Raw genomic sequence first — 144,179 nt, 5'->3', positions numbered from 1 at the left:
GTGGTGTCAGTTGGTTGCTAAGGGAAAGAGTGATGGAGGTATTTTTAAATGGGTCACTCAATCTGAAAATAAATTTAGAGAAAGATTAGAAAGACTGGGCTACTTTTAAGTGGGTCGTTTAATCTGAAAAACTATTTGAGAGGTCGGGCTACTTTTAGTTGGGCCATCTCGTATATATTTCTACTTATATATAAACTAGCTAGGGTGCTCGGCGTTGTCTGGGTTTTTGGAGGTGTGTTGAGTAAAAAAAAAAAAGTGGTAGTAGGCAGGCAGACTTGAACCCGTACCGTGAAGGAGGAAAAAGAATGTGAAAAAAACAAAAAAAAACGTGATGTCTTTGCCATTACGTCCATTGCCAAACCGGAAGTGGCGAAGGGTTATATTAAGGTTAGTCAATCGAAAAGAGGGGGATAACTTTCGAAAATATCGGCGAAAAAAGCCCCCCCCCCCCACTCGTAGAGAAGTGCCGAGTTGAGAGTGAAGGAATTAATGTTTTTAGCCAATTTATCGATATTTGTCATCTGAAGGATCGAGTTATACTGATCTCTTCAGCTCAGCCGAAAGTTTTAGGCAGACATACAAACATATTTAAACAGAAAGATGAGATTTGTTATTATGATTTAGCTTCTCGGTCGGCTCACTCCTTAAAACTTTTTATATGCTGTCTAAATCATAATATCTATGACTTAAGAATGGGGATCGTGGCTATCTTTAATTTACCCGACTTTTACGCGCTATTTTTTGATCGCCACATCTTCGTTACACTTTTCAGTATAAAAAAAGTGCAAATGATAGGGGGGGGGAAACAAACTGGCTTGCAAAACTAGGTCAAACATCACGCGACTTAACTTTCTCGCACCTGTCAATTTCACTTTATAAACGTTAAGACCCTTATCACTTCCTCTCCCCTTGTGGCCAAGATGGTTAGGTGTCAGTGTTTTTTTTCCCTTTCGTTTCTACCTTCGCGTCAAGGCTTTGGGTTCAAGACTTTTCTTTTTTTTTTTTTTCCAACTCCAAACACCTGTCCAACTTTTTCTTTTTTTTTTAAACAGGGTTGTTATGATCTACCCCCCCCCCCCCAAACACACACACACACCTCCAAACACCTCAGCATATAAAAAGTTTTAAGGAGTGAGCCGACCGAGAAGCCCGGTGAAAAAAGCCTCTGGCGGACATACACAAAAATGTACACACACACATTTTCGCTTTTATATATATAGACTAGCTTAGGTGCCCGGCGTTGCCCGGGTGTTTGGAGGTGTATGTTGAGCAAAAAAAGAAAAAAATGTAGGTAGCAAGCTCGAACCCGTGACACGAAGGCGGAAAAGAAAGTGGAGGTGTGTGTAAGGGTGTTAGTGGAGCAAAAAAAACAAAAAAAAACTTGTGAGCGCAAAAAAATTTGGTAGTAGGCAAGCAGGCTTGAACCCGTACCACAAAGGAGGAAAAGAAAGTGGGGGGAAACAAAAAAAAAAAAAAAAAAAGTGACACGTTAGCTGCTGCACCCATCACCAAGCTGGAAGTGACATAGGTTTAAATTAAGGTTAGACAATCGAAAAGAGTTGATGACTTTTGAAAATATCAGCGAAAAAAGCGACCCTCCCCCCTCCCTGTAGAAAAGTGCCCAGTTGAGGATGTAGGAATTAATGTTTTGGGTCAATTTTTTCGATACTTGTTATCCGAAGGGGCGATCTTTAAAATGATACTGATCTCATGAAAATATGTTGCGTCTGTTGAAAGATTTTGCAAGACATATAAACATACATTTAAACAGATGGGTGAGATTTATATTATCTATAAAAGTGAACATGTCTGTGTACATTTCCATACGCAATAACTGTCAATTTTTAGTCTACAGACTCGAAATATTATATACAGGGTACTGAGATTTGGGAAAATCTATGTGATCGGTTTATGGCCAGAAATTTGGCTGTTAAGGGGTCAAAATTCAACGATTTGACCTTTGAGAACTCTACCAAACTCCTCCGACAATGTGGTGTCTAAACACTTGATATTTTAGATATAGGTTCCTTGGACATGGATCTAACTTAAGTTGATTTGTGCCCAAAACAATAAATGTTAAGGGGGTCATAATAGGGATCAAAGTTAAAAAAATTGACCGTGTTTTTTTTTTTTGCTTAGCATACATCTCCAAACACCTGGGCAACGCCGGGCAGAAATGCTAGTAGATAACTAAATCAGATTCTCTGAGAAGCCTTTGCCAATTTTTTACTTATGTATTTTGTCTGGGAATAAGCAGATTTTGTTCTGGAAGAAAAAAAAAAAAAAAAAAAAAAAAAAAAAAAAAAAAAGAGTCAAAAAATCATTAATGATTACATTTTTTCATTTAAAGATAAAAATTTCAACTATAAATAATTTGGACATTTTTATTTTTCAATACAAGGTTTATTTTTATAATATATATTTTTTTTAATGCAGCCAATATGGCCACCAATTTTATTTTGTAAGACAAACTTTTGTGTCTTATCAATCCTGGACTGACAGAAAGATGCACAAAGTGTTAAAAAAAAAAAAAAAAAAGTTGACAACTGAATGCAGTTCCATTTTTCTTGTCAATCATGTGTGTTGCTGATTAACTGACAGAAATGTTTTCATTTGTCCGATCAAATCCAAAGAAGCAGAAATAAACAGTTTTGTCATTTAAAAAAAAATCAAGTTTGGCTTATTTTACGACACCTCAACCTATTCTTGTGAAAACGCTGAACGATTTAGTCAACACATCCGTAGCGTGCAGGGAAGGAATTATGGAGTCCTACCATTACGAATACTAATGTGTAATTTAACAACTGATAAGATTCCAACTCAATATAGCCGACTCCATAGACAGAATTCAGTTGTAACTGCCATTCTTTCATGTAATGTACAACAAAGAATTGAAAATCTATTGCAGAGTTGGGAGTTCTGAGCAAATAATTTTACGTACCTTGATAAGCCATTCGTATAACAGGATTTAAAGAAGGGGGTGGGGGGGTGATTTTTACATATAATGGTGCATATCACATGATTTGGAGAAGAGAGAAAAAAAAAAAAAAAAAAAAAAAAAAATGGCTGATAATCTTCTCCAACGCACTAGAATTTCAGAAATGAGAAAATGCTGAAAAATCACTTCAACTTAAAGTTTCAGCAAAACTTTTGTGGGGCAGGGGGCAAGGGTTTGGATTTTGGCCAAACAGATAAAAAAACTGAGGTGATTATTTAAAAAAAGAAAAAAAAAAAAAAAAGAAAGCCTTTTCTTGTTCCTGTTTAAAACTAACTGAAATTCATACGAATTGCTATTAATCATTTCATTCATTTGAAGTTAGGAAAATTATTTTTGCTTCAATGATTCAAACAAAGATGATTTTTAAATCTTTTTTTCTCTCCACTTTCATCATCCAAATTTAAAATCTGTATGATTTGAAAGGTAAAAATAAAAAATTTGGTTATATTTTTCTGACATTCTAATCTTGCTGATTTCCATTTTTCCAACCATTACAACTGTTGTACACTTTTGACCATCCTCAGGATCGCTTCGTTGTTGTTGGTCACCTTCTGGGAATTTCCAACTGGACCGTTTTATTGAATTCGCAGGAGGTAGATTATTCTTGTTCTGCATGTCTTCCTCGGGTTCAGATCTAAATTACCAGACGATGACTAAAAGACACTGTAATGAGGTCGATGAATACAACTACAGAAATGGTATGCAACAATGGCAACAACAAGATAAAGAGACGTGCAAAATGTGCTCAGAAAATATTGTTGAATTCATTACGTTGTTCATCCTTTGGTGGTAAATAATTCTGTTAAAAATGGAGACGTTCATCAGAAGTGAAGACCTCATTTATTGACAGTTTTTTAGGGGAAGGCAGCTGGATTGCAATTGGATTAAATTCTTTCAGTGATTTTTTTTTTTTTTGTAAAAAAATTTAATATTTTCTTCCTTTGAACTGCTAAACTTTGGAATTCCCTCCCTGTTTCCCTGACCGTACTAACCTGCAGAAGTTTAAATGCAATGTGAACAGACATCTTGCTTCTCAACTCCCCACACGATCCCAAATAGTAACCCCTTTACATTCCTTGTCTGAAGTAAAAAAAAAAAAAAAAAAACATGTGAACTGCATCCGTTCTAATTTCTGTCCCTCTTTGGATGCACATTTCAAAACCCGATACAATAGAAGAAATACAAAAGTCATAGCACACAGACATCTTGCACCCTGTACAATTTACTTATTTACAAAAAAAAGAGTCCAGTTTTCAGAAGTTCAAAATATATGGACCATTTCCATAGTTTACATGTTTAACAAATAAAAACAAAAATTGGGTGTTAAAGTTGAAACAATCTTGTCGTAAAAAAAGAAAAAAAAAGAAAAAAAAAAAAAAAAAAAAAGACCAGAAATGTTTATCATTTATAACCCTGTATCACTTGTGATAATCCCCACACGCTTTATGAGGAAAAAATTTTTATATTAAAAAATTTTTTTTTTAAATTTGATAATTTTTTAAAATTTTTTTTTTAAAATCAAAAAATAAAAATTTAAAAATAAAAATGTTTTTATCCCCTCTCAAGTAAATAGTGCTTCATTGTTCTGCTTCAAGCTCATTGTGAAGCATTTTTTTTATAGCAGTGTTGTATGCCATGGAAAAACCCCCAAAAACTGTTGCCTTTCTAGATTCTAGAAAGATAGCATTTTTAAAAACAAAATGTAGCGCCAAGATGGCTGTATTTTCATTTTTAATCCCCATTTTTTTTTTCTTACCCTGACTTTTGTGCCATGCAAGAAATGGGAATATTTCAACTCTTTTTCCGTTTGCATAGATACTGCTCACATAAAAATTGTAAGTGAGAGAAAAAAAAAAACACTCTTTCTTAAAAAATTTGCTTATTCAGCATTTCTTATCAAGTGTTCGATCCAAGTGAACTGAGCAAGTCTCTAGGGTGTCCAGAGCTTGGTGGACACGTAGCTGCTACAATCTCTCTGTATTTCGTTTCGGAGACGTGCATACGAGAGCCCCCGTTGGCCGAACCAAGGGAATGGTGCATAGTCGGTTGGTCTTTACGTGGCCCACTTATAAACACACCTCCTTGGCCACGTTGTCGGTTGATGGCATGTTGATGCCGAGATTCATAAAGATATTTCTGAAAATATAAAAAAAATTTTTTTTTTTTTTTTTAAATCATCAAATGAGGAAGTATTGGCAATTACATTATCAATCAAAAGAATATATATAAACCTTTGGAGAGGAAATGGTTTTAATGATTTTTAACTGATAAAGAGTGACTAAAGGGAGGTACTTCATTTCTCATCAATTAATATTTGTGATGATTTTTTGTGACGCTGGACGTACGGACAAGTAAATTAATATTTAGATTACTGTTCTTATCTCAGATGTTAGTCTCACGTTTTAGCTAATATAAACTTTTACCTTCTCCAGACGAGTCTTGCCAAACTTCAGAATCAGCATAGAATTTCAAACCAAACCCTTTATTTAATCCACACGAGTAGATTATTCTCATTCTGTCAGCCATGACCAAATAGAAATCTTTAGTAATTCTTAATATTGCCACTAGTGAGCATTGAATTTTCAACTTCAAGAAAACTGTCACTTAGAACTGATATATTTAACACTTTTATCCGTTGTACTACAGGTTCACATGGAGAATTCTTGCATAAATTTTGAAACAATACAAGTCGCAGTTCTGAATTTTTGAGACGAGGGCTAATCTTTTGTATTACTATTGTTCTTATCCTGAGTTTTATTTATGCAACGTTTTGGGCGGTGTAGCCTTTGACCTTCGTCAGGCATCTTGGAAACCTCTGATTATTAAGTAAAAAAAAAAAAAAAAAAAAAAAAAATATACAAATTAAAATTTCAACAGTAAAAAGAAAACTGTTATATATTGACGCTTCGCTTATTATACTTAAGATGATGAATGTTCTTTTGTTGTTCATGTTATAAGTAAGAATAATTGTCTTAGAGTGATAGACAGTCTTATTATAAGCGCAGTCTTAGAAAGAGTCTTATTACAGTGTTTGTCGTTGAGAGAGAGTCTTATTACAAGTGATGCTGTTGAGAGAGTTCTAGAGAGGGATGTTGTGAGAGAGATTGTTTATGTTATGAAGATTCATATATATATTAAAAATATGTTCATTCTTAGGTTAATAGATGTGTTGCTATGTGAAGCTCTTAGTGTGAGGAGATAGTGTTCAGACATTGTGTAGACATGTCTTCAGACAGTCTTAGTGTAGATATGAGATGTAGATTCACATTGTGGATATGAGATGTGTATGTCACAACATTTTATAACACAGACATATAATAACAATTCACTTTACCTTTTTGTAAGAATCACAAACACAAAGACGAGCTTTTATCAAAACACATGATGGGTTTATTTCTTCACGACCGGCCGTGGTTTTCATCGTGAAGAATTCAAAGCTTCACATTTTAGTTTCAAAGTGACGTCTCGCTTCCTAGACGTTCGAATTCCCAGACCCTCTCTGAGTTTCTCACTGACTAACTCCCTAACTAACTAACTCTTACTTCCTATATTGATAAATCCATGCATGTCCGGCCACTTGAGCAAAATTCACGTGTTTCAACATGCGCGACTTTGCACGTTTCCGACATTATGATTTCCCAATAACCTATTTTTTCTTTGATGTTTTTACAAAGGAATTCAACCTACATATCTAATTTATTTAACCCATATTTTATTATCCACATTCTTTCTAACAATTGAATAGTTTATTTATTATTTATTTCATCAGAATTAACAATTTACTGGACATTCCATTTAAACCTATTATAACTATTTAAAACTTATATCCAAGGTTCGATTTCTGCTTTCTCTCATTTTATTTTCATTTTAAGTAATCTCTCTATTTTTATACTTACATGAAAAGGGGACAGCCCTTATCATGTAACAAAAAAATCCCATCAAACTTTAAGTTACCTCGTCTTGTCAACCAAATTTTTTTCACACATACAAAGAAAAACTCCAAGAATACAAAATCATCTACCAAGCAAGTAACCTTTTCACTTTTCTTTTCTAAGATGCCTGACAAAGGTCAGAGGTTACACCGATTGAAATATTGCACAAATAACACTCAAGATGAGAACAATAGTTTGATGAAAACAAGTCATTTTAATTGCAGTTCTTCTGCTTGAACAAGTTGTAATATCTTCAAATATTTATTCACAGGGGTGCTTACGTATTTTTGCTACCACACTATTTTTAAATAGTTCTTTCAGGTTAAATTCAAATTTCATGATCTTTTTTTTTTTATTATTAAATTGTTAGGTGGAAGCACAGAATAGTTACAAAATACTCTGTCCTCCCCATGGCTTTTGAAATAACGTTATTTCAGCACGGTACCAAAAAATACATAAGTACCATTCACAGAGATTTCTAACTTATCATTATAGAAATGTGTGTGTATAGACGTTCCAGTGCGTTTGTTTGTTCTTTTTAAATAATAAATCACCACTTATCAAGGCCAAAAGCCACTGAAGGATAAAGACTAATACAATGAAATGACTGTCAATTCAGTTGCAAGATGAAGAATGATCAAACAGGATCTTTCATGAAGGGATTCTGCTAACACTGGATATGCAATCTGCAGGGTAAAATGTTCAGAGTGAAACCTGACTGGTAAGGGTTGAGAATATGCGTTGCATGGATGGGAACTCTCATGAGAATGATGTGATGCCTAAAAGACAGGCTTAGATCTGATGACCTGAGAGGAGGATTAAATCTGAACAGTATAGGGAGATGTGTACAGAACAGGAATCTTTGATGGTATGGTTGCAAGGGAATATCAACTTCACAGCCTCCAACCTTGTATTTTGCAGAGAGGTGTAACCATCCTCCCACTTCACCTGGTAGTCTTAAATAAGTCACTCATCTGGCACTGACTAGGTTAAACGTCGCTTAACTTTGATGATCTAACAAGAACCAGTGTGTCAACGTGATTATGTCATATGCAAGAGAGGAGTTTCAGAGTGCATGGAAGAGTTTGAGAAAATATTTTAAAGTAAAATGAGCGATAAAAATTCCTTTTGTGTTTTTCAAGTCTTCAATTGTAAATCTGCCTGTGATAGAAAAGATACTTTCAAAAATGCGAGGAGACATTTCCAACAGAAGAAGATAAGTGTTTCCTTTATTTGATGTTGACCGCCAGTAATGAAATAGGACTGAACATGAATGTACCAAAATTATTGGCCGTTCTAAAGCCTTTCAGTAAGTAAAAAAAAAAAAAAAAAAAAAAAAAAAAAATGCCATTTACAACTTTAGTATGATAAAATAACAAAGATGCTGTTTCATAGGAATGTATGATTCTTTAAAAAAAAAAAAAAAAAAGAGAGAGAGAGAGAGGCGAATCTGGGCAAAATGAAAGAATATTAAATCAAGTTTTCTTACTCGTCTTTCTTTAGGAATTTTTCCAAGAGCTTCTAATTTAGCTCGGGCTTGGCGCCGTTTCAAGATTCGATGATATTGTTTGGCATTTACGTATAATGGTTCTTCTCCTGTCTCTGCAGACTGCAACATTCAAACAGAAAACGAAACAAAACTGATAAAAGTCAAATCTAGACAAAACATTTCAAACTTAAAAAAAATATTGTTTCATTTCAGAAAACATGAAAAACAAAAAAACTCAACTTGTTCAAGTTCTTATTCATTTAAAACATTTTAAAGTTGGAATATAATCATTTTTCAGTGTTTTGCTGCAGAAAGTAAATATATCTAAAAATTTTCTTTTTGTTGATTGCAAAAAGATTTCATCCATGACTTTGGAAAAAGCTGTTTTTATGCTGCAAGAAACAGGTAGAACCTTAGTAAGTTTTGAATATTAGATCACCATTTGTCTAGTAAATATTTTTAATTCTTTTTCAATAATTCTTTTTCAATTTTCATTTTTTTTTTTAATATTTAATTCTTTTTAAATATTTACTTTTTTTAAGTATTTAATTTTTTAAAAAATATTTAATATTTTTTTTTTTTTTTAAATATTTAATATTTTTATATTTAATTTTTTTTAAACTCTTTCTCACCTCAAACAAGGTATATTGCCACTGGAATGTGAGGGGTTGGATATCCTCACAAAAAAAAAACACAAACTTATGTTTAACTTTCCTCTCATCAGGACGCAAGTAAAAACAGACCCTTACATTATGGTCGGGCAATGTTGCATGTCGAGGATAGAGAGGCGAGTGATCGACATTGGAACTGGTGACAATGTTATAGAAATAAAGTTTTTTGATAACGGAAGAATGTTCTGAAATAGGACTGGAATTTAACATAAATTAAAGCATATGAATTATACATTTCTGAATAGTTGGGCACAAGGCCATCAAAAGTGTAGGGAAAAAAATGAAGGTTATTAAGCTTTCAGTTATTTTATACTATTCTATAAGCTGATATAAATCAAACAATTAAACTTAAGAGAATTCTACTTACATTGACCATTGGAAGCTGCTGAGTCGAGACTTGCTGTGAAGGAAGATTAATCACTTGAATCCCTGGAATAACAAAAAATTAAAAATTATTTAAATACTAAATGGATGCCCTGCATTGCCTGGTCGTAAAATGCGCTTAAACATGATATTTAAATTTATGCAGATTGCATATGTGTTATTATAGAATCAATCGTCTATTGATTATTATATATTACGAGGAGTAATTTGCCCGTTGGACTAATTTGCAAAAAAATTAAATAATAACGATAATGTTTTTCATCAAATTCCGTCTGCGTTTGTTTACAATATCACGTTAGCTGATATTTGGGCTTGACGATCTTAAAAATAATCTTTATTCTCTTATAGATGAAAAAGAATTTTTACAGGGGAATATTTTACGTTACACCAGCCAAGTTTATACTCGTGTAAAATAGTTCCCTGTAAAAATTCTTTTACATCTATAAGAGAAGAAAGACTATTTTTTAGATCAGATTTTCGATACTTATCGGATGAATTTGCGTACAAAACCTATCTAAGAACACTGCCAGACATATAAATTACCTTTCGGAACCCATGAAGAAAGAACTTACACACAAAGTGACTTTTATAGAAGAGTAGATTTTAAATCTTAGGAAGGAAACATAATTAAATTGGGTTAGGGTTTAATTTCATAATCAAATTATTTTGTGAAATAGAATGTTTTGAAGTATGTTTTAATACTTGACACTAATTGATTACTAATAAAGAACAAATAATTAACGTGCAAAGAACACACGCATATATACATACATGCTTGAAGATGCATAATTTAATTAATATTTACTGGGGGGGGGACGTTGCTCGGGCGTAAAATATACTTATTATATTTTAATCCGTCCAAATTTTGTATATATTATTATAGAGTCGTGATTTCAAAAGTTAAAAAAAAAATTTTTTTTTAATTTTGGTGCCATCAGCTAGAATCGAAACCGAAACTACAGCATTCAAAGCTAGTGATATTACCTCTGTACCAACGTGACATGCATCTAAACCGATTAAAAATTAAAAATATACTAAGATGAATGTACAAAATGTTTAATGATTTTTTCAATTGTGACCCATTTTTGACCCCCTTAAAAAACAATTTACACCAGCTAAACACCCACAAAAGAATGGTCCAAAAAAATCCAATCATTTGAGATCCCTAGCATTACTTTGTGACTTTTAGTTTCGGAGAAGATAGAGTTTGAAAATATGTAGACAGACTGACAGACAAATATATAGCCGCTTATATATTAGATTTGTAGAGAACCTAAGGGAGAGAATTCAGTATAATTGCACACAATAACTTCCCTTTAATGTCTTGGTGAGTAAGGGAAAATGTAGCCATTAACAACTTTCTTAGAATACGTATTTTCATAGAAAACTAAGGCAAAATAAAGTATATTCACGCCAATAACAGAGTTCAAAGAAAAACTAAAAAGAATAGGCTAATCTGAATCCGGTGTCAGACGAATTGCGAAGTGGGTCTGACTTTGAAAATCTGACAAGATAACTTTAGAATTGTTAAAATATGTAAGAGAAATCTATAACAGTGTAGTTAGTTTTAAATAGGCAAACTAAGGCTAGCTTATATATGTACTGGGTGGAACAATACATTTGTCATCCTAAAGAAAACAAGACTACAGTTTTATTTTAAAACTTTTATTGAAAAAAAAAAAAAAAAAAAAAAAATCAATTCAGGTAACTTGATTATGTAGTAGTTCTGACATCTATTTAATGTAGCCGCCTTCGGCTTCAATCACTGTCTTGATACGGGTCCAGAATTGGGAGCATGGCTTTTGCACAAGTGCCAGCAGGAGTTTAGCGAATACTCGATGGATGGTGGTGATCAGGTTGGCTTTGGTGTTGTTGGAGGTCATGTTGGTGATGTTCTCGACGTATGACCAAACATAGTAGTCTAACGGGTTCAGGTCAGAGGTGGGGTCAGTGAGAGAACTGTACAAAGTCGTAGCACTGTTTCTGAAGCCAAGCCTGGGTCTCTTTGGATTTGTGAACCGGTGCAGAGTCCTGCCGCCACACCCAGGGCCTGCCAGTGGCCATCTGATTGCACCAAGGGATCACCACACTCTTCAGCATATCCAGGTACACTTTGGTGTTAACTTTCAAGCAGACTTTCGAAGATGTGGGTTGGCATGATGTGGCCCTCACTTGAAACCACACCAAAGACCATAACCGTGGCCGGAAACTTTGTTTTCATCAACCTGAGCATGTCCCGGTTATTTGTGGCAATCCAGTGATGCATTTTGAGGGCGCTGGCAATGGTCCTATTGTCATAACTTGGACTGATAGAGAGCAGGAGTTGTATAGTGGCGCATCTCTGATTTCACTCATTGAACATTGTATCACTTTCAAGCATGAGAGAACGCTCCTATCGTTCTTGGGGTTTGTACATAACTGGCCAACTAGTAGATGGCCTGAAAAAAAAAAAAAAAAAAAAAAAAAAAAATGGAATCAGGTCATTTTTTCTAAGGCGACAATTTCATCGTTCCACCCTGTAACTTCATTTGTTATTTTGATTTTAATAATTTTATTTTTATATTTTCATAAACATATTTATTTTATAAAGTTAAATAAAAAATAGACTTTCAAATTTCAGAAAAAAAAACAAGACTTATTTCAATAATTTCATAAACATATTTATTTTATAAATTTAAATAAAAAATAGACTTTCAAATTTCAGAAAAAAAAAAACAAGACTTATTTCAATAATTTCATAAACATATTTATTTTATAAATTTAAATAAAAAATAGATTTTCAAACTTCAGAAAAAAAAAAACAAGACTTATTTCAATAATTTCATAAACATATTTATTTTATAAATTTAAATAAAAAATAGATTTTCAAACTTCAGAAAAAAAAAACAAGACTTATTTCAATAATTTCATAAACATATTTATTTTATAAAATTACACAATAAAAAGTGCACATAAAGACTGTTAATTTTTGTTTTCAAAAATGTTCTTTTCTTATATTTTATTTCAATAAAATCACTTCACAACAGAAATACTGAAGAACAATAAAAGTGAAGGAACTGATTTGACTTGTCACCGCTTCTAGTAGCGCTACACTAGAAATTAGGCAGTACGTTGGCTGATTACGACCGACTATAATAGAGAGTGTAGAGAGGGGGAGGGGGGATAAAAGCGACTTACCTTGAGGCAACTGAACTGGTTTGTTGTTGGCATCGACTAACACAAATGAAGTTTGTCCATTAATGTTCACCTGATTTAGAAAAAGCATTTGAGGTATGCCAGCTCCAGTCGCATTTGAAACGTTGTTCTGGACCACAGATTGCGTTTGAATGACATTGGCACTTTGTTGTTGTGGTTGCTGCTGCTGTTGGACAAGTGTCGGTTGCACTTGGACATTTTGCACCTGAACCCCGTTGCTCGACTGCACTACTAAAGGCACTGCATTGGCGTTGATTGTGGAAGTCTGTGAAGAGGGAGGTGTAGTCACAAACGATGAGTTCGTTAGGCTTGTGTACACGGTATTCGCAGATTCTGTTACCTGAATGAAGGAGGAAATTCTTTTAAAAAATGAAAATATAAAAGCAAACGTTTTTTGTTTGTAAATTTTAGAACGATTGACTTTATAAATCTTATATTAACGGGCTCAAAGTAACAACAAGCACTGTGCATGCAATGTCCCCTCCTCCCTCCACATCCATAGTCAATTGTTGCATAGTAGTTGTGTCATGTTCTATGGCAATAAATACTGGACTCTCACAGTAGCATAACGCAGACACACGTATGCAAATGCATACAAAATGATGTCACTGGTAAAAAAAAAGAAAAGAAAACAAGTGAAGCATGCATGGTCCCCCATGAATGCACAGTGAACGAGGCATAAAAACAAAAGGACAAAGTTCAGCATTGCACCCCCCCGCCCCCATTTAGCCCCAAAAGTCCCGAGGGGATTCAATTCCTGGTGAAAATGAACAAGTGGTGCAGTTTTAGGCCTTAACATATGTAAATTTGAGTTCTGCACCATACAAAAAAAGAAATGACTAAGTCCATCATCAGTATGATTTGTTTATGAATGTGTATGTTGGGTTAGGGTTAGAGTTAGGTAACTGATAAAAAAAAATTTCAAAAAAATCTAATGGATGGATAAAAAGTTATAGGTGTCATTTTTGGCCATTTTGGGGCGTTTTTGACCTCTTTTAAGCCCCTGGGGGCGCAATGGGAATTTTTGTAAAAAAATTCTTTTATTGTGCACATCTATTTAAATGAAATATAATTTGTGGCAAAATTTCAGGAAAAACTAATGGACAGTTATCTGGCAATAGTGCAGACTAACGGATGCATGGACGCCACTGAAAACATAGGTTTCTCTCTCATAAATAAAAAATCTGTTATTTTTATGTTGTACTCTGCCATATTTCTTTTCATTCCTATTTTGTGGAAGCCTTTTAGAATTCTAGATTTTCATGTAGTGCCAAATGTTTTTTCAAATTCAAAATAATTTAAATTACACAATGTCCTCGGACTAAACCAAAATCAGAGCAAAACAGACACAGAGATGCAACACTGCAGTGATGAGACAGGGGTTGGAGCTTGGCTGACAAAGTGGGAAATATTAGATTGAAAATTCTTTTTTGAACCTATCCAAGAGGGAGAGGTTAATGGTAGATGCACCAGCCCAGATGTGGCAACAATACTCCATGAACGAGCGAATGGTGGTCTTGTAGAGTTACAGGATACTCTTAAAGTGTAAGTAGTCTTTTAGCTTGATAGAGGAAAACCACCTTCTTTGCAACAACCTTTGCAATGTCCTCTATGTATTTGTTCCAGTTCATATTGCCGACAAATGTTAGGTTGAGGTGTTTGAAGAAAGAATTATCAGGTAGGGTGTTATTTGCCATGTATATCAGTGGTTGGAGAGGTGTCTAGTAATTGTTAAAGTAGTAATACACACGGACGAAAAAACGCTTTGGATAATCACAGATTTCAAGGTAGTTCTACTAAAATAGCCATATTTTTTAAACCAAAGCACTTCAAGTCTTCAAATTACTACTGTTTTGTTCGGAAATGAATATACTTTCAAATGAATTAATGAATATGAATGTACATTATATATTTTAAGAGTTTTAAGCAAATAAAGTGATAAAAATGTGAAAGTCATAAAATGGCGTTTTTGGTAAGGTTTTGTAATGACCCCCCCTGTTTTCTAAAGGTCCGTACCGTGATTGTATGAAGAATTTCATCATGAAATTTGGGAACTAATTAGAAGAGGTGTTAATTTTAATACTGTCAAGTGTCCGAAATATTTTTGACCATTTCTTTTTTTGTCGTGTTAAAAATAAGACTTTAATATGACGAGTACTGAACATTTTGAAAAAAAAATTCTTCGGACACCCAGTAGTAAGTAAATCAATCTTTTTACTATCTTTATCAATTAAAAGTATTATTTTATGTTGAGTAGGACTGCGATAATTGATAATTTAAAAGGACCTACCCGAAAAAAAAATTATTTCTATTTCTCGAATTTGGTCAAATGAAGTTAGTATTACTAGAAGCAGCAGCAGCAGCAGCAGCTCCAGCCTGTAGAATCAGCCATAGCACAGCACAGTGTAAACAACACGCGTTCTTTAATTTTTATTCAAGAACGAATTAAGAAAAACATGAAAATATGAATATAAATGTTCTTATATGTTTAATGAGAGCTATTTTGTTATCAGAATAACATTAGTTTAGAACTATTCGGTTTTCAGAATGTATAATAACAACAATCCCAACCAATTCGGCATTATGAATCTGTTGCAATTTCTCACATTTCTCGTCAAATTTAAAAACATGGTTAAAAAAACAAAAACTTTTGTAGATATATAGCTTGCATGCACTTTTATTCTTTAAATTAGTTTTGAACAACGAATTAAAACAATGTTTTACTGCGAACAGCCACAAATGTTTTTTTTTCAAAATCAAAATAAGTATCAAAATCTCGTTTATACATAGATTCGAAAAAGTTGTCAAAAAACAAATATATAACAAATAAATGTTATCAAAGGCAAGATAAGTTACTTTTCTACCAAACTGGATATATTTTTTGTGTTTTTATTCAATGTAACATGTTTATTCAGCTCGAAAAACATAGTGTTTACCGATGTATTGGAAAATTAAAAATGGCGCCCGGCCCGACTCTCTTTGACATGGTAAGTTTGAGAAAAGGAGTTAAAAATAAAAAAAACTATACAAAATACTGTTAAAAACTCACCGAATATATGTCAGCCTACGTCACGGTAACATATATTGAGCGAGTTTCTAGCAGTATTTTGTCTACTTTTTTATTTTTAACTCTTTTCCCCAAACTTACCGTTTCAAGAGAGTCGGGCGGCCGGGCGCCATTTTAAATTTTCCAAAACATCGGTAAACACTGTTTTCAAGCTGAATAAACATGTTACATTAAATAAAAACACTAAAAAATTATCCAGTTAGGTAGAAAAGTAACTTGCTTTTGATAACATTTATTTGTTATATATTTGTTTTTTTGACAACTTTTTCGAATCTATGTGTATAGTAATACAAACCCTCAAAATCTATATCAATATTCTTGAAATTTTAAAAGCAGTTAGAAAACACATCAAACTACAATTAGGAAGCTTTTTATTTCGTTATTTTTTTTTTCTACTTATTAAGCGAAAGATATTTTTACAACCTGCTCCAGCGTAGTATAAACGGCCTATGGAATTAACACCTTCAACCTCGAAAATAGAAATCAACAAATTTTTGAACGCTCTCTTTGAAAAAAAACTCTCTTAACTTCACCTCTAATACAAATTATGTGTGGCAAGTCTCCTCCTAAACACTCTTTAACCCTAACAATAACACTAAGTTCGAGTGGCAAGCCCCCCCCCAACAAAATACCTCTGTAAGCCACATACAAGCATCTAAAACAAACAAACAAAAAATAGACCCTTCCTTAAAGAAAAATACACATAAAAATAAATTGGTTAACTGTCCTAAAATGCTAGAATGGCCAGGAAATGATGAATTATTTTACATTAAATTTTTGTGAAACTAACCGCTCCCCCCTCTAATATTGTTTTTGTTAGCTTTGTCTCTGTCAAGTTTTCAGTATGTTCACACATAATTTTCCTTAGCCCTACAATTAATTCAAAGTCCGAATGGCAACCCTCCCCATATTCTCATTGCATAGAAACCCTCTTAAAACTACACATAATCATCTTAAAAAAAAAAAAAAAAAAAAAAAAAAAAAAAAAAAAGCATGCATATTTTCCCATAGAAAAAAAACAGTTAACTGCCCTAAAATGCTAGAATGACCTGTAATAGGAAATTATTTTACATTCAATTCTAAAATAATTTGTTTATCTTTCATTAAAGTTTTTCATGGCATTTTATACATAATTTCCTAAAAAGGTAGAATCACATTTTGGAGGGGTGGTCAGAAGGAGTTGAGTGGGGTTAAACAGAAGGTGTTAATCTACAATAATACCAAAGAAATATTGCAATATATTCATTTTTAAATGGTCTTATGTTTAGATTTAAGTTTTTTGTACATAAAGCACATTACAATTCAACTTTGAGTTCTCCAACTTCTTTTCTGTTTATGGATACATGGCATTTTTAAGGAATTGCTGCATATTTATGCACATTTACTGCAGATTATTTGGAAACCATAAACTTTGGGAGATTTTCAGTTGCATATTCTGATTCCTTGTACAAAAATACACTTATATGGTAAATTTCATTTCTTAGTCTTGTGTTTTAACAAAGATATGACATTTTTACTGAAAAAGTAGTGTAAAAAATGTGACGAAACGCATATGGTCTTAAAGAGGGAAAAATATCCAAACGTGTGAGGCACAAAAATAGCCATAACTTCCTTAATTTTAATCAGATTTTAAAAATTTAAAAAGATTCTTTCTTAGCTCATCAAGCTCTTTCTATGCATACCAATATTGAAATATTTCAAGCTATTTCAATTTTTTCATGTGTATTGCTAGTTAAAGGAGAGCAACTTAGTATTACTATCATTAAATGTTACCATCCATTTGGTGCCCCATTCCATAATGATTCTGCCATTTACATACATCAGTTCTTTCTTCGTGCATGTTATAAAGTGTTGTATCATCAGCAAATATACCCATCTCGGACACAATATTATCAGGAAGGTCGTTTATGAATATCAGGAATAATGCTTCTGAGGATGATATTTTTTTGTTGAAAAAAATAAAAACATCAAAAATAAAGAGTGTAAAGACATGACCGAAAGAACATATCGTACACCAAAAATCATGTAAAATTAATCGCAGTTTTATTTTAAAAAGAAAATTAAATTTTATGACTAAATGAGGACTGACAATCTCTTGACACCATTTTGCCAGACAAAAGAGATAATTTTAAATAATTCAAACTTTTGCGAGATTTTAGAAAGCCATTCTTAACATGGGGAGGAGGAGGGGCATTGTAAAAACTCAAATTTGCTTTAAAATGATTCTCTTTATACAAATAAAACTACCTGATCAATTTACATAATTTTTGGTGTACAATATTTTCCTGCCGTGCATGTACATCATAAAGATTTTTCTTATTTTATTTTTCTTATTTTATTTTAATATTTCTTGAGGAGGGGAGAGTTTATGGACTAACACCTTTTTTTATTATTTAATTTCAATTATTTCCTTTCCTCATTTATGATTGGTGCAGCTTTTGAAAAGGACAGGATGCTTTCAGAGCAATTTAAAAACGTGGTCTTGTTTGAACAGTTTTCTATTTTGAGGTCAGGATCTTTTTTTTTTTTTTTTAATCTCATTTTTCACATATTTATTTTTGCTTTTGCAGTTGTCCTTGGCAGCCAAATCTGATTGCATACAAATTGAGTATCTAATAGAAAGAAAGTACTGACCAGGAAAATAAATAGAAAATACAAAACCGGTTTCTTTTACAAGATCTATGTAGATGTTGAGTCTTAAATTTCTGAACAAAGTATTAAATTTTAAAAGAGGAGAGATAGAGATAGAGAGTATGAACTTACCTGAACAATTTCTGCTGCTTGTGCCTGAGTGAGTCCAGTGACAGCGGTCCCATCAGCCGTGATATACTGAATGTTGTTGTGACCATCTTCTGCATTTACCGTCACAGTCAACGGTTGCTGCGTTTCAGAATCATACACTGTATAAGTCTCGCCCTCAGCCATGGCTGTTGACAAATAACAATAGAAGTTTTAGTCAATTCTACATAGTTTACTTAACACATGGATGGGTTTATCACAGGTAAAAAACACATGGATGGGTTTATCACAGGTAAAAAACACATGGATTGGTTTATCACAGGTAAAAAACACATGGATTGGTTTATCAGGTAAAAAACACATGGATTGGTTTATCACAGGTAAAAAACACATGGATTGGTTTATCACAGGTAAAAAACACATGGATTGGTTTATCACAGGTAAAAAACACATGGATTGGTTTATCACAGGTAAAAAACACATGGATTGGTTTATCACAGGTAAAAAACACATGGATTGGTTTATCACAGGTAAAAAACACATGGATTGGTTTATCACAGGTAAAAAACACATGGATTGGTTTATCACAGGTAAAAAACACATGGATTGGTTTATCACAGGTAAAAAACACATGGATTGGTTTATCACAGGTAAAAAACACATGGATTGGTTTATCACAGGTAAAAAACACATGGATTGGTTTATCACAGGTAAAAAACATGGATTGGTTTATCACAGGTAAAAAACATGGATTGGTTTATCACAGGTAAAAAACACATGGATTGGTTTATCACAGGTAAAAAATACAGACTGGTTTATCACAGGTAAAAAATACAGACTGGTTTATCACAGGTAAAAAATACAGACTGGTTTATCACAGGTAAAAAATACAGACTGGTTTATCACAGGTAAAAAATACAGACTGGTTTATCACAGGTAAAAAATACAGACTGGTTTATCACAGGTAAAAAATACAGACTGGTTTATCACAGGTAAAAAATACAGACTGGTTTATCACAGGTAAAAAATACGGATGGGTTTATCACAGGTAAAAAATACGGATGGGTTTATCACAGGTAAAAAATATGGATGGGTTTATCAAGAGGTAAAAATACAGACGGGTTTATCACCAGGTAAAAATATGGAGGAGTTTATTGCAAGTAAAAATTACGGACGGGTTTATCACAGGTAAAAATTACGGACGGGTTTATCACAGGTAAAAATTACGGACGGGTTTATCACAGGTAAAAATTACGGATGGGTTTATCACAGGTAAAAATTACGGATGCGTTTATCACAGGTAAAAATAATCCTAAAAACAAAAGTGAATTACAAATTGGCTACTTTATGTACAATAGAAATCCACTTCCAAAAATCTCTTGTTGCCAGATACTTTCATTGGTTCGGCCACACGATTCGGCAACCAAGGTCGCAGAGTCGGAGTTGGAGGTTTTAGCTGGAGTCGGATTTCTAAGAGTATTAGGAGTCAGAATTTTTTGTCCAACTCCGACTCCTTAAGTCGGATAAATTTATTATTTTTTTTTTTTATATGGTTTTCCTGTTTGGTTTCACCAGTTGCACAATTTAGCAGTTTTTGTTTTTGCTTTTATTTTGGGGGATATATCATATTTTGTACTGTACTGCAATGCTTCTACTTCAACATATTTTGGTTAATCGGATTCCTGTAAATCCTATCTGGACAGCTGTTTTCGTTTTGGTTGTGACGTCACACAGGATAAATGAAAAATCCGTATTTGTGGGAGACTACTGTGGATTACATAGGATAACAATCAGATTGTAATCCAAAAGTGATTCAGTTCCTGAATCAAATGGAATTTGGCAATTGGATTAGTTCAGGATCAATCCGGAATTACAATCTTAAAAAAAAAAAAAAAAAAATAAATAAATAAAGAACCTAAATCAATAAGAAGCAACCCATGCTACTATAGCCCTTTATAGCTTTTTCCTGTTTTTCCTTTGATTATTTTCCATAAAGGCGATATTATCTTTTAAAAAATTTCTTCCCTGTGTCTTTACTCCCCTCTTCTGATGAGAAGCATTTGGCTTCGAAATGCCATGACCGGTTTCCTTATCTCTAAATATTGTATTTCCTTATGAAAAAATAGCATAATAAAATTTCATTGTGAATTTTTTATCTCTTTGTTATCTTAACTTATTCTATAAAGCTGATTGAGTTGAAAGTCTGTTTTATTTTTAATCCATCTGTCCATTCTTGAGAAATCAGAAAACTACAATGTTTGTAGTAGTGAGAAATTAGTTTTTGATAATCAACTAAATAGTCAAATTTTTTGCCCAACAAACTTTCCAAGAGTCACATTTATTTCTAACAAACTTTCCAAGAGTCAGATTTATTTCTAACAAACTTTCCAAGAGTCAGATTTATTTCTAACAAACTTTCCAAGAGTCAGATTTATTTCCAACAAACTTTCCAAGAGTCAGATTTATTTCCAACAAACTTTCCAAGAGTCAGATTTATTTCCAACAAACTTTCCAAGAGTCAGATTTATTTCCAACAAACTTTCCAAGAGTCAGATTTATTTCCAACAAACTTTCCAAGAGTCAGATTTATTTCCAACAAACTTTCCAAGAGTCAGATTTATTTCCAACAAACTTTCCAAGAGTCAGATTTATTTCCAACAAACTTTCCAAGAGTCAGATTTATTTCCAACAAACTTTCCAAGAGTCAGATTTATTTCCAACAAACTTTCCAAGAGTCAGATTTATTTCCAACAAACTTTCCAAGAGTCAGATTTATTTCTAACAAACTTTCCAAGAATCAGATTTATTTCTAACAAACTTTCCAAGAATCAGATTTATTTCCAACAAACTTTCCAAGAGTCAGATTTATTTCTAACAAACTTTCCAAGAGTCAGATTTATTTCCAACAAACTTTCCAAGAATCAGATTTATTTCTAACAAACTTTCCAAGAGTCAGATTTATTTCCAACAAACTTTCCAAGAGTCAGATTTATTTCTAACAAACTTTCCAAGAATCAGATTTATTTCTAACAAACTTTCCAAGAGTCAGATTTATTTCTAACAAACTTTCCAAGAGTCAGATTTATTTCTAACAAACTTTCCAAGAGTCAGATTTATTTCCAACAAACTTTCCAAGAGTCAGATTTATTTCCAACAAACTTTCCAAGAGTCAGATTTATTTCTAACAAACTTTCCAAGAATCAGATTTATTTCCAGTGAACTCCTCATTTTGGTACAGAATGATGTGCATCAAATTATGAACACAAAAAATAAAAAATATTTCTGAATTTTTGAGATGAGGATTGATAATTTGGATTATTTTGACTACTGTTCTCATCTCGAGTGTTCTTCGCACAACATTTGGCTGATGTAACCTCACACCTTCAGGCATATCTTGTCAAATTTGTGAATCTTTCTGTCAAACTTGGAATCTGTAGTGTAACAAATTAAATACGAGGTAAAATTTCAGTTTTAATTTGCACTTTTCGAGGTTGAAGATTCAATCCTCAGTGCAGGTGATACAAAGAATACAATTGCAAATTACTTAAGACTTCTACTTAGTCATGGCTGACAAAACAAGAATATTCTATCCTTGTGGAGTAAATAAAGAGTTTTGTTCAAAAATTTCATGCAGATTCCAGAGTTTGACAAGATACATGTGAAAAAGTTTTACAAGTATAAAAAATAAAATAAAACAAAACAAAACACAAACTGATATTTTCTGTATATATTAGTTGCATTCTGGGTGTGTGTGGGATACCATCAACCTTCTACACACTAAAATTCACATCTACATTTTGTTAAGGCAGAGTCTGTTAGTTGATGTCAGCTCATCTTGATCTCCCAAAGCTCTGCTGACCTAATCCCTAGGTAAAAATACAGATGGTTTATAATAATAATACTGCACCATGATCTGTTTTCCAATGCATCAAAGTTGCAACTCCTTAACTCTGTCCCTAACTGTTGTGAACTCAAGACTGCCTGTAAACCATTCCTACTGTCATAAACTCATAGCCATTCTCCGAAGTACCTCCCCCCCCCCAACAAACTCCAAATACGCCTACATCTATTGTTCAGTCCTTTGGTTACCATTGCCACACCTTTTTTACAACTGCACCTCAGCTTTCCTTTGTCTACCTCCTCCCCATTGTTCTGCAGATACACTTCATTTCCTATACCTCTGCTGGCATTCCGGCATATTTCAAAACAAAATTCTTGCATTACTTCCACTATTTTCTAGATGGTGATTTGGCGTCCCTGATGAAACATCTTCCAACAGATACTTTAACTGAAAGAATTTATCACATTTACAAATTGTTAGTAATATTAATAGAAGTATAACATTGTGGGGTTTCCGTTCAATGCATGTCACAGACTCTTATAAGGCTACTGGAGATAAACCGTAATAACCAGATATATTCTGACACTACATTAACCAAATTACTTCGATAAATACTTCTACAGTTTAAACAAAGCACTACAATAATATTGCAGGGTCTCCATTCATGCTGAACGTCCACAGAATGCTCAACAGCAATATATTACATATGAAAGACGCTGCTGTGGAATATCCACAGGTCCTGCTAGTGATAATAATATAAAATTAAAAATTATGGATGAATTTATTAAAATTTGAGGAATGTGTTGGTCACAAAAATAATTCTCGGCAGCTCTTAGATATTTTATGAACCACATATTTACAATCTGAAGTTTAATGAAAAAGAAAAGTTGATACACTGGGTGACCCCCAAAGCTACCCATGCAATTATTAATAAAAATCATAATTACACTTTATTAACGCAATCACTAAATCCAGGTTGGCGTATTACTACCTAGGGCTTAGGGTTAGCAGTTGGATCAACAAAGAGTGCTTTTTTTCCTTATCAAACAAAACCTGTTTTTCTTTCATTTTATTTTACACTAGCGAGGGGTACCCAGTGTTAGCCGGGTGTTTGGAGGTGTGCGTGGAAACTCTGTGGGGAGGAGGGATTAAAAAAAAAAAAAGTAAGTATAAGGATTGAACCCGAACCCTTGAGGCAAAGTTGTAAATTAAAGTGTGAAAAAAAAAAGAAAAAAAACGTGCAGCGTTAACCACTGACGCACCGCGAGATGCTAATGGAAACACGTTTGAATTTATTTAATTACTTGGATTTGGCAGGTGCCCGTTTTAATGAGTTAATGAGGTCAAGTTTGACTGCAGAATTTTTATTTTCCCAAGATGTTATAGGAAAAAGACTAACCCACATGTGGTGAGCGACAAATGTTGAATATTTATCTTCCCGAAATCGAGCAAATTAAATAGACAGGGGAGCTTCGTTGTTAACTGTGAGATATTACAATTTATATGTGATATAAAAAGTTTTAAAAAGTTGTGAAGCGACCGACCGCTTCTCTGAAAAAAGCCTTTTCTAGACATACAGAAAAAGCGAACACACATACATACATTTTCGCTTTTATATTTATAGATAAGGGCACCAATTGTATTGATCCTATATCCAATTTTCTGGCAGCATAATAGACTTTTAACAGATTAATTTTAATGTCATCATGATGAATAATTTCTTTTTTGGGGGGGGCAAACATTCAAACTTGCTAGCATGTTTACTGCTGTGCAATTCTGAGACCTCAAATGGGCAAAACTTGATTTCTAGCTTCTTTAATTAATGTTTAATAGTAAAAATCATTTTTTGTATGCACCACTGCTGCATAACATAATCAGTTGTATTTTTATAGATTGATTTCATGTTTGCCAATCAAAACTCAAGTGTCGTTTTTTATGTTTCAATTTTGCATAAATTTTATTGAACATTTTTTTTTTTTTTTTTTTAAATTACATTTTCCACAACATAAAACCTTGTGTCCTAATATAGTAATTACTAAAATTCAAATCATGGGACAAAAAATTACAATGATAAAAAAATTACGATAAAAGAAATTTAAAAAATTTTATAAAAAAAAAAAAAAAAAAATATAAGTTTTTATTTCGAGTCAAATTCCTATTTCAGTCACCTAAAGAATCTAGAATGAAATGAGGGATTGCCTCCAAAAATCTGTTTTATTTTAATGAATAAAAATAAAAATATTTAAAAATTACAAAAGGACCAACATTAAAAACACTTAAATTATATCAAATTTCATCATCCAGGTGAAAGACAGAAATGAAAAAATCGAAAGTTGCAATCTTTTCAAAGAAATCAAGAAAGGAAGAATTGTAATTTTCTGATTAAAATTATTTTTATTGGTTGTTTTTGTTTACGGCATATCAACCATTTTTGGGTTATTTAATTCTGAATAGAATAATTTTGGAAAAAGGGTTTTATTCTTCAAGTTCTTTATATCTTCAAATATTTCTTCATGAAGTTTGATTTGGTTGTAATAGATTTGGATTCTGTGATGGGAAAAATCAGGTACGTTAGCTAGTTTAGCTATGCAATTTGCATAGCTTGGCCAGATAGATACAAAAGGGGGGGGGTGGAATGAAATCTATATATCTATAAAAGTGAAAGTGTCTGTCTGTGTATCTGCATGTGTACATTTCCCAATGCAATAACTGTCAATTTTAAGTCTACAGACTCGAAATTTGATATACAGGGTACTGAGATTTGGGAAAATCGATGTGATAGATTTTCAGCCAGAAATTTGGCGATTAAGGGGTCAAAGTTCAACGATTTGACCTTTGAGAACTCTACCAAACTCCTCCGACAATTTTTGGTCTAAACACTTTTAGATATAGGTTCATTGGACATGGATCTAACTTAATAACTTAATTTGAGCCCAAAACAATAAATTTTAAGGGGTCATAATAGGGGTCAAAGTTAAAAAAAATTTACCACCTTTTTTTTTTTTTTTTGCTCAACATACATCTCCAAATACCCTGGCAATACCGGGCACTCATGCTAGTATATATATATATATATATATATATATATATATATATATACATACATATATATGTAAAAGTGAACGTGTCTGTATCTGTCTGTCTGTGTATCTGTGTGTGTGTGTACATTTCCCTATACAATAACTCTGTCAATTTTAAGTCTACAAACTCGAAATTTAATATATAGGGTACTGAGATTTGGGAAAATCTATGTGATTGGTTTTCGGCTAGAAATTTGGCGATTAAGGGGTCAAAGTTCAACGATTTGACCTTTGAGAACTCTACCAAACACCTCCGACAATTTTTGGTCTAAACACTTGAAATTTTAGATATAGATTCCTTGGACATGGATCTAACTTAATAACTTGATTTGAGCCCAAAACAATAAATTTTAAGGGGTCATGATAGGGGTCAAATTTTTAAAAAATTGACCGCTTTTTTTTTGCTCAACATACACATCCAAATACCCGGGCAACACCGGGCACCCATGCTAGTAATATGAAAGATTAAATAAAGTTAAATAGTTGGAACAAATGATAAAAAATATTTACAATAACAAAATTAGTTACAAAAGCAAAAAGTTGACTTTTTTTGAAAACGTAACAGCAATATAGGTTAATGATCGGTCGGAGTAAGGTTGAAGTTGTAGAATAAAGGAAGAGATTTTTTATATAGCAACGAAAATTGGAGAGTTGTCAGTCCGATCAGGAAGTGGAATGAGATGGGCACTGATGGTTGGTTGTTTTATGGCATATCAACCTTGTTCAGATTATTTAATGCTGAATCCAAAAGTTTTGAAGAAAATTTTTTTAATAGAATATATTTGTTGTTTTCAAGTAGGATTCTATTTAACCCATAGTTGGGACCCTAACAGGTACTACCACTCCGAATCAGAGTGGTCCTGGGAGCAATGGCAATTAAAGGGTGGCTCCACACTTCCCAAAGCCTGCAAGCTCCTCACCACTGGATATAGTTTAAGGTCATATCCAGGACCGATGGGCATTAGACTCTAGAGTCGGTTCTGGGAACTGAAGCAAACAGATCCAATTTAGTCACAAAAGAGATTATCGAGCAGTTCGATTTAACCTAACATGCATAAAAAAAAAAAGAAAGAAAAGACACTTAGAACTGGAATAAAGTTGTCTTGGTGTTATTGCATCAGAGTTGGAAGTGTTTCTATTTCAGCATTCACAAGATAAGGTGAACTAGTGATAAGGAGCAAAGAAACCAGAAATGCAAGGTATGTCCCCTTTGTGCGCCCCCATACGATTGAGTTTATTGCTGTCAGCGATCACGTGTTCAAACCGAAGTTGATAGTCCGTTTTACTGAATGGTCATGTTTTATTAAACTGCATATCTATGTCCTGTGAAGTGTCCTTCAGGTAAAACACCTACACATGTTTGCACTCCCCCCACCCACACACACAATGAGATTTCGCATGTATTTAAAGACACACATTGGTGTCTGTATACACACCCCTAATGAATATGATGACAAAACGCTGCACAATTTATACATACATTGCTAAAGACTGTATATACATCCCTAATGAATATCATGACAAAACGCTGCACAATTTATACATACATTGCTAAAGACTTGCATTAGACAGAATGCATAGTCCGACCAGTAGCTGCTAATATTTAAAGTAGGGGAGAACACACATTCCCAGCATGAAAGTTACTTATGACATGACTAAATCTAAATGATCTACTACCTACTAAGAATGCAATACACATTATTTATAAATATATTGTAAATTATTTTTATATGTACAGTATATGCAGGTGTACTTTGCATTATTGTATCAACCTATACAGCTCTGTACATTTTTTTTGTCATTACCTTGCTCTGATGACTTGCATTAGATGGAATGCATAGTCTGACCAGTAGCTGCTAATATCCAGCCTCAAGCAGACTTATAGATGCTCATCAGTCATGGTGGAGCGATATTTGGACTTAATGATCTTCATGTGGAAAAAGGCTGACTCATCTAAATAAGTGAAACCCAAATAATGCAATCAAGAAGGTAGCACATTTACTGTTGCTGTGGTCCTCTGTGAATAAGTTCTATAATTGTCCATGAGCTCTGCATCAGTTAAATGTTGGCTTATAGTGTCACAATCTCATCCGTTACTCTAGAAAGAGTTCAGGTTGCAATTTTCGATGAGAGTGTAACAACCTCAGCATCTTTTTAGAAAGGGCAGCACATAAATGTAGCAATTAGCTTGACTAAAGCAAAGTCGAGTTTGTTTTACTGTACACATAGATTCGAAAAAGTTGTCACAAAACAAATATATAACAAATAAATGTTATCAAAGGCAAGATAAGTTACTTTTCTACCAAACTAGATATATTTTTTGTGTTTTTATTCAATGTAACATGTTTATTCAGCTCGAAAAACAGTGTTTACCGATGTATTGGAAAATTTTAAATGGCAGCCGACTCTCTCTTTGAGGCGGTTGTTTGGGAAAAGGAGTTATAACTCGCTCAATATATGTTACCATGACTTAGGCTGACATATATTCGGCAGGTTTTTAACAGTATTTTGACTATTTTTTATTTATAACTCCTTTTCCCAAACTTACCTTTGATAAACATTTATTTGTTCTATATTTGTTTTGTGACAACTTTTTCGAATCTATGTGTACAGTAAAACAAACCCGCAAAGTCTTTAAAACGTGTGTCAAACTGACGGACAATTGCCAATTTGTTTTATCCAGCATGCACGCATGACTGCTCTTGTGTCTCCAGCTCTGCAAGTTTTTTTTTTTCAATACAATGCGATCTACCTACAAAATTCCTGCAATTGACGTAATGGGTACCCCTGATTTAAAGAGACATAGTGGGCCTGGGATACATACCAGCATGCAGTTTTACAGCATATCAACCCTTTTTCAGTTTATTTGATGCTGAATCCAGTAATTTATTTATTTTTTTTTGGGGGGGGGGAACAAACAGTTATATTCTTCAAGTTGTTTATATTTGAAAATATTTGTTCACGGTATTTGGTTTGGTTGTTTTGTGGAAGTAGAATGTTTTGTTTTTAACTTTGCAGAACACGATTGAGGGTCCTTTTATTGGACAATTATCTATTGGATTTATTTGTTCATGAAGACGGCGACTATATTTTTTCGTGTGATTTTTCATTTCGGCATTTCATGTGTCCGATGCAACTTAGTATTTTTTAAATGTTATTTCGGTAATCATCATGATTACCAAGATAAAATATTTTAAAGTTGGTAATTTAGTTAAATTTTATCTTTTATTTTTATTTTTATTTTTGCATACTCATTTGTGACCTATTTGTGTTGAAAAAAAACACACAAATTTAAGAAAAGTCATAAGCTTTTAAAGTTCCGTAATTAACGGATCTGAGGGAAGTATCCATTTTTTTTTTTTTTTTGTTGACGTTCGATATTTATGGGATTTTAAAGGTCTATAATATCGTTATTTAGAAACCCATTCTTAACATGAGGAGGGTGTTTTATAACTTATATACTTTCACCTAACAATTTAATAAGCAAGATACCGTAAAACTTGAAAAATAATATCTAAAGAAAAAAATATAGTCCTGCCTGCTATATCCTGCATAATTACAGAAATAATTTGTAATAAGAAGTTTAAAAGAAATAAATATTTTTTGTGTTCGACATAAGTAAAAAAAAAACAAAAAAAAACGCAATATTTTTAGAACTAAATTTTTACAAGCAAAAGATTGACACGTATAACAATAATTAAAAATAATTATTGATGTCTACAATATTTAAAGAAAAAACCGTTTTCGTTTATCTATTTTTGTTAGGTGTGAAAAAGGTGCATTTTATTTATTTTGAAAGATTTAAACCAGAACTGATTTAAATGTCTAACAATTCTACCATCGTGTACATAGGAAAACCACGCGTGCGTTTATTGTAAATTATCCGAGGCGTCTTTTTACTTCTCATAAAAAATACAAACTATATTTAAGAAAATAATAAAAAAAAAAAGACATAAACAAATCTGGAGAAAATTGTTTATAAATTATCAGCGCCAATTTTGTTAACGAATCAGTTCGATGTTTTTGTTGAGGATTCGAAGTTAACAACAAAGTATTTCTTGTTCATTTCAAAAATGGAGGACGTCGTTTTCGCACAGTTTTTTTCCCCCCTTACCGTCTTCCCCAAAATAATAGAAAAACTACTTTATTCTTTGAATGCTTTGGCATCAAAAACATTAAAAGCCATGCCTGAAATTGTTCCCCGACACCTAGCAACGGGAAACAGTGACACTGGGCACGTGTCCGTTCGGACTTTCTAGCAGAAATCTATTGGACAATAATACAGTTTGTGGCTGAGGAAACTGCCAATGGCTGAACTGATAATATGAAGAAAGCTACACAACTGACAGGCCATCTTTTAATACTACGGATGCGCAGAAGGGAAACTTTCTCAGTACTAATGATGTATACACGTTATCTTCGAATCAAATTAAAAAAACACACACTTTCTATATCCTTTTATTAGGAGCAAAGTGTAGTATCTGTTCTGATACTTTAATCTTTTTTGTCCTCGATCAGTGAGTGAGAATCCTTCCAGACTGAGGTAGTTTTATTTTTTTTCTTCCAATCAAGAATGCCCCCCCGCCTTTTGAGAATAGAATTTCCCTTACATTAAAAACCGACCTCGTGTCTAACTCTGCTCTCATGGGGAGGCAAGTAAATGGAGATAAGCTGGATTAATTCCTTAACTTTGACATTGGTCGGTAATAGTTTTACAAAGATTACTATACTTCTGCAGTTTACAAACCATGCTGAAATAATGTTATGATTCAGAAACCGGTTCTTACCATTGGGAGAGGGGGGAGGGGCTTTAACTATTCTGTACTTTCACCTAACAATTTAATAATCAAAAGATACCATAAACATTGAATTTAACTTGAAAATCCCATCTAAAAAAAAAATTAGCACAGTTTATAAACTGCAGAAGTACCAAGATTAACAAAGCCCGAAAACATGATGGTAAACGTGTAGTTTCTTGACCCATATTGGAAAAATGATATGCAATAAATTATGTTCTGAAACAAATATATTTTATTTTTATTTTGTTTTAAATACATACTTATGCAGAAGATGTATTGTGCTATTTTTTTAATAGCATTTTCAAGTTAAATTCAAGTTTTACAGTATTTTTTGGTTATTAAATTGTTAGGTGAATATACAGAATAGTTACAAAACACTCTCGGCTCCCCATGTTAAGAATGGGTTTCTAAATAATAACGTTATTAACGTCAGGGGTGCGAGTTCCGTTTACTAACACGCTTTTCTTTTGCCAATTTTATAACATAGCAAGAAAGAAGAAAAATATGTAAAAAAAAAAAAAAAATACTGAGGATGGAGCTTGACTCCGAAATATATTTAAATTATAAATTTCAAACAAGTAAAATATTTGTTTATTTTCGTAATATTGCGTTGTAATTTGGCTTTCAAGCGCACCTGATGCTTATTTTATTTTATAATGTTATTATTTCAGCACGGTACCTTCTCTGCATAAGTAACAATTATTTTGATATAACTCGTTAAAAAAAGGACTTTCCTTCTTTTCGTCTGAACTCTTCTCTTTAGATAGTATTTTTTTCTCAATTTTTATATCAATTAGTTTTGGAGACAGCCATCATGGATCTATGCCAGTATGTCGGCTAATTTACTAATTTGAAAAGGATTTTTTCTAGGTTTTTTATGTAATGTTAAATTTATTTTAATTCCAATGCGTTCAGCGTGTCATTTTTAAAAATTTATTTCATGATATTTTTCTGATCAAAACTGATCAGAAAGCACATTTTTTTTTTTATTAATGAAAATTGCTTTAGACAAAGCACAAAGCCATTTCATGAAAGGAGGTAAAAAAAAAAAATACTTCAAGGTCAAAATTTGCCAACAATAAATGTTAGATGGAATAGATTCTGACCTAGAAAACAGCAATTCTTCCCTCTTTGTCAGAAAAATTGCTCCTGGAATGTGAGGATTAAAGGACAAAATTAAGAAAGCGAGAGTTACGCGGCTGCCGAACATCATATATCATTATAGACTGTCACTTTCTCTTTCAATCATTTACATCAGCATTATTTTACTTGCCTTTATTCGCGGTTACTCCCATCATATAAATCATTTATGTGCAGATGACGTACGCACAGTAACAAGCAAAACCCTCAGTTTTGGTAGTATACTAGGCAGTTCGTCTATCTCTGAAACCACTAACAATAATTTCCCCCACTCTTTATCTGTCCCTAAACCTAGATGTGGATTCCATGAACAAAGTTTCTTTCTTAGAACTTCACGCCTGTGCAACTCTCTTCCGTTTCCCTACTTTCTAGCCGACTACAGAAAAACGGTTTTAAACTGCAGAAGCACCGAAGTATTAATATATCTGCCATTTTCCATATGCAACAAGTCATTTTGTTAATGACTAGTGTTGGCACGATTATCTGGAATCAGAAAAACCATAACTTTTTGGGGGATCAGAATCAGCATTGGAAAAAGTTGGATCTAATTTCCGATTCCAAAACTTTTAACTTAATTTTTCATCGTTTATACTAGTGATAAAATCTATATAAATAAAATATTTGTATATTTTGGCAGCAAGTCATTATTCAAGAGTGTCTGAACACAGAGTTATTCTTTTTACCGATTTTTCTGGATATCTTTTCCATTCGCCAAGTGTTTTTTTTTTATTTCAGCTGGCATGCTGTATAAAATGGCACCCAAAAGTTGTTGTTCAGCCATATTCTACTTAAGTGCTTTCTATCGGTGCATCTGATTATCATTAGGAGCGATTGTTATGGTTTTCTTTTTCTTTGAGGTTTGGTGTATTTATAAAATTATTCACTCCTAACCGTCTTGCACCCACCTTTATAAACAATAAAAAACTAAAAAAAAAAAAAAAAAAAACTATAAATACACAACGCCTCAAAGAAAAAGAAAAAGAAGACAGCAACAATCACTCCAGATGATAATCGGATGCACCGATAGAAAGCACTTGAGAAGAATATGGCTGAACAACAACTTTTGGGCGCCATTTTATATAATATGCCAGCTGAAATAAAACAGACTGCTCGGCGAATGGAAAAGATATACAAAAACATCAGAAAAAAGAATAACTCTGTCATGTCCGATCAGATATGCTTAAATAAAACATTACATGTATGTTTGTCTGTGTATAAATATTTAACCAATAAACTCTTAAACTACTGGTCACATAACACTGAGATTGACAGGAAATATCATGGAATAATTATGTGTGTGTGCACAATGGACAAAAAACACTTAAACATAGAAAAGAATAAAAAAAAATTCTTGTTTGCTTTTCCATTGTCTACAAATTTCATAAAATATTGTGTATTTTAGCCTTTTTATATAAAATAGTTATCCACAGACACATGTTTCACCATTACTAAAGCTTATCTTTTAGCTATTTGGTAAGTAAAGTTGCCAACTGACACTAACATCTATATATAATATAACATCTATATAAAATGTAACATCTATATATAGTGTAACATCTATATATAGTGTAACATCTATATATAGTGTAACATCTATATAAAATGTAACATCTATATAAAATGTAACATCTATATATAATATAACATCTATATATAATATAACATCTATATATAGTGTAACATCTATATATAGTGTAACATCTATATATAGTGTAACATCTATATAAAATGTAACATCTATATAAAATGTAACATCTATATAAAATGTAACATCTATATATAGTGCAACGCTCTTCGGATGAAAATAAAAAGTGCAACTTTGTGCAAAATAGTCATCTAGCATGTAACAGCACCTTTTTAGATTGTACATTTCGGTTAAAATCGGAACTCGATTCGACTTTTTCCATTCATAGTTGGAACTGCTTCTCACCACAACAAATCTATCGATACCTGTTCTTAAAAAAAAACACCCATTAGTATTACATACGAATAGCTTATATGTAATAGCTTATAATATGTAATAGTATTACATACTAATAGCTTATTACATACGAATAGCTTATATGTAATAGCTTATAATATGTAATAGTATTACAAACTAATAGCTTATTACATACGAATAGCTTATATGTAATAGCTTATAATATGTAATAGTATTACATACGAATAGCTTATATGTAATAGCTTATAATATGTAATAGTATTACATACTAATAGCTTATTACATACGAATAGCTTATATGTAATAGCTTATAATATGTAATAGTATTACATACTAATAGCTTATTACATACGAATAGCTTATATGTAATAGCTTATAATATGTAATAGTATTACAAACTAATAGCTTATTACATACGAATAGCTTATATGTAATAGCTTATAATATGTAATAGTATTACATACGAATAGCTTATATGTAATAGCTTATAATATGTAATAGTATTACATACTAATAGCTTATTACATACGAATAGCTTATATGTAATAGCTTATAATATGTAATAGTATTACATACTAATAGCTTATTACATACGAATAGCTTATATGTAATAGCTTATAATATGTAATAGTATTACAAACTAATAGCTTATTACATACGAATAGCTTATATGTAATAGCTTATAATATGTAATAGTATTACATACGAATAGCTTATATGTAATAGCTTATAATATGTAATAGTATTACATACTAATAGCTTATTACATACGAATAGCTTATATGTAATAGCTTATAATATGTAATAGTATTACAAACTAATAGCTTATTACATACGAATAGCTTATATGTAATAGCTTATAATATGTAATAGTATTACATACTAATAGCTTATTACATACGAATAGCTTGCATTGCCAGTTTTAATTGGTGCACTTTTCACATAATTATTAACCAGGAGTGATGTTTGGACGTGCCTTAGGCAAGAGGATTTTGGGTTCCAAAAACAAATTTCAGCCTTGACCCGTTTCCCAAAGTCAAATCTAAAGTTTAGCTAAGGTTTCAATTTTAGACATTTCAGGTTCATAACTTAGCTAGTGTGTGAGAGGTATCATTAGACCCCGTTTTTTTTTTTATGTCCCCAACTAGGTAACAGATCATTTGATTTTCTAGAGACGTGGGTTTGGGTTTCCTTACAATGTTTTTGTAAACAGTGTTGGTAATAAAGTGATCGGACCCGCATCACCTTTTCGACTGGCAAATTAGTGTATCTGCCACAGTTTAAAAAAGGGAGGGGCTTTATACTAACACCTTTTCCTTTCTTTTCATGGTCAATATCACTTCTCTTTTCATCTCCCCCCCCCCTTTTGCATATTGTATAAAATTGGGTTTAAGTAGGTTAGTCATAGTATGAGTTTTTGGTGATTGAAGAAGGATGTATACGCTATTGGATGTATAAATGCAGTATTGTGGTGAAAGCAGAATCTAGCCAATGGCAAGTAGTTTTATGTTTGTTGTTGTTTTTGTTAATTAATTTATATTATTAATAACTAGCGGGGGTACCCGGCGTTGCCCGGGCGTTTAGAGGTGTGCGTGTTGGCCGGAGGGGGGGGATCAAAACAAAAGAATAAGCGAAGTAACCCTGTTTAAATATTTATATATATATATATATATATATATATATATATATATATATATATATAAAAAAACAATGTTAAAACTTCTTCAGGAAAAATCGTTGCCCGGGTCTTTGTGTTGAGGAGGGGGGGGGGCTTAAAAAAAAAGTTTTGGTAAGTAGTTAGGATCGAACCCGAATCCTTGAGGCGAAGGTGGAAAAGAAAGTGTGCAAAAAACCTGACACGTTACCCGCTCGGCCAACAAAGAGCAACTGAAACATGTTTGAATTTACTTACTTAGGTATCAAAAACAGAATTGACACGTGCCCCGCAGTAAAAGTTAACTCTGCTACTTCTATTTGACCTCATTAATGAGGTCAAATAGAAGTAGCGGACTTAACTTTTACTGCGGGGCAGCTTTTGGGTTTGTTTACCCAACTTTGGCTGGTTGTTTCCCCAAGATGTCGCGGGGGAGTGAAACCAGCTCCCCATAAAAAGGGGATTATCCAGATTGAATAGCAATTGTCTGATATAAGGAGTTTGACCCCACATTGACCAAAGCTGATTGCTACTGGACGTTCCCCCCGGTGCGATTGCGGGGAACAATTTGAATTAGTTTCGGTCTTATACAAAAAAGCTGAACGAACACAAGACGGGCTGAAATAGCAAGAATTTTGTAAAAATTGACGTAAATAAATCTAGATGCGACCCGCGTTTCCAAATTGTACATATTATTATCTAGGGGATATATAAACACTTCTAAGCGATAGTAGCCCTCCCGGGACCGTCGGCGGAGAAAGCCTTTTCAAGATATACAAAAATGCGTGCGCCGCATTTGCCTTTTATATAGAAGATAGATATTATTAAATGAATTATCATTTGGAGTTAAAATTTTAGTTCCCCTATGAGATAAACACGAAATCAGTTCAAATTCGGTTGCCATTTTGTTTTTCTTCGGCTTCTTTCACATCAACCTTATAACTTTTCAAGCATGTCTTTCAATTTTAGATGCATAATACTAACTGAATTTTATATGGAAATGATTTTTTTATTTTGTAATATCTCAGGGGTCGATTGTTGGACGACTATTACTACTGATATTTATTAACGACCTCCCTGATAATATTGTGTCCGAGATGGGTATATCTGCTGATGATACAGCCCCCTATAACATGCATGAAGGAAGAACGGATGTACATAAATCTAAGACAATGGCAGAATCGTTAGAAAATGACCTCCTGACTATAGTGGAATAGGGCCGCAAATGGATGGTAACTTTTAATGCTAGTAAGACTAAGTTGCTCTCCTTTAACAATTACAAGACGCCTTTCCAACCACCGATATCCATGACAAATAACACTCTACCTGAGAATTCTTCCTTTAAACTCCTCCGCTTAACATTTACAGGAAATATGAACTGGAACAAATACATAGAGGATATTGCAAAGAAGGTGGGTTTTCTCTATCGAGCTAGAAGACTACTCTCATTTGATAGTATCCTGTACCTCTACAAAGCCATCATTCATCCATGCATGGAGTATCGTTGCCATATCTGGGTTGATGCATCTACCACTAGCCTCTCCTTCTTTGATAGAGCCCCCCCTCCTAAAAAAAAAAAAAAAGCCCTCAATCACTTTGTCAACTAAGCTCCAACCCCTGTCCCATCGCCGCATGCTTTGATGAATTTGTTGCACTTGTGCCCCCCATCAACGTACATATCCCCGCCAAACCCGCTTAGCAACAAAATCACACCCCTTCACTGTTGAGTTCCCTAAACGCCAGAAAGCTTTCTACTTTAACAGTTTCTTCCCGTTAACAGCTAGACTTTGGAATTCCCTTTTGTGCTACTTGCTTCTTTGACTGTACTGATATGCAGAAGTTTAAATGTAATGTAAACCAACATCTTGTTAATCTTTCGTAGGCATGGTCCCAAATAGTAACCCCTTATGTCCAAGTGGCAACACGCCTTGTTAGGGGTGAACGTGAGGAAAAAAGAAAAACATAAAATTACTTTTAATACATAAACCGATTTTTTTTTTCCTTGCATTTTTCCATGCTCACAATCTTTATAAATTACAACTTAATCTTTTCTGTTCTCGGTCAGCGAAGAAGAAATCTTTCTAAACCGAGGCAATTTTAATTTTTGTTTCAATCCAGAGTGACCTTTAGCGGGGAAATAAGTTTTACTCATATTAAAAACCGACCTTGTTTCTTAACTTTGCCCTCGTAGGGAGCTAAATAAATAAAAACAACATTGTTTTCATAATATTTGGATTCTTCGGACTATTGTTCTCATCTTGAGTGTCATTTACACAACGTTTCAGCCGGTGTAAACTCCGATCTTCTTCAGATGTATTTTGTCGAACTCGAACGGAACACTTTATTTAATTCACAGGGGTAACATGTTCTCGTTCCGTCAGCCATGCATGATGACTTTGTAGATGTTCCAAGTAATTCGAAATTGTATTGTTGGGGTCGCCCGCATTGAGAATTGAACCGTCAATCTCTAGTGGATTTTTAAATAAAGGGTTCCGTTCGAAATTCCGTGAAGATTCCAGAGTTCAACAGAAAGGTTCCCAGAGTTCGACAAAATATAGCTGAAGAAGGCCGGAGGTTGCGTCGATCGAAACGCTGTGCAAATAACATGCAAAATGAAAATAGTACTCCGAAGAATCCAAATAATACGAATAGTCCTCATCTAAAAAAATCAGAACCGTAATTTAATGTTTCGTTAAAATAAAGTGCAATGTTTGTTTTAAAACAAGCTAATACTTAAGATCACGCTATTAATGTTACGAAATAAATACTGATAAAACATCCGTATGTTTAAATTCAATAATAACATTAACTAACTGTTTAAATTCAATAATAACATTAACTAACTGTATTCTTAAAAATAAACAATAAACATTACTTTCCACCTAAACTTTTATTTTGGTAGTTTTTGGTTCGATTGGGCTTCCGTAGCATGAAAAATAGGTCAATCATGCCTGTCCTCTTGGTATCAAAATAAACGAGTGTGCGCATCTAAAAGTCTCAAAAATAGGAAGCAAAAAGAAGTTTGTTTTTTCAGTTTGTTGCCTAGTTCGAACTAAATATGAACAGTAAATATATAAATTCGGGTCTAGACAAGGAAATGTCAACACAAAAACTCACCAATCATCGATGTTGGTCGACGAGAAATCCAGGCTAGATTAAATAGAATGTATTTGAAATGGCGGCGCGATTGCGTTCTATCATAATGACGTCATAGATTTATGAGTAAAATGTTTTTTACTTATGCACATAGAATTGTGACGTCATAATCTTGTTTTTTTTTTCCCCCAAACATGATTTTATTTGATATTTTTATTTATACATTTTTTTGTTTATTCCAAAGTTATAACTTTAACTTAAGCGAAAATTCAACACAAAAAGCAATAAATAAATGAATCAATAAAAACAGAAACATTTTCTCTTAGATTGTATGGGTTTAATTTTAGAATGTTTATATTTTTTGTAACATTGAGTAAAAAAAAAAATTGGAAACGTTTTAATTCTAATTATTTAGTTAAAAAGTAATTGAATAGCTTTTAAATTAAAAAAGGAAAGGTTAAAAAAAAAATTCTGTAATTTAACTTCCGCTTTGTGTTTAGCGGAAGTTATGCCGGTGTATATCAAGGAACAGTTTCTTCTGAATAATCCTTTACATAAATTTTAAAACTTTTACATAAAACTAGTTTCCATGTTGAAATGATTTTTAAAAAAAAAAATTTCCGAAGAGTTTTATTTTTTAATAAAAAAATATTTTTTAGTTCTTATTTTGAAATATATTTTTATTTCCAGAATTGTTGTTGTTGTTGTTGTTTTATTATTATTATTATTATTATTATTATTATTATTATTATTATTATTATTATAATAATAATAATAATAATAATAATAATAATAATAATAATAATAATAATAATAATAATAATAATAATAATAATAAAAAAAAAAAAAAAATAATAATAATAAAAAAACAGTTTTAAGGGTACAAGTCCAGAATTGCACTTATGGCGATTAATAAAAATAAAAAATAAAAATCCTTTATCGTGTACTTACTTATCACAGAATAAAAATAGTATATTAAAAAAATCACCAAATTGATTGAGTAGTTTTTTTTATTATTATTATTTAAGAAAATTAAATTTTACGATTTTTAGCATAAAGTATTTTTAGCAGCCAATGAGTCCCTGAGAAGTTAGTACAGGGGAGGTAACCAGTGATAATTTGAAGTTTTTCAAGTGGCTTGAATTGTCCGCCCTTGAATTCACTCCAATATGGCGGATAGAATTTGTTTTTTTTGAATAACAAAAAATTATTTGATAAAATTACGTGATGTTTGGAATGTTTCACCTCTGTTCCGTGACTCGTGCGTACATCATACAGACTTCTTCTTTACTTTTAATTGTGGCCATAAGTGCAATTCTGGACTTGCACCTTTAAAAGTTACATAAAAAAATCGTCTTTGAAACGTGTGTATGCATTTTTTTTTATCACACATCATAAAAAACGTATTCAATAAAGAATCCCCCTCCCCCACTGAATTATTTGCCCCACCAGAGAAACTCTTGGAAGATGGTTATGAAAGTTTTCTTCGCTTGTCCTTTCTAATTAAATTCTTTTTTTTTAATCGGGGATTCTGAATCCCGATTCATTAGAACATTTGTAATATAAAATAAACATCTGAAATATTTCACATCTAAAGTATTTTATTCTATAAAAATATCTGAAGAAAAAACAAAACAACGTCGTTAAATTCTTAATCATAACGAAACTGGAAATCATTATGAATCGGAAGGTACTATTTTGCAAAGAAAATTTTTATCTGCTATGTCCTGCGGAAGGTATTTCTTCTTATCTGCAACGTTAATAAAGAGAAAGAAATATTCGAGGCACAAAAGAATATGAAAACAAAAACAAACAAAAAACAACTTGAAAGAAATGATTTTTATTCAAGTGATAGGAAAAAGTCTAGAATCAATTGGCTGCCAAAAGTTGTCCATCCTTTTTTTTTTTTTTTTTTTTTTTATTACATTTTCACCCCAAACAAGGCAAATTGCCACTTTGGTGTAGGGGGCTACTATCAGGGGCAACAACTACTGGGGTACTATGTAGGGATTTGGGCAGCAAGGTGTCGGTTCACGTTACACTTGAACTTCTGCACGTCAGTACTGTTGGGGAAGCAGGGACCTGGAATGGAATTCCAGAGTCTTGCGGTTCTGGGGAAGAAACTATTGGAGTAAAAAGATCTTTTACATCTAGGGACCTCTACAGTGTGGGGGTGGGATCTAGTAGCCTGTCGGGTTTGTCGAGGGTGCTCGCGTCGTGGGGGCACAAGTGATTGCAGTTCATCAGAGCATTCACCACTAAAATACTTGTAGAACAGGCAGAGGGATGCAACATTTCGTCGATGGGACAGAGGCTGAAGCTTAGATGCCAGTTCAGGGCCTATCAGATTTGCGACTCTCTTTTGAACCTTGTCAAGGAGCGAGAGACTAGTAGCAGATGCACCAGCCCAGATGTGGCAGCAATACTCCATACATGGGCGAATGGTGGCCTTATAGAGGTACAGGATACTTTCGGGTGTTAGTAGTTTTCTAGCACGGTAGAGAGAGCCCACCTTTCTTGCAGCGGCCCTGGCAATGCCTTCAATGTAATTGTTCCAACTCATGTTTCCTGTGAACGTTAGGCCAAGGAGTTTGAAAGATGGACTCTCAGATAAAGAGTCGTTGGCCATTGCTATTGGTGGTAGAGAGGGTTTCTTGTAATTATTGAATGAAACTAGTTTAGTCTTGGCAGCATTGAACGCGACCAACCACTTTTGTCCCCATTCCACTACAGATTGGAGGTCTTCCTCTAGTGTTTCTGCCATTTCTTTAGAAATGTGTTCATTCGTCTTCCTGTCGTGTCTGCCATAGAGTGTAGTGTCATCAGCATATATACCCATCTCAGAGGCAATGTTGTCGGGGAGGTCATTTATGAATATCAGGAACAATAGAGGTCCAAGGATAGAACCCTGGGGCACTCCCGCATTTATATCATATTGTTTAGATGTGCGACCGTCGAGGACAACCTGGATTTTTCTCTTATCTAAGAAGGATTTAATTATGTTAAGTATTCTACCAGTGATACCGTATGATCTGATTTTACTGAGGAGACCCTCATGCCATACCCTGTCAAAAGCCTTAGATATATCTAGAGCTACCGCTCTGCCTTCCCCCGCTTTGTCCAGTGATTGGTATATACGTTCAGAGATCACGGTGAGGATGTCTGCTGTGGAACGGGCTTGTCTAAATCCATATTGTTTGTCAGTCAGTAGTTTAGCATCTGTAAGATGATGGATTAGAGCGTGGTTAATTATGGTCTCAAATATTTTGGCAAAAAGTGGAAGGAGGCTAATGGGGCGTACAAGTGAAATCATTATATCGTAACTTTTTCGAAAGGGTAGAAAAGAGAGAGATATTCAATGACTGAAAGCAATTCTGAGTTCATATAAATCCATTTTAGAACGTCTATTCGTATCTTTTTTTACTCTGAGTCCTCTTTAGAATACACATGGCATTCTTCTTGTTTAAAGTGATAATCCGTTCTTCCACAAAATTGAGTTAGCTTCTTTTTCGGTTTCTTTGGACTTGTGGGCCAGTGCCAAGTCCTGCTGCTGCACTCAGGTCTGTCAGCAGCCAACTGATTGCACCAGAAGATCACCATACTCTTCATCACATCCAGGTACATTTTGGTGTTAACTTTCAAGGGACTCCAGCATTAATACTGTGAGCTTCTGATTTCTGCCCATCAACCATTACTCTTATGAACCTATCATAGAGAAATGATTTAATAATTATAAAGACATTTTCAACTATACTGTTGCTGGAGATCTTATGAAGTAGACCTTTATGCCATACCCTATCAAAGACCTTTGATATGTCAAGAGCAATTGCCCTAGAAAGGAAGCTTCCATTGAGATATTCGCTAATCCTATGAGATATAACTGTAAGCACATCTGCTGTACATCTAGCAGAATAGAAACCATATTGCATGTCACTAAGAAGTTTATTTTTGCTGAGGTGGTTGACTACTTCTTTATTTAACACAGATTCCAGCAACTTACTCATGACGCATAGGAGACTTATTGGTCTACACTGAGAGGGAGATGAGCGATCACCTGACTTCTTAAATACAGGGCATACTGCTTAGGTCTTTCATGGTGTTGGGAAGCAATTCTCCTTAAGACAATGCTTAAACAGCTTTGTAAGTATGGGAGCTAGTTCTGGTTGAAGCTTTTTCAACACTACAATTGGAATGCTGTCAGGGCCAGTTGCTTCACTGGAGTCAAGCTTTTTGATTAGCTTTAATTTGAAAAATGTTCCATTTAAATCATTAAATTTATTGGATAAGGGAAGACAACGAAATAGAATTTCATTTTATTTTAATAAACAACTTTATTTTTTATCTTCGTTAGTAGCGTGTAGATGAGAGAGAAACGGGTTCGTAGGTTGAAGTGTTCTTGTGTGAAGATAGATTTGATATATTGCCGGCTTGTTGAGGAGAGAATAGTTCAGTTCTCACATGTTTATAGCTAGTAGTCGCTGGGGCAAAGGAAACCCATAATAGAGAAAGAAAGGGCAAAGTCTTCAGAGTGTTGACGTGTTGTCGTGTGTGATTGTGAGTTGTATGTTCTGTAGCATGACAAAGAATGTTCGTTGGGGTAGTCCTGTAGAATGATAAAGTTTGTGTGCGTACATCATGTGGAAATAAACAGTAGTTAGAAGAGAGCCATTGTTAGTTCGTAGTACTCACATTCAGCCTGGGGTCAAAGCCCCAGGCGAAGTCTGCTCCCAGGCAGGTCAGGTTGAAAGAGGATTAATGGTTTTTGATTACACCTTTTATATACTCGGTCATGTGATTGAGAGCTGGCTTGTGATTGGACAAGCCAAGAGGAAATGGATTTCAAATCTCAAAGTCGTAAGAAGTAGTCTCTGCCTGTGTTTGGAGCGAGTGTCGGCTGCTACAGATTGTTGTTGACCCTTCAATGTTGCTTTACTTCAAAAAATGTTTCATTTAAATTGCTAATTTGTTCGAACCCCCCCCCAAAAAAAAACAATTTAACTTTATAAAAATCCAATGTTGCTTTTATTACAAAATTATTTTATCAAAATTATATTTTCTTATGCACTTTTAAATAAATGTTTTTACAATTAAATATTGATACATTTTTATATAATAAATGTTTTGGTTTTCAAATATTTCCGTGGTCGGAAAAAAATCTTGTTTGTTACTTATTTGCTGTGGTATTTGACTAAGAAGAAATTGGAGTTATCGCTCCCTAACATAGCCGCCCTCCTTATACTGCAGAAGTGCCACATTTTTTAGCTAACACATTTTAGACTGGAATTTTGGCTGCTTTTTTTTTTCTTTTCTTTTTTTTGTTAAGAATACATTTAGCACACTTTCTACTGGATCATTTCTCGTATTTTTTTGGAATCAGTACTAATTTCGCCATGACACGTAAGTATGTAATAATGTTTTCACCTAAAATGGGTTGGTTTAAAAGATCACCAACGTAAATAAGTATGTTGGATTTTTAACATTTTGAAAAGTAGAGAAAAACCTTATGCGGCACATTAAAGACAATTAATTAATTTTATCCAAAAACAATCAAGCGTGAGATATTCTAACGACTCCTTTCTCCACATTAAAAAACGACCTTGATGTCTAACTCTGCCCTCGTGGGGAGGTAAAGTAAAAGGGAACATAACTAAAATTAAAGGGAAATAAATAAGAGATTTAAAAGAGAAGCAATCATCACTTCCGGTTTGTACACCGTGTTACCGGATATTTCAAGCCGCCATATTGGTTTCTTTACTCTAGTCTTTTTCTTCCAGGAAGTCAGTCTTGTCTTCTTCTGATCCAAAATGAGTAAAGCACATCCACCAGAGTTGAAAAAGTGAGTATATTTTTAAGTGCAGAAATTATTTTTCTAATGTTTTTCTACACGAGATAATTTAATTCGTTCTTCTTTGTTAAAAAGAATGGAGCACATAACCACGTGGTTTACAAGTATGAAACCGCTTTTCTTTTGACCGGCTTTTTATGTGTAGATGTTGTTAATAGTTTTCCGTCCATTGTATGGAATTTGTTTCCGTAAACGGGCACTTAAATATAGAAATTAACTTAATTTATGCACACACAAAAAAAATTTGGTATTCAACTATTTAGATTAAATATCAATTCTATTTGTCTTCAACAACGTTCACAGCTTATAGTTTATAATTAAACTCCCGCGTTGCTTGAGTCTTTGTTTTCATTTTTTTGCATCGTGTTTCTTTTTCTTTCTATATTAAACAGGATTTTAAACATCTTAGGCAATAGATCAAACAAGGGTTTTTTTTTTTTAATTATTAAATTGCTAGATGAAAGTACAGAATAGCCACAAAGTGTCTTATAGGTAGGGTTGGATCAAATACAATTTTAATATAATTGTATTTGTATTTTAACATCACAAGAAAAAGTAATTTGGGGTTTGTATTACTGTACACATAGATTCGAAAAAGTTGTCAAAAAACAAATATATAACAAATAAATGTTATCAAAGGCAAGATAAGTTACTTTTCTACCAAACTGGATATATTTTTCGTGTTTTTATTCAATGTAACATATTTATTCAGCTCGAAAAACATACAGTGTTTACCGATGTATTCGAAAATTCAAGATGGCGTCTCACACCCTCTTTAACACCGTAAGTTTGGAAAAAGGTGTTATAAATAAAAAACTATACAAAATACTATTAAAAACCCGCCGAATATATGTCAACCTATTTCACGGTAACATATATTGAGCGAGTTTTTAACAGTATTTGTAGAATCGTTTTTTTATTTATAAATTTAAAATTTATTATTATTTATTTATATCCGGTTTTTTATTTATAACACCTTTTCCCAAACTTACCGTGTTAAAGAGAGAATCAGACTCCATCTTGAATGTTCCAATACATCGGTAAACACTGTATAGTTTTCGAGCTGAATAAACATGTTACATTGAATAAAAACACGAAAAATATATCCAGTTTGGTAGAAAAGTAACTTATCTTGCCTTTGATAACATTTATTTGTCATATATTTGTTTTTTGACAACTTTTTCGAATCTATGTGTACAGTAATACAAACCCTAAAAGTATTTGTATTTCTGGTAACCTAAACGAAAGTATTTCTATTTCAATTGTTAAAAGTCAGTATTTGATTCAACCCTACTTATAGGTACGGGCAAAAATGGAGTAAAGATAGAGGGACATAGCCGATTTATCATAATCTTTTGTAGGTTTCCAACTACTTTTGGATTGTATCAAAGATTAAAGACTAAAGTTAATTTCCAAATGGAAAAAAAATTGTACACATGGGGGAAGGGGTAAATATTTACTTTAACGCCAACCAAGTCTTTTTTTGGGGGGGGGGTGCTGACAACGAATCTGATATTCAAACCCGTTGTAATTGACCCGCGCTAATATATAACAAATGTTATCAAAGGCAAGATAAGTTACTTTTCTACCTAACTGAATAATTTTTTAGTGTTTTTATTTAATGTAACATGTTTTTCAGCTCGAAAAACATAGTGTTTACCATATATTGTATAGCCGCCAACACCACCCCGCCCCTCCCCAATATAAACAGAATTTTTGTGAAATGTTAAACGGTATTCTACTCTGTAAATGTCGGCGCGTTACTTATGGAAAAAAGTTAAACTGCAGAAGCACCTGTTAAAATACACAAGTTCTATAATTGAATACCCCCCTAAAAAAAAAGAACACAGAACATAAAAATATTTTTGTAAACTCATGAAAACTTTTTTTTAGATTAATTAAAAAGCATTAAAAACTAGGTAACACAAAAAAAATGAACCACATTTTTTTTTTTTTAACTTTATTATTTAAAATGTCCGCTCAAGATTCCTCCGATGTGATGAGGCCATTCACTACGCACACGCACACATCATGAAATAAAACACTACTGAAGGCGGTGAAATGCCGTAAAATAATCCCAGGATTCAGGGGTTCATACCATGCAAACGGTAAATTTGCAATGGGTTTGATTGTCGGATTCATTGTCAGCGAACTCGAATACCCCTAAAAATCCAAATTAGCATGGTCGGTGTTCTGTTGTAGTGTAAGGTAACATTTACCACACCCTCCCTCCCCAGGTTAAGAATGGCTTTCTAAATGTTATTTCAGCACGGATCAATAAGTGCACTAATACCGATTTACCGTTGCATGGTAGTATTAAACTCTTGACTCGGGCACTATTAAGCCCCATTTCATTGCCTTCGTTAACATCCATGTAATTTTCTGCCGGCCATGTTTTTACATGATAAACAAGCCTACTTCTCTGCGAAGTAGATTTGGTTATCACGCATAAAAACATGGCTGCCAGAGAATTAGAGTGCATAATACAGGTCTTTAAATCTTAACTACTTGTCTGCAAAATTTAAATGTGATTTTCGTATTCAGCATAGTTGAAAACCTCAGTCATTTTAAAGAAAATTGTGGAGGTGGACCTAATGCAAAAAAAAAAAAAAAAATACCCTATATTTTTATACAGGGCGAGTCACAGGAAACGGATGTTTTTAAGGAAGACAAAACTCTACAATTATTTCTTAAGTAGGTTTAAAGAGTACCTTCCTCACTCCCTATCCCTTACTCAAAGAGAGCAAGGAGTATTTCTTTTCCTGTGACTCGTATATGAAATACATATTTTATCCTTATATATCATAAAAATGTTGCAGTTTTTCCCCTCTGGACCAAAATACTGTAGGTTTACACCAACAGATGCCACATACAAATTTATTATGTCGACACTATTAGCCACTATCTTATGTAACTTTAGAACAACATTATATACACATTTAGGCGTTATAATAAAAACTTATGTTAGTTCCGAGGGGCGCCACGATCACAATCTCACCATCTTTAGAGGAAGTAGTTCCTATTTTTCTATCTCTCTATTCTGTGCTTCCACTGCTCCCGCTAGACACCCGCACTATTTTTACTTATTCCTAATCTGCTGGGTTATAACTGTTCTTAACTGATTATTATACACATACACATACCATAACTTTCATATATTCCTATTTATAGATAACTAGCATGGGTGCCCGGCGTTGCCCGGGTATTTGGAGATATATGTTGAGCAAAAAAAAAAAAAAAGCGACCAATTTTTTAAAACTTTGACCCCATTATGACACCTTAAAATTCATTGTTTTGGCCACAAATCAAGTTATTAAATTAGATCCATGTCCAAGGAACCTATATCTAAAATTTCAAGTGTTTAGACCTAAAATTGTCGGAGGAGTTTGGTAGAGTTCTCAAAGATCAAATCAATGAACCCCTTAATTGCCAAATTTCTGGCCGAAAACCGATCACATCGATTTTCCCAAATCTCAGTACCCTGTATATCAAATTTTGAGTCTGTACACTTAAAATTGACTTATTGCGTAGGGAAATGTACACACACAGACCCGTTCACTTTTAAAGATATGTAGATTTCTCTCTTGCCGAAAATCCAGATACCAAAAGACACAACTCAAAAACCCACCACGGTCTGCACACCATACTCGAAGGGCCTATCCGAAAAAATTAAAATATGCAGTCAATACAATATTAGGACAGTGTTTAAGAACAACTCAACATTCCAAAAATACCTGATGCATGTAAAACTCATGACAAAAAACTGCGTTTCTGAGATTTCGTGTAAATGTGGGAAACTTTACAAAGGTGAAACATGCCGTTTCCTCAAAGTGAGATTAGAACAACACTGAAAAGCTATCACACGCGGAGAAATTGAAAAATCAGCCCTAGCTGAACATGTGTTGAAGAAAGGGAGTAACCATTCTCCAATGTGGGATGATGTCAAAATACTGGATACAGAAGAAAGATGGTGGATCAGAAAACTTAGAGGCAGCACATATGAAAGAAAATATCATTAGTCACCCCAGATCTAAGCTGCATTTGGATGCCTCTAATTACAAAATCACAGAAAAAGAAAACCTGATATATGCCCATCCCAAGGAAGGTAACTTCGCAGTATATTTCCTTAGAGTTGCTCCCCTAACATTGTGTTTTAAAAAAAAAACGCAAATATGCATGCATATCAATCCTCTGTTTCGTAAAACACTTTTTGTCACTCATATTAGCAATTAGTATAGATATACCGAAAAATTGAGCCATAGGAAACCTTCAAAAATTATCTTAGTGACGTCTGATAATTGGACCTTCTTTATGATCTACGGGACCACCCTCAAACAAACAGTTTGAATTCTTGTAATGTAGAGCCAACCCGCTTTTTCTTTGGTAAGAAAAGAAGCATGTTCTCAATACCCAGAGAAGGTCGCAGGCTTTTTTTTTTTTTTACATAGGCGTCACCACTTATCAAGGCCGATAGGCCACTCAAGGATAAGGGTTAAACAGTGTAGAGTAGTCAAAAGGACAATATAGTAATCGATAGTAATGGAAGTTCGGTAAATTTGTTAACTTAAGTGGAACGGTTCATCAGAAACTTGTTCACGTTGGACTTGAAGACAACCATATTATAGACAGCTGGAAAGCAGGAAAACGGAAGACAATTCCACAGGCGTGCAGTTCTAAGAAAGAAGCTTTGATCATGGACAGCGACAGAAACGTTGTGCTAATAACACTCAAGATGAGAATAATAGTCCGATTAATCAACATAACACAAACATTCACGTCTCATCTAAAAAATTCAGAATTGCATTTGTTGCATATGTTCTTTCATTCTTTGATTTTTTTTTTAATTAGTAAAAAAATACCGGTGCTTCTGCAAGTGTTTGAGCTCCAATCTCTGGTTCCTCTTTGCCAAACTTTCATGAAAAACACTCTTCTAATTGAAACCACTATCAATAATTTCCTCTAGTTTTTATCTGTACCTAACCCTAAACATAGATTCCATGAACAAAGTTTCTTTCTTAGAACTGAACACCTGTGGAACTCTCTTCCTTTTCCCTGCTTTTCAGCTGACTACAATATGGTCGTATTCAAGTCCAACGTAAACAAGTTCTTGATGAGCCGTCCGATTAATTAATCCAATTTACCAAATTTCCACTACTAACGATTACTATATTGTCCCATTGATTACCATAGTCTTTAACCCTTATCCTCAAGTAGCCTCCAGGCCTTGATAAGTGGTGACTCTTATATATATAAAAAAAAATACTGACATTTCTGTTTTTCATTTTTAACATTTTTTTTATATACAGAGACTTATATGTATAATTTGAGCAAATATTTTTCAGTTTTATTTCATATGAGTTTTTTTTTATTTCTTTCAGGTATATGGAAAGAAAACTTTCCTGTAAGTATATATTTATTTCACATTTTGAATCACAAGAAAGCAAACAGAAACCAAGTAGATCTAAAAATTAAAACTGTCAACGCTTTAAACTTGTCAAACCATCTAATTGAAATATTTTACTTTTCCTGTGAGAAATTTAAAATGTTTTGTGGGAATAGGAATCCAGAAATGTGCAGGTGTGATGTAAGCAGTTTTAACTAATAAAAGTCAAATCAATTTCTAACTTTTACTGAAATATGCAAATAAAGGTGTTTTTAGTTGGTAAATGTTTTTTTTTTTAATAAAATTCTGATTTTTACATATTCTTTTGACATCTTATTATGTTGCATCTTTTCCTTGTGGAATTTGTTTTTATTATCTTTTCCTTGTGGAATTTGTTTTTATTATCTTTTCCTTGTGGAATTTGTTTTTATTATCTTTTCCTTGTGGAATTTGTTTTTATTATCTTTTCCTTGTGGAATTTGTTTTTATCTTTTCCTTGTGGAATTTGTTTTTATCTTTTCCTTGTGGAATTTGTTTTCATCTTTTCCTTGTGGAATTTGTTTTCATCTTTTCCTTGTGGAATTTGTTTTCATCTTTTCCTTGTGGAATTTGTTTTTGATAGCTTTTTTTCTTTATATTTACTAAAATGGTTTGGTTAGGATTAAACAAAGAAGTTCAGTTCATATTGTGTTCCTGCAAAACATTCCCAACAAACACTAACTACAACCATTGTCAACAATTTCTATCTGAACTTAAGACGAAATACAAATTTTATGAACAAAGTTTATTTTCTAGAACTACCTATCTGTGGAATTTTGTACCAGTGGGCTGCTTTTCGGCCAACTACAACATATTTGATTTCAAATTTCATTGGTCTCCAAGCCTTGATAAGACTCCCTTAAAAAAGTGGCATTACAAGTTCCACCAAAATACAATGAAATAAATTTCTTCATGACATTTGGTTTGTCCAGTGAAGTTTAACGTTCAGAATGTTTTTTGTGAAACTTTGAATTGATGATATATGAGGTGCCTTCAATGTTTCCAGACTTTTTTTTGGTATGAGCATTTTCATTGTTAGTACACACATGAAACTCTAGTTCCCTTTGAAGTAATCTCCTCCAGCTGCAATGCACTTGTTGTACCATCCTAACTACTTCTGGAAGACCCCCATAGAAGTCTTGTGTGAGCGTGCCAATGATTCTCGTCACAGCTTCTTTCATCAATTTTCTCATAATGACACCTAAGATTTTCTTCGAGCTTAGGAATAACCAAAAGTCGACTATCTTGATGCCCATCTTGGTCAAATAGTCTGTTACAAGGATGGAGCATCCTTGGGACAAATTTTGCGCAAATCTTTCGCATCTTCAGTTGCTTGTGGATAATTGTGTATACAGTTCCCACACTGATATCAAACTTTGCACTTATTGTCTCTATAGACACACGAAAGTTCTTATTCATGAAATTCTTTATTTGGCCAATCAATTCTGGTGTTCCTTTCTTACTCCTCCCATCCCTTACAAACTCTCTGCCTTCCTTGAATCTCTTATGCCACTAAAAAACTGACGCTCGAGTCATGCAAGATAGTCTGAGGTATTCTATACGTTTTTGTCGCATTTTTTCCAAGTTATAAATAGAATTTTCTTGCATATTGTCCTCGTGTCCATATTACATTTTGGAAATTCACCAGCTGTGACAATCAGGCTTTAGTAGGGTGCATTCCAATTCCTGCTGTAGCTGTTCATTTAAACCTGAAATTATAAAAATTGGTCAGTCATCTCATAGTATGTATAGCAATGGCATACTGAATTTTCAAGAGTTTATGACAATTGTAAATGCCTGTACAAAAAAAGTCTGGAAACATTGAAGGCACTCGTAAGTACTGAAATTTGCAGATTTTCTCGGAATACCTATTCCTGCAAGGTACCAATATTTGTCTTTCTCTAGGCAGTGATCAATGTTTCATGTTTTCCAAGATTTCAAGATTAACATTTACAGGCAACATGAATTGGAACAAATATATTGAAGACATTGCCAAGGCTGCTGCAAAGAAGGTGGGCTCCCTATACAATGCTAGAAAATTACTCACCTCAAAGAATATCCTATCTATATAAAGCTACCGTTCACCCAGTCTGGGCTGGTGTATCTACCACTATTCTCTCCCTCTTTTTTTCATGCCATTTTCTTTTTCCTTTATTTTTCTTGCCTGACGTGAACACTGCACGCTGTACAAAGTAAGGTTTTCAATCAGTTTGATTTAGATCTGACTTTATAAATCTGACAAGATGACTTTATACACTAGAATGCGCAAAAAAAATCCATGAAAGAAACTGACTTTGAATATTGTACTGGTTTTTTTTTTTTTAGTGAAGCTGAATGGTGGTCGTACAGTTACTGGCATCCTACGTGGATTTGACCCTTTCATGAACCTTGTCATAGACGAATGTGTTGAAGAAACAAAAAATGGTGAAAGGAACCTCATTGGCATGGTCGTAAGTAGATCTCATTTTCATGTCATGTTTCATAACAAGTCGAAGGCAGATTTCGTATTATTATAGAACAAATTCTCTATTGATTATTATATTATACCCAATATGTATATCTCAAAAATTAAAAAAAAGTGACTTTTGGTGTCATCAGCTGGAATCCAAATAAAATCATTCAGCGCTCCAGCTGCTATTGGCAGATAAAAAAGACTAAAAATTAAGCGACTTTAAGCTAAAAATGTATACATAAATATACGAAAATGTGTGTGTATGTATGTTCGCTTTTTGTGTATGTCTGTAAAAAGCCTTTTTTTGTCGGCCTTCTTGCTCGGCTCACTTCTTCTTAAAACTTTTTATATCACGTCTAACTGATAATATCTGACTTAAGAATGAGGATCGCGTGTGTATTTAATGTGCCCGACTTTCACGCGCCATATTTTCCAGATATTTCGATGGCTGTGTTTCTTTCGCTTTTCAGTATAAAACAAGGGAAAATGGCTTGCAGCCGCGTCATGTTTCAAACATCACGTGATTTAAGTTTCTTGCACCTGCTAATTTAATTTTATAAACGTTAAATTAAGACGCTTTTCATTCCTCTTCTCTCGTGGCTGAGATGGTTAGGTCCCAGGGTTTTTTCCCATTTCGTTTCCACCTCCACATCAAAGGTCCAGGGTTCAAGCCTACTTTCCTACTAAAACTTTTTTTTTTCTTTTACACTTCCAAACACTCGGCCAACGTTTTTTTTTTTAAACAGGGTGGTTTTGATCACCCCTACCCCAACACACACACCTACAAACACTCTGGCCATGCCGTACCCCCCACCCCTGGTCTATAAATATAAAAGCGAAAATGTTTGTGTGTGTATGCGTTTTAGTGTACGTCTAAGAAAGGCTTCTTTCTGAGAACCGATCGGTCGCCTCACAACTTAATACTTTTTATATCGCGCCTAAATGATAATATCTACATGTTAACTGAGTTCGCCTGTCTATTTAATTTGCCCGACTTTGAAAAAATAAATATTCAACAATTTTCGATCGCCGCATGTGCATTAAGCTTTTTCGTATAATAATAAAAGCAAAACAGAGCTTAAGACATCGTTCCCGGTGCGATTGCCGGGAACTTCCAAAAGCAATCAGCTTTGATAAATGTGGAGTTTCTCCTGATATCAGACAATTGCTGTTCAAGTTGGACAATCCCCTTGTTTTGGGGAGCTGCCCCCCCCCCTCCCAACATCTTGGGGAGAAACAAAAAAAATAAAAAAAAGCTTTCCCGCAGTAAATAAAATGCAACCCGCAGTCAAAGTTTACCTCATTAAGTCATTAAAACAGGCACCTGCCAATTCTAAATGTTTAAATAAATTCAAACGTGTTTCCGTTAGTATTTCGTGATGGCCCAGTGGTTAACGTCGCACTTTTTTTTTTTTTCACTTTAATTTCCAACTTTGTCTCAAGGGTTCAGATTCATACTTACCTACCAAAACTTTTTTTATTCCCCCCCCCCCCCGGACACAAAAACCCAGGTGACCACACACACCTTCAAATACCCAGGCAACGCCGAGTACCCCCCCCCCCCCCAGTCTGTATATATAAAAGCGAGAATGTATGTGTGTTTGTATGTCTCGCAAAAACTTTTGACACGGGCCACAGATTTTCGCCAAATAGGTATCATTTTCAAATTAGAACCTTCGCCTGACAAATATTGAAAAATTGGCCCAAAACATTAATTCCTTCACTCTAAACTAGCCATTTTTGTACAGCCAGGGGTAGCCAAAAACCGTCCTCTCATGACAAGATGGCTTCTACGCATGCACAAATGACGTCGGAACATGATTTAGTTTAAATATTTTAAAATATGACCCTATTTTGTCAACTTCCTCTTAGCTCACTTGATTAGAGCGCGGCACCATTATCTAGAGGTTGTAAGTTCGAATCGTGGTGTAAGATATCTTTTCTTTTTTTTTTTTTTATTTCCGATTTTTAAAGTTTTAATATTGAAACAGTCATTTTTCACGTTCTGTCTTTTTTTTGTTTTGTTTTTATTTTTCGGATTTTTTAAAGAAGTATAACGTTCGCTTTTCTGTTTTTTTTTTTTTGGTTTTTCTGTTTTTTTTTCTGTTTTTTTTGTTTTTGTTTCTTTTTCTGTTTTTTTTTTTCCTATCACATTTGCGTTTTCTTTTTTGTTTTTCCGATTTTAAGAAATTTTAACATTGTTCGTTTGCCTTGCGTTAGCTTTTTACCATTGTTTTTTATAGATAATATTTAAACAGGCGATAACTTCGCTTATTCTTTTGTTTTTAAATCCTGTAATCTGCAGTAAATGCACATAAATATGCTGCAATTCCTTAAAAATGCCATGTATTCATTAAAAGAAAAGAAGTTAAAGAACTCAAAGCTAAATTGTAATGCATTTTATGTACAAATAACTGAAATCGAAATCTAGGACTGTTAAAAAATGAATATCTTGCAAAATCTTATCGGAAACGCTGTTTTATGAAAACATTTTTAGCACTTTATTTGCTTAAAACTCTTAAAATATATAATGTACATTATTATTTAATTTATTTGAAAGTATATTCATTTTCGAACAAAACGGTGGTATTTTGAAGACTTAAGATGCTTTGGTTTTTAAAATGTTTTAGCAGAATCCCCTGGAAATTCGTAATTATCCAAAGCGTTTTATCGTCCATGTGTATTGCTATATTGCAGAGTTTACTTTTTAAATTTTTTTTTTTTTTTTTTTTTTTTTTTTTCCACTGTCATGTGCCTCTTTATTTTTTCTTTCAACTGATTTTTTAACATTATATTAAAAAAATTTTTTTTTTTTTTTTTTTTTTTTTGCAGGCTGTTCGTGGCAACAGTATTGTTCTCCTTGAAGCTTTAGACCGGGTTTCTTGATTTTTATCTGGTCAACTTTTGGGTTTGAATGTGGAAATATGACTGACTTCCAGTATGAATGAGAGAGAAAGTTCTTACAGATTTTTTTTTTCTTTTAATGTTGTCTAGACTCTTTCTGAATAAAAGTATTTTATAAATGGATCTTTGTATTTTATAAAAATTTTTTTTTTTTTTTTTTTTTTTTTTTCCTGTGTGATCCGATCACTTTCATGATTGGGATATGATAAAATAACACAAATATAAATCAGTTAAGCTGTGTGTGTGTGGCACCGTCCTGTAATGTAAAAATGGGAACTTCAACATTATCCATTGCAATTTAAAAAAAAAAATTTTTTTTTTTTACTTTCTCTCAGGGTTCGTACAGACTTGTAAGGTCCTTGAATTTTTACTTTTGCCTTGAAAAAGGCCTTATTTCTATTATTTTCTTGAAAATTGTATTTTTTATGTCTAGTAAAAATAGAATCAAAATAAATACTATTAAAGTTTTTTTCAAGTATTAATAAAAATACTGTTGAAATATTTTTTTGAATATTGAAAATAAAATTGAAATACATTGTTCTCAAATTGCATTGTAGTATTGTGGATACAAGAGTTTTGTCCCTTTCTCACAAAACTACCTCTTGAAATCTCCGTCTATTTTAGTTCTCATGATTTAATTAAAATTTTATTAAGGAGGGGAGAAGTAGTGGCAGCTGTCATAAATACAATTACCCCTACCCTCTCTAAAAAAAATACTTTCCTTGCATGGACGGGACTCTTCAATGAAAAAAATTACTTAAAAACACCAAAAAATGATGCAGGTAGATTGCAAAGTGACTTTGTTGGATTTTTTTTTTTCTTTTTTTTTTTTTAACCACTTTTTCGAATTGCTGTGGATTTTACAACAAACCTTAAATTTTGTTTTCAAAACTTGAATTTTCTGAAGAAGTCCTTGAAAATCTGTATGAACTCTGTTCTCAATCTGATCTCTCTCGGGACTCCTGAGCCATCAGCGTGCAATTGGACTGTTATCAACCACTGCAGGCACAGAATTATCTGTAAAACGTTCCCAACCATTGTGAAGTATCGTAAAACTCACTGCTACATGTAAAACTAATATACGTTGTTTGATCTTTTTGTTTCTGTTCACTGCCACACTTTGAGTGATAACCTCATTCAGTTCTCCTTTGTGTGCGTTAGTGAACAAATTTCTATGCCTTTATGCTGTTAAGCTTATTTCCCCTTCGTATATCCCCCCCACCACCATGGCAGTCTTACATACAGCACCTGATATTCCCAAATGGTTCCCTATTTGGGACTGACTAAGCTCAATGTTGCTTAACTGGTGTGTCAACATGATTATACTGCTGTATGGCTGTGAAACCCGGTCCTTGTGTCACTCAAGGGTTTCAACATGTACTGCCTCTAGTGCATTCGTCTTTCCAACCAAATCCCAAACCATCAGTATAACAGATGCTTCTTCAAAGGAGACTTTGCGGGTTTGGTCACGTTTTTCGATGCTCTGAAAAAAAAATTTATTTTGTAAGCTTGTAGCCCTAATCACACCTGAGTGGAAGAAACACATATATAGGGTTTTTTTTGTTTTTTTTTATATAGAGGCAGTAAGCTTTAAATTATCTCTATTTTCTTTAATTGCAGATTTGGCAACTATCGGTTATTTTGAGTTCAGCTTGGTTTGGCAATTTATCATGAAGAGACTGACACCCAAACAGTGTTTTCAAATGATATGATCAATTTACTGATAGAAATATTTGATGAACAAATAATTTTACAAAATAGACCTGGCAACTAACCCACTCGTTCATGTGATTTAACCCTATTAGATTATTTTCTTTGGGGATACATAAAGTCCCGTCTCTGTACTGATAAACCAAACGCAATAGACCACTAAGAACTAGATCATGCTATATATGAAATGCCAAAAATTAATCATTAGAATAAAACACATTTTTATTATACAAATATTTTCTGCCACCTCTAAAAACAAAACAAAAACAACCTATACATATGAATGTTTATAGTAGAAATTGAAACCAAAACTGATGCAATTTAAAGGAAAAAATTTTTTTTATTCTTTTTCAAGATGTTAAGATTTTCATTATATAAAAATATTTTCTTTGGAACCAGACTGCTTTTTTTTTCTTTTGCTAATATTAAATTGGAAGTGGGTGGATATTTAGAAAATGTCCAACAAACTATGAATCAAGTCTGGCCACTTGGTGGCATGTGTTTGAATAAATGTTCATATTTTATGAAGCATCATATTTGTATGAATATTTATCATAGAAATTGAAAGCAAAAATAATACAATTTTTAAATGAAAAAATCATTTCTTTTCTTTGCTAAGATTTTCGATGTATATAATTTTAAAATTAAAAATTCTTTTAAAATAAATATATATATATATATATATTAGTGTTGGGATGATTAATCGGAATTGGAAAAATCTGTGCTTATTTTCCAATGCCAAAAACGATTCTTATTGTCTTTTTTTATTTGATTATGTTTAAAGCAAAATCTGATTTTTAATCTATTAGTAAAATTAAAATCGATAGATCATCCTTCACAATTTTTACACTTAAGAAAATATCTGCACGTTTAGCGCATGTTTTTACAGTAATCGTGAAAAATAAACTTTATAGTAAAAATATTTAGATTTATAAAGAATCGAATCAGAAAAAAATTAGAATTCCACCTTTTTTTTTTTTTCTTTTTTAACTGATTTTTGCTGATTTTTATATCTCAAAAAATTTGAGAATCCAATTGGGTTGAAAGCTTCCTTTGTGGTTTTAAAAGTAAATGTGTTTTTACATAGGAAAAATAAGCACATTTTGTTTTAAATATTCACATCTCAAATGATGCAAAACTTGGTAATCAAGTAATGAATATTTCCATGTGAAATTAGGAAGTAACAATTCCTTTCTTCAGGATAATATTTCCATATTTAGCCAACTCTCTGAAAAGAAAGAAAAATAACAAACCTTTGATTAGTGTACATAATTTTCATTGAATAATACAAATAGCTTTAATTACAGTTGCGCAATACAATGTTTTGGTATTCCAGATCCTCATATTAAAAAATGTACTCCTTATCGAAAGATTTCTCTCCTGACTTTGATTTTTCTTAATATATCGTTCTGTGACACGTATTAAAAAAAAAAAAAAAAATCTTAAACTGAGAATATAGTTACCTCCCCTTAATTATAAAACGTCAAGACAACCAAAGAAAAAAAGATAAACCCACAGAAAATAAACAAGTGAAGCATACATGGTCCCTTGTGAGTGCAGTGAACGAAGCATAAAAAAAATTATTAATCTATTAATTACATAAACTCTGGCATAAAAAAAGATTTTTCTTTTTTTTTTTTTTTGCCAGAGTTTATGTAATTATGAACAGGAAAATTGGTGAAAGTCAAAATGAAAAAATTTGTGCTATTTTTAAATATTAGTTTTAAGTTTATGTTCCTGTATTTCCACCTAACAATTTAATAAAAACAGGTATCATAAAATTTTAATTAAACTTAAAAATACTATTTAAAAATAGCGCAGATCAATAAGTGCACTAGCACCAAATATCATTTCACTGTGTTTCGATCTACGTACACGCTAAAGCATTTTGTTTATTGCCACAAGTGCTAATTTGGACTTTCACCAATTTTCCTTTAAAAAAAACAATTAGAAACCCTTCCAACATTGTGGGAAGCACTTGAACCATTAAAAAAAAAAAAAAAATAATGGTAACATAAGTGCATAAGCACCAAATTTTTTTTTTTTAATTTTTTTTGCTTTGCTTTGCTTTTATTTTGTTTGTTTGTTAAATCCGGTAAAAAAAAAAAAAAATAAAAAGAATACAAAAGCAATAATAAAAGAATCTGTAAAGTTCAAGCGAACTTGAAATTTTTTATTTTTAAATAAAAAATAACGCGGGTATCGTAAAAATATTTCAAAATAGCACGGATTCCATTTTGACTTTCACCAATTTTCCTGTTAATAATTACATAAACTCTGGCAAAAGAAAAATATTCATCCAAAAAAAATCATAACAAAACTCAAGCGCAAATTTCAAGTCAAAATAAATAAATAAAAAAAAAAACAAAAAACTAGGTCACACACGCAAAAATTCTTTCCTTGTAAAAATAATAACTTCTCCCTCAGTTGAACAATATTCAACATTGGATCCGATGTGTATTTCGCTAGTGGGGGTAGCACTGGTGTACGTTGGCCGATTTTAAAAAAAAAAAAAAAAAAAAAAAAAAAAAAAAAATTTATCAGTTTTATTGGACAAGTTTTTTAAAATTCCTTTTTAATGTTTTGGAAAAGTTTTTTTGAGACTTAATAAAAGTGTGTTGAGTGAAATTTGGGCGAATGAGTTATGAACAGATTGTGCAATCATTCAACATAATCATTTGAGCAATGCGTAGTAGTACGACATAGAAAGATTGGAAAAGTCATTGGATTTGAGAGAGGGGGAGATTGCTTGGAAGAGGAAACCATGTACTTTTTTTTTTTTTTTTATGGTAGTCCCATTAATTATTAGACAGACTTTGTAAATATTTTTAAATGGTTAAACTTACCCAGTATGGACAACCGCAAAGGCACGATTTGCTCGTTCATAAAACTGGAATCGTTCTTCGAATCCAACTGGAATCTATTGATAGAAATCACAAAACATCTACATTTTATAATTAAATTCAATATTGTTGGTAAACAAAATTGTGGACATACAGTACAACCCCGGGATATGGTGGCCCTAGGATACTTTTTTTTTTTTTTTTTTTTTAGGTTATGATGTGGAATATAATGTTTTTCCAGGCCCTTGGTTACGGTATTTTGCCCTGCCTTACGGTGTTATTTATAATATTATTTGATTATATACATGTGTATTATATATTGTACTGTATTTTGTTACTGATTTTTAATATTAAAAAAAGAAAGAAAGATTTAAGAATTTAGAGTGCAAGATCAGTTCTACATAAAAATTCAATGTAAAATAAGTTTTTTTTAATTTTTTTTTTTTTTTATAGATATTCCAGAGCAATCAACAAAAATTCTCTGGGAAATACATTCTATGTTTATTTATTTATTTTTTTAAAAGGATTACATGTGATTTTACAACATAGTGCATTGGGTTTAGTGTTGCTGGCAAAAAAAAAACTTAGTGAACATCCATAAATTTTAGAAATGATTATCACCTTATGCTAAATTCATATAAGAAAGAACTCGCCCAGTCTAAATTCTAAAATAACTTTTTTTTACGGTCAAAATTCTCAAGGTCCTTAAACCTAGCCCCCTAAAATAGTAGAATCTCATTTTGGGGAAATGACTTAATTTGAGGGTGTTAATCTATAAGTTTGTTATTATTATTATGTATCTTGTTTTTCTTTTTGCAGTAAACCAAATGAATCTAATAACCGAGCAAATCTCTATAATTAGGCTAAAACATACAAGCATTCTTTGAGAGAGGAAAGGCATAGCATAGGCAACAAAACCACCATCCCGCCCACCCTTTTCATGTTAAGAAGGGCTTTCTAAATAGTAACATTATTATTTAAAAACTCATTCTAAACTAGAAGGAGGCTTTGTAATTTATCCTATTCCTATACCTTAATCTTATTTTACATATTAATCATCGGCTATTTTAAATTATTTATGAAATAATTTTAATAGTATTTTCTACAATAACGCTAAAATTAAGCATATTGTCTGTTTTAAAATTAAAATAGTTCTTTATTGATCTCACAATTTTCAATCCATTACAAAACATTTGAAAAGTATATTACGTAAGGTGTACTCATGAATATACTCCTTCTTCGCTAAGTGTAATTTTATGTTTGCAAAAATATATGCAAACATTACACAGTTTTACAGTAATGTAAAAATGAAAAAAAAAGCACCTAATTATTTACAAATTTTAAAAGATTTGGATTCTGTAATTGTATCGGAATCGGTGGAAAAATTTTGGAATCATCCCATCACTAATACACAGAAGATAAGAAAGAGTAAAGTTATATAGGAATCACGTCAATAATAATAGACACCCAGGACCCAACATGTTGTAGCAGAGTATGTCACAAGGAACATAACCCTTATCCCTGAGTGGCTTCCGGGCCTTGATAAGTGGTTACCACCTTGTAAAATAAAATAACTTGACTCCTTTGTTTTTGTAACAACATTTATTTCCAGGTACTTTCCTGAATAAAATGTGATCGTGCTCCTTCTCTCTGACCACTGTCCTCTCAAACGTCCATCTCTCCTTTTCATAGTGTTTTCTTTTTTCCTTGCCATGACATCATTTTGCATACACCTCAGTATTTGCATATAGCCGCCATATGGACTTTGCTACATCTCAAGTTTGACAAGATAGACCTAAAGAAGGTTGGAGGTTACATCGACCAAAACACTCAAGATGAGGATAGTAGTCCAAGGTGCCAAAGAAGCCAAATAATCAAAAATAAAAAAATGGGTAAAACATTTTAAGTAAACATGGGTCATATTTACGTGTGTTCCTTCAGCTTTAGAGACAATCTTAGAATAAGTTTCCCAAATTGGAACATCTGTGTTCATGTCTTTCTCAACGCGTGACATGAGAACAACCTGAAATGGAGAAAATAAAATAAAAAAAAAAGCTTGAGTTAAACATTTCGATTATACTAGCAGCTAAAAGGAACGTGTTTAGCACATCTCCAAATATGCACAGAACATGTATTTTCAAATTTACTTATTAGTGCAATACGATTGTTGTCGTCCCACCTCACTCAAGATTTATGACGACAAAAGTATAATAAAAAAGAAGAATAAAGGAAATGGGAAAAGAAGAAATAAATTTATCAGCAGAACAAAAGCATGGGAAGTTGTTCACGAATGCACACAAAGGAGAGCGAAGGTGGGATTGTAATCAGGGTGTGGCAGATGACGGAAACAAAAGGACCGGATATATTTTTAGAGTTAGTTTAAGGAATGACTGGGTTTTATGATGGTTGGGGGCGGTTTACAAAGTCTAATGTCTGTGACATTTTATGATAGTCCAGTTGAGGAGTTGGCAGTTGGACGCAGTTGAGGACAATTGTGTGTTTGACTCCGAGGCAATATGGAAATGACTTGATTAACTGACAAACTCAGTCTCAATAGTAAATGTAGATATGGATGTTAGCGTTCAGAGGTGACATCACACACACACACACACGAAATATCACACACTGTGGAACTAATGCACAGAAAATGATATATATCACACACACACACATGATGATATCACACTTCGATAAAGTATGGCATAAGGGCCTACTTCACAAGATTTCCAGCTACGCTATAACTAGAAATGTTTTCTCGATCATTAAATCGTTTCTCTCTGATAGGCTCATAAGAGTAGTGGTTGATGGGCAGAAATCAGAGGCCCTCATTATTAATGATGGAGTCCCTCAGGGGTCCATCCTGGGCCCCACTCTCTTCCTGATCTACACCAATGATCTCCCAAAACACATACTTAAATCATTCGTTTACATCTATGCTATGGCAACACATCAAAGGCCGTAAATGACAAAGTTCTCTCTGATTCTCTCTCCTCTGATCTCTAGCCCGTGGTACAGTGAGGAAAGAGGTGGCTGGTTACTTTTAATGCATCTAAAACCAAGCTCCTATCTTTACATCATCAATGCTCTGATCCTCATCTGGCATCAACTGAAATGGATGGCTCTCGACTAGGGGAAGCTCCATGTTTTGATAAGCTTCTGGGCTTGACCTTTACTCCTGACCTAAAATGGAACACGTACATCAACTCTATTGCCAAGGTCGCTGGAAAAATGGTAGGATCCTTGTATCACTCCAGAAGATATCTCACTACTGATGCAATTCTCTATCTATATAAAAGCCAAGTACGTCCAAGGATGGAGTACTGTTGCCATATCTGGGCAGGAGCTGCTAAAAACTGCCTTGACAGAGTACAAAATAGGCTTAGTGGGTGATGCCCTTTTCTCTTCCCTGCAACCCCTCTCCCACAGAAGAGATGTTGTGAGCCTATCTTTGTTTTATCGTTATTTCCATGGCAAGTGCTCATCTCAGTTCCAATCTCTGGTCTCCCCTCGCCAATCTTTCACGAGAAACACCCGTCTAGCTGAAACCACTGTCAATAATTTTCCCCACTCTTTATCTGTACCAAAACCAAAACATAGATCCCATGAACAAAGCTTCTTTCTTAGAAATGCATGCCTGTGGAACTCTGTTCCGTCTGCCTGTTTCCCACCTGACTACAATCTGGACGTCTTCAAGTCCAACATAAACAAATTCCTGATGAACCGCCCCTTAAGTAAGACACGTTATCAAATCTCAACACTAACATACTGTACACGTAATAACCCTTATCCCCGAGTGGCTTCCGGGCCTTGATAAGTGGTGACCACCTTGTAAAACAAAAAAAACACACACACACACGAAATATTACACACACACACACACACATGATGATATCACACACGCAGAGTGGAACTAATATGTACAGAAAATGTCAGAGTCTGTGTTTTCTTTTTATGGTTTTTTTTTATTACATTTTCACCCCAAACAAGGCACATTGCCACTTTGTTGTAGGGGGCTACTATCAGGGACATAAGCATCGGGGTACTGTGTAGGGATTTGGGCTGCAAGATGTCAGTTCATGTTACACTTGAACTTCTGCATGTCAGTACAGTTGGGGAAGCTGGGACCCGGAAGGAAATTTCAAAGTCTAGCTGTTCTGGGGAAGAAACTACTGGAGTAGAAGGCTCTCTTACATCTAGGGATCTCTACTGTGAAGGGGTAGAGATGTTGCTTTATTATTTTTTGTGCTTGTAAACAATAGTTGGGAATGGTTGGGGACAGTCTTTGTTGTGATAGCTGACAAAAATTATGAGTTAAGAACTGTCTCGAGTTAGAAACAGTTGATGGTTTGGAAGTCCCCTGAGAAAGGTCGAAGAATTACAGTTGTGTGTTACTATGACTTGGAGCAGATGGGGAAATGAATTGATCAACTGACTGACAGTAGATGTAGATCTTAGCGTTTTCTACACTAACGACCAACCACAATACCCAAATATACAAAGATATATATATGCCGATGATCTATGCATCGCCACCCAGACAAATAGTTTTGATATCATAGAAGAAAGACTCTCTGATGTCCTAGCCACTCTCTTTAGGTACTACAAAAAGTGGTACTTAAATGCAAATCCAAACAAGACCCAAGTTTACGCCTTTCATCTTAATAACCACCAAGCAAATCGGAGACTAAGAGTCATGTGGAATGACAACATGCTTACACATGAACCTTTCCCAGTCTACCTGGTGGTAACTTTGGACAGAACACTCTCTTTTAGAAAACACATTACCAAATTGAAAGGCAAGCTGTCATCACGAAACAGCCTTCTCAGTAAGCTTGCCACCAGCAATTGGGGTGCCGACCCCAAAACACTGAGGCAAACAGCTCTCGCACTGTGCCATTCCACAGCGGAGTATTGTGCCCCAGTATGGGCAAGATGTTACATTTTTGACTACTAATCCATGTACATAAATTTGTATTCCTGTCTGTCTGTTTGTTCACAATTTGATTAATATATACAAAAGGTGCGTTACTTTACTCTTTCATTTATTTCTATATATAGTATGATTCTTGCAAAATATACAATTAAGAGGCCACCTCATTTGCATATTGCATTAAGGAAAATCGATTTTACTAAATAGCGGTATGTTAGTTAATATTTCTAGCGAGAGAATTGTTTTAAGTGTTCTATTTAAAATTGTTATTTAATAAACTTTAAAAACTAATTTAATTGATAATACATTTAATTTAATTTATTTGGAATTATTTCTGACATCGACTTTTTAAAGATGTAGAGTTATCTTCCCTTAGCAACTTCAAAACATAAGAATAAACTCTTCATAATTTGGTAATCTCAATAAGTTTCTAGCTTGAAAAAATAATTCCGTGTAGACAGAAAAATGTTTGCTTTTTTTTTTAAACATTCAAACAAAAAAAAAACACGAATAAACTGAAAAAATTTAATTTGTTTGTTTTTAATACTCCTGAAACGGCTATACAGAAACTTTGACTGCTTCGAATTCAAACTTCAACCACACTTTTAGAAACAAAAAGCCCCCCCCCCTCACAAAAGCAAATTGAAAAAGTCCCTTCCCCTCAAAAAAGAAAATTGAAAAAGTACCCCCCCAAAAGCAAATCGAAAATTGCCTTTATTTACAAAAAAAAAAAGCCAGTGAAAAAAATTAAAAATTAAAAAAACACATATTACGCACGCGTTTGGCTAGTTTTTTTGTTTTTTTTAGTCGTTCAGGCACTCACTATTTTTATTGAAACAAAAGTTGTTTTGATTTATTTTTATTTATTTATTTTTTTTTGGTGGGAGGATTTTCTTTTTAACGCACAGACAACAAAAAGTGCTCAAAATTTGGAGACTAGTTTCTTCTCTTTGTATCCCTTCTGCCGAAATAGGGTATCACGCACTTTTTTTTTGGACGATTACATTTACATGTTTTTATCCGTTCCTTTATTTTTGAAATTGTTGCCTATCTTATTATAAATTTTCCTAATGTCTGTCTGTCTGTAGGTGTGTGTGCGTGTGTGTGTGTGTGTGACACAGTTTATCTCAGCCTACAGGTAACCCACCCAGACAAGTAAGGTACTGAAGTGAAGCTTATGACCCAGCGGATGTTTTAGTGATATTTATATCCATGTTTGGTGTATGGAAATGCAAAAAAAAAAAATAAATAAAAAAATAACGATTTACTAAACAATGTTTTATTTACTGGATATTTTTCCGGTACAAGGACTCAAGTTTGCCCAGCCGGGCAAACTTAGGTTCTTGTGATGAAAATGATTAATATCCTTAGGTGTGGTCAAATGAAACTTCATGCCAACCCGGGCAATGCCGGGAACCCATGTTAGTTATTTTATAAAGGTGCAATCTCACATCCCGAAACTGTGTCTTAGCAGCCTCAAAATCCATTTACGGCGACATTCTACTACAGACTGGAAGTCATTTTCTAAGGTTTCAGAAATGTTCATTCGCTTTTCCTTCAAGTTATATAGAGCATAGTGTCATCAGGAAATATACCCATCTCGGACACAATTTCATTTGGGAGGTCATTTATGAATATCAGGAACAATAATGATCCAAGGATTGACCTGCTGGGCTCATCTGGATTTATGTCATGTTTTAATGTACATGTATATATATATATATATATATATATATATATATATATATTTGTAGTCATCGACATATAGTCCTGTTTCGTTGTATCACAACTCATCAGTGCCGCTAGACTAGCATCTCTCCCAAGCCAAGGATTGAATCTAGAACCGTCGTGTTGACAGTCGGCAGTTCTCCCACTCGACCATGGAATCGACGCCCGTAAATAACTCGTCGGAATGTCTATTTAAATAGACACCCGCCACCACTTTTATAGTGCTCAAATCGCCTGTTCGTAAACAAACAAACAACGAGCTTCGCATTTTCAGCCAATTAAGTAGCGGGTGAGATTATTTACGACAGTGCTCTACCCAAAGAGGGGGGCTTAAAATATATTGTAGTTATCGACATACAGTCCTGTTTGGTTGTATCACAACTCATCAGTGCCGCTAGACTAGTATCTCTCCCAAGCCAAGGATTGAACCTAGAACCGTCGTGTTGACAGTCGGCAGTTCTCCCACTCGACCATGGAATCGACGCCCGTAAATAACTTGTCGGAATGTCTATTTAAATAGACACCTGCCACCACTTTTATAGTGCTCAAATCGCCTATTCGTAAACAAACAAACAACGAGCTTCGCATTTTCAGCCAATTAAGTAGCGGGTGAGATTATTTACGACAGTGCTCTACGCAAAGAGGGGGGCTTAAAATATATTTGTAGTTATCGACATGCAGTCCTGTTTGGTTGTATCACAACTCATCAGTGCCGCTAGACTAGTATCTCTCCCAAGCCAAGGATTGAACCTAGAACCGTCGTGTTGACAGTCGGCAGTTCTCCCACTCGACCATGGAATCGACGCCCGTAAATAACTCGTCGGAATGTCTATTTAAATAGACACCCGCCACCTTTTTATATATATATATTCAAAAGTTTGACTCATGTCCAGGTAACCTACATCTTTCTGTTAAACTTGGGAATCTGCATATAATTTTGAGCAGAACCCTTTATTTAATCCATGCTCTTATTCTGTCAGCCATGACCGGGTAGAAGTCCTAAAGTAATTCGCAATTATATTTTTTTTTTTTTTACAAGGTGGTCACTACTTATCAAGGCCCGGAAGCTACTCAGGGATAAGGGTTATTGTAAGTACAGAACGTTAGTGTGGATATTTAAAGTGTCTACTTAAGGGGGTGGTTCATCAGAAATTTGTTTACGTTGGACTTGAAGACATCCGAGTTGTAATCAGGAGGGAAGCAGGCAGACAGAACAGAGTTCCACAGGCATGCAGTTCTAAGAAAGAAGCTTTGTTCATGAAATCTACGTTTTGATTTAGGTATAGATAAAGAGTGGGGAAAGTTTTTGACAGTGGATTCAGCTAGACGGGTGCTCTTAGTGAAAGATTGGCGATGGGGGACCAGAGATTGGAGTTCAGATGAGCACCTGCCATGGAAGTAACGATAAAACAAAGATAGGCTTGCAATGTCCCTTCTGTGGGAGAGAGGTTGCAGGGAAGAGAAAAGGGTGTCCCCCACTAAGCCACAAAATCTATTTTGTACTCTGTCAAGGCAGGATAGGCTGTTTTTAGAAGCTCTTGCCCAGATATGGCAGCAGTATTCCATCCTTGGACATACTTGGCTTTTATATAGATAGAGAATTGCATCAGTAGTGAGATATCTTCTGGAGCGGTAGAAGGATCTTTCCAGCAACCCTGGCAACGGACTTTATGTACGTGTTCCATCTTAGATCAGGAGTGAAGGTCAAGCCCAGAAGCTTGTCAAAACATGGGGCTTCTCCTAGATGAGAGTCATCCATTTCAATTGATGCCAGATGGGGATCAGAGTGGTTATGATGTAAAGATAGGAGTTTGGTTTTAGATGCATTAAAAGTAACCAGCCACGTCTTCCCCCACTGAACAACTCGTTCGAGATCAGAGTAGAGAGAATTAGAGAGAGCTTTGTCATTTACAGCCTTTGATGTGTTGCCGTAGATAGTCGTGTCATCAGCATAGATGTCAACAAATGATTTAAGTATGTGTTTAGGGAGATCATTGATGCAGATCAGGAAGAGATTGGGCCCAGGATGGACCCTTGAGGGACTCCAGCATTAATACTGCAGGCCTCTGATTTTTGTCCATCAACCACTATTCTTATGAGAGCCTATCAGAGAGAAATGATTTAATGATAGAGAGAATATTTCTAGTTATACCGTAGCTGTAGATCTTGTGAAGTAGACCCATATCCCATACCTTGTCGAAGGCCTTTGTCAAGAGATTCACTAATCCTATGAGATATAACCGTTAGCACATCATGGTAGATCTTGCAGAACGGAAACCATATTGCGTGTCACTAAGAAGGTTATTTCTGCTGAGGTGGTTGACTATTTCTCTATTTAATATGGATTCCAGCAACTTACTCATGACACACAGGAGACTTATTGGTCTGTACTGAGAGGGAGATGACTTATCACCTGAGTTCTTAAATACAGGGCATACTGATGAGGTTTTCCAAGGTGTTGGAAAGCACTTCTCCTTAAGGCAACGTTTAAACAGTTTCGTAAGTATGGGAGCAAGTTCTGGTTGAAGCTTTTTTAACACTATAATTGGGACGCCGTCAGGGCCAGTAGCTTTACTGGAATCAAGGTTCTTGATTAGCTTGGCGACCTCATGCACAGATATTTGTATGTTACCTAGCGTGTTCTGTGTTATAGGAGGAAATATGGGGAGTTGATGGCCTTCGTCGCATAGGGTAGAATTAGCTGCAAAGTTCTTGGCAAATAGTTTGACCTTGTATGAAGTTGACGAGATGACCGCTGGTCCGTTGATAATGGTTGGGATAGAACACACACTTCTGTTCAGGATCCTATTTGTTATTTGCCAAAACTGGTGGGAACCAAGCCGCTGATCAGCTACTTTTTTTTGAGTGTCACCTGCACTGAAGATTGAATTGTCAACCTGCAGAAGAGTGTAACTTTACAATTGAACCTAACGAAATACTTTATACATTATGCTACAATTCCGCAAATAAAAAGTTCCTTTTAAAATTCCATGAAAATTTCCAAGTTCAACAGAAAGATTCCTGAGTTTGGCAAGATCCACATGGGAAAGGTTTGAGATTACATATACTGAAACATTGTCAAAATAACACTCAAAATGAGAACAGTAGTCAAAAAAATCTGATTAATTCATTCTTTTATATTTCGTCTGGACAACGGTGGGACACAGATCCTGCTAGTACAAGATAGGGTAAAAAATCTTAATACTCACGGGTGTATCAACATATGTATCCAAAGGAAATAGTTTAAGTACAGCTTCTAACAGATCTGGTATGTTATGACCTGCAATAACATTGAGAAAGTATTTTTCATATTAAACATTTAAATAAATAAAAAATTAAACATGTTTAATCAATCCATTTACTATTAAAATATTATGGTGCTTTTAGAGTTTGCCTCTTTATACACAAATAGATACGTGTGATTGGTTGACAAAAAAGGAATAGGAGGAGTACACATTACTAAAGCAGTAGTTCCAAACCTGCATAAGTCTGAACGATATTTTTAAACTGGTATGTGTTTTATATGTTTAAAGAAATTAGCATATAAAAACATTGCATGCATATTTTTTTAAAACTAAATCATCAGCGTGGTACACCTGAAGAAGGTCGGAGACTACTGCACTACGGATACTTGCAAGGAACTTAGGCAGAGTAGCTAGAGTATTTGGAAAAATCAAAAAATGTGATATTCTCCTGAAGATTAAAGGTTTAATTCTCAGTGTGGGTGACCAAAAAATACAATTGCGAATTACTTAGGACCTCTATTCAGTTAAGGCTGACGGAACAAGAGCTTGCTGTCCCTGTAGAGTAAATAAAGGGTTCCATTTGAAATTTCGTCTAAATTCTTGAGTTCGACAAAAACATTCCAGAGTTCGACAAGATACACCTAAAGAACGTTGGAGGTTACATCGGCTAAAATGTTGTGAAAATAATACTCAAGATGAGAATGGTAATTTGAATAATCCAAATATTCTTAAGAAAGTCAGATTCTGGTTTCCAACCTGGGATTTACAACTGACATCTGCAAAATGCAGTCATCTTCCTGCTGTATAGTGACGGGAACCTATAAACATATCACTTAACTATTTACATAATTAACTTTCAGTTAAACTTATTTTACCAAAACGATATTTTTATTCTTAGTCTAGCAAGGTCACTGGTGTTGTCCGCTCATCAATAGATAGATAGATAGATAATAACTAATTAACCCTTTTAACCCTGCTATTATCTAACCTTTCTATCGGCTCTGCAACCACTCAATATTATTGCTAATGCGAAGGACCTGTACGCAACTACTTCAAACAATATGTCATTGTATCTAGGTGCTGAACAAAGTCAGGCGAGTCCTCTTCCTGATTTGGAAATTCTTTCTCAATCTAATGACAGAAAAAAAAATAACAAAAATGACAAAAGAAGCAACGATCTACCGTAACAATTTGTTTTATTCTTTTAAACAAATTTTTTTAAATAAAAAAAATGAACATGTTGTATTTTTTTTCTTTTTCAACCAATTTTTTTTTTGGGGGGGGGGGGTCAAACAAAATGAAGAAAATCAATTATTTAGTTTTGCATATGTTTTTAACAAAGGTTTTGGAAAAGCACTTTTTATATATGTTTTTTTCATGTAATTTATGTATATTTTTTCTTTCATATTTTTTTCTTTTAAATTTGTAACTAAGGTAAACGTAAACGTTACAAAGTTTTTTTTCTTTCCATGAACATTTTTTTTTCCCTGTGGGGCTGGTAAACCGATGTTAACCCCAGGATGAAGATGAGACCAAAGAGATATCTATCCGACATGCGACATTGAGTAAAAAAAAAGTGAAACCATTTTATTCCAAGAAATCATGTTAAACGTTCTAATGTTTCAAAGGAATAAAAACAAATGAAATGAGAAAATAAAACGGAACGATTATTACCAACCATCGGCACGTATTTCTTGTGGTCCGCGGGAACAGATGGAACTTGTTGGGAAGTGTGCATCCGCTAATACTAAGCCAAAAAAAAACAAAAAAAAGGAGAATCTTGATTTACATTTTTTTATAAGCAAGTCATTAAACAAGAATCAAATAAGTCATTCATATATATATATATATATATATATATATATATATATATATATATATATACAGGAGCAAACAGTTAATAAAACATGTTAAAAAAACACTTTGAAAAAGAGTTAAAAACATATTTAATCTGAAAAGGAAACACTTGGTAAGTGGATAGTCCTTAATCTGCAGAGTTTCGAAGAAATACTTTTCTTCTCATCAGAGGGTAGGAATTAGCAAAATGCGGGATCGGATTTTGCATACAAAAGTATTTGATGAAACAACAAGTAAGTCAAAGATGTTACTTGATAACAAAAAGTGGAGCAGAGGGAATATGGTGAAGAAAAAGGTGATCACACGTGAATGGATAGTCTGGTGAAAGGTGAATAATCCAATGACGGTATAATCCAAAAATATAACTCCAAGAAAGTTAATTGAGTTTCCATTTGCACAAGTAAAATCCAAGGATGATTTTTATATATATATATATATATATATATATATATATATATATATATATATATGATGAGGATAAAAAAGAAACAAACCGAGTTATGTGTTTATCAACGTTTCGTTGATGAACACATAACTCGGTTTGTCTCTTTTTATTTTATATATATATATATATATATATATATATATATATATATATATATATATGTTTTATTTTTTTCATTACCGTTTTATCTGTTTAGTTACACATGTTTCAGTTGCCGGACCATATCTACGATCCAGCAGCCTTGTCAGACCTTACAGAAATGGCTATTATTATTTGGAAGAACGATTTTAGAGGAAATACGAGAAGAAAAAAAAAGGGGGGGGGGTAAATGTACACATGTATATGTATGCGTGCATCTTAGTGTGTATGTGTATGTGTATATGTTTGTGTATGCATGGGTGGACGTATGTATGCAGGTATATCTATATCTGGATATATATGCGTGCATGTGTTTGTATGTATATTTGTATCTATATTTGCAATACGCTCGACACTGAAAATAAGGTTAGACATAACCATTGCCCAAAACACTATATTAGGCGCTCATCCCCTATATATATGAACTTAACAGAACTACAAGAACCCCTGACTCATTAGAACTTAACCACCACCCTCATAATCTTTAACCTTTAAACCTTCAGGTCCTCTATATCGGTCAAACCACATTTAAAGTCCTAGACATCCTACTAACCATATAACTATAATATCCTAGTCTTACTAATAACTCTTACTACTTACATTTATATACCCGATACATATAAATTTAACCAATTTATACACAAAAACCATTTAAGGAAATAAAAGGTGATCCCTAAACACATTTACACCTTTACCGCATTTAATTTACAATCATCATTCTTCCTCCCCTTTCTCCTATTATCTTTATCATTTTTACTTTTTAATTTATTCTATTTCTATTTTTTTTTTTACAAGCCAATATAACTTAACCCCTACCTAATGAGCAAGGCAAATCTATACAAACCCCTAAATATTAAACCAGCAACATGCATTGGAACATATTTATCATGCGTCTACCTAACCTCCCATTATTAACTATACCCATTTATTTATCCTAACTTTACTTTATTTACTTAGTATAAACATATACATGTCTGTGTATATATGTATATGTCTGCATATGTATGTATACATTTATAGATATGTATGTTTATGTATGCGTGTATGTGAGTACATGTGTGTGTATGTATGTACGTATGTATGTATATGTACATTAATATCTTACTGGAGATCTGTATCTCTACATATATGTATGTGTGTATGTGTGTGTGTGTATATATATATATATATATATATATATATATATATATATATATATATCCATTTATCCATTTATCTAGTGTTTCCTTTTCAGATTAAATATGTTTTTAACTCATTTCAAAGTGTTTTTTAACATATTTTATTAACTGTTTGCTCATATATATATATATATATATATATATATATATATATATATATATATATGCTTATCTATATGTGTATATGGGTGTGTGTGTGTGTGCATATATATGCATGTATGTTTGCATGTACATTGTGTATATATAGGTATGCGTATATGTGGTTGTGTGTATGTATATGGATATATATATATATGTGTGTGTGTGTGTATGTATATATGCGTAAATGCACTTGTATTGGCATGTATATTCACTCTTAACTGACTAAAACTGTTCATTGTCAAATGAACAGTTTTTAGTCAGTTATATATATATATATGTATGTATGTATGTGTGTGTATGTATATATGCGTAAATGCGCGTGTATTGGCATGTGTATTCACTCTTAACTGACTAAAAACTGTTCATTGTCAAATGAACTTATCGTGGCTGCTACGAACATTCGAAAATGAACCCCTTACTTGCCAAACGCATATGACACGTACACAAATCCTTTCTCTCTCTCCCATCTATTCCATATACTCCAGTGTCTCGCTAAACAACTAAAAACAGCCAAATCTTAAAACCCAAAATTGAAATTCCTCCCTCTTCCTCACCTTACCCCTTCCTTTTATCGCCCTCTCTTCCCGTCTCCCTCCCTATATCACTGTATCTCCACCCACGCCTACCTAAATTTGCTAACCCCCCCCCCCCACACACACACTACAATCTAATGTATTTTAAACTCCGAAACTTAACTATAGTCGATCTCCGCCCTCTCCCCCTTATTATCCCCCCCTTTTTTTTCCTTTTTTTTTTTCTTCTTCTCGTATTTCCTCTAAAAATAAAACACATATTTGCTCTGCAATAGTATTGAGTACTCTCTTCAGGTTTTTACTAATTACCATTTTTGCTATATATATATATATATATGGTTGGATGACCGCGTCCCTTGTTGAGATGAAGTAGGTTCATTTCACAGTCGGATTTCGGCGCGGTTTGTTTGATCTGTGTTGGTTAATTGAAATTCTTGTGTGCAGGGCATTTGCTCAGTTGGTAGAGTGCTTGCCTTGCATGCAAGAGGCTCGGGTTTCGAATTCTGAGTTCGGATGTGTCTAACTGATGAGCCCAAATAAGGGCAAAACTCAAGTCTTGGACTTCCGGTTCTTTGACTGTCATGGCTCTTGTGGGCTGTGACGTTTGGCTGTGGAATTTATTATATATATATATATATATATATATATATATATATATATATATATATATTCATGTATATTAATATATATGTTCATGTGTATATTAGGATGAATATGCACATATGTCTCACCCCACCTCCTACCACTTACCATTGGTTACTCTCCCTAACACTTCGCCCCACTAAAAATAATATAAACTTCTAATGAAAAGGTTTCCACCAGACTTTGAATTATTATCGGCTGGACCTAAAACAAATTTAAACAAGCACTTGCCCGATTCGGATATATACACAGCTATGCGGATTATCCAGTATATAGCTTGGAAATTATTACCAAATGGATGTAAAGAACGTATAATATGGATTTTATCAAGCAAGTTGGATCAACAAAAACACTCATATCCTTTTTCTACAAATACTCCTGCTACAGGACTTCTGATAAATGTATTATTTTCACTTTGACTTTCCATGTCTCACTGACTTTAGCAAATAGGGTGCATACCTTTATAACTATTTGCTAATATTTTCTCTCCTCTGATGAGATGGTAGACATCGAAACCCTATAGGTTAAGGAGATTAATTTTCTAAAGCATTCTTTGTCTTGCTTAGAATAATAAAAATTCTTTGATATGAAACTCAACCACTTCATTTCATTTCAATGAAATTTTTTGAAATTCATTGAATTACAATTTAAATATATATATATATATATATATATATATATATATATATATATATATATATATATAACCTCCATTACAGCGGATTTTTCTTTATATACAGTTGGTTGTTTTTGTCTTAATGTTGTAACTCTGAATCAAATATATACCTATGGCTCTATATATGTACATGCGTGCTTATATATATATATATGTATATGTACCAATTGGCTATATACCTTTATACATCTAATTGAACTTTTCCTCACAATATTTCTGTAAGGATTCTTCGCATGAAGTTTTCCCTACTTATATTCTTATATGTTTAATATTTTATGACTAAAACTCATAAAATATTTAATTGTAAACTTGTATTTTACAGCTTTGTTCTTACTATTATTTGTCGTAAGCTCTACTATTGTCAGTGAATGTATTGAGCTTTTTTATTTGGTTGGGATTAAGATATAAATAGCAATATTATCTATATTTGTTTTTGAGTTTGCTTTTGCCTTGATTAGTAAACTCCTCAGAGCTTTCTGCTCTCTCTGTATATATATATATATATATATATATATATATATATATATATATATATATATATATAGCCACTTTGTATTAGTGTGTGTTTATGTGCGTTTGAGTTCGTTCCCTATGGATTTTGAAACAGCTGGGTTGATTTTTTAAAAATTTCACACACACACACACTTATTTGTCTGGGAGTGTTCTTAGATACTTTTTTTTGTATCAGCATGGCTTTGATAAGTATCAAAAATCGGTAAGTGAAAAAATTTGATTAATGAAGAAACAGTCCGGTTTAATCAAAGTTAACAGCCTTAAATAAAAACATGATGTACATGTATTTTATTTTCATAAAATGAACAAAACAACAATTGAAACTTTACGTAAATTTGCTAGGTACACTGTAGAAGAATGCAGTTTATTCGCAATGTTCCAAAAAATATTTTAAAAGTCCAAGAAAAATACTATAAAACATTATTGATAATTAAATTAAAAGTAGAATATAAAAAGTAATTTTAAATATTTTTAACTATTTATATATTTATGCTCTCAGCTTTTGTCCAGTTAGGTTTTGTCTGGTAGACTTTTGTCAGATCCCTCATCTAGCATTTGCAAATATTACAGGGGGGAGGGGGTATGAGGAAAGGTTCACTTTGAATTGAATGAGGTATAAATCAATTCGTGAATTTTCACATTTTTGTATGAAATAACTGTTTGGTGTCAATTCTTCTTTGATTCTGTCTGTATTATTTGCACTTAGACTTAGGAATTCCTGTGACACCTTAATCAGTCAAAGTAATCGGCCGTTTTAAGCTTGAAGGCAGATCCACCACCCTATCACATGTCTGGATACAGATTGTAAAACAAAATTAAGGTTGAGGTGGATATAGAATGATTCTTGGTTTATTGAAACCTTTGGGTAATTTGTTTGTCACTGTTCCACTGACTAGACCCAAGTGAAAAAACTGCAAATTTACCAAATGTATTTTTAAATATTATTCTGTGTTTTATGAATTAAAAAGTAATTACTAACATTTTTCCAATTATTTTTCATACTTAAACTTATATTTTAATGAATCTTTGCAGAAATTAAATAGATTCTTTTCACTATATACAAACTTATAACTATAATTATCATTTTTTTTTTGTTGTAAATTAACACCCTCAGCTAAATCACTCCTCAAAACTAAAACAAGATTCAACCATTTTAGGCGATTACATGTTAACATCCTGAAAAACTTGGTGGGAAGTAGAAAAAAAAAAAAAAGTCAATTATTAAAGAATTTCGAAGGGAGGTTATTAATTTAACATAAAATGAGTTTAATTTCTGAACTGTAGCATTTTAGAACAGTTAACCAAAACGTATTAGTTTTCTCTAAGAGATAAATTCTGTGTTTTTAGGAGAAGTTACGACTTTGCCAGTCAGACTTACGGTTAGTGCTAAAAATTTAGTGAACATCCCTACAAAGTTAGAATATTCTAGAAATGATGATCATTTTACATTAACTTTATATATGAAATTTAACTGCCTGTCTAAATTCTAAAATTATTGTTGTTTTTTTTTAAAAAACTTTTCTGTTTCCTACACCGTCTTATTTTGCATACCAGTCGTCAACTATTTTCAATGGTTTATAAAAACATTCAAATAGCATTTTGTCAGCTAACAACAAGAACATATCGCCTTGGTTTAAAAAAGAAACAAGTTTTTAGTTGTTTCACTATTTTCAATCAATTACAACGAAAAGATTTGAGAAAAATATTAAAAATTCATGTAATATACGCCCCCCCCCACTCACCTGCATATTTTTTATGTTTGCAAAAATAAATGCAGACATAACATGGAGGTTTTATAGTAATTGAAAAAACAAAAAAATAAAAAACAAATATCCAATTAAATATTTAGAAATTTAAAAAGAATCGGAATCAATAATTGTATTGGAATCGGGAATTTAGACCAGAATCGGTAATTGTATCAGAATCGGGGAAAAAATACTGTTAGAAATTCGCTCAATATATGTTACCGTGACATAAGTTGACATGTATTCGGTTGTTTTGTTTTCTAACAGTATTTTGTCTAGTTTATTATTTATAATACCTTTTCCCAAACGTACCCTCTCCGAGAGAGAGTCGGCTGCCATTTTGAATTGTCCAATACATCGGTAAACACTGCATGTTTTTCGAGCTGAATAAACATGTTACACTGAATAAAAACACAAAAAATATATCCAGTTAGGTAGAAAAGTAACTTATTTTGCCTTCGATAACATTTATTTGTTCTATATTTGTTTTTTGACAACTTTTTCGAATCTATGTGTACAGTAATACAAACCCCAATTTTAATTTTTGTTCCTTTTCTCCACGTTAAAAAACGACCCTGGTGTCTAACTCTGTCCCGTGGGGAGGCATTGTAAATAGGAACAACTAACGGCAATGTCAAGGTCGAACAATCGGTGTCCCTTGAAGTGTTCGCCTATTTTTGTCGTCTGCTACGGGGTATCTAATCTTTACTTGAAACAAGTAAAAAAAAAAAAATATTTTAAAAATATTATGGAGGTGTAGTCTCTTTTGAAAATAATAAGTCCTTCAAGAACGGTCATAAAACGTGTTTTCAATCGATATTTATTCAATAATGGCCCAGTTTTTCTATCTTGCAAAAAGGACGAGTTTTCCGGGCACCCAGACAGAAGGTTGCTGCTTAGTATTTATTTGCTTCCACACGAAAGCAAAATGTGACACGAGGTCATTTTTAATGTGTGGGTGGGGTGGGGTGGGGGAAACCAGCTTCCCCAAGGGGACACTCTGACAGGGTTCAAATAAATAGCAATTGTCTGATATGAAGGGTTTCCCCCACATTGACCAAACCTAATTACTTTAAGTGCAGCAGTGCAGCACTGCAGCAAGTATTCAGCAACTGCAGCATCTGAAGAACAGATACTACACTTTTGCTCACGGGCCAAGAAGGCCGGAAGTAGTTTCGGTACTCATACAGAGAGTGATTCATCCGTGCTTAAATAACAACGTTATTATTTAAAAAGCCATTCTTAACACGGGGAGGGTGTTTTGTACCTATTCTGTACTTTAACCTTACAATTGAATAAAAACAAACATATCATAAAACTTTAATTAAACGTGGAAATACAATTAAAAAAAATAGCGCGGATCAGTCACTCTTTGCATTAGCACCGTAGTTTCTTTTCTTTTTTTTTTTAAAACCTATTCTGAACTGAAAACGCAAAAAATGAAACAAAATAATTGGTGTACCTATTTCATCACCATGACCCATTCGTGCGAGTACACGGAGCAAGTCAGGGCTGATAATGGCTGGAATCCCTTTCAGAGGCATTTTTTTTTCTTTTTTAAGTTACTCTGATTAAAATTAAAAAAATATATACAAAAATGTAAACGTGGAAATATTTACTATATGAAAAATGTAACTTGAGTTATTTCCCTTTAATAACCGGTGTTTGCTATTAATTTTTTATCCATCGATTTATTTGCCCGTTGTTCGCTTCGCTGCCGCAAAGTTTTACATAATGCTATTCTTTAGTAAGACCCCCACTCCTCGCACACACTAAAGGGAAGACACTTTTGGTGGGTGTCAAATTTGCCGTGATTGGACTAGTCGACATTCTCAAGTATAGATGCCGGGATGCCCTAGGCGACTCATAATAAAATAACCCCCTCTCCCGAACGGGGAGGTAATCTTTGGGAGAATGCCCTTCTAGGACCGAACAGGATCATATTTCACTCTGACATAATTTCAAAAATGCAATCTGAACGCGAGGACAGAAGAACGATATGCAATAAAATTCTATTTTAAACTTGGAAAAACTGCCACAGAGTCGTATGGAATGCTTTAGACTGTGTTTGGACCATCTTACATGAAGTGAGCATCAGATTTTGAGTGGCATAAGAGATTCAAGGAAGGCAAGGAGTCTGTGAGTGATGATGAGAGGTGTGGCAAGAGTAAGGAAGTCAGAACACCAGAGTTGATTGACCAAATAAAGAATTTCATGTATAAGGACCGTCATGTGTCTATAGAGACAATAAGTGCCAGTTTGACGTATGGGAATTATTCACGAGCAACTAAAGATGCGGAAGATTTGTGCGAAAGCACCAATCTACAACTTCATCCTTGTCACAGACTATTTGAGCAAGATGGGCATCAAGATAGTTCCTCACCCTTCCTATTATCCAGACCTTGCTCCCTTTGACTTTTAGTTATTCCCTAAGCTGAAGGAAAACCTTAGAAGCTGTCGTTATGAGACAATTGAAGAAATGAAAAAAGCTCTGACGAAGGTCATTGACTTCTATGGGGCCTGTAGGGGTTCAGAAGTTTAAGTAAAATTAAATTTCCTCGCCCCAAACAAGATAATAAAAAAAAAGAATGAAACAAAACGACACCTGATTTAGATGCACCACATTTATTTTTTAACAAGAACAATAAGGTGATTACACAAAGGTCCAATTGGTGAGAGTTCTTTCAAAGTCATTATGATTAAAATGTTAGGTGAAAATCCTTCGTGAAATTAATGAGTTTAGAAGGTTAAAGTCCTGTGTGAAAATAATAAGATTAATTTAAAGTTTGTGTTTATCTGGCGAAGTTCGCCTTACTTAAAGAGTCCCATGAAGAAAGTGATTTGTTATTAATTTAGAAGATGTGCGGAATGAATGCGTATGTGCATAAGTGATTTTTGAATGTCTGCGTGACCATGATGATGTTATGAACATGAGAGGCATGTTCTCGTTATATTGTCGAAGCGAGCTGATAGGGAAAAAGCTGAAATCTCTCAGTAGATGACTGTTTTATACATTCTGGGCGGCTCCAGAACACAATTGCTACTGCTGATATTTTGGTTTTTGGAAAAGCGTTAAAAAGACAATCTTTATTTTCTCATTGGTTACTTGTGTCATGTGATGTGCTTTTAACTACGTCCGCCAAAAATATGTTCATTTTACTTTTGTTGTTTGAGAAAAGTGTGTAGGTGTGTTTGAAATCGTACCTTGCTGACAAAACATATTTTTTTCCAAAATGCGCGGGGAAAATTGAAATGAATAAAGGTTCGTTTATTTGCGTGCGAGCATGTGTGTGTGTGTGTGTGTGTGTGTGAGTGACTGCACAGGCTTTCCAGAAATTGTTGGAATGCAGCTGGAGGTGATTACTTCGAAAGAAACTAGAGTTTCATGTGTGTACTATCAATAAAAGTGCCCATACGAAAAAAGTCTGAAAACTTATTGGAGGTACCTCGTCTATAATTAATTATTATTCTTTCGCTAAAACAACTTTCATACCCAATTTATATTAAATGTTGGCATGGATACTGTCATTGTCGAAAATGTCCCCTAACCATGCCACATATATAATAGGATTGGGTACATCTCAATGCTATATATCCTACTACTTAATACATAACCAGAAATAATATTATGGATTCATAACTTGCCCAAGTGTATGTATATTTATCTGCCTCCAACTGCAAGAAAGTTAGCTATAGTGAGAAATCTAGCTCTCAACCTTCACTCAAGGGGATATTCTAGATGGGTTTACAATTTATATTGATAGGCGATTGCAATAACCCCTATCGCAAAGGAAGTGGGTAATACCTGGGAGGATAACCTCCTAATACCGAATAAAACAGATACTCCACAGATACGCTTCTAACCCAAACAGAAGTCGCAATACAAACACAAAATCTAAATTTGATGTACGCGGACATGTATGAAGAGGGAACGACAAATAGTTTACACCGGATATTCTGCTTAGCGTTCTTATAGTTCTTCCGTATTTCGATTTTTTTAATATTATCTTGTAATTATTTAAAATAAATATCTGTTAGAATTGATGAAAATAATTTCTAGTTGAATAAAATTCCGATGTATGCCATTTTAACCGTGTGAAGGTCTTTGATTGTCGGTATCAAGTGAGTGGGAGAATAGCAGAATATGTAAACTGCCATTCCAGAATCAGGAGTAGTTCGTCATATGATTATTAGTGTTGCTTGCATCACAGAAGCGAGAACATGTCTTACGAGCTACCTCTCACGGTTGTGACCCTTTTTTGGTTTGTGGTGGGAGCTGTTTTCCCAGTTCTCGTCCACTTTTGCATGCGAACGTCTCCCCATAAAGGGTAAATATAAAAAATTTGTCATTTACTTTGATGTGTCTCCTTGAAAGCCTCCTCCCTTTTTTATACTCGGTTTTCGGCTCTGCCTTTCTACACACAGCGAATCCGCCTACGAGTTTTTATATTTTTATTGTCTTCCGTTTAATTGTTACGGATGTTTTGTTATTATCTATTCATACGAACAAACCTCCATTTCATTTTATAACTTAAACAATTATTAAAGCCTGTTACGATCAACAAAGCCTAAGGTGTCAGAAATTTATACGATAACAACAAAAAAAGGGTGCTAGCGCAGAGAGTGATCCGCGCTATTTTTTTAAAATCGTATTTCCAAGTTTAATTAAAGTTCTGTTTTTTATTCAATTATAAGGTTGAAGTATAGAATAGATACAAAACACCCTCCTCCCCACATGTTAAGAATGTCTTTTTAAATAATAATGTTATTATTTACGTCCGGATCACTCTCTGCACTAGTACCCAAAAAAAGGTATAAATCCACCCCCATGGCCATCAATTTTGGCACTCTAAAATCCTGTAATTAGTTACAACGGCTGAAGGAAGAGGCGACTACACAAAATTAAACACGGGTTCCTGAAACGAAAAACGGATACTTTTGTAGATCCGCCACCATGAGCACTAATCTTGTCTCTGTAAAATCCATTATCGCCGAAAATAGAAACGCCATTTATTTTTATTTTTTTTTCGGGCACCTGTCATCAGTATCTAAGGGAGATGAAATAAATAACAAAAAATTAAACTAGATTACTCATGGAAAGAACTAATTACTACGTGCCCCAACGTAGTATAAACAACCCCAACTTCCTCATGTTTAGAACGGCTTTCGGAATAACCCCCAACCACCACCACCACCACCTCGAAATCCGTTCTTAATATGGGGAGGTTGTTGGCCTGTGTTTATATTACGCTGGGGCACGTAGTAATTAGTTATTTCTGGAAGTAATCATTATCTAGTTTAATTTTTTTGTTATTTAATACTTCGATCAAAATACTTTACCTTTTTTTTATTATTTATTTTATTTTTATTTTTTGGTCAATGTCAAGTTTCTTTTCCAACTTTAAAATGACGACTTTGTAAGGTTTTCGGTGGTGACTGGTGCTGAAAACGAATATCACATTCAAATTTGGGGCAGATAAGTAGTTTTCATGATATGAAGAAATTACTTTTTAAAAAAGTGGGTGGGGGGGGGATCTCACTTTCCTATATAAATTTAATGTAAAACGAGCAAAAAAAAAAAAAAAAAAAAAAGGCTGAGATCTAGGCCAAAACTCAAAGACTGAGTTAAATACGATAACAAGCTTTAGCTTGACACAGTTTTCAAACCTACTTATTAACATAAGTAATTCGTGAAACAGTTGACAAACAAATAAACCCAATGAACCCCTCCATCCCGTTCCAATTTTGACGCCTTAGCAGCCCTCTTTTATTTTAGATAAAAAAAAATTCGGTACTCATGCAGCGAATGATCCGTATCGTTATTATTTAAAAAACCGGGTTTGTATTACTGTACACATAGATTCGAAAAAGTTGTCAAAAAACAAATATATAACAAATAAATGTTATCAAAGGCAAGATAAATTACTTTTCTGACAAACTGGATATATTTTTTGTGTTTTTATTCAATGTAACATATTTATTCAGCTCGAAAAACATACAGTGTTTACCGATGTTAGAAAATTCAAGATGGCGTCTCGTCTCACACCCTCTTTAACACTGTAAGTATGGGAAAAGGTGTTATAAATAAAAAATCTATACAAAATCCTATTAAAAACCCGCCGAATATATGTCAACCTATGTCACGGTAACATATATTGAGCGAGTTTTTAACAGTATTTTATCCGGTTTTTTATTTATAACATCTTTTCCCACACTTACCGTGTTACAGAGAGAATCAGACGCCATCTTGAATGTTCCAATACATCGGTAAACACTGTGTGGTTTTCGAGCTGAATAAACATGTTACATTGAATAAAAACACGAAAAATATATCCAGTTTGGTAGAAAAGTAACTTATGCCTTTGATAACATTTATTTGTTATATATTTGTTTTTTGACAACTTTTTCGAATCTGTGTACAATAATACAAACCCAAAAAATATTATAAAACTTTAATTATACTTGGAAATATGATTTTAAAAAATAGCGCGGATCGGATCACTCTCTGCATTAGCACCAAAAATGCATCGAGTATATAGGTTGAGAAGTGTCCTCACACACACGCTAGATTTATATAGAAAACTGATTCCCACTGTACCGAGGCCGCCGAGATATATTATTAACATTGTTAATATATCTCGGCGGTCTCGACTGTACTGTGACTATCTTTACGGGAATTTTCTATCGACGTGATAGGCAGGCGCGCGCGCGCACACACACACACACACACACAGAAAAAATTAGTTCGAAAAAAAAAAAAAAGTGAAAAGTCATGGTGGTCAGTAAAGAAAAACTGATGCAATTTTTTATTTGTTTCAATTCAGGGTGCACCTTTTTGGGAGCTGAATTTTCCTACATAAAGAAGAAACAACAACAAAAGACCTTATGTGATGTCTAACTTACGGCCTTGCAACTCTGACTTAGGGTTAGAGATGAAAACTTTACTTGCCATAAAAAGTTAAAATTGCCCGAAAATGGTTACTCATTTTACGTTTAAATTTATATACGAAACTGATCCCCCACTGCAAATTCTAAAAAATATTTTTCTCATCACCAAATTTTTAACCGTAGAAGAGAGCACTTTACCATTTTATTGCCATTAACTTTTGGGTAATTTAAACGTGATTTGCTTTAAATCTAAATAATACACGTGATGATTAGTTTCGTTCCCCGGTCTAAAGGTTAACAAACGTGTTTGAGTTTTTTTTTTTTGTTGTTCTCTTTTGTTATTAAATCTGTTCAATTGCAACATAGGACCGTTTAAATAACACGTATATATCGCTTTGTATTTGACATTTGCCCAAATGGTGGATATTTATTTTGTATGAACAGGCACTTTTTATCCTGAAGTAAAATGCTAATTTACTTTTTAATCCCTATCCTCCAGTGGCCTCTTGGCCTTGATAAGTGGTAATGTCTATGTAAAAAAAAAACATAAATTTGGTAAACGGTACAATTGGCAACATAAATTATGAGTTTTTATTAAAATTTAAAGAGGTACAAAAAGTTGTCAAAACCCCCCCCCCCCCCCAAAACAAATATATAACAAATAAATGTTATCAAAGGCAAGAAAAGTTACTTTTCTACCTAACTGGATAGTTTTTAGTGCCTTTATTTAATGTAAAATGTTTCTTTGGTTCGAAAAACAAGTAATATGGAGAACAAAAAAAAAAATGGCTGCGATGTCTCTTTACATCTTTGAAGTCTCGATAATCACTTCAAAATAAGAAATAAAACAAAAAGGTGGTAGAAACCCACCCAATAAATGTCATGGTAACATTTCAGTGGGTTGCTACCACCATTTTGTTTTATTTCTTACTTTGAAGTCTTTGTCGAGATTTCAGACATCGCTGCCATTTTTTTCTTAACGGTAACGCTCAATATTACTTATTTTTCGAACCGAATAAACATTTTCAATGAAATAAAAACATCAAAAACTGATCCAGTTAGATAGAAAAGTAATTTCTCTTGCCTTTGATTATATTTATATATATATATACTAGCTGTACCCTGCCACGCGTTGCTGTGGCTTAATTTGGTGTAATGGAAAATTCTAATAAAGAGAAAATGCATGTTTCTTATATTGTTAGTACAGCAATCCACTCCAAAAAGTAAAAAAAGGCGAAAATGAAAAAAAAAAAAATGGTACTCTTGCAGAATTGGATCCGGATCCTCGGGAGTTACCGTCAATCATGGCTTGGGCTTGACCAACTTTCAGTGGATTAAGCCGAAAGTTGTTGAAACGCTAAATAGTTTTCTTTTTTATTGTATTCAAAAATGTGAGTTTTTAATTAATATTTGGGTAAGGGGGGGGGGGTTACTATACACAGATTCAAAAAAGTTGTCCAAAAACGAATAAATGAAAGCAAAGGTAAGGTAAATTACGCTTCTATCTAATTGGATAATTTTTTAGTGTTTTTATTTAATGTAAAATGTTTAATCGGCTCAAAAAAACTTGGTGTTTATCTATGTATTTGAAAGAGATGAATGGTCGTGGACTCTGTTGAATACGTTAAGTTTGGGAAAATCAGTTAAAAACTATACAAAACAGTGTCAGACACCTACTGATTATATGTTATTGTGACATAGGCTGACATATTCGGTGAGTTTCTGATAGTATTTTGTATAGTTTTCTCAAACTTAACATCATCAACAGTGTCCGCCATCGTTTGCATTTTTCAAATACACTGATAAACACTGTTTTTCGAACCGACTAAACGTTATAGTAAATAAAACGAGTTTGTATTACTAAACACAGAAACGAAAAAGTTGTTGAAAAATAAATATAACAAATAAATGTTATCAAAGGCAAGATAAGTTACTTTTCTACCTAACTGGATAAGATTTTAGTGTTTTTATTTAATGTAAAATGTTTAATCGATTCGAAAACATGTAGTGTTTATCTGTATATTTGAAAAATACAAATGGCGGCAGACTGTGTTGACCATGTTAAGTTTGGGAAAATGAGTTAAAACTAAAAAACTAGACAAAATACTGTCAGGAACTCACTCAATATATGTTACCGTGACATAGGCAGACATGTATTCGGTGGTTTTTAACAGTATTTTGTGTAGTTTTTTAGTTTTAACTCATTTTCCCAAACCTAATGTGTTTAACACAGTCTGCCGGCATTTGTAATTTTCAAATATAGCAGTAAACACTGTGTTTTTCGAGCTGAATAAACATTTTACATTAAAAAAACAAAAAAATTATCCATTTTGGTAATAAAGTAACATATCTTGCCTTTGATAATATTTGTTATACATTTATTTTTTGACAACTTTTTCGAATCTATATGTACAGTAGTACAAACCCAATAAAAACACTAAAAATTATCCAATTAGGTAGAAAAGTAACTTATCTTGCCTTTGAAAATATTTACTTGTTATATATTTGTTTTTGTTGATAACCTTTTTAAGTCTTTGTGCAAGTACAAACCCAAAGGTGTATTTTTCTGTCTAATTTTATTTTTAGTACCACGCTTAAATTTAAATTTCGCGATATCTTTTTTGGGGGAGGGTTTTTTTTTTTACATTAGGTCCACCTCCACAATTTTTGACTATGCTGAATAAGAAAATCTCATTTAAAATTTGCAGAGGCAATTAGTTTTCGAGATATAAAGACCTGTACTGTGCACTATAATTCAGAGACGGCCATGAATAAACACTCCCAACCTCCCCATATTAAGAACGGCTTTCGGAATAAACAACACCCATGCCTAACCACGTGTTTTAACCTTTTACCTGTCTTTCGTCTTTTAAAAACGGCTATTGGAATAAATACTACCATTCTCCCCATGTAGAGAACGGCTTTCAGAATAAACACCCCCCAAACTACCCATGTTAAAAATTGTGGAGGTGGATCTAATGTGAAAATTTACTTTTTGTTTTTTTAATAAATTGTTAGTTGAAAGCACAGAATAGTGACAAAACATCATCCCCTCCCTTTGGTAAGAATAGCAAAAAAAAAATAATGGTTTTCTTGGTAGAAACTTTTCTGTATTTCACCTAACAATTTCTGGTGCTAATGAACTTACTGATCCGTGCTATTTTTTAAATCGTATTTCCAAGTTTAATTAAAGTTTTGTTTTTTTTATTTAATTGTAAGGTTAAAGTACAGAATAGGTACAAAACACCCTCCCCTCCCCATGTTAAGAATGTCTTTTTAACTAACGTTATTATTTCAGCACGGATCACTCTACATGAGTAATATTTTTTTTCAGCCATTCTTACCATAGAGAGGGGATGGTGTTTTGTAACTATTCTGTGCTTTTAACTAACAATTTATTATTAAAAAAAGATATTGTGAAATTATAAAAAGATATTGTGAAAGTTGAATTTAACTTGAAAAAAAGAAACAAAAAAAAAACAATGTGAACGGCGCGTTCAACATTGTAGCCGGAGCTTATTTGGCAATAAGGTCACGTTAGTCGATTAATGGGTGCTAATGCACTTACTGATCCGCGCTATTGTTTTAAAATTGTATTTCCAAGTTTAATAAAAGTTTTATATTTTTTTTTGGTATTTTTTTAGATTAGGTCCACCTCCACAATTTTCTTTTTAAATGAAGACTTTTAAAGGTTTCCGACTATGCTGAATACGGAAATCGCATTGAAATTTTGCAGAAATAAGTAGTTATCGAGATATAAATAGTTGTTTTATGCATTGTATTCTTTGGCGGCCATCTTTGTTATTTTTTTTATACAGTGATCACCACTTATCAAGGCCCGGAAGCCACTCAGGGATAAGGGTTATTGCAAGTACATTATGTTAGTGTGGAGATTTGATGAAGTGTTTACTTAAGGGGGCGGTTCATTAGGAATTTGTTAACATTAGACTTGAAGACATCCAAGTTGTAGTCCGGAGGGAAGCAGGCAGATGGAACAGAGTTCCACAGGCGTGCAGTTCTAAGAAAGAAGCTTTGTTCATGGAATCCGCGTTTTGATTTGGGCACAGATATAGAGTGGGGGAAATTTTTCAGTGGATTCAGCTAGACGGGTGTTTTTCATGAAAGATTGGCGACGGGGGGACCAGGGATTGGAGTTCAGACGAGCACCTGCCATGAAAATAACGATAAAACAAGGATAGGCTCGCAACGTCTCTTCTGTGGGAGAGGGGTTGCAGTGTAGAGAAAAGGGCATCCCCCACTAAACCACGAAGTCTATTTTGTACTCTGTCAAGGCATGATAGGCTGTTTTTAGCAGCTCCTGTCCAGATATGGCAACAGTATTCCATCCTTGGACGTACTTGGCTTTTATATAAATAGAGAATTGCATCAGTAGTGAGATATCTTCTGGAGCGGTAGAAGGATCCCACCATCTTTCCAGCGACCTTAGCAACAGACTTGATGTACATGTTCCATTTCAGATTAGGAGTAAAGATTTGTTTATGATGCGCGCAAGCATGTAAAAAAGATGGCCGCCAGAGATTACAATGTATTATACAACTTTTTATATCTCGATAACTACTTATTTCTGCAAAATTTCAATGCGATTTCCATATTCAGCAGTCGAAAACCCACAAAAGTAGTCATTTAAAAGAAAATTGTGGAGATGGACCTAATCTAAAAATTTACCGTTTTTTTATTCAATTGTAAAATAAAAAGTACAGAATAGGTACAAAACACCCTCTTCTCTCCATGTTAAGAATGGCTTTTTAAATAATGTTATTATTTCAGCACGGATCAAATAAGTGCACGAGTACCCAATTTCTTTAAAAAAGAAAAAGCATTCATATTTTCTTATATAAAATCAACTTCTATATAAAAAAAAGAAAAACGTGTACTTTAAATTTTTGTTAAAAAAAGTTTTCTTAAAAAAACAAAATACGGTAAAAAAAAAAGAAAGCAAACACCAAAACATTAATCGGTATTCATGCACTGTGAGTGATCCGTGCTGAAATAATAACTTTATTATTTAAAAAGCCATTCTTAACATGGGGAGGGGTTTTTGTACCTATTCTGTACTTTAACCTTACAAGTTGAATAAAAAACATATTATAAAACTTTAATTAAACATGGAAATACGATTTAAAAAATAGTGCAGATCACTCTCTGCATTAGCACCGAAAGTACAGAATAATTAGAAAACATCCTCCCTCCCCATGTTAAGAATGGCTTTCTAAATGTTAATGATTCAGTACTGTTCCTTGTCTGCTTAAGTTTAACTTTTGTTTATCAAATTGTTAGGTGAAAGTCCAGAATAGTTACAAAACACCCCTATTCCCATGTTAAGAATAGCTTTCTAAATAACAGTATTATTTCAGCATGGTACCTTCTCTGCATAAGTACTATCTTTTGTTTATTAAATTGTTAGGTGAAAGTATAAAATAGTTACAGAACACCCTCCCTTTCCCATGTTAAGAATGGCTTTCTTAATAGCATTATTTCAGCACGGTACCTTCTCTGCATAAGTACCATCTTTTGTTAAATTGTTATGTGAAAGTATAGAATAGTTACAAAACGCTCTCCCCATGATAAGAATGGCTTTCTAAATAATGTTATTATTTTAGCGCCGTACTTTCTCTGCATAAGTACCATGTTTTGTTTATTAAATTGTTAGGTGAAAGTACGGTACTCATGGAGAAGGTGATCCGTGCTGAAATAATAACGTTATTTAAAAAGCCATTCTTAATATGGGGAGAGTGTTTTGTACCTAATCTGTATTTTAACCTTACAATTGAATAAAAAAAACATAATAAAACTGTAATTAAACGTGGAAATACGATTTAAAAAATAGCGCAGACCACTCTCTGCATTATCACCAAATATTATTTAAGCACGTCATCAATTCGTAAAATTTCTTCGAAAAAAAAACCCCTGTACTTTTACCAAACAATTTATAGTGTTAATAATAAAAAAGTGCATATTTTCTTATATCGAAAAACAAAAAACAAAAAAAAACGACTTTGACTCAAAAAGCAAGCAACAAATTTTTTTTTTTTTTTTTTTTTGCCTGTTATAATAAAGAAAAAATGTTTAAATTAAAAAATTTGGAAGATAAACAAATGAACTAGGTTTTTTTTTTTTTTTTTTTTTTTTACTTATCGAGTAAACAGAATGAAATCTTCTAATTCGTTTCGTCGTGGTGTGTTAAATGAATCGAACCGGAAGTTCAGTTCTATCAACAAAACAGGTTCGCACTAACGGCTTACGAAAAATATATTTATTTTATTTAATATTTTAATAATTGGCGATGTAAATTTATTTTAATAACATAGAAACATCCTTCGACTCTAAAGATGGGTTGTCTGAAAATTTCAAATAAATTGGTAATGTAGAAACATGGTTGTATAAACTTTGAACGAACCAAGAATTACATTTATATATATATATATATATAATTTTTTTTTTTTTTTTTAAGCAAAAACAATATTATGTACTTAATTGTCAAGGCGAAAATATTAACATATTCAACAGTTACGAAAATCATGGAGTAGAAATTTATTTCTAGTTAAAAGTAATTTTTACGGAAAATTGGGTAAAATCGCATTTTTCTTAGATGTTATAAAGTAGGTAGTAGGAGTCTACATGCAGGGGACATAACTCTGAAATGAATATTTTAGATTACTGATGTCATGGCTGCAATATTTGTCGTCTATAGCAATAGATTTTTTTTATTTTTACAAAAAACACAATAGCAGTTGTTCTACTCAATGAATTTTCATAATTTTTGGATATATTACTATTTTCGATATGACAATTAAGTACGTAATATCGTTTTTGCTTAAAACGGTATATTTTTGAAAAAATCAATTTGTCGACTATAGCGTAACAAGCACTAAAGCAATTTATTTTGGTTCACCTCCAGCGAACTGATTGTGCTAAGTCTAAAACACATGTGCCATTTCATTCCACAGAAACACTTTCAACTCCACATCTGACCTTGTGTCTAACCGTGGCCTTCATAATATTTATCATTAATATATTACACAGGCCACAATCTAACCCCTTGGAGAAAGGGGAATAAGTTTTTTGTGATTTATTTGCGTTAAAAAAAATAGGTGCTTATTTAGAATTACACTTGATTAAAAGAAAATACATAATGATCTTTATGATGTACGTATTTGTCACCAAACGGAGATGTTATATTCCAAAAATCATGTAAATTGATTTAAAAAATTTTTGTTTTCAAATTATTCCTCGTAATATATAATATTCAATAGAGGATTGATTCTATAATATGTACTCAGTCTGCATGAATATCAAAAAGATCATGTTTCCGGGCAATGCTGGGCATCCAGTTAGTGTGTGTGTGTGTGTATATATATATATATATATATATATATATATATATATTCACACACACACACATGAAAAAATGATAGTAAAATAACATTAAAAACAATTTTACTTTTGTTTGGTTAGGAACAAAGTGTAGTATTTGTTCTACTGCTATACTTCAACTATTCTCTCATTGGCCAGTTATGAAAAATCCTTCTAGACTGAGGCAATTTTAATTTTTGTTTCAATCAAAAGTTCCTCTTGAGGAGTTGGATTTTTCTCCACATAAAAGACCTTGTGTCTAACTTGTCTTTGTGGAAATGCAAGACAGTAAAAACAATCAGCTATCGCAAGTTTCACCGTACATGTGAAATGCTGAAATGAAAAATTGACAAAAAAAAAAAAATAGTCGCCATCTTTTATAAATGAATTGAAATTATGCCAAAGGCATAACTTGAATTCATAATTTTTATTTGATAATAAATTAATATGAATTGCATTAATAATGAACATTTTTATGATGTCACAATTTTAAAAAAATATAAAAATACAGATTTTGCTGAAAAGAAAACTTCTTCCATATGATTTTCTGATTCTGCCAAATTCGGCTGTCTGAAGATGATGACTTCCTGACCTAAAATGCAATAAACAGTTTTTTTGTTTTTTTGTTTTTCCTTTCCCTTTGCCAGATTCAATCGTTCTAAAGTCAAAAACAATAATTTTTCTCTACAAAAAAAAACAAAACAAACCGAACACTATGAATAAATATTTGAAGATATAAAGAATTTGAAGTATAAATTTTTTTCCAAAATTCAGGATTTGTCATTAAATAACACAAAAAAGGTTGATATGCTGTAAAACAAAACAACCAAAGTTTAAGAAAGCGAAGTGATTATTCTGAAAATATCCAATTCTGACTCTCCACTTTAAGAGTAAAAAAGAAAAACATTTCTTTTTTTTCAGCTGAGGGTTATGGCCATTTCTAGATTAAGATATTAAATGACCTCTTTCGACCGCTAAACGTGTTTTTGTAAGAATGTCCTAGATAAATTTGTCAATTTTAGAAACGTTTATCTTCGTACTGCTGGAAGAAACTATTGTTTACGATAAAATCTTTTCAGTCCTCTTGATAAAAATGCAATCGTAACTGAATAATTATTTAATTTATTCAAACTTCCTATTGTAACAGTTGTGGGCTCCGCTATTTAAATACATACACATACCAAGTTAATGTCGCATCGGCATTTAAGCTGTGATGTCACGGAATGAAATGCATATTTGGGCATCAAGATCGAAGGAAAAGGGCAGAGTAAAAAGAAAAAAAAATGTGTCAAATTGGAAGGTTCATTTGACAAGCACGCGAGTCTCCTTCATCCACCTCTTTGAAAGCGAGCCAGCCGACCAGTTGGTTTTAGAGAGAATTACTACAACACGACTGTGGGTTGTAACTAGGGTTGGATCAAATACAATTGTATTTGTATTTCAATTGTATTTAAATACAATTTTAATGTAATTGTATTTGTATTTTAACATCACAAGAAAAAGTAATTTGTATTTGGGCATCCAGGAAAATAGTATTTTGTATTTATATTTGAGAGAGAGAGAGAGAGAGAGAGAGAGAGAGAGGGAAACTTTCAGAGCTCTAATGATAATAAAATGCAATGAGGACATGATATAGAATGTAATGTAGATGTCAAATTTGGAAGGAAATATTTCTTTTCTTTTTCTTTGTATATTTTCAGATTTCTTTTACTTTGAAAAAAAAAGTACTTATATTTGTTTTTGTTTAAATCAGTTATTGTATTTTTATTTGTATTTTGAGATTGAGGAATAAAAGTATTTGTATTTGTATTTTTAGACTTAGGAATAAACGTATTTGTATTTTTAGACTTAGGAATAAAAGTATTTGTATTTCTGGTAACCTAAACGAAAGTATTTGTATTTCAATTGTTAAAAATCAGTATTTGATCCAACCCTAGTTGTAACTAAAAAAAAAAACAAAGGATGGTTATCTGCTCAGGCATGAAAAAAGGAAAGAAATAACTAACCTATTGTTATAAATACGGCTATGACAACAGAATATTATCATTGTTTTGACTCTCGAGTATGTTAGACACAGTTAGTCAACCGAGAACCACATCATTCTAAAAACATTTAAGATATCAACGGATACACACTCGAGTCAAAACAATGGATAGAATATGCTGTTGTCCCAGCCCTAATTATTAATACATGTCGGTAACTTATATGTGAAACTGGACAAAATAACTTTTTTCTTTCACTTATGTTTTTGTCAAAGTTTTCTCTTCTTTGCGATTCCCTACACACATGTTTGGATGCATTTAAAAATAATAATATTACACTATTATTTATTTTATTCAGACTTCATATTATTCCCATTATTTTAATTTTAGGAGGCCGCCTGGCTTTTGCCCGGTCATAAAATACGCTTAAATATATTTTAATTTGTCCAGATTCCGTATATTATTATAATTATTTCAAAACTAAAAAGTATTTGGGTACCATCAGCTAGAATCAAAATCAAAAAAGCAAAACTGTAGCATTCAAAGCTGGTGACATTATCACTGTACCAACATGACACGCATATGAACTGATTAAAAATAAACTAAGATGTACAAAACGTATAACGATTTTTTTTTTTTTTTTTTTTCAATTTCGACCCCTTTTTTTGACCCCTTAAAACTATTTTAACCAGCTAAAGACTCATAAAAGAACAGTCTGTAAAAAATTCAATCATTTGAGGCCCCTAGCACAATTCTGACTTAGTTTTGGAAGAGATATAAGATTAAAAAAATTTTTTTTTTTTTTGTCCCCATTAATTTCTCTAAGCGTTAAGACTTTATTTCTTCAAATAAATAGGTGACTCTGATCGGATGAGAGCTTACAACTGTCCCAAACAATGGCGGCAGTTGTTGTTTCTAATATTAATGTGTGAAATGAATAAATGCTTAAAATAAAGAGAATGCATCTTGTAACAGATGGCTAAACTTGTTTAGCAAGTCAATTAATTCAATAATGCTGACTTGAACTGCCATTTTTTTTTTTTATGGAAAGCTAAAGTTTGTTAGATTGAATTGTTTTCCTTACAAATATATTTTTCTATTTTGCTTTTGTTCTGTAACAAAAAAAAAATATTAAGGTGTTTTCATGAAAAATTCTTTTTTGGTTTGTTAGCACAACCGTAACACTGCTAATAGGCATGAAATAAATCAAAGAGTTGATTCATTTAAACTCACTGCAGTAGTATAAATATATCTTTTTTTTTTCTTTTTTTTTTTTTTTTTTTAAGTTAATCAAAGTTTTTATGTAAGAAAATTATTGATTAAAATTTATAGAAAAAAATGTGTAAAAAGAATAAATCCCAGATCTACAAAAGCTGTGTTTGTTAAGTGAGATATTTTTAAATGAACAAACAGTTACAAATAAGTTTCTCTATATACAAATATATGCAGCATTTTTCTAGGTCTGTCCATATTTTGCATTTTTTTCAAGGGAGATAATTTCATGAAGTCAAATAGTGCTAATGTTGTGAAGAACAGGTACATGTTCTTAAATTGGATATTAAATTGGATTCACTTTGCTAATGAATTAATATTTTATTTTATTTTTTTTTGTTTTTGTTTTTAGTCTCATACAAACGATGTTAGTTTTGACTGCTGTTTGCTGTTATATATTGTAAGTATTCAACGCTTTTTTTTATTTTATACTTGTATTTTATTTTCATGATTAATAGTTGACATCTCGTTAGTAAAATGGATATAAATGTTGCTGAAATTCTGCTTTAAAAATTTTTTTTAATTGCATGATTTTAAAGGAGTTGAATCTTTTTTTTTTATAAAAACGTTTTTTTAACTCTTCTTACCTCAGTTTTTAAATTTTTTTTTGAAATTTAACCTGCAAAATTTAGAGAAATTTGTCTATTATATAAAGGAGAGATGTGTGTGTGTGTATATATATATATATATATATATATATATGCTTATATGTCTTGCTAACACTTTCGAAATCTGAATCGGATAAGTATGGTTCTGGTACTGTCTTAAAGGACAAAGACTCTGATGCATAATATGTGAAATTATAACAAAATATTAATTTTCTCTCTTAACGATTGCAGAATCTTATTGGGATGCGGGGGTCACATAAAATCGTCTCCTAAATGATTTCAACATCAGCTTTACCTCTCAGATAAGTTAAGTACAGAAATTTGCAACATGATGGTATGACTGTCGTCGTGGCTGAACGGGTCAGTTTTGCGTTAGAGTTCAAGCTCACCTTACAGCAGACGTTTTGTTTTATTTTTAACATTTTTGAAACCGTTTATTTTGGTGAGCCTTTGCATTAAGATAGGGGTAAAAGATTTTTAAAGATATCTTTTTTAACAAATCATTTAGTAAGTATAGTCAAACGCAAGTTCATTTTTTTTTTTTTTTTTTTTTTTTTTCTTAAGTTTAAATTAAATGGCTTGGACAGTGCCGGGTACCCCTGCTAGTCTATTAAATAAAGAGCAATTGTATGTGTGTTTGTATGCCCAGCTGAAAGTAAAAAAAACTATGAAACAAACATCTAAAAAGTTTGTATCCTCTTGATTAGTGTTGCCCTGGATGAATACTATCTAAAATTAAAAAAAAATATATTCGAGTCAACTGAGTTGAATTTGATCGGGAGAGTTTTTTTTTTTTTCCATTACTAGCAGGCCACCTGATGTTGCTCTGTCATAAAATATGTTTAAATAATATATTTTGATTCATGCAAATTTCGTATTTATTATTATAGAGCCAATTCTCTATTGATTATTATATTGTACCTAATATATATTAAATGATTTCAAAAGTAAAAAACAAAAAGACTTGTGTTCTATCAGCTAGAATGGCAATCAAAACCTAGCTCTCCAGCTTTATCTGTTAGCGAATGACCTAAATACATGCATATACAAAAACTGCAAAAATATGTAGTTTAACCTGTAACTCTTAATTAGCGCATGTGCATAAAAAAAAGGGTAAAGTCAAATTATGCTATGCCAAGGTCAAATTATGCTATGTCAAGGTCAAATTTTTTTTTTTTTTCAATTTTGACCTCTTAGCAGTTATTTTATCGGCTAAAAACCAAATTGTAAGTGTTACTCTATAAATCAAATTTCAACTCTGTAGACCAAATATTCAGAGAGGAGTATGGTAGTTTTTTTGCACGCACGCCAACAAGTTGCTCATGTATATATAATTTCCGTGTGCTAAAACGTTTTCATCCTAAATTTTACACAATTATGCAGAATATAGAAACTATGCATAAATAGAATTCAGCATAATAGTGCAATGAAACCAATCATCTAATAAAAAACCATAAAAAATAAGTTATTAATTGATGCTTGTTTTCAAAGGAATATGCAAATTAGTTAACCTTCATGTAGTCGCTCACGTATTCATGACTGAGTATATTAAAGTTTTTTTAATAATTTTAAAATAGAAAAAGTAGGCTTTTAACATCAATGTCTGAGCAAGAAAAATTCAACTTATAGGTATATAGATTATTTTATTTTTTATTTTATTTAGTTTTTATTTATTTTTATTTTTTTTTTCTTCAGCCATTTCCAATGTTATCTATTACTTAAAGAAGAATGATTGACATTATTTTATTTAGATTAAAAAAAGAGAAGGGAATGGGCTGGAGAGAAGTGAAAAAGTATTGTGTGGGGGGGGGGGAATTTGAAAAAAAAAATTGAAGTAAAGATAGATGAATTGGGGAAGTTTTTTTCAGCCATTTCTGATGTTTATTATATAAAGTAGAAGTGAATGAGTTTATTATTTTCATTGTGTTAAGAGAGAGGAATGGGCTGGATAGAGGTGGAGGAGACTGAAAAGGGGAAAGATAGACTGGGAGAAATAGAGGAAGATAGAGAGATGGATTGAGGAATGGTAGAAAAAGAAGTTAAAAAAAAAATGTTTAAAAAAATGTGTGTAACATGATTATATTAAAACTTCTTTTTCTACCCTTGCTCAATCCATTTCTCTATCTTCCTCTATTTCTCTCAGTTGATATTAAGCAATGCCATTTCTTATCTTATCGCTGGTGGCTATCCCGAGAAACTATGCGCAAACGCATGTACCAAGATGGCCACCAGCAATAACATAAGAAATGACATTGAAAGAAAATAAAAATGTGTGTAACATCTTTATATTAATTCTTTCAATGAGGCTTCATAATTTCTGTATTCACTTGGCCTAAGGGTTGAATCTCATGGTGCTAGCTACACTGATGTGACGATTATCTACATCCGTGGTCTTCAAGCTTCACCTGAGCAATAGCGTCATAGTCTCTATGGTTCCAGCTGAGCATTGTCTAAAGATAGCGGTTTCAATCCTATCCAAAGCAGACCAGAGGATTAGTTGGTGAAAACGTAAGACGACAACTATGGAAGGCAGTAATTACTGGAAATGTAGTTACAAGACTCGGCATTCCTATCCTGTTGCAGTTAATCACTTGAAGAAGGCCAGAGGATGAGTTGGCCAAAACATAGTGAAACAACAACTATGAAGATGACGATGATAGTCAGCAAAAGGATGAATACACCCTTTTTATCCTCTTCTATTTTGGTTGACGGTGCGCAACGGGGAGGAGCATCTTTACTTTTCTTTCCGAGATTACCATGGCTCTACAATTTAAAGAGCCGTGGTTGTCGATGCTGTTAAAACAGCAGAGCTGCTGCTGATGATTTTTTTTTTTTTTTTTTTTACATAGGCATCACCACATTATCAAGGCCAAGAGGCCACTCAAGGATAAGGGTTAAAGAGTGTACAGTAGAAATTGGACATTATAGTAATCATTAGTAATGAAAATTTGGTAAAGTTGATAACTTATATGGAACGGCTCGTCAAGAACTTATTTACGTTAGACTTGAAGACAACCATATTGTAGTCAGCCGGAAAGCAGGAAAACGGAAGACAATTCCACAGGCGTGCAGTTCTTAGAAAAAAGCTTTGTTCATGGAATCTACGTTTAGGTTTAGGCACAGATAAAGAGTGGGGGGAATTATTGATAGTGTTTACAGCTAGACGAGTATTTCTTGTGAAAGTTTGGCAAGGGGGGACCATAGATTGAAGCTCATTCGAACACTTTCCATGAAAATAACGATACATCAGAGACAAACTCGCAACATCTCTTCTGTGAGATAAAGGTTGCAAGGAAGAGAAAAGGACATCTCCTATGAGGCTACGAAGTCTATTTTGAACTCTACCAAATGATTTTGGTTAATGGCTCTGATTTTGGTTAATGGCCCTGTTAGGGATAAAGAAATTATTTTTAAGACTTCAATTCTACTTTTTTTAAATTAAAAAAAAAAAAAAAAAAAAGTTTGTGCAGTATTTAAAAATACTGGTGATCAGTCTACTGCATTTCAGTACAGAGTGAATAATCTCTTGTCATGAGTAGGACCATGACAACAGCATATTCTTTTCCTTGTTTTGATTCTTGGGTATATATCAATTGATATCTTATGTTTTTATGTAGAGTGATGTGGTTCTCGGTTGATTGTGTCTAACTGTATCGGCTATATACTCGAGTCAAAACAATTAAAAGAATATGCTGTTGTCATAGCCCTAATCATGAGTAAGTGTTTAAAGTTGTCAACCACTTCGGCAAAAGCAATCTATTTAATGACAACCAATATGGATTTCGTTCTGTCAGATCAACTAGCATTACAAGTTGATTTTTTTTTCTTTTTAGATAATTGTTATTTTATCAACTTGCATGAAAAGAACCATGTAAAAGTTGCTTAAAACCGTTTGAATTCTGCAAATATCATCAGTAGTTCAAAAGTTATGAGAATTTTAAGTGCCAAAGTTTATGCTTTTCCGTGGACATTTTTCTTTAGAAAAAGTGGGCTAAATTACAGACCTCAACATTTCATAAAATTCGCCAATTTCAACACCATTTATCTATTTTTCAAGCTATTCTCATGAAACCTGGCAGCTTTATGTAAAATTGTGTGCTCTTTCTGATTATGCAGTCAAATCTGATGTATCTCTACCATAAGCCATGAATTATGAATTAAGATGTACAAATTTCAATTATTTTTTTTAAACTGGCGCATGGTATCATACAGTAGGTGTCTATTCATAAACACAACTAAGTATTATAGTAATATTTAAATATAACTTTATTGAGAGCAGGCATTGTCCTGCCTCCTCACCAAAGGAGAGCTTAATCTGGGGTGTAGCCATTGAATGCCTAAAGTGCATTCATGGCCGGTATTTACTACTCCCTTCAAAGAAAAAAAAAAATTGAGTAGATATGAATTAATCTCAGAAATAAATCGAAGAAAATTTTTCATGTGGATTTTGGATTTCTGTAAAAGATGGAAATTCCCATAGTTGACCAGAAGTTATGCATTTTGGGACCAGTCCAATTTTCAATTTTGTAAATTCTCTCTATCTGGCCCAAAATATACCCCTATTTTCTGAGATGCAGCCATAAATCGTACTCTACATGAATCCTTGATGTAGTTCTCACAGTACAAGGATACCAGGAATCCTGATAAGCAACAACTATATATTCACCAGTTGATGGTAATTTTTGTAACTTCTATTCTGTTGTTTTACTAAAAATTCAATTATGTAAACAAAAAAATAAAACGGTAATTTTTTACCTTGTTTCCACCTTAACATTTAAAATGAATACTCTTATAGGTTTTAGGGTATGCTGAAAACGAATATCACATTTAAATTTTCTACAAATAAGTAGTTTTCCGGATATTAAGCAATGCCATTTCTTATCTTATCGCTGGTGGCTATCCCGAGAAACTATGCACAAACGCATGTACCAAGATGGACACCAGCAATAACATAAGAAATGACATTGCTTAATATCTGGAAAGCTACTTATATGCGGAAAATTTAAATGCGATATTCGTTTTCAGCATAACCTAAAACCTTAAAAGGTAGTCATTTTAAAGAAAAATGTTAAGGTGGAAAGAAGGTAAAAATTTACAAAATGCATCACAATTAAATTCTTTGTCGAACTGCCTAATTATTATTATTTAGATATCCTCAGTTAAAAGATTCGAAAAAAGTTTTGACAATGAGTTAAAAATAAATTCAAGTTTCACAATATATTTTATTGACTTGTTAGGTGAAAGTACAGAATAGTTAACAAAACATCCTTCCTTCCCCATGTTAAGAATGGGTTTCGAAATAACTTTATTATTTCAGCATGGTAGCATAAGTGCACAAGTACCTTTTATTTGTTATGCTAGCGGGGGGGTACCCGGTGTTGCTTGGGCGTTTGGAGGTGTGTGTGTTTTTGGGTAAATCAAAACAAAAATCATTGCCCAGGTGTTTGTGTTTTTTTTTAAGTTTTGGTAGGTATGTAGGAAGGATTGAACCCGAAGCCTTGACACGCAGTTGGAAAATAATAGTGTGAAAAAAAAAAAAAAATGTGCGACGTTTAACGGAAACATGTTTGAATTTATTTAAGTAAGATTAAGAATTGGCAGCTGCCCATACTTGATGACTTAATGAGGTCGACTTTCAGTGCAGGGCAGTATTTTATTTACTGCGAGTCTGTTCGCTTTTTTTATACGAAAAAGTCGAATCCACATGCGATCGAAAAATGTTGAATATTTAACTTTTGAAAGTCGGGCAAATTAAATAAACAGGCGATTCCCCCATTGCTAACTCGTAGTTATTATGATTTCGACGTGATATATAAAGTTTTAAGAAGTTGTGAGCCGACCGATCGCTTCTCGGAAAAAAGCCTTTCTTGGACATACATGAAAACGCGCGCGCACGCACACACAAACATTTTAGCTTTTATATATATATAGATATATTTTTTTTTTACCACTAAAAAACACAATTCTACCTGAAGTACAGATAAGTAAATACAATGACAACATGTACTCAGTACACTTTGTTGTTTTTTAACGCTTTTAGTGCATGTTTACTAAAAGCATTAAAAACAACAAAATAGTATTGTTTGGAAATCAAAATTGAAAATAATTTTCTTTTTTAAATTGACAAACTCAAAATAAAAAATGAAACTTTTTCTCCTTTCGTTTTGAAAGCAGAAAAAACAAATTTCTATTTTTAAGAGAATGCAAACTCGTTAATATGCTGACTGTAGGCAGCTCAGCACTGGTCAGTGCATTACACATAGCGAGCCATTTTATCTTTTAAACGGATTTGAATTTCTATAAAAGATAACATTTTAAAGAAATTTCCGCACAATAATTATCAAATATTTATATATTATACACGAAAATAATTCTGAAACTATTATCTATATGAAGATGGATGATATATACCTATTTTTCTTATCAATTTTGAAATATTCTTTGTCAACTTTGCTCGGTCGTAACTTTGCTTCCTGTGGTCGTAAAATTTAAATCAAAGTCCAGTAGAGATGGACTTCTATGCTTATATAGCCTGTAAAATTTCAGCTATATCCAATCAAATTTGACCCCGCGCATGTACATCCAAACGTAACGTATGAAATGTAAACATTGAAAAAACAGTTTCCCTTTTAGCTGTTGTCACATTTACTGTTATTTCATTTTTAACTTGGAGCATAAAAGAAAAATAAATTAACATCATTGGAATGCTTATTCTATTCTCTTTCCAGCAATGTAATTCTTTTAAAAATTGACCCACAAATAAAAAAGATATGACTTGTTGAAACATATTAGGTATGTAATATTGCCGATGTCCACAAAAATACAGATTACGCTTGTAATGCTAGATCAACTGCTGATGTATTGCATAGGGTCAGTGAATTGGCATTGCTTCTAGAGCAATAACTTTCAACATATCAAAGGCCAGTGATGGGGTCAAGCATTATGGTAGTTCCAAACTTTCTGGCTATGACAGAGTAGAAAGTGGACCTTCGGTTTCTCGAGCGAGTGGTTCAGTGGGGGAAGACGTGGCTGATTACCTTTAATGCATCTAAAACCAAACTCCTATTTTTACATCATCAACGCTCTGATCCCCATCTGGCATCAATTGAAATGGATGGCTCTCGTCTAGGAGAAGCCCCATGTTTTGACAAGCTTCTGGGTTTGTCCTTTACTCCTGATCTGAAATGGAACACGTACATCAAGTCTGTTGCCAAGGTCGCTGGAAAGATGGTGGGATCCTTCTACCGCTCCAGAAGATCTCTCACTACTGATGCAATTCTCTATCTATATAAAAGCCAAGTACGTCCAAGGATGGAATACTGCTGCCATATCTGTGCAGGAGCTGCTAAAAATAGCCTATCCTGCCTTGACAGAGTACAAAATAGACTTCGTGGTTTAGTGGGGGATGGCCTTTTCTCTACCCTGCAACCTCTCTACCACAGAGACGTTGCGAGCCTATCCTTGTTTTATCGTTATTTCCATGGCAGGTGCTTGTCTGAACTCCAATCTTTGGTCCCCCCTCGCCAATCTTTCACGAAAAACACCTGTCTAGCTGAATCCACTGTGAAAAATTTTCCCCACTCTTTATCTGTGCCTAAATCAAAACGTGAATTCCATGAACAAAGTTTCTCTCTTAGAACTGCACGCCTGTGAAACTCTGTTCCGTGTGCCTGCTTCCCACCTGACTACAACCTGGATGTCAAGTCCAACCTTAACAAATTCCTAATGAACCACCCCCTTAAGTAAACACTTCATTAAATCTCCACACTAACGTACTGTACTTACAATAACCCTTATCCCTGAGTGGCTTCTGGGCCTTGATAAGTGGTGACCACCGTGTATAAAAAAAAAAAGCTTTGTAACTGTTGCTTCCCTTATTTTGTCCTCGCATTCCATGAGCAATGTTTCTGATAAAGGGGGGAAAATTGCTGTTTTCTGGGTCAGAATCTAGTATTTAACACTTATTGTTGCCTAGTTTTTGACCTTGATTAATGGCTTTGCTTTGTCCAGATTGATTTCCATACCCCCCCCCCCCCAAAAAAAAACTTAAATCTTTTCTCTCTGATAGATCTATAAAAGTAGTTGTTTATGAGAAAAAGTCTGAAACACCTAACCTCATTGTCAACGTTTAACAGTGCGTGTGAGAGAATCGGCAGCAGCCAAAGGATAGCTGACTAGTGAAGATATTAGCAGCAGCAGCAGCAGCCATTAAAGCATGTATCCAAATTAGCAAGTATGTGCAAGCTTGCATCACAAAATAGAAAAAATACACCACGTGATTGAGGAGAGAAACAAGTTATGTTACGGGCAAGATGGATGTGTAAAGTTGAGGATGTTGTTTTGGAAGAACCACAAATAAATGCATTTCATTTGCACTTAAAAAAAAAAAACATGCTTTCCTGTTTATTTTTGTTTGTGCCTGTGACGTTACAAACGTGCTTCCAAGTGTCTGAAAGAGTCGTATTCTGAAATCATTGGTTGACATCTCTTTGCAGAGCATCTTGTATCATGAGTAATTGTTTAAATATGTAATCAAAAGGTTGTTGACCACCTCGGCAAAAGTAATCTACTTGGTGACAAGCAATGTGGAAATATATATATATATATATATATATATAAAATTCACCTGGTAATCCTTTTTGTTTTTTAAAACCTGGAATATAGTTTTATAATTATATACTTATTTTTTTCAATTAAGTTTTTTGTACCTACAGACACTAGTGTTTCATGCTTACACAATCACCAGTTCAGGAAGTGATAATTACTGCTGGTCGTGAGACTAAATCAATCAACAAAGTCAACCTTAGCTTTGCACGTTCGCACTCTTCCTCTCAGCCACCAGGAATTAACTTTTAAATGAAAGAAAATTAAATTATGAAGCCATGTAAGGAGACTTGTTATAATGTCAACCAGTGATAAAAGTATTTGAATGAACAGGAAGTTTGTGAATGATGCATGCAGTTAATTTGTGACTCTCTCTCTCTCTCTCTCTCTCTCTCTCTCTCTATATATATATATATATATATATATATATATATATATATATATATATATATATATATAATGAGATGTATATGATATTTGTTGAGTGGAAAGAAATCTGTGTTTAATTATTTTTTTTAAAAGCATAATATATAATAAATTCTACAGAAATTTAGATCACATGGTACCAATGGTTTAGCAAACAACTGAAGCCAAGTAAAACAAAAAAAGAAAACGATGTTTTGGTTAATGCAACATCACTTCTTTTTATTATTTGGATTCATCGAACCATTGTTCTCATCTTGAGTTTCATTGATACTCAAGATGAGAACAGTAGTCAGATGAATACGAATAACCAATCTAAAAATTTCAAGTGTATTTTGTGAAGCTCTGCAATCTGCACAGAATTTCGAATGGAACCCCTTATTTAATCCTCAGCTCTTATTCCTGAGTGCAGATTCCCTAGATTGACAGAAAGATTGTAGAGTTCAACCAGATATACCTGAAGGATACGTCAAGAAAGTTGGAGGTTCCATCGGCTGAAATGTTGTGAATAAGACTCAAGATGAGGACAGTAGTTCTAATAACACAAATCCTCCAAGTTTAAAATTTTTTTTTTGCCTTTTCCCCCATACATGCTTGCAGGGGGTGGGGTGGAGAAATTTGATTTCGATTTTTTGACTACAAACATTCCTGACTAGATTAATTTTTGAATTTTTTTATTTATTTATTTTATTGATTTATTTATTTTTTTTTTTTAAGGAATATTTATTGGAAATTTGTAATTGTTGTCATTCTTATTTTCCAGTTGGCTATGTACTTTCCTAGCCCAGCTGAACCCTTTGTTTGGCCCACAATTGGAGAATGATGTTATAAGATATTTGAAGGTCGATTGGGACAAGGTGAGGACTTTTTATTTTATTTAAATTTTTTTTATTGTAATATTGGTATTTATGAAGAATAATGACTAGGTTATCGTCGGCACACTCTGAGCAGGTTACGTAAACAGCTGGAATGTGCCTAATGAAAACTTTTTTTACAAAAAAAAAAAAAAAAGTTTAAAATGGAAACAATTAAAAAATAAAAACATCAGTGAAAATTATCTTATGACAACTTCACTGAAAAAAGTAATTTAGAAAACCATTCTTAACATGAGGGGAATGAAGACTTTTTAACTATTCTATACTTTCACCTAACAATCTAATAAACAGGATACTGGAAAAAGTTTTTTTTACTAAAAAGATACTGTTTGCTAATTGTCAGCTGTTATGATTTCATTGGCGAAGTGTTTCAACAATTTATGTAATCTGCGCAGAAGATGCCTATAATAACATGGTTCCTTTTCTGAATAAGTACCGTAATGTTTGCTGATTTGTTGTTTAACCTTTTTGTGGCAGATTATATTTTTGTGGTTATTCCTGTAATTATCATTACTATTATATTTTTATTTTTGTTCACAAGGCATATTGTCACCGAAAATGTGACTGCTGTGATAAGGGCCAGATTTGGGGGAGGGGCAACCTGAGTTGAGTAACAAGATGTTTGTTCGGATTACGATTAAATTTCTGTTTCTCATAGGAAGATTAAATCTTAGTGAAATGTGTGCGGAACAGGAAACTGATATGGCTACGTCAAAAGAATGAACGAGAATTCTTCAGTTAGTAAACTTAGAACGGTTAAGATAGTAGGTCCCTTCAGAGGAAGGCCAAAGTAAAACATGGGAGGAATGGATAAAGAAAAGGAGTGAAAGCAGGATAAATAAAGACCTGGCCAGAGATAGGTTAGTTCATTTCTTAAAGCTGGTCAACGCAAAAATGGACATTAACCTAATGATGATTGTTACGGTTGGGAAATTGGGAGCCGGGAGGAAATTCTGAAAGCAAGAAGTTTGAGAAAAGAATCTATTGGAATACAAAATTTTCTGGCATTTGAGTATTTCTACAGTGAGGGGGTAGGATTTTGCTGCTTGTCTGGTGGGTTAGAAATATTTTTTTAACTCCTATCACTACTATTGACCGTAGTCATGGTGGATCATAAGTTGAATGTGATCTCTAACTGTAGCATATATTCATGACGTCTTGTGTTTTTACTAGCCCGTGCTGAGAACTAGAACTTTGCCTATTTCAATATTAATTTGTGAGAATCCACCAGCAAGGTTGATCGATTTCACCCGGAATCCATAATAACGCCACATTTTTGTTGAAAAGGTGCATTTATTTCTGGTTCAAGTCTCGAGTTTATTACTAACCCGACCCCACCTTATAATTTAAAGGGAGTAGAAAGTGAATGTTTGGCTTACTTTCAGCAGCCGCAAAACTCCCACTTCCCTTATTTTCTTTAGTCCTCACATTCCATGAGAAATGTTTCTGACAAATGGAGAAAAATTGCTGTTTTCTAGGTCAGAATCTATTCCGCCTAACACTTATTGTTGACCTTGAAGTATTTTTTATTTATTTTATTTGTTTTCGCTCCTTACATCAAGTGCCTTCATGTCTTGTGAAGAGCGATTTCCATTATCCTTTATAACCTGATTGAACTAATTCGTTCAGTCATAAATAAATGAATATAACGGCATAAATAAAGTGGGACTTAATTCTAACATGCCTTGTACGTATTAATTCAGCATCTGGGTAGATGCCAGACACCTTCAGATTGCAACTGTTTATTGCTTACATTCAGTATGCCGCCATCTGTCTCAGTGTGAAGGATTTCGTTTGTTGTCATGAACAGTTTTTTTTTTTCCCCCCCCCAAGCACTATGGATAATAATTGGGGCTAGGACAACAGCATATTCTTTTCGTTGTTTTGACTCTTGAGTGTGTATCCGTTGATATCTTAAATGCTTTTATATAGTGATGAGGTTCTCTGTTAATTAACTATGTCAGATATATACTTGAGAGCCAAAACAATGATAAAAATATTCTGTTGTCATAGCCCTAGTAATAAGCAAAGTAAGTTTATGAAATGCAAAAATTCTCAGTGGTAGGTTAACTATTGAAATTCATGATTTTTCCAGTTTGAAGACAATCATAGTCTCATTACCTGTTAAACTAAGATTAACAAATATTTTTTTCGTCATCTACATCATAATTCAGGTTGTAAAGTGTTATAAAAAGGTGCTAAAAGTTCATCAGAGCACATTTTGTAGAAATATTTGTAAGCCAATTACAGAAATGCAATACTGATTGGACTGGAGCTTGACAGACCTTGCAGAAGTTATTTTATTAGACTTTTTTTGTGTCCTGTCCAACAGGAAGAAACTAGTGATTGGTGCATCAGCTCATATGTGGCAACGATGCTCCATGCCTGGATGAATTAGATGGCTTTATCCATCCAGAAATAATTGTTTTCTGCTTCTGCAATGAACTTTTACACCCACACAAATTTATTTATACAACTGGATGAAGTATTTGCTTACAAATCTGGTGTCTGCAAACTATCACCAATCTAAATATCAACCAGGGTCCACATCACATGATTAGATTCAACCAATGAAATGTCTCCACTTGTAGATGCAGACAAGTAACTCTTACAGAGATACTGGTGGGATATTAGGACCTTTTTTTTTTTTTTTTTTTTTAAGGTTAACAAAGTAAAGGAAGATAACTTATTTTTAGATTTTATTTATTTTATTTATTTTATTTATTTATTTTATTTATTTATTTATTTTTTTTTTTCAACAAATCGTTTAGGGCTAGTCCAGACCTTCTACAAAAAAGTTAAAAAAAATAAAGAAAAATCTTTGTACACACTAAGTACAAAGAAAATGTTGTACATAAAAGATTAAGTAAATTGATCAAGTAGTTTTGTTCATATAAAGAAAATCCTTTTTAAACGATTAATGGAAATTCGTAGTTTTTTAAAGTGTTTTAAGGGGAAGTTAACCAGTGATAAATTTGAGTCTTCCCATATTAAGAACTAGCAGGGCTACCCGGCGTTGCTCGGGACCGTATAAACAATGAAAAAACAAAAGCAGATATTGAATATATGTTTTATTCTTAGGGGAGAGGAATCTTTCATCTCTATGTATTATTTGTTTTATCTACCCTAGGACTGGTATTGTTCATGTTTTATCCCTAGCGTAGGTAATTTACAGCATGTATATGAAATTGTTTTACCTTAGGGAGAAGAGAACAGGTAATATACAACATAATGTGTCTATATTACATCCCTGGCAACGCCTAGAAACCAGCTAGAACATGTATTTCAGTCAATCTTTATTACATCCTGGGCTATGCCGGGAAACCAGTTAATCTCTATTTAGTGACTTGACCACCAAAATACCTCCCTAAGTGTGTCCTTTCTTTTGAACTTATTAGATATAGGTATCTAGAAATGTGTGTGAAATTTTGTTGAATGCATTGTTCACTATGATTTTCTTATTGTTCTACACAATATCAACTGTAGCGAAATAACACAGTAAACTTAGTGTAGTGTTATAATAAAGAGCAAAGGAAAAAATTAGAATCATATTCTGTAATTGCAAATCTAAATTTGCTAGCGTAGATAATGACAGGTTTTTGGAGGGCCCCCCTTGAAGAAAACTGATCAGTTGACCTACTTCTAGTGATCCGTTTGACGTGAAATTTAGTTATTTGTCATCCGGGTGATGGGGTTTCAATATGATACCAAATTTGTCAAGTTTGGTTGTGTCTGTCAAAAGTTTTAGCGTTACATACAAACCTACATACACACAGATGTTTGGGATTTGGGGGGCCCCCCTTGAAGAAAACTGATCAGTTGAACCACTTCTAGTGGTCCGTTTGACGTGAAATTTCGATATTTGTCATCCGGGTGATGGAGCTTCAATATGATACCACATTTGTCAACTTTGGTTCCGTCTCTCAAAAGTTTTAGCGTTACAAACAAACATACATACATACACACAGATTTTTGGCTTTTATAAATATAGAAGAAGAAGATAGAAGATGTTTTTTTAAAATTTCGAAGTTTGAATTATTTGGAATTATCTCCCTTTGTCCTTTGCAAAACTGGCGTTGAGAGATCGTCTATCAGCCATAAAATTTGATTTACATGCTTAGAAATAAAACTACCTAATAAATTTACATGATTTTTGATGTACGGTATTTTCTTTCAGTTATGGGTAGGATTTTTTTTTCTTTTTAACGAAAACAAAGATTTTGGTTTATTTTTTTTTTTTTTTTTTAATGTAAATGAAAACATTTTTTATTGGTCAGTTAGAGAAAAGTTTTTTTTTTTTTTTTTTTTTTTTAATCCAATTGAAACGTTTACTTTTTAACTAGCCAATAAATGGCAGCCTAGATATGTGTAGAATATCACAATGAAAGGCCTATAAAAGCTGACTGTGTATATCTATTAATTTTAAAATATAATTATCCACTGACACATGTTTTGTCATGACTCCTCCAGATGGCTGAATCTAGCAATATTCGAAATTTGGGCGCCATAAAAAGTAGCCTAAACTTCTACCCCTGGGCTATCTCACGCGACTGCTGAATATATCCCGATTTACGTAGATGTTATTTATAATTCGGCCACTCTGATGAGTCGTAGACGACGAAACACATGTCAGTGGATAATTATATTTTAAAAATAATATATGCCGCTCCCCATTTGGGGCTAGCAAATTGTTGAAAGGGAAAAATTATACTCAACTCGCATTTAGGTAAGAATGCACTTTTGTATAAATAGCTGAATTCGTTTAAAAAGTATGGCAAAACAAATAACCTCTATATATGTATGTATATATAGTCAGCCAGCTTTTCTGTCTCTCATTGTGATATTTCATGCCTATCCAGGCTACCATTTAGGACTGCTTATTAAGTAATCACAGCTAATCTCCGTATTGGAAAAGTCATTTCCTATTATCCTGTTATGTTATATATATTGCAGATACGTGAAACATTCAAGGTTGATAAACTAGCATGGATAACCTGCCTCTTGATGAGGGTAGATGCGCCTCTCAGTTGTATGCAGCAAATTTTGAGATGGTGTCATGAAAAATACAACAGGAGGACTGCTGCTCTTTGTCTCAGTTCAAAATATATAAATAAAATATTTATTTTTGTAAAGAGAAATTAATTGTTGAAAAAATATTTAGAATAAAATGTTGACTTATAAATTTCAAGAAGTTGATAGGAAAAAAAGAATAGAAGAAATACAAAAAATCTTTGTTAAAATCAATTATTGGAAAAATAATCAAAAAATAAGTAGATAATTTATCACCATAAAGCAAAAAAAAAAAAAACAAACGAAAAGAAAATATATAAAAATATTGAGTGTAAACCAAACCGAAGAAATGACAAGATGAAAATAGAAAACTAATTTGAAATTGTTATAATATTGCTATTAATATATGAAGGTCATTTCAAAAGTAAAGCCTTTTTTTTTTTTTTTTTTTTTTAACCCGGTTTAAAAGCTATGAAAATGGAAGGGGTACCATTAAAAGGAATTACCTTTTTGTGCTCCAAAATTTATTTATCTACATAGTTATCACCATTTTTAATGCATTTTTGTCAGGAATTCAATGATACATGCTTCTGACATGCGTCCATGACCGGGATTGCTTTCTTAGAATCTCACACCGTCAATATCTGCAACAAAGTAATGAAAATTTCAGGTGATGAATGTATAAGTTCAGTCAACATAACAATGGAATTTCCAATCCCCTTTGATCCGTTTGGGCAGGTTGGGCATTACTTTTGGAATGCACCTCATATATCTGTAGATTTAATTTTAGGTAGAAATTTAAGATAATTTTTTTTTTTTTTTTGTTTCTATGGTTTCACATAAGTTGAATATGGATTGAAAGAGGAAAAAAACAAAAACCAAACCTGGATGATATACTTACTTTTGAGGGGGAAAATAAAGATAATAAAAAAAAATGACAGAAATTCATGCAGTAATTTTGTTTTTATAAAATAAATTCAACTTTTTTGCCATATGTTGAATATCACCATGACAACGATATTCAAGCAAAATAATACTTTTTGTTTGATTCTCCTCTTTCCAGACTTTCATACTAATTCTGTTAATGGCAGCCATATCTAGCATATGACTACAAGTTAAATTCTAAAAACAAAATTACTGGATTAATTGGATTAATTTCCGTGATTTTTGTGTGACTGATATTTATTTTCTCTCAAACATAAGTATATCATGCAGATTAGTTGCTATTTTGTTTCTTAACGTTCATATTTGAACTAGGTGGAACCATGGACAAGCACCCTAGAAATCTTGTATTATAATTTTTACTATGAAAGCACTAACCATTTTCTAAATTGAAAGAAAAAAATTATATTTTTATTTCTTTTTATTTCTTTTTTTTCCAGAATTGAAAACTTTCTGATATCGGAACAGAAATGGTTGCTTTAGTGAATGAAAATTGCAGAAGCTTAGTAATAAAGCCAGAGGATGGAATGAACTTATTCGTACTGGATTTTCTTCAGCCAAATTGTTAATTTTTTTTTTTTTTTTTAATTTTTTTTTATATATAAACGCTGAAAAAAATTGAATTGTTTTAGTTAAATTTAAAAATATACATATTAAAAAAAAAATTAAAAAATGAATAAAAGTAAATTAGAAAATCAATGATCAAATCAATTGACTGTCATGTGATTATCTCCCTTTGTTTTTCATACAGTGAAAGAGTTATCTCCCCATTTCATATGCTAACATTCCTAAATAACTTCCATTTTGTTTTAATTTGACTATATTTTGAGAAACTGTTAACATAAAATCGACAAACCGACATTTTCACTTCCATGCGACGTAATAATAATAGCTTGTAGGAAGTGTAAAAATGCATAATTTGTATAAAGAATTTCTTTAGATCTGGTAGAATTTATCAGTTATTAAAAAAAAATAAAATCGATTTATTATCAAACTTATCAACACCATCTTTTACATTTTGCAGTTTTTGTATTTTTCTTTTTGTTGGAAAACGATGGATTTGATAAGAATGTATTTTTAAAAATGCGCATGATGTTCAATAAATTGAAAAAAAAAAAATAATGAAAATAATTCCTCTTGCATAAACTGTTGTAAATTTATTTAAATAAAAATGTTTCCAATCACAAGTTATTGTTGCTGTAATTCCAATTTGTAGCAATCGTCACTTTGAGTTTTCTTGCTGCTTGTGCAGTATAATGGGATAAAAAAAACGCTGTTAGATACTTGTCATGTCGAAATAAGAAAGAAAATGACGAAAAATGATTGAGTAGTTAAACACACACAAAAAAGTGGTCTGCCATTTTGAAATGATGGATTTCTCAAAATCATAGGTTGCAGTTATTTCCCCTGTCTTTTCAGATTTCTTTCACAATTTGATAAACTTTATTTTTACTTATAATTAATTTTTCTGCTTGATAATTTTTCATAAACTTTTAATTTTTTTACTAATTTCGACATGACACATAAGTAGCTCTAGATATATCTAAGGCTTTTGACAGGGTATGGCATGAAGGTCTTCTCAGGAAAATCAGATTCTATGGTATCACTGGAAGAATACATAACATAATTAAATCCTTCTTAGATAAGAGAAAAATCCAGGTTGTCCTCGACGGTCGTACATCTGAAAAATGATATAAATGTGGGAGTGCCTCAGGGGTCGTTCCTTGGACCTCTGTTATTCCTAATATTCATAAATGACAGCCCTGACAGAATTACCTGTGAGATGGGTATATATGCTGAGACACCACGCTCTATAACAAACACGACAGGAAAACAAATGAACACATATCTAAAGAAATGGCAGAAACACTAGAGGATGACCTCCAATCTGTAGTGGAATGGGGACATAAATGGACGGGCACATTCAATGCTGCCAAGACTAAACTAGTTTCCTTCAATAATTACAAGAAACCTTCTGTACCACTAATAGCAATGGCCAATGACTCTTTATCTGAAAGTACATCTTTTAAACTCCTCGGCCTAACGCTCTCAGGAAACATGAGTTGGAGCAATTACTTTGAGAGTATCGCCAGGACCACTGCGAAGAAGGTGGGTTCTCTTTACCATGCTAGAAAGATACTAATACCCAAGAATATCCTATACCTCTAAGGCCACCATTCGCCCATGTATGGAGTATTGTTGTCATATTTGGGCTGGTGCATCTGCCACTAGTCTCTCCCTCCAAGATAAGGTTCAAAAGAGTCGTCAATCTGATAGGTCCTGAACTGTCATCTAAACTTCAGCCTCTGTCCCATCGATGAAACATTACATCCCTCTGCCTGTTCTACAAGTACTTTAATGGTAAATGTTCTGACGAACTGCAAGCACTTGTGCCCCCTCGACGTAAATACCCCCCAACAAGTAGCTAAATCCCACCCCTACACAATAGAGATCCCTAGATGTAAGAGAGCCTTCTACTCCAGTAGTTTCTTCCCCAGAACCGCTAGACTTTGGAATTCCCTTCCGGGTCCCTGCTTCCCCAACTGTTCTGACATGCAGAAGTTCAAGTGTAATGTGAGCTGATAGCTTGCTGGCCAACTCCCTACACAGTACCCCTGATGCCTATGTCCCTGATAGTAGCCCCCTACAACAAAGTGGCAATGTTCCTTGTTTGGGGTGAAAATGTAATAAAAAAAATAAATAAATAAAAAAAGTATGTAAAATGTATTTTTTTTTTTTTTTTTTAAAATCCTGTGATACCACACAAACAGTTTTCTTTCCGTTTTTTTTCCTTTCTCTTTTCTTTTTCCATTTTTCTCTTTTTCCTTTTCTTTGTTTTGCTTTTCTTTTTTCCTTTCCCCTTTTTCCCACCTTCTTCCTTTTTTTTTTTATATCGCATAATACTGTACATAATTCTATCCATTTCATGACTGGAATGGGTTCTCCCAAACTACTGTTTTTTCCTTTTTCTTCTCTGGTGAATTTCAAAAATGCAATCTGGACGTGAGGACACTTTAGAAGAATATTTTAAACTTGGAAAGATATGGAACGCTTCAGACTGCTTTTGGACCAACTTGCATGAATCAAGCATCAGTTTTTGAGTGACGTAAGAGAGTCAAGGAAGGCAGGTAGTCTGTGAGGGATAATTATGTGTGGGAAGAGTAAGGAAATCAGCACACCAAAGTTGATTGGCCAAATAAAGAATTTCATGGATAAGGACTGCCGTGTGTCAATATAGGCAATAAGTGCACAGTTTGATGTCAGTGTGGGAACTGTACACACAATTATTCGTGAAGATTTGTTTGAAATTTGTCAGAGAAGATCAGAAAGAAATTCGACCAAGATGGGTATCAAGACAGTTCCTCATCCTCCCTATAGTTCAGACCTTGCTCCCTTTAATTTTTGGTTATTCCCTAAGCTCAAGGAAAACCTTAGAGGCTGTCATTATGAGACAATTGAGATGGAAGAGACTGTTATGAAGGTCATTTACGTGCTCACACAATTGGCTATTCCAGAAGTTGGAATGGTACAAGTGTGTTGCAGCCAGTGGAGATTACTTTGAAGGGGACTAGAGTTTCATGTGTGTACTATCAATAAAAGTGCTCATACGAAAAAAGTTTGGAAACTTATTATAGGCACATCTATAATATAAATCTCACCTGTCTGTTTAAATTTGTTTGTATGTCTGCCTAAAACTTTTGACAGAGGCGACACATTTTCATGAGATTTGGTATCATTTCAACCCATCGGATGGCAAATATAAAAAAAATTGGCTAAAAACATTAATTCCTTCACCCTCAACTGAGCACTTTTCTTCAGGGAGAGGTTGCCTCCCCCCCTCCCCCCAATATTTTTGAAAGTCCCCTCTTTTTGATTGACTAGCTTTTAATTTAAACCTACGTTACTTCCGGTTTGGCAATGGACGCAACAGCAAAGATGTCACGTTTTTTTATTTATTTTTTTTTTTCACATGTTCTTTTCCTCCTTTGTGGTATGGGTTTGAGCCTGTCTTCGTACTACCACTTTTTTGTTTTTGGCTCAACACACACCTCCAAACACCCGGGCAATGCTGGCCACCGAGGTTAATTATATATAAATATCAAGAAACAAGAGAGAGAGTAGAACAATCTCCATAATGAAACTGGCCAAACATTTTAGACAAGACTGTATTACAAATGTCATAGAACAAGCTTGGCCAAATCTTCCATTGTAGAAAAATAGATGTATGGGTCAACCAACAGTGTGCCAAGTATTTTCTGGAAAAACTATCCCAGGACCATATGGATAAGGAAGGCTCTGTAGACTGGCTGAAAAGAGGATTGCTTCACCATGATCAAGAGAGGATGACAATGGCTGTCCAAGATCAAGGCTTGGTGAACAATGCTTTTAAGAAGAGGAGTGGTTTCAGCAATGACAACAAGTTCAAGTTCTGCCACAGAAGTAGAGTGTAAGCCACCTGACATCCATCTGTAAGTTTCTGCTAGGAGACGGCTATTATACGACGTGACACAATGGAGTGTGGAAACGTAACTTAATATGCGGCTGCAGCCGATATTGAACTCACTACACGAGTTTGTAGTGAAATTCAAATCTTTGTCCGTAACTGAATAACTGATGCGTCGCCAGAGCTATCAAGGGTATTTTTCATCATAACGCCATCACTAAATGGTTTGCTTACCATGGCTTAAAAGAGGCCCATCTACTTTTGAGAGAAGGATAGACCGTGCCAGTTTCCCAACCTGGTATTTTACCTCACGGTACATACAGCACCTTGCCTTCCCAAATGGTCACCCATCTGATACTGGCCAGGCTCAATGTTGCTTAACTTCGGTGATCTGGCGAGAACTGGTGTGCCAACGTGATTGTGTCTTATTTGTCGGAGTTTGTAAATATCTTCCGCCTGGACTATCAAGTTAAATATCCAGTATAGCAGCAAGTCCTGGAAACATATACAAGAAAGAAAAATTGAAAAGAAGTCATAGACCCTCCGCTATGACTATGTAATTCCTACAGCTCTGTACCTAGAAAGCAGCTATTAAACCTGACCTAGCGATATGGCACGAGGAGAAAGTAGCAACCATAGTGGAAGTCAGTATCCAAAATGATGCTGGCTGAAACGAAGCTGAGGGAGAAGATAACCAAATATCAAGGTCTTATGTATGGCATGAAAAGAAACTGGAATCTTAGGAAGATCTCCATCATTCCAATAATTATAGGAGCTATCAGACTAATGAAAAAGAATAATAAAAAAAAATACAATGTGAACTTAAATACAAGAGGATACAAACAATTGTACTTAAAAGGACGCTTAGAATTTTTAAAGAAATTCTGTAGGGGTGTCTAAAATGGTGAGTGAATGTCTGGCATCTGCTAAAATGCTCCATCCTCGGCAAAAATAGGAAACTGAAAAAAAATTTTTTTTTATTTTATTCTTATTTGCAATACTATATAGACACAACATCCTAGAAAGAAAATGGCTGCTGAGTTTGTGGTTTATGTAAAAACTGAAATGCAATGAATATTTACAAAAAGTTTACAAATATTCACAGCTATTTTTTTTTTTATATATACTTGTGCATCTCTTTGCCAGTCGCCAATGTATAAGAGACTATGATACGGCCAGAGTGAGAAGAGAAGATGAAAGAAAATAAGTCTACACAATGTTGGATTGGCAATCTCATTGCTGAACCGGCTAACACGTAGTCTTACACAAGTTTTTTCTTTTTTTTTTTTTTTTTTTTTACATGGGAGTCACCACTTATCAAGGCCTGGAGGTCACTCGAGGATAAGGGTTATTGCATGTACAGTAATCAATGGGATAATATCGTAGTAACAGTAATGAAGATTTGATAAATTGGATTACTTAAGGAGCGGTTTATCAGGAATTTGTTTATGTTGGACTTGAAGACATCCAAGTTGTAGTCAGGTATGAAACAGGCAAACGGAAGAGAATTCCACAGGCGTGCAGTTCCAAGAAAGATGCTTTATTCATGGAATCTACGTTTTAATTTAGGCACAGATAAGGAGTGGGGGAAAAATATTGACAGTGGTTTCAGCTAGACGGGTGTTTTTTGTGAAAGATTGGCGAGGAGGGGGACCAAAGATTGGAGCTCAGACGAGCACTTGCCATGGAAATAACAATAAAACAAAGACAGGCTCGCAACATCTTTTCTGTGGGAGAGAGGTTGCAGGGAAGAGAAAAGGGCATCCCCAACTAAACTACGAAGTCTATTTTGTACTCTGTCAAGGCAGTTTTTTTATTATCTGAACATTTGACAAAATGATCTTGTCAATGAACTTAGTTACAATTATTTTTAACAAGCTGTTAAGGAAGATAACTCAGTCTGGCTAATCAAGATTTGGTTAATTTTTAGATCAACACCTTCCATTAAATCCTCCCGCCTACACATACGTTCACATGCTCCCGTGTTTATAGTTGAGTCACGACATCAGGATAAAACTTAACCTTCACTTGGTTAGCTTCTCCAATCTTCCTGATTTCCAACTGTTTTAAAGTCCAGTTAAAACTGTTCAAATTTTTATGTCTTTATTGATGGAGACAAAGTTCACACATCCAGTACCAGCAGATGCTGATCCTCAACTGACAAAAATATCACAATCTTTAAAAAACAAGCAGGAACTTCCCAAACCAATCAGCAAGTACAATTAAGTCATGTGATACAACAATCATCATCATCATCATAAATAGAAAAGTAAAAAAGAAGAAGTGGAAAAAGAGAGGAAGAAAAATTAAGCAAGAATAAAATTCTAACGTCACCAAAGAAAGTAGTCGGCAACACATTGTATGAAAAAGGGAACATTCAAAAGAAACCTGGAGGAAAAATGAAAAAAATTGTCTGCAAAGAGATGCTGGACTGAAGGAGTAAGTTAAAGATTATCTCTTACAATGTGATTTTATTATTTGTATTGAACTATGTAGCACAATATTACTTTCTGAATATTTATTAGTACTTATCAATTTTTCATTTAGGTCAGTTCTATATTTAAATAGAAACTGTTTTCATTGAAATATTTATTGCATGTTATTAGCTTTTCTGTCAAAAAAACTAATTTGCTGTCTAGAAAAATCTCAGCTTTATGAAAACATATTTGTTTATTTCTCATTCTGTGGAAGTTCCACAAGTCCTGTTAGTCTATAATAACCAGTAGAGTTTTACTACTGTCTATCAGATATGTGAGAGTTGAGGATATGCGTTGCATGGAGAGAACTTGTATGAAAATGATATGCTGGATGTGTAATGTGAGTCTTAAAGATTAGTGGACTACCTCAGAGGAAGATTAAATGAGGAGATTAAAAATGGCTAACCAATTCGTTTCATTTGTAAGTTAATAAAATTGGAAAATTGCAACTAAAAAAACTAACTACTTGTTTCCTTTAAAACTTGAAATACTACAGCAGGACCTGTGGAACTTTTGTACACATTAACAAACTGCATAACATAAAATTATTATTATGTTCTATGTTCTATACAATCCTACATTAAGCTTTATTCAACCAGCTTATATAAAAGTAAAGGTTCATGAATCACACAAGCAGCAGAGTCCAATGAACCCATAGCTACATCAAATGAGTCACTAGAATCCTTATTTGCAATCTATTTCTCATTGTTGCAAATTAAAATCATCTTATGACACTTGCAAATGATTTTCTTTTCTGCAATGGTAATATCCATATGTAATTTTGCAAAATCCAATGCCTTGTTACGAATCTCCTTTCTTATGGAAGGATAATAACCCATTATGTCAAATTGGATGAAGGTATGATATTCCTTATTTTCGATTCCATTAAACCAATTGATACTGCTTGCGGAATTGATTCATCGGTTAAGATGTAATATCTCCTTAATAACCTTTTTGAGGATAATTTTAACTTTTCTAACTTCTGGTTTGGTTTGGTTGATTTTTTTTAGTTGTAAGTCTATTTAAAAAAAAAAAAAACACAGGTCCTTCAAGTAACCTTTGGTCTTAATTGATATACCCTGTTATTAATCCATAATTTCTGTCCTCTTTTGGTTTATTTTGTAGAAGATAAATATGAGTGTCCTCGACTCCAACATTAAAGCAAAACACCATAAGAAAAACCATAGGACTGATTTACATATATACAAAACAACATATTTATTATGAACAATGGAAAAAACATATGAGCATGTATGTGTGTACATGTGTGATCAGGCATAGTTCTGAAATGTTCATTAATGTTGTTGGTGAAGTTAATTCAATTGTTCATTGTAGTCCGTTAATTTTTTTGGTGAAACTAAGTTAGACTTACCTCGAATATTTGTACATGTGTACCGGAACAAAAATATTATTTGCATGCGTGTATTTTTTTTTTAGTGATGCGATATCATATGTGTTCATTGTCATATCGAGGTGAAAAAGAAAGAAAGAAAAAAAAAAACGGAAGTGAAGAGAGAAAAGTAAAAATTTTGTGTCACCTCCTGTTTGCCGAAGATGAAGTTAAAAGGGGCGATTTCTATTGTTTCCCTTTTTACAATTTGTTTCTGTGCGTTCACGCCACATGCGCAAACATGATATAGCAGTTGTAATAGTTAATATAATATCATCGACAATATCCCGGTTCTTGCTTTTCTGTCATTTCTTTTGTTAGATTTTTGTAAAAGTTTCTTCAATTTTGATAAATAATTTGTCAGAATGTCTTATGTTTTTTTTTTTTTTACTTTATATTTAAGTTGTTTCTGGAAATCTATGGTATTTATATGGAATTCAAAATTACAATATGGATTAGGTAGTTCTCAAAACCCTTTATCAGTTCCGCATCTAGTATAACCCTATGGTCTGCACCGCCCATTGCCGGGAGCAGAGTTGGGCCGCACCTTAATGTAACCCCACTCCTGATGGCTTAGGGTTACATTTTTAAGAATAAAAATAAAATAAAATAAAAACGTGTCAAATAAAATTCAATAACTTTGCGTCTTTCGAATGGCTTTTAATCTTCTTCAAAACTTTTCAAAAGCTTTTGAGAGCCTTTAACTCTCCAACTCCTTGTGAATTAAAAGTCTTTAAACTGGCGAAGACTTATTCATAACTCTTTGTCGTAGCTTGATCGTCTAGTTTTTATCTTTGCTTCATTTTTTCTGGTTGCTGGAACTCATTGCTTTTCTACTCGATCATGCAACTCGTGCATAACCCTAAGTTCATGTGGCAGTTCTACTTTCATGATGGCTAGTTGGTAACCCTATCACAAGGGTCCTTCAGCTGGTCATCTGATGTTGGATGTTGAGGAGGAGGTCCTCTTTCACAGGCAGGTGCATCGTTCTCGTCTGCTGCATCTTGAAACATCGGTCTAGGGAAGAATTCATTTCACAACCACAGGCAAACAACAAAAGAAATCACAAAGGCTTTTTAGTAACATTAATTATTCAACGTTGTTGCAGGTATAGTCTCTGTAAGGACATGAGCTAGGAGCCTTTATAAGCTTGGTGAATCAGACTGACTTCTGGGTGCAAGAATATAATGATTTCAATTAATTTTTTTTTCAGAAGGCCATCGGATGTCTACCGAACTGGTCAAAAGACACACCTTTTTATTATCTCTAGTTTATATCCCCTTTCTACTTGGGGCTTTGTCTGTCTGTCTGTCTGTTTGTCTGTCTGTATCTCCTTCTGTCCCCTTTACCATCACTCGTGGGAGGGGTTTCCCAAAGACCATATGTATAATAAGTGAATCGGTCATCATAGTTAACCCTCTTTCCAAAGTGATTTCACGGTCAATCCAATTATTAAAGCCACTCAACAGTTTATGTACTTGACTTGATTCTTTGGTGGTCCCTCAAATAAAACTCAAATAGCAATTTTTTCAACAATCCCCGCTTGTGTATGTGGGGGGGGGTCATTTTGATTATCTGTTAACAACACAATTTCTTTTTTCCATCATCATCATCATCATCATCATCATCATCATCATCATCATCATCATCACTATTACATCGAACAATGTGAGATCTCCTTAACTCGTGTCAAAAAGATCACCCAGAAAACCGACCGCCTTTCGACCCAACAGCAAACTATTCCGTGTTGCCTGGTGCACCATCTGGATACACTACAACTGTTTTTTTCTTTTTTTTTTTCGTTTTGTCTCTGAAATAACAATAAGTCCTGGGTCTAACTACATTAATTCCAACACTTTAACAGTTTAATACCCGTTTTTGTAGAATTATTTGTCTGTGTATTATTCGGATTATTCAAACTACTGGTTGTTATTCTCATAACATTTCGGCCGATACTATCGCTTTCCCGGGAAGGGTAACTTGGTTGAGGAACATCCTGGAAATGCAACCAGCTCCCCAGGGGAATAAGTGATATCCAAATCGATAGCACATGTTGGAAACATCAACAAAAACGGGTCGATATGTCATCGGCTATAGCCGGCTGGCATGAGTTGCTTCTTGTCTTCATTGCGTCGTTACAGGCATCTTCCCATCGCTGGCATTAATGTCACGCTGAAATTTAACGCTTATACAAAAATAGCGAACAAATGCATTTTTATAAAAATATAATTCAAGATTTAACAATGAGGAGCATATTTTTATAAAGACCAGTTGAAACCAAACGCATGCTATGTCACGTCCGCCGACTCCAGAATGCAAGCGTCAACTGTTTACAACAATAGAATTATATTTAATTCTCTCTTTCAATGAAGAAAGAGAGAAAAGGAGAGTGAAATAGAGAAAGAGAGAGAGATAGATATAGAGAGAGGGGGGCATTCATACCTAACGTTTAAACATTGTTTTGTTTTTGTATCCATGCGTTCTTTCGAGTTTGACCTTTCAAATTCTAAGGTCATATATCGTTTTACCTTGGTCTAATATTATAAACAAACTGTCATTCTTGGCTTGAGTCATAGCAGAACATTTTCAAAATCACAAACACCTGCTTAACACATCTGCATCTCACAAGTACAGATAAAGTTAGGCACAAGGTTTATTAATGTAGAAGCCCCCAGCTCCCTCAAAAGGGCTACGTCATTGTGCCACACGCCTCTCGACCCAACAGCAAACTATTCGGTGTTGCCTTGTGCACCATCTGGTTACACTAGAACTATTTTGTTCTTCTTTTTTTCGTTTTGGTTCTGAAATAACACATTGCTCAATAAGTCCTGGGTCTAACTACATTAATTTTAACAGTTTAATGCCTGTTTTTGTAGAATTATTTGTCTGTGTATTATTCGGATTATTCAAACTACTGGTTGTTATTCTCACAACGTTTTGGCCGATGTAACCTCCAACCTTCTTCAGATGTATCTTGATAATAGCTCTTATTGGTGAATAATGGAAAGAATGTATTTTTATTTCTTTTTTCCAGTGAACCGGTAAAGTGGTTAGAATTAAAAAATATTTCATGTGTTAATGAAACAGAAAAAACATTTATGTATATTATATGTACCGATTTGATATGTCTTTGAATTTTGAGATATGGAATGATTAATCAGATTGTTTGTTTCAGCAAATGTAATTACCAATAGAGTCTGAACAATCCAAATCAGAGGTTACATCGACCGAAACGTTGTGAGAATAAAATCAAAGATGAGAACAGTAGTTCAAACAATAGAAATTATCAATCCTTATCTCAAAAATTCAGAAAGATTATATCAGCACAGACACAAATTAATACAAAAACAGAAATATCTCAACACTTTCCATTTCATAAACGCATCACACATGATACATTTTGGACTTGGCTATTGTCTATTGAAAAAAAAAACCAAAACATTCTTTATACCATTCAACAATTGAGCTATTGTCAATATGCACCTGAAGAAGGTCGGAGGTTACATCAGCCAAACTATTGTGAGCGTAGCACTTAAGATGAGCCCGATTAAACGAAATAACACACATTAATCCTCATCTCAGAAATTCAGAAATATTAAATCTGTACGAATCTGAATTAATACAAAAAGGAAAACGTCTAAACACTTTTACACATAATGACATCACACAGCCTCGTTTTCAGGTTTTGTTTTCGACTGAATCGTGCAAAAATAGAAAGTAAAATACTCAACACTATGAAAAAGTGGTCAAAAACAAATATATAACATTTAAAATATACAATAAAATAAAAGACTCGTGCCCCGTAAGTTTCTTTTTTTTTGGGGGGGGGGAGGTCCGGGCTTGTCTGTCTGTCTGTCTGTCTGTCTCTCTCTCTCTCGCTCTCTTTCTATATATATATTTTTTTTTACACAGACATCACCACTTATCAAAGCCAAGAGGCCACTCAAGGATAAGGGTTAAAGAGTGTACAGTAGAAATTGGACAACATAGTAATCATTAGTAATGAAAATTTGGTAAATTTGATAACTTATATGGAACGGCTCATCAGGAACTTATTTACGTTAGACTTGAACACAACCATATTGTAGTCAGCCGGAAAGCAGGAAAACGGAAGACAATTCCACAGGCATGCAGTTCTAAGAAAGAAGCTTTGTTCATGGAATTTACGTTTAGGTTTAGGCACAGATAAAGAGTGGGGGGAATTATTGATAGTGTGTACAGCTAGACGGGTGTTTCTTGTGAAAGTTTGGCGAGGGGGGACCATAGATTGAAGCTCAGTAGAACACTTTCCATGAAAATAACGATACATCAGAGACAAATTTGCAACATCTCTTCTGTGAGATAGAGGTTGCAAGGAAGAGAAAAAGACATCTCCTACGAGGCTACGAAGTCTATTTTGAACTCTATCAAGGCAGGACAAGTCCTTTCTAGCAGCTCCTCCCCAGATGTGGCAACAGTATTCCATCCTTGGACGTACCTGGCTCTTATATAGATAGAGAATAGCATCAGCAGTGAGATATTTACCGGATCAATAGAAAGATCCCACCATTTTTCCAGCGGCCTTGGCAACAGATTTGATATACGTGTTCCATTTAAGATCAGGAGTAATGGTCAAGCCAAGAAGCTTGTCCAAACTTGAGGCCTCCTGAAGACGAGAGCCATTCACTTCAATTGATGCCAGATGTGGATCAGAATGTTGATGATGTAAAGAGAGAAGCTTGGTTTTAGATGCATTAAAAGTAACCAGCTACTCCTTTCCCCATTGTACTACGTGCTCAAGATCAGAGGAGAGAGAATTGGAGAGAACTTGGTCGTTTACTGTCTTAGATGTGCTACCATAAATGGTAGTGTCGTCAGCATAAATGTCTACAAATGATGTAAGGATGTGATTTGGAAGATCATTAATGTAGATCAGGAAAAGAGTTGGGCCCAGGATGGACCCCTGAGGGACACCGGCATTAATATTATGAGCTTCTGATTTTGGCCCCTCAACTACTACTCATGAACCTATCAGAAAGAAATGATTTAATAATTGAGAAGACATTTCCAGCTATACCATAGCTAGAGATCTGATAAAGTAAACCTTTATGCCATACCCTATCAAAGGCCTTAGATATGTCAAGAGCAATTGCCCTAGAAAGGTTGCCTCCGTCGAGAGATTTGCTAATCCTATGAGATATAACTGTAAGCACATCTGCTGTAGATCTAGCAGAACGGAAACCATATTGAGTGTCTCTAAGAAGGTTATTTTTGTTGAGATGGTTGATTACTTCTGTATTTAACACAGATTCGAGCAACTTACTCATGACGCACAGGAGACTTATTGGCCTGTACTGAGAGGGGGATGAGCGATCACCTGAATTCTTAAATACAGGGCATATTGATGAAATTTTCCAGGGAGATGGGAAACTATTCTCCTTAAGACAACGTTTAAACAGTTTTGTAAGTATGGGCGCTAGTTCAGGTTGAAGTTTTTTGAGTACTATAATTGGAATACCGTCAGGGCCAGTTGCTTTACTCGAATCAAGGTTTTTGATTAGCTTGGCAACATCACGTACAGATATACGTATATCACATAGCGTGTTTTCTGATACAGGAGGAAATATTGGGGGTTGGCGGCCTTGGTCGCAAAGAGTAGAATTAGCTGCAAAGTTCTTGACAAAGAGTTTGGCTTTGTCTGATGCTGACGAGATTACCTCAGGTCTATTGATAATAGTTGGGATGGAGCACACGCTTCTGTTCAGGATTTTGTTTACTATTTGCCAAAACTGATGGGAACCAAGCTGCTGCTCAGCTACTTTGGACTTAACAGATTGAGCATACAACTCTCTTGCGTTCTTTATTACTTTCTTACAATGGTTGCTGGCAGTCCTGAAAGCAGCTTTAGTTTCCATACATCTATTATGTTGGAAGCAGTGGAAAAAGTGATTTCTGTGCGCAATGGCAGCAGTACATTCTGGAGAGAACCATGGCTGGCTGTTAGGTTTTTGCTGAAACTTTTTTTCAATACCTACAATTAACCATTCCGTCACGTCTAATACTATAGAGGACACATCCTTTTTAAACATGGAATGCAAAGGTGAATCAGATATAAATGTACGGAAGCTATCCCAGTCAGCCTTAGTGTATCGATATACTGTACGATGGAGAGGTACGTCTGGGGACATATTACATTTCATTTTTATCTTAATTGATACAACAGAGTGGTTGGAAGATCCAAGAGGCGACAGAACAGAAATTGAACATAGTTCAGGGCAAGTATATATATATTGAAATTCATCATTAAGATATTGGGGGCCGCATATTTCTTGCGTGCCTTTAGAATATGCAGCCACCAATATCTTAATGATGAATTTCAATATATATATATATATATATATACATATATATATATATATATATATATATATATATATATATATATATATATATATATATATATATATACACACAGGGTGCCCATAAAGTCCGTGTGCACTTTAAAAATGTATGACTTTATTTGTATTTGCAATAGAAATAATCTGTAAAATGGATTTGAAAGAAGTAAATCTATATTTTTTAAAGCTTTTATTGAAATTTTATTTAACTTTCCACATGCTCCCCCATCATTAGCAATACAAAGGGTAATACGATTTTGCAGTTCACGAAAAACGTTTGCCAAATGATTTATAGTAATGCCTGAAATCACATTCATTATTCTAGCTTTCAAATCTTCCAATGAACTAGGTTTGATTGCATACACAATTGTTTTCACATGTCCCCATAAAAAAAATCTAATGGAGTCAAATCTGGTGAACGTGGAGGCCAATGAAATGGTCTACCCCTTCCGATCCATCTGTTAGGAAATTCCTGATTTAGGAACTATCTAACACGCCGAGCAAAGTGACAAGGTGCTCCATCTTGTTGAAACACTGTATCATCTTTCAAGTTTAATTGTTGAAGTTGCGGAATAAAGTAATTCTGCAACATATCTAAGTAACTGTCACTGTTAATAACACAATCTTCAAAAAATATGGCCCTATGATTCGATTTATTCCCAAAGCACACCACAAATTAACTTTAAGAGAGTCCCTTTCATGTTCAACAGTTTCATTTGGGTTTTCAGTTCCCCAAATTCGGCAATTATGCCTGTTGACCTTGTCACTAATGTGAAATGTTGCTTCATCAGAAAACAGTAAATTACTCACAAATGCATCATCATTGCAAAGTTTTTCATTGAACTGGTGACAGAAAGTTAGCCGTGCATAATAATCCTCTTCTAACAACTGTTGATGTAATTGCATTTTGTAAGCTTTCATATGAAGTTTTGCCCGCAGAATCTTATGCACAGTAGACTTTGGCAGCCCGAGCTCCAATGATGCCCGTCTTACAGACTTCCTTGGACTTGCAGTAAAGGATTCTTCTATGGAAGCAACACTTTTGTCACTGACACATAGCCCTCCAGACCGTGGTTTATCACGGAAAGAGCCTGTCTCTTTAAATTTTTTCATTCATTTAACAATGGTGTTCATATGAGGCGCTTTTTTTTATTGTATTCAATTCTAAACTTTCTTTGTACAGCAATAGTAGATTTCAATTCAGCCAACCAAAGGACACAGTTTACAACTACTTGCAAAATGTAATTCAAACCCTATTTTTTTTTCAATTAAAGAAGCAAAGACCAAATAAAAAAAATAACCGGTTTAATAGCAAATTATGCAATATTTGTTTTTTAAATCGGTTTTCTTTAAAAAGATTTAAAGAAAATCAACGAATTTTAACTTACTTCGAAAGTATATATATATTTATAAATTCCAAAAAATCACTTACCTATAAAAAATACTATTCAATGGGTACTTACATTCTTCATTGTTAAGACTTTATCCAGATTTATATTTTATATTCCATGTCCTTTTTAAATAAAATACTTTTTAAAGCAAATATTAAAAAAATACCGCGATATGAGATGCTTCACAACTGGAATAAAGGGAGACAAACGCCACCTTTTCTCCAAGTTGAGAACTTCGGTGGCCTTAAGCACCAGAATTAATCTCCCTTTCTATTGCTGGCTGTAAACAAAAATTAGTAAATATAGGCCACCGCAGGTAAAAATAATCCCATTTCACTTATCAGTTTTACTGATAAAAAAAACAGTCGAGCAATATTTTTTTTTTTATTATTCTCTTATAGAAATACATGAGTTTTTGATTTAATATATTTTATTTCTTCTTTATGGAGTGAATTTTTTTTAAATATCTAAAAAAACAAACAACAAAAAAAACATTGAATGAAATAGAAAAAATTGTCGTAATTCTACGAAATTTTCTGAACAATATAACAAGATTATAAGGTTTCACTTAAAAAACGAAATCAACGTGGTTTAAAAAAAGGTTTTAAACTTTGAAGTTTACAAGTAAATTTGCAAATAACTATTCTTTTTTGTTTTGTTTTAAATTAGCTTATTTTATTTATTGATCTTTTATCTTCAATTTGTGATATATAAATTTGAGGTGAGAAAATTAATCATTTTTATTTTAATAGACATTTCAAAATGGAGGGGGGGTGAATTAAAAAAATCCGCTTGTCTAAAATATTATATTCAGTTTATTGGAAAGAGCATAAAATTTCACATTGAACCTTAAATATCTTAAAAATTGAACCAATAGAAAAATTTTGATAGATTTTTACAATTTAAAAATTAATAAAAATTTAACTCGTAAAATTCAATTGATTCCATTACGTAAAAAGAATGGCTGCATGAACGCACGCAGGCACTTTGTAAACACTGTTTTTTTCTTTTTTTTTTTTAAATAAAAAAAATAATATTTTTATTATTTTTTAAACAACTTTAATAGTTTATTTTTGAAGTATATCCCATAAAGAAAATAAACCCACTTTAAAAAGAGAAATTACGAGTTTTTTTAAATATTTTATTTGCAGTTTTGTGTTAGGAGTGTTAAACATTCCCCCCAAATTCTGATACACCTAGAGGTGCTTATGCAGAGAAATACTGTGCTATTTATTAAAAATAGCATTTTTAATTTTTTTCAGAATATTTGCGTGAATTTTTAAAGAAAGTACCGTAATGAAGACAATGAAGGAAGCTTCAGTCTATGGTCCCCCCTCGCCAAACTTTCACAAGAAACACTCGTCTAGCTGAAGACACTATCAATAATTCCCCCCACTCTTTATCTGTGCCTAAACCTAAACGTAGATTCCATGAACAAAGCTTCTTTCTTAGAACTGCACGACTGTGGAATTGTCTTCCGTTTTCCTGCTTTCCGGCTGACTACAATATGGTTGTGTTCAAGTCTAACGTAAATAAGTTCTTGATGAGCCGTTCCATATAAGTTAACAAATTTACTGGATTGCCATTACTAATGATTACTATATTGTCCAATTTCTACTGTACACCCTTTAACCCTTATCCTCGAGTGGCCTCTTGGCCTCGATAATGTGGTGATGCCTGTGTAAAAAAAAAAAAAAAAAAAAAAAAGCGGTACGGAATTCCGTAAAAAAAAAAAAAAAAAAGAAGAGGAAGCAAAAAAAAAAATAAAGGCGCGCTGTTGAAATTCATCGAAAAACTTCTACGGCTGAAATGGCGGAAACAAAAGACAAAAATCATGCTGAGACCTAAGATAAACTTGATATTGCTAACGTTGATACTCTTACTTCGGAAGTCGACATTGACAGCGTTGATACATCAAAAACTGTCAATAATAATGATGCGCGTGAAGTTGAATCGGAAAGGCAATCACTACTTGGCGCGAAAACATATACTGTAACCGATGTTTGTGATTAACCACGAAATTCGCGCTATGCTTGTCCGGTACTTCGATCATGAATTCAAGGAAGTAGCGCGACCAGGAACAAAAACAAAAGGCGGCGTTAGAAAGCTAACAAAAACTGGTTCTATCGAGTTTTGGGATCAAGTAAAGATTAGCAGAAGACGAATACTGGCGCACCGCACTGCACATTTCAAGTGACCCCGGTTGTTCGACCTTGACATTGCAGTTAGTTGTTTGTAAACACGTCAAATAGCAGACATGGTCGAATGTTCGCGAGCAAGATTTAAAAAAAAAATATTTAAATAAATGGGTGTTTTTCTGAGTGCGTTATATATATATATATATATATATATATATATATATATATATATATATATATATATATATATACACACACACACTAGCGGAGGGTACCTGGCGTTGCCCGGGTGTTTGGAGGTGTGTGTGGTTTTGGGTAAATAAAACTCAGGGGGGGGGGGGTTAAAATTAAAAAGAAGTTTTGGTAGGTCAGTATGAGGATCGAACCGAACCCTTGAGGCGAAGTTAGAAATTAAAGTGTGAAAAAAACCCCCACCTGCGACGTTAACTATTGGGCCACCGCGAAATATTAATGGAAGCATGCTTGAATTTATTTATTTATTTATAATTGGCAGGTGTACGTTTTAATGACTTAATGAGGTCAACTTTGACTGCGGGACAGTATTTCATTTACTGCGGGAAAGCTTTTTTATTTTTATTTTCCCAAGATGTTGGGGGGGGGGGTGAAACCAGTTCCCCATTGTCCAAATTGAATAGCAATTGTCTGATATAAGGAAAATATGTCCACATTGATCAAATTTATATAGTTTATTGTCGTCAAAATTTACAGTTTTCAATCAAAAATTTGAAAAAATAAAAAAGATTAAACAACAAACTTAAGCACAAGGCCCTATAATAAATTGGAGAGGGGAAGGGTGCAGGGTCTTTGTGACTAACGCTATTACAATTGATTTGAAAGAATACTCTTGACTGACAACATTCACCATAATACCTCAATCACTCAGTGGAGTTAAAACTACTTAATATCCCCATCGTTTTTGCCCAAAAAATAAATAAATAAACAAAACATTGGATGCTGATTGCTTTCGGACATTTCCAGCGATCGCGAAAAATACCGCCAGAATTAGTGTCGTTTTTATTATACGAAAAAGCCTAATCCACATGCGGCGAGCGAAAAATGTTGAATATTTATCTTTTCAAAGTCGAGCAAATTAAATAGACAGGCGACCTCCGTTGTTAACTCGTAGATATGATGATTTATATGTGATATAAAAAGTTTTAAGAAGTTGTGAGCCGACCGACCGCTTCTCAGAAAAATGCCTTTCTTGGACATACACAAAAAGCGAACATACATAGACACACATTTTCGCTTATATATATATAGAATAGGGGGGGGGAGTACCCGGCATTGCCCGAGTGTTTGGAGGTAAATCAAATCTCTGGGCGGTGTTAAAATGACATACTAACGAAGACACGTTTGAATTCTTGAATCCTTACATCATTTGTAGACATTTATGCTGACGACACTACCATTTATGGTACCACATCTAAGACAGTAAACGAGCAAGTACTCTCCAATTCTCTCTCCTCTGATCTTGAGCATGTAGTACAATGGGGAAAGGAGTGGCTGGTTACTTTTAATGCATCTAAAACCAAGCTTCTCTCTTTACATCATCAACATTTTAATCCACATTTGTCATCAATTGAAATGAATGGCTCTCGTCTTCAGGAGGCCTCAAGTTTTGACAAGCTTCTGGGCTTGACCATTACTCCTGATCTTAAATGGAACACGTATATCAAATCTGTTGCCAAGGCCGCTGGAAAAATGGTGGGATCTTTCTATCGATCCAGTAGATATCTCACTGCTGATGCTATTCTCTATCTATATAAGAGCCAGGTACGTCCAAGGATGGAATACTGTTGCCACATCTGGGGAGGAGCTGCTAGAAAGGACTTGTCCTGCCTTGATAGAGTTCAAAATAGACTTCGTAGCCTCGTAGGAGATGTCCTTTTCTCCTCCTTGCAACCTCTATCTCACAGAAGAGATGTTGCGAGTTTGTCTCTGATGTATCGTTATTTTCATGGAAAGTGTTCAACTGAGCTTCAATCTATGGTCCCCCCTCGTCAAACTTTCACAAGAAACACTCGTCTAGCTGTAAACACTATCAATAATTTCCCCCACTCTTTATCTGTGCCTAAACCTAAACGTAGATTCCATGAACAAAGCTTCTTTCTTAGAACTGCACGCCTGTGGAATTGTCTTCCGTTTTCCTGCTTTCCGGCTGACTACAATATGGTTGTGTTCAAGTCTAAGGTAAATAAGTTCTTGATGAGCTGTTCCATATAAGTTATTAAATTTACCAAATTTTCATTACTAATGATTACTATATTACTGTACACTCTTTAACCCTTATCCTTGAGTGGCCTCTGGGCCTTGATAATGTGGTGTTGCCTTTGTAAAAAAAAAAAAAAAAAAAAAAAAAAAAAAATTTATATAATTGCTTAGAATTTGCAGGTGCACGTTTTAATGTTTTAATGAGATCATCTTTGACTGCGGGGTTTTGATTTTTATTTTCCCAAGATGTTTGGGGGGAGGGAAATCAGCTCCCCTTGTCCAATTTGAATAGCAATTGTCTGATATAAGGAAAATATTTCCACATTGATGAAACCTGATTGCTTTCGGACATTTCCAGCGATGGCGACCGGAAAAATACCGCCAGAATTAGTGTCGTTTTTATTATAGGAAAAAGCCTAATCCACATGTAGCGAGTGAAAACTGTTGAATATTTATCTTTCTGAAGTCGAGCAAATTAAATAGACAGGCGAGATCCGTTGTTAACTCGGAGATATTATGATTTATATGTGATATAAAAAGTTTTAAGAAGTTGTGAGCCGACCGAACGCTTCTCTGAAAAAAGCCTTTCTTGGACATACACAAAAAGCGAACATACATACACACATTTTCGCTTTTATATATATACTAGCTGGGGGGGGGGTACCCGGCGTTGCCCGAGTGTTTGGAGGTGTGTGTGGTTGTTAATGGAAACCTAAGAATAAGCGAAGTAAAAAAAAAACAGAAAAACGAACGTAAAAACTTATCTGAAAAATAAAGCGGGGAGTGGGGCGGTAATCAAAACAAAAAAACACAAAAAAAACTAACATAAGGCAAACGAACGATGTTGAATGTAAAAATCTGAAAAACAAAACCAAAAAAGAAAACAGAAAAACGAACGTCAAAACTTCTGAAAAATACCCCCCCCCCCCAAAAAAAAAAACACATGAAAAATTGCTTAAATAAGCCTGTTTCGATATTAAAATTTAAAAAATCAGTGGGTACCCGGGTGTTTTTGGGTGTGTGTGGTCGGTCGGGAATGGGGGTGTTAATGAAAACCTAAGAATAAGCGAAGTAAAAAAAAACAGAAAACGAACGTTACGTGAAAAATGTCTTAAATAACACTGCTTCAATATTTAAATTTAAAAATTCAAAAAAAAAAAAAGAAGACATCTCACACCACGATTCGAACCCAAAACTGAGCTAAAACGACGTACATGAAATTTAGTCAGTTCTTCACCTATTTAAACTAAATCAGGTCATGACGTCATCTACCGCATGCTTAGAACCGATCTCGTCTCGTCATGAGAGGACGGTTTTTGTTAAACCCCCCTGTAGAAAATTGTTGATATCAGGGTGAAAAAAATTAACGTTTTTGGCCAATTTTTCGATATTCTTCAGGCGAAATATGGAGCTTCAATATGAAACCAAGTTTGTAAATTTTTGTTCTGTCTGGCAAAAGTTTTTAGCGGACACACATACATATATACATACATGATGATTGCAACGTCTTGTCAGACGAGTGCCACTCCCTCAGACATTTAAAATCCATGAGCCCAAATGCCTGAGGGAGTATCTATACAAAGATGATGTTACAGAGTCTTAGCTTTGTACGACAGCTAAGTCTCTCTCTCGGTTCAAAATGTTGAGATCCAGCAACAAGCAAGAGCAAGATACCCAGCAACAAATTAAATGGCAGACCAGCTTAATGCGGGTACTGGTCTCCCGCTTTATGGTTTTTTAAATTTAAATCAGAGATTTGCTTCTCCTAGAAAGGTTGCCTTCACCACGGCTTACGGGAGCCCTCTCCACCCCAATACACACACACACACACACACACACACACACACACACACACACACACACACACACACACACACACACACACACACACACACACACACACACACACAAATATACACGGTGCTTGTTGGCCGTTGACCCAGAAACAGAGTTCATTCGCCCTTTGGAAGGTCTTGTTTTTTATCCTTCAGGGAGACTAGCCGCCCTCCCCACCAAACAAGTCTGGTGGGGGAACCAGTTTAGTCGCCGGTGACCCGACCATGAGGCAGGTAGTACTGGGTTACATGGTACCAGTACCATATGACATGACCTGACATAAATATACATACATACATACACACATTTTCGCTTATATATATATAGACTAGCGGGGGGGGGGGTACCTGGCATTGCCCGAGTGTTTGGAGGTGTGTGTGGTCGTGCGGTCGTGGGGAGGGGGTGTTAATGAAAATCTAAGAATAAGCGAAGTAAAAAAGAAAACAGAAAAACGAACGTTAAAACTTATCTGAAAAAAAAGCGGGGGATACCCGGGCGGTGGAGGTGGGGGTAATCAAAACAAAAACACAAAAAACTAACGTAAGGCAAACGAACGATGTTAAATGTAAAAATCTGAAAAAAAAAAAGAAAACAGAAAAACGAACGTTAAAACTTCTGAAAATAAAAAAATTAAAAAATAAAAACACGTGAAAAATGGCTTAAATAAGCCTGTTTCAATGTTAAAATTTAAAAACTCGGTGGGTACCCAGGTGTTTTTGGGTGTGTGTGGTCGGTCGAGGGTTAATGAAAACCTAAGAATAAGCGAAGTAAAAAAAAAAAATAAGCAGAAAAATGAACGTTACGTGAAAAATGGTTTAAATGACCCTGTTTCAATATTAAAATTTAAAAAATCGAAAAAAAAGACACCTCACACCACGATTCGAACCCAAAATCTTTAGATAATGACCCAACGCTCTAACCAACTAAGCTAACAGTACGTGCATGAAATTGCGTCAGTTCTTCAAATATTTAAACTAAATTAGGTTATGACGTCGTCTGACGCATGCGTACAACCGATCTCGTCATGAAAGGTCGGTTTTTGCTGACCCCCCTGTACAAAAGTGTTGATTTCAGGGTGAAAAAATTAACGTTTTTGGCCAATTTTTCGATATTTGTCTAGCGAAGTATGCGGCTTTCATATGAGACCAAGTTTGTGAATTTTTGTTCAGTCTGTCGAGAGTTTTTAGCAGACATACAAACATACACACATACATACATACACACATACATACATTTTCGCTTTTATATATATAGATATATATATATATAGACTTGCGGGGGGTACCTGGCGTTGCCCGGGTGTTTGTAGGTGCGTGTGCTTGGGCGGGGGTGGTGTGTGTTAATCAAAACATAAGAATAAGCGAATTAAAAAAAAACTACCGTAAGGCAAACGAACGATGTTAAATGTAAAAATGGTAAAAACAAAAAAAGAAAACGCGAAACAGAAAAACGAACGTGAAAAATACCTCCCGCCCCAAAAAAACACGTGAAAATGGCTTAAATAACCCTGCTTCAATATTAAAATTTAAAAAATCGAAAAGATAGGGCATCCCACACCACGATTCGAACCCAAAGCGTTTAGATAATTAGGCCGCACCCTAAGCAACTGAGCTAAGACGACGTCGACGAAATTGCGCCCCTTTTTGACATATTTAAAGTAAATCATGTTCCGACGTCGTATGACTCATGCATAGAACCGAATTCGTCATGAGAGGATGGTTTTTGCTCTCCCCCATGTAGAAAACTGCTGATTTCAGGGTGAAGGAATTAACGTTTTTGGCCAATTTTTCGATATTTGTCGGGCGAAGGTTGGAACTTTAAAATGATACCGATCTGGCAAAAATCCGTGACCCGTGTCGAAAGTTTTTGCGTGACATACAAACACACATACATACATACATACATACATACATACATACAAACAAACAAACACACATACATACAGACACATATTTTCGCTTTTATGTATATAGAAGATTTATAGAACTTTGTAATAAAACTAATAATAACAACAACAATTATTACAATAAAAATAAATTAAAAAGTAAAAAGAATGAACTATGTTAATTACAAAACATTAAAACTGAGAATTTCGGATGCTAAACTTACTTGTGGAGAAGTAAGGAAATATCAAGTTGTTGTTGTTTTTTTTTTTTAATAAAAATTAAAATTATAAAAATATTTATATCTTGTGATGCTGCACTTCATCTTTATAAATATCAAACTTATAAAATATATGTTTTAAATCTCGTTTGTTTATACTTGTTGCTTATACTTGTGATTTTATTATGTACAAAAATTGCCTCGGTCTAGAAGGATTTCTCCTTCACTGACCACCTACATACATAGGTGTATCAGAATTTGGGGGAATTTTTGACACCCCTAACACGAAACTGCAAATAAAATATAAAAAACTCGTAATTTCGCTTTTAAAAGTGGGTTTTTTATTTTCTTTATGGAATATACTTCCAAAATAAACTATTAAAGTTGTTTAAAAAATAATAGAAATATTATTTTTTATTTTTTACAAAACAGTGTTTACAAATTGCTGGTTCGCCTTCATGCAGCTATTTTTTTTAGATAATGAAATCAATTTAATTTTAAGAGTTAATTTTTTTCCAATTTTTTAACCAATAGAAAAATTTCGATATCAAAATGTTCCTATTGATTAAATTTTTACGATATTTTCAGGGTCAATGTGAAATTTTATGCTCGTTCCAATAAACCGAATTTAATATTTTAGACAAACGTTTTCTTTTAAATTCACCCCCCCATTTTGAAATGTCTATTAAAATTTAAATAATTAATTTACGTACCAAAGTTTTATATATCACAAATTGAAGATAAAAGATCAATAAATAAAATATTCTAATTTAAAACAAAAACCGAAGTGTTTTTTTTTTTGAAATTTACCTATAATGTCCAAAGTTTAAAACCTTTTTTTTTTTTAAACCACGTTGATTTTTTTTAATGATAGCTCATGTTATGCTTATATCGTCAAGTAAATACCGGACGCTGGCGGCAATTTTTCTATTTCATTTAATGTTTTCTTTTTCTTTAGATATTTACAAAAACTTCACTCGATAAAGTAGAAATAATATATAATAATGAAAAACTCGTATATTTCATTAAGAGAATTAAAAAAAATCAGTCGACTGGAATTTTTGTTTAACGGAAAAACTTATAAGTGAATGTGTGCTTTTTTTCATCCACGGAGGTTCCAAAATGATAATTTTGGTTAACAGCACGAAATAAAAAGATATATTAATTCTGGCGTTTATAAGTCACCGAAAAATCAGATTTCTGTCTCTTTATTTGAACAGTCAATAAATCTGAGGGGGAGGGGGGAGTAACGAGAATGAAAAAAGACGGAGAGAAGGAAAACAGAAAATGAAAAAAAAATCAAACAAAATCCGACATAACGTGTACTTGATGATCTCCCCTGTGTCACAATGAGAATGCACCGGATCCCCCCCCCCTCACTCCTTTCAGCGCTTCTTTCGCTTCTCATTTAACGAATATCAATCGGTGGGCGAGACACAATCTGCTATTTACGTGGTTAATGGAATTCTAGTCAACACAAGCCGTTCCCCTGGTTACCTAAGTCTCCCCTCGCGTCCTCAAAAAGAATTCGTCCGTTGAAGCGGCTCTCTTGTTGAACTGATAGATTAGTGAAAATTAAACCTTTCTTGTTAAAATATTTAGGTAGAACGCGTCGGCCATTTATTTGTATGGCAATCACAATTAGAAGCCGAAAAACAAACATCCACACGCAAATATAGTACTTGCCAATTAAATGGCACCGGATGCCCCCCTCATCTCTCTGTTTCTCTCTTCGTGTGTGTGTGTGTGTGTGTGTGTGTGTGTGTGTGTGTGTGTGTGTGTGTACGTGTACGTGTGGCTCAAGTGTTCATGTGGTTGTTTTGTTTTATGGCATATCAACCATTTCCGAGTTAATGCCGAACGCAATCATTTTTTTTTTTTTATATATATATAAAAGTTGTTATGCATGGAGAGAGCAGATATGTGATCCGAACGAACGTAAAAAATTTACTAATCTGCATTATTTTTTTCTCTGTTCGTTTTTAAACCCGTCAAACTCAACATTTCCGACCATGGAAAATGATTCCCGCTCGTTGGAAACGACTCTTTTATTCGAAAGAAATAATATATACAAAAGCTGCTGCAGCTAAGTGTATTAATACACTTATTTAAAAGAGTGTTAATTAATAATTAACGGGTTCGTAAGTGTACTAATATTTATATAACATAGGTGAAAGGATACGAGTACAAGCAACCTTGTTCATGTATGAGACAAAAATAGAATGTATTCGGGAATAACCTGGAACAAGGATAAGGTTGGTGGGTGAGGTTAAAAAAGCAAGACTATAAACGATACGCGGATAAAACCCCACGTGATGTGGGACCAAAACGATGAACAACACATTTTGAAGGAAACCGATTTAGGATTTTGACGTGAACGGTCACTAGAACAATGTAACAACGCTTATGGGCGTGTGTGAGAAAATCAGCAGCAGCTGAAGGATAGCTGGCTAACGAAAATATTAGCAACAGCAGCAGGCATTAAAGCATGTATGCAAATTAGCAAGTGTGCGCGAGCTTGCGTCACAAGAAAAGGAAGAAAAATACATCACATGGCTGAGAGGAGAAGCGAGTTGCGTTTCGGGTAAGATGGGCGTGTAAAGTCAAGGACGAGAAAGCGCCAATGTCAGGTGGCGGGGATAGAGACTTTAAAAAAGCACATGTGTGTGTGCGAAAAGACTTTGAAAAGATAATGGTATGCGTTGTTTTTGAAGAACCAGGAATAAATGCGTTTCATTTACACTTAAAGAAAATGCTGAGTCGGATTTTTATTTCTGTCCTTTGTTTGTTTGTTTGTTTGTTCCTGCGACATTACAACAATGCTTTAAGGATATTTGGGTATTGCACGCAGCCGTGAGTGGTAATGTATGTTACCATATCTATCTATCTATTTGGCTCTTAAAAACTTGCCTTAGGTTAGGATTCTAACTCTCTTATACTTAATAAGTTAATAGTTGATAAGTTAATAGTTAATAAGTTAATAGTTAATAAGGCATTGTGTGTTATATGTTGAGATTCTACGCCAGCAAGTAGAGATTATGTTAACTAGTATGAATTTTGGGTAATGTAACATTAATTACATGTTAGGACAAACTGGTGACAGACGTAAATTGATTTTAGCCTCATTCTGGTCTCTCCCCCTTGTGAACGAACTTCTCACACGGATAAAACCTTTTGAACAGCAACAAGTTTCCATTATTCGATGTATAAGTTTTATTTGCCTAAAATAAACAGTCGATGAATAGCCACTGGATTCGACCATACAGACATATATGGAAAAGCAACGATCAAATAATGAAGATCAGACCGCACACGTATGTAAAAGAAGAAGAAGAAAGAAAAAAAACGACTTTCATTAATTGATTTGTTTCTGGATCGTTGTCTGGCAACACCCCACAAGTGTAGCAAGTACATGTTTTTGTGAAAACAAAGCCACTATTCACCCATGCATGGGATATTGTTACCACATCTTGGCTGGTGCATCTGCCACTAGTCTTTCGCTCCTAGATAGGGTTGAAAAAAAGAGTCGCTAACCTAATAAGTTCTGCACTGTCGGCAAAACTCTAAAAAACAACAATGCCTCCCATCGTTGAACGTTTGTTTGTGTAATGAAATGTTGCAAGTGTAAAGTGTTTTCTCTTAATAAACCGCCATTCCTGAAACGAGGTCTTCTGTCAATTTTTCTTACTCTAACTCGTCGAAGAAGTGCACAATAATGAGCAAGCGAAGAAATGGATAATAATTAAGCACGCTAAAGCAGTTCTTTGAAAGTGTGTTCAACAATAAATAGAAAGAAAACTCTTTCCTCTCTTTTGGTTACGAAATTATTAATATTATGGGAATCGCTTCAAACAAGGCATGTAGCCATCAGATTTAAGTAGCCAAAATACCATTTCAAGGTAACCCCCCCCCCAAAAAAAACAACAAAAACAAAACAAAAACAAAACAAAACGAAAACAAAAAACAAAACAAAAACAAAAACAACAACAAAAAAAAAACACTAGCGAATAATAAGCGTTAGATGAATAGATTCTGGCCAAGAAAACAACAATTCCTCTCTATTTCTCAGAAACATACCTCATGAAATGTGAGGACTAAAGGATAAAATGAGGGAAGCGAGATTAGTAAAAAGCTGTTTACTCTCCTATTATTAGATTATTTTCATATATCGAATTGTAGTCGGGATACAATTATTTAACATTCACAGACAACATGAATTGGAACAAATACATTGAGCTAATTGCCAAAGCTGCTGCGAGGAAGGTGGGCTCTTTCTATCGTGCTAAAAGGCTACTTACACCTGAGAGTATCCTGTATATATACAAAGCCACTATTCGTCCATGCATGGAGTATTTTTTCCACATATGTGCTGGTGCACCTGACACTAGTTTCTCGCTCCTAGACAGGATTAAAAAAAGAATCACCAACCTACTAGGTCCCGCACTGTAAGCCAAACTCCAACCTCTGTCCCATCACCGAAATCTGGTATCCCTATGCCTGTTTTACAAATACTTTAATGGTAGACGAGCTCAGAGTACTAGTACCTCTTCAATGTAACTACCAACCCGACAAAGCTTTCTACTCAAATAGCATCTTCTCATGAATTGCTACACTTTGGACCCTCCTCAGGCTCCTTCTTCCCTGACTCATATGAAGAAGTTCAAGTGTAATGTGAACAGACATCTCGTTGTCCAACTCCCTATATAGTATCTCTGTAATTCTGGTCCCAAATAGTACCTATTTACTATGCCTCCCCACGGGACAGAGTTAGACACCAGGGTCGTTTTTTTAACGCGGAGAAAAGGTACAAAAATAAAAAAAAATTGTCTCAGTCGTGAAGGACTGATCCTCCACCGAAAAAGAACAAGAAATCGAAGTGAAGCATCTGGAAAACAGATACTACACTTTGATCTTGCCCAAAAGACTAAGTTCTGGTCCAAAATAGTAGCCCCTTATGACTTAGTGGCACTGTGCCTTATTTGGGGTAAATAAAGAGTAAAAAATACCTCACAGATCTGTATTAAATATATATAAAGGTAAGACACTCCTCTACTCAACTATACTCTCTACATCTGTTTGTTTTTCTTTTTTACTTCATCTTTTCCGGTCTTCCTCCGCATTGTCTTTGGCTTAATATATATATATATATATATGAATATATATATATATATATATATATATATATATATATATATATATATATATATATATATATATATATCCCAGACATACGTACGCATTGAAGGTGTGTCGCTTCTTGTAGGAGGAAACTTGTAGAGTAGATATCCATCATCTTGTTTTGCTGGGTATCAACAAAACGTGCTACCATTGTTTGGTTATAAGGACAAACTTAAATTTAATTTAAATCAATTTTACTTAAATTGATCACCATAATAGGAAAGAGTTACGTAGACAAGAATATAAAATATGTTGAGTCAGTAGGTTACAAGAAAAGGACGCCTTTTCTTGTAAGAAAAACATTAGATGAGTAAAAATGAGATTAGATAGACCGAGATTCGAACCTTGTAAGCAAGGTTCGGAAATAGGTTCAGAAACAGGGTCAGAAATGGAATGTAGAATTTCGCATTGTTCAATTTAAATAAAATAGTAGATATGTTTGAGTAAAAGGAATTTTGATTGTTCAATTATTTTTTATGAAAACTGAATTAAAATAAGGTCAGTTAGAAGAACGAACAATAGCAAATTTAAATATGTTGGAAAATAAGTTAGGTCGAAAAATGGGTTAGAGAAAATTCTTTGTCTGCAGAAATGATTTGGACATGTGCGAACCATGCATGTCTAACCCACGTGAGTTTCCCACGTGTGTGTGTGGCACGTGTTTGAAGCCATACATGACGTCATAGCAGAAAATGAATTCTCAATATAGTTTGCTAGTTTTAGTGAGATTAGACGGACGGGTTCACAGTCAACATTCCTTTCTGTTCTATGGAAAAATATTTGGTTTAAAAAAATATATTGAATATTTCTGTCGACTCTCATCTACGAAAAGACATTCTTTTTTGGGAGAAATATTATTTCCAAGGAATTTAAAACTGTATGTTGAACATTCGTTAGCAAAGAAACGAATGACCGTTCCTTATTCGTCAGTTGTTCTAAACATACTAAAACCTGATTTATCCGATTGTGATAAATTTTCGTCAATTCTATATTTTGCCGCCATACAAGGACGGACGCCTTACAAAGTACACTGGAACAATTATTAAAACTGTAAATTGAACAACCACGAAAATTATTAAACACGTAACAACAATAATTTGAACACCAGAAACGCTCAGATGAAAAGCAACAACAACAGCAACAAGAACAATTAATGAAGCTAGAGGCCCAGTTATATGAAAATCAACAGCACATACGATAGCTGCTAACACAAATCATAAAAATAATACCGCATTTTCACAAGATTCAATATGTACCGCATTTTCACAAGATTCAACATGTACCGCATTTTCACAAGATCCAATATGTACCGAATTTTCACAAGATTCAATATGTACCGCATTTTCACAAGATTCAATACGTACCACATTTTCACAAGATTCAATACGTACCGCATTTTCACAAGATTCAATACGTACCGCATTTTCACAAGATTCAATATGTACCGCATTTTCACAAGATTCAATATGTACCGCATTTTCACAAGATTCAATATGTACCGAATTTTCACAAGATTCAATATGTACCGAATTTTCACAAGATTCAATATGTACCGCATTTTCACAAGATTCAATACGTACCACATTTTCACAAGATTCAATACGTACCGCATTTTCACAAGATTCAATATGTACCGCATTTTCACAAGATTCAATATGTACCGCATTTTCACAAGATTCAATATGTACCGCATTTTCACAAGATTCAATATGTACCGAATTTTCACAAGATTCAATATGTACCGAATTTTCACAAGATTCAATATGTACCGCATTTTCACAAGATTCAATATGTACCGAATTTTCACAAGATTCAATATGCACCGCATTTTCACAAGATTCAATATGTACCGCATTTTCACAAGATTCAATATGTACCGCATTTTCACAAGATTCAATATGTACCGAATTTTCACAAGATTCAATATGTACCGAATTTTCACAAGATTCAATATGTACCGCATTTTCACAAGATTCAATATGTACCGAATTTTCACAAGATTCAATATGTACCGCATTTTCACAAGATTCAATATGTACCGCATTTTCACAAGATTCAATATGTACCGCATTTTCACAAGATTCAATATGTACCGCATTTTCACAAGATTCAATATGTACCGCATTTTCACAAGATTCAATATGTACCGCATTTTCACAAGATTCAATATGTACCGAATTTTCACAAGATTCAATATGTACCGCATTTTCACAAGATTCAATATGTACCGTCTTTTAACAAGATTCAATATGTACCGCATTTTCACAAGATTCAATATGTACCGCATTTTCACAAGATTCAATATGTACCGCATTTTCACAAGATTCAATATGTACCGCATTTTCACAAGATTCAATATGTACCGAATTTTCACAAGATTCAATATGTACCGCATTTTTACAAGATTCAATATGTACCGCATTTTCACAAGATTCAATATGTACCGTCTTTTAACAAGATTCAATATGTACCGCATTTTCACAAGATTCAACATGTACCGAATTTTCACAAGATTCAATATGTACCGCATTTTCACAAGATTCAATATGTACCGCATTTTCACAAGATCCAACATGTACCGCATTTTCACAAGATTCAATATGTACCGCATTTTCACAAGATTCAATATGTACCGCATTTTCACAAGATTCAATATGTACCGCATTTTCACAAGATTCAATATGTACCGCATTTTCACAAGATTCAATATGTACCGCATTTTCACAAGATTCAATATGTACCGCATTTTCACAAGATTCAATATGTACCGCATTTTCACAAGATTCAATATGTACCGCATTTTCACAAGATTCAATATGTACCGCATTTTCACAAGATTCAATATGTACCGCATTTTCACAAGATTCAATATGTACCACATTTTCACAAGATTCAATACGTACCGCATTTTCACAAGATTCAATATGTACCGCGTTTTCACAAGATTCAATATGTACCGCATTTTCACAAGATTTAATATGTACCGCATTTTCACAAGATTCAATATGCACCGCATTTTCACAAGATTCAATATGTACCGCATTTTCACAAGATTCAATATGTACCGCATTTTCACAAGATTCAATATGTACCGCATTTTCACAAGATTCAATATGTACCGCATTTTCACAAGATTCAATACGTACCACATTTTCACAAGATTCAATACGTACCGCATTTTCACAAGATTCAATATGTACCGCATTTTTACAAGATTCAATATGTACCGCATTTTCACAAGATTCAATATGTACCGCATTTTCACAAGATTCAATATGTACCGCATTTTCACAAGATTCAATATGTACCGCATTTTCACAAGATTCAATATGTACCACATTTTCACAAGATTCAATACGTACCGCATTTTCACAAGATTCAATATGTACCGAATTTTCACAAGATTCAATACGTACCACATTTTCACAAGATTCAATACGTACCGCATTTTCACAAGATTCAATATGTACCGCATTTTTACAAGATTCAATATGTACCGCATTTTCACAAGATTCAATATGTACCGAATTTTCACAAGATTCAATATGTACCGCATTTTCACAAGATTCAATATGTACCGCATTTTCACAAGATTCAATATGTACCGCATTTTTACAAGATTCAATATGTACCGCATTTTCACAAGATTCAATATGTA

General features: G+C 33.6%; 4 protein-coding genes across 4 annotated transcripts; 2 read left to right on the top strand and 2 right to left on the bottom strand.

Moving 5' to 3' along the window:
- Positions 1–4,804: 4,804 nt before the first annotated feature.
- LOC145246144 (uncharacterized) lies at positions 4,805–38,157 on the bottom strand. The gene is made up of 6 exons (XM_080107993.1): positions 38,049–38,157; positions 18,500–18,663; positions 12,652–13,009; positions 9,458–9,519; positions 8,420–8,539; positions 4,805–5,134 (listed from the first exon to the last, which is right to left on the bottom strand). Exons 1-6 carry the CDS (start codon positions 38,053–38,055, stop codon positions 4,895–4,897), a joined length of 951 nt encoding a protein of 316 aa, XP_079964119.1. The 5' UTR covers positions 38,056–38,157; the 3' UTR covers positions 4,805–4,894.
- Positions 38,158–43,727: 5,570 nt separating this feature from the next.
- Positions 43,728–54,773, top strand: LOC145246143 (small nuclear ribonucleoprotein G-like). The gene is made up of 4 exons (XM_080107992.1): positions 43,728–43,863; positions 49,251–49,273; positions 51,620–51,744; positions 54,579–54,773. The coding sequence occupies exons 1-4, from the start codon at positions 43,832–43,834 to the stop codon at positions 54,630–54,632; spliced, it is 234 nt and encodes a 77-aa protein (XP_079964118.1). The 5' UTR covers positions 43,728–43,831; the 3' UTR covers positions 54,633–54,773.
- A 2,581-nt stretch (positions 54,774–57,354) lies between these two features.
- On the bottom strand, positions 57,355–78,630 carry LOC145246142 (fucose mutarotase-like). The gene is made up of 6 exons (XM_080107991.1): positions 78,437–78,630; positions 70,785–70,853; positions 69,071–69,141; positions 61,131–61,226; positions 59,207–59,280; positions 57,355–57,588 (listed from the first exon to the last, which is right to left on the bottom strand). The coding sequence occupies exons 1-6, from the start codon at positions 78,516–78,518 to the stop codon at positions 57,534–57,536; spliced, it is 447 nt and encodes a 148-aa protein (XP_079964117.1). The 5' UTR covers positions 78,519–78,630; the 3' UTR covers positions 57,355–57,533.
- Positions 78,631–81,125: 2,495 nt separating this feature from the next.
- On the top strand, positions 81,126–112,139 carry LOC145246141 (V-type proton ATPase subunit e 2-like). Its single transcript, XM_080107990.1, has 4 exons — positions 81,126–81,302; positions 94,843–94,890; positions 104,889–104,982; positions 111,393–112,139. Exons 1-4 carry the CDS (start codon positions 81,196–81,198, stop codon positions 111,396–111,398), a joined length of 255 nt encoding a protein of 84 aa, XP_079964116.1. The 5' UTR covers positions 81,126–81,195; the 3' UTR covers positions 111,399–112,139.
- Positions 112,140–144,179: the final 32,040 nt, after the last annotated feature.

Source organism: Euprymna scolopes, chromosome 23, assembly GCF_053919585.1.
Source record: "Euprymna scolopes isolate OS-2025 chromosome 23, ASM5391958v1, whole genome shotgun sequence".
In the NCBI taxonomy this organism is placed as follows: Eukaryota; Metazoa; Mollusca; class Cephalopoda; order Sepiida; family Sepiolidae; genus Euprymna; species Euprymna scolopes.
This window is presented reverse-complemented; position numbering and strand designations above follow the sequence as displayed.

Coding starts and splice junctions, on each gene's coding strand:
- LOC145246144 (XM_080107993.1), bottom strand. Junction 9,520..12,651: donor ACCAGTTCAGTTGCCTCAAG/GTAAGTCGCTTT, acceptor TTGTTATTCCAG/GGATTCAAGTGATTAATCTT. Junction 5,135..8,419: donor AAATTCCTAAAGAAAGACGA/GTAAGAAAACTT, acceptor TTATATTTTCAG/AAATATCTTTATGAATCTCG.
- LOC145246143 (XM_080107992.1), top strand. CDS start 43,832: ATGAGTAAAGCACATCCACCAGAGTTGAAAAA. Junction 43,864..49,250: donor CATCCACCAGAGTTGAAAAA/GTGAGTATATTT, acceptor TATTTCTTTCAG/GTATATGGAAAGAAAACTTT. Junction 49,274..51,619: donor TATGGAAAGAAAACTTTCCT/GTAAGTATATAT, acceptor TTTTTTTTTTAG/TGAAGCTGAATGGTGGTCGT.
- LOC145246142 (XM_080107991.1), bottom strand. CDS start 78,518: ATGCCTCTGAAAGGGATTCCAGCCATTATCAGCCCTGACTTGCTCCGT. Junction 69,142..70,784: donor ACAAGAAATACGTGCCGATG/GTTGGTAATAAT, acceptor ATGTTATTGCAG/GTCATAACATACCAGATCTG. Junction 57,589..59,206: donor TTTGCGGTTGTCCATACTGG/GTAAGTTTAACC, acceptor CTTTCTTTTCAG/AGAGTTGGCTAAATATGGAA.
- LOC145246141 (XM_080107990.1), top strand. CDS start 81,196: ATGTCTTACGAGCTACCTCTCACGGTTGTGACCCTTTTTTGGTTTGTG. Junction 81,303..94,842: donor CGAACGTCTCCCCATAAAGG/GTAAATATAAAA, acceptor TTTTGTTTTTAG/TCTCATACAAACGATGTTAG. Junction 94,891..104,888: donor GCTGTTTGCTGTTATATATT/GTAAGTATTCAA, acceptor CTTATTTTCCAG/TTGGCTATGTACTTTCCTAG.